Source organism: Acanthochromis polyacanthus, chromosome 24 (assembly GCF_021347895.1).
Source record: "Acanthochromis polyacanthus isolate Apoly-LR-REF ecotype Palm Island chromosome 24, KAUST_Apoly_ChrSc, whole genome shotgun sequence".
In the NCBI taxonomy this organism is placed as follows: domain Eukaryota; kingdom Metazoa; phylum Chordata; class Actinopteri; family Pomacentridae; genus Acanthochromis; species Acanthochromis polyacanthus.
The window spans coordinates 1,984,965-2,108,248 of NC_067136.1; the positions used below are offsets into that span (position 1 = coordinate 1,984,965).

The following is a 123,284-nucleotide window of genomic DNA, read 5'->3' on the forward strand; positions in this document are numbered from 1 at the left end:
TCTTCACATTTCAGTTTCTTCTTCTTCTGCTGGGTCCATCAGAGGTGCAGAAGGTGGGGTTGGTTCTGCTGCTGACTCAGAACGTGTTGGCATTGGTATAGGTGCTGCTTCTTCAGTAGGAACTGGGAGGTTTGGATTCTTCTTCATGCGTCGTTTATAGAACAGAAAACCAATAAAAGCCAACACAGCAAGAACTATCACACCTGCAACCAATCCTCCAATGACTGCAACCATGTCTCCTCCATCTCCAATGCTTCCTTCTTGGTCTCCTACAGACAGAGATATCAGAGGTATCAGGTGTTTGAACATCAGTCAGATCAGCTGTTTTCTCCAAAGTCTCATCAGCAACATCTTTATAAACCACAAACATCTGATCTGAGACCAAGCAGCTTCATCAGAGACACAAACTGAACTCTCAACACAAACTCACCTGGTTCAACAACTTCCAGGTTGATGCTGCAGATGAGTTTGTTCTCTCCCTCATAAACCCGGCCCTCATATCTTCCAGTGTCGTTCTTCATCACATTCTTCAGAATCAGAGAAAAGTCTCCGTCCTTCATTTCTTTGTCCTGCAGATCCACCCGGTTCTTATAAGATCGATGCTGGTTGTGTGGATCTAAGTGTCCATACTGCCATCGAAGAACATATTCTGGATCCAGCCCATGTCTGTTCCACTCTACACCTGTGAAGTTTTTGTATTTGTCGGGAACTTTACATGTCAGAGTGACATTCTCTCCAACATCAGCTGTGATGTTTGTCAGAGCTGAAGAAGAAAGAAGAGAGAAGTTAAAGTTGATCCAGATGAGAAGAGTTTAACCACTAAACTCCTCCATGAACTCTGAGCTGCTGCTTCTGCTTCTATCAGGACTTCCAGGATATTAAAGGTTAAAACGAGTTTCCCATTAAAACCTCCATGTTCGAGCTTCCTGTCATTACAGCATTAAACCATTAGTCTGTAATTCTGGAGCTTTGGCTTCAATATAGCCATTTTTACTGTTTTCCACCATTTTATGTCTTTTTTCATATTTGCAGCAAATAGAAGCTTTTCCTTTGTTTGATGGTATGGCAGTTAAACGTAGTCTTTCCCTCCTGTTGTTCTTCATGAATCCAACACATAGCTTTTAACCTTCAGAAATAAATCTGCTGGCTTCTGTTTTTGGATCATTTTCCTGATAAACTTTTTCATGTTTTATGCTAATTTTATCCTGTAAATGTTGTCTCTTTATAGAGTTAGAGTGAATGCAGCTCATTAAAAAGCCTTAAATGTTTCCTTCCTGGTCCTGACACAAGATTGTGTCATAATCATTTCAAAGAACTCATCTATGTTTCCCAAACAGTCTATAAATTCCTGGTCCTTTAGTTTCATGAGCTGAACGTCTTTCACCACTTTAGTCTCTTCATACAGGACATGTAAAACTGTTTCTAATATTAGATATTAAAATATGAATTTGCAAGGCTATGTTCTTTCATCTGATGTTTTTGAACAGTAATGATCAGGGGTGTTAAACTCATTTCAGTTCCAAAAAAACCCCTCCTGAATATTAAGTCTGAATGTATGAGCACGTTTAACTCACCTGTACAGCTGCGGACCAGGAGGTTGATGATTAAACAGAACGACGCACACATTCCAGCTTTCATTTTACCGGCTGCTTCTTCTTCGTCTTCCACCAGTCAACACTGAGACAAGGATCTATATCCAACAAACAAAAACTTGAATCAGAAAACACGAGTTAAAATCGTTTTCTGCTGATCTTTACACTGGAGCTATGAAGTGCGACTGTGCAGAGAAGCCGGATAAAAATATAACTTCTGTCTGTGATATCCGGCGCTGACATTGTGCGTCATTCCCGTATTTCTTCGTAAATTAAGCACGACTTCTGTCTGTGATATCCAGCACTGACATTCCAGTATTTCTTCATAAATGACGCACATGACGTCTGTCTGTGACTTGTCCAAGAGCTGACAAGTTAAAGCAATTATCTAACTTTTTACATTTAGGAGACACACCGAGGCTGATATTCCTCCTCTGCTCAATTACATGAGACGTGTTGATTGTTGACGACTGACTAAAAACCAAAAGGTTCTGATTTTTATCATCCCTTCAACATGTTGGAGCCTGTTAATCTCTACGGCTGCCTCATGGTGAAATAAAAGGTCAAAGTAAGCATTATAAAACATGAAACAGACTCAGAACAACATGAATAAACGTTAGTTCTGGAGCTAGGTTGTCTGTTTGAGATTCAGCAGCTCTGAGGAAAGAAAAAGGAGAAAAAAACAAGTTTCTAAAATTTTTAAAAAACAACGTCTTGGATAATAGATCTGAACAGATGAACACGATTAACTCACCTGTACAGGTACAGAGCAGGAAGCAGACCAAACGGCAGAACAACACAGATATTCCAGCTGCCATTTTACCGTCCTCTTCTTTTAATCCAACACTCAGACTGGTACAAATATCCAACAACAGCCACAGTTTAACCACTAAACACTAATGTAAAGTTGTTTATTGACGATTCCTCTGAAGCCGAGCTGAGAAATAGTTTACGTGTTTCTGTCTAAAGGTGGAGCTTGTAGCTGCTGAAACAGGAAACCTTCCTGATGTCTGGAACTTCCTGTTTAGCAGCCAGACTGTTCATGATCTCTGCAGCAGCTCAGTGTGAGCAAAGAATCATGAACTATGAAGGTCTGATACGTTTCTGTTGGTTCTCCTGGTGTTACAGGTTCCTAGTGAGGATCAGGTGTAGGGTGTGAGACAAGCTTTTATTTACACCACAACATATAACAAGAAAACTACAATGATCAAAGGTGGACTATAAAGGAAGTGACAGAAGGTCATGACTAAACTACAAAAGGTGAACAGAAGTCCTCCAGTGAACTGGTGGGTAAATAACACTAGAAATGGTTACTATTAACACAACTGCATGAATACCCAGGCAGGAAAATACTACTCGTAAGCACACTAAGTCAACAAGAACTACAGCCATGGCCATAAGTTTGGACACAGCATGACTTCCTATGTCTGTTTTGATGTCTATTACAGAACATAACTAATATTTTTTGACAGCACCAGTTTAATTAGTCAACAAATCAACAAGGGATATAATATTATCAATAAATTCCAACAATTGGAACAACTTTGTTCCCAAAACATAATATTATAAGAAAATAACAAAAAAATGCAGTACTTTCACAACCGAATTTGGTAAGAATAACAAAATGACACCAAACTATTTTGATGGGTTTTTTTTAAAATATGAAACTTAATATAGTTCTCAGGAGTTGTGTACTGTATTGTAAATGACAATTTTGTGGTATTTTCTAAGATTCACAAGCGTCATGGTACTTGTGTCCAAACTTATGGCCATGGCTGTATACAAACCTGTGAATCGCTAAAGTACAACACAACACTAACCCAACAGAGTAACGCTAATGACCACCAGTCTGGCTCAGGACTATCAGGAACTTAGCAGAGTTGGATACAGAGCAGGGGTAAAGGGGCCGAAGCTGGGGGTCTTTGGTATTAGGCGTTGGCTTGACAAAGGTTGCTGGTGCCGTAGCGTTGGCATGGCGATGGTGGTTGGTACCAGGAGATGAGGGGGATGATCTGGAGACGGAGGTGAGTGGACGGTGGATCTAGAATTCCAAAAGGCAGCTGATGGTAGAGGCTTCCATGGGGGAGGCACGAGCAGACAGGTGTAGTTCTTGATCCCCTAGTTGTAGTTCTTGACCCCCTAGTTGTAGTTCTTGAGTCCGAGCTATAGTTTCAGATCTCTAGTTGTAGTTTTACCCTTTCAATGATGGTTCCTGGTTCCCTTTTTGAGTAGTTCTTCCTATGCTGATCCTGTCTTGTAAAAATAAAAGCTTCATTTGATTCTGAGTTCTGTTGTGTCTCTTGACCAACACTTCAGCCTTTGTAATCCGTAACAGTTGTGCACTTAAACACCAAGTCAGATTCCTCATATGTGAAAACCTACTTGCTAATAAAATCATCTCTGACTGTGACTGAATGAACCCACTGACTGCTGCCAGGAGTGGTTTTTATTTACTGATGTATGAAGACCTAAAGAACAACAGAAACGTCCTGCCCTCCTCAGAGACCCTCTCACTGTCTGAGCTCTGTAGACTGAGGAGCTGATTGGTCAGTACCAGGTGATCTGGACCATCATCTTCTCTCCACAGCAGCTCAGGTGTTCAGCATCAGTTTCCATGGTGATGTACCTGGTTACAAGTGAACCTTAGAACTGTTCCAAAGCAAACAGCTCCCTCTGCTGGCCACAGAAACACACCTGGAGAACAGAGACAGGTAACAGGATGCAGACTGGTTTATAGTTAATCATCGGTGTTCTGATCAACAAGGAAATGATGCCAATAAAACAGTAAATTTATTTGTTCATGAAGAAAACAGTGGTTTGTTAAACTCAGAGTAAAGTTTCTACCTGATGTTCCATCTGTGAAGGACCTGAGAAATGTCTGCTGGCAGGAAAGTGACTTTAAATGTAAGATCAGGAGAGAAATAACAGAATTATCTTGTTTAAAGCTCAGATTCTAGTAAAACTGTAGTTATGCCTACATTTTTATGTCTAAAAGCTAAACTAGAACTTTCTAAATATTTTCTGAGTCTGATTCTGGACTTCATTTGATGGTGATGGATCAGAAAGTCCATCCATAATCTAGACACCAATTAATCCTCATTAAAGTTGTGGGGGGTGGAGTCTATCCAGCTGACTTAAGGTGAAGGTTCACCTGGACAGGTAACAGTCTATCACAGGGCTACACAGAGAGACAATCACATTCACACCTACAGACAGTTTAGAATCACCAGTTAACCTCAGCATGTTTCTGAACTGACGGAGGAAGCTGGAGAACCTGGAGACTCCATGCAGAAAGATCCCAGGAAGGCCAGGACGAGAACCAGGATCTTCTAGCTGCAAGGTGACGATGTTAACCACCAAACCAAGGAGACATAACGTCACCACCAAGAGATGCAAAATGTAGGTTCCCATTGGACGGAAGCCCAGCCAATCTGGAAACGATGTATGGAAAGTGTTCCTGTTGAGTGTAAACCTGATTCCATTCAGAAAATGTAGGAATTTAGAACTGCTTGGTATAAAGAGTACATGTAGGTTTGATTGTATGAAAGTTAACATGTTTATTGAATACTTTCCCTCCATTTCTAGAAGTTTTAAAGCTGGAAGTTTGTCCTCTAGATGTTACACAGGAGGAAAAATACCGACTGAAGGTGCAGAACTGAACGTTACTGAACATCTGAATGAAAACTTCAGGAATTCTTGCATTAAAAATGGATCAGTCAGCTGTAATTATCATCCAATGAGAGGCTTCAGTGAAATCCCAACAGCAGTTTATGATTAAAGAGACCTGATTTTTAACATTTATAAAGAAACACGTCACACAAAATCAGCTTTAAGTTATTTATTCACGCAGGCAGCAGCTTTAAAACACTGATGTTAACGTTGTTGTGAACAAGAACCAGAACAACAAGATGGAAATACTTCATAGACAAAATCCAAAATGATGACATTTTATGATCTTCATGATGTCCCAGATTGTATCATAAACATGTGACTGTGAAATAATACTGATAATAATAATTATTTCATTCATATAATTAACATTATTGAGGAAAAGTGTCATTAAAGAAGACCCTGAAAGTGATGATGCAACACAACGTCCCCAGAAAGACTCAGAAAGAAGAACTGGTGTAAAATCTTTGCTGTTTTCTGGAATGTTTTAGGTTTTGTTGTGTTTGCACCTTGGGGCCACTTTAATGTCTTTTTATAATAGCAGCTTATTCAATGTGGGAAGGATATTAGTTTACCTTAGCTTAGCATAGCTTAGCCACTGGGCTAACCTGTGCTGTTAGCATCCTGTGTGGACTCTATCTCCAGGTTAGCTGCTGTACTTGACATTTAAGAACTCCTGAAGTAAAGCTGCTGGTCTCATTCCACATTACAACACTGTGAACGGGGAATAAAAACATGATGATCCTTCATTTTTCAAGCAGTAAACAAACTTCCTTCATTCTTTCCACCGACCACACAGCTCAGATTTCTACCTTCTTTGACCAATTTCACTTCAGGCAGGTTCACATCCAGATCCTGGTCTGGGTTGAAAACAGATTAACTTTTTTGTCATATTTAAAGTAAACTGATGTTAGTCCATGAGTTCAGAGATGCACTAACATGTAACGTGACCTTGACTAACCTTCCTGATGACATTCTGGCAAAATGAGCAACATTACAACTGATGGGCTGATGAGACCAAACTAGAGCTCTCTGGTCCTATGGATCAGAGGAATGTCTGGGAGGAAGAACACCCTGCCTGCTGTGAAGCATGGACCTGCTAGAAGCTTGTTAGAGATGATACCTCCCATCTGCAGCAGGTCATTGCAGCTAAACCGTTGAACTAACTGTTCACCTCTTACATGGTTTAGTAATGGCCTGCACTTGTAATGTTGCTCATTTTGCCAGAACGTCAAAAGTGTCAGAGGGTTGAATCATTTTGCGTTCAACTGCAAACACTTCCTGATATCAGCAGACACCATTCTGATCTAACCCTCTGAGATGTTCAACATGTTTAGATGATGTCAGAGCCTTCAGAGAGGACCACAGCCATCCTCTTCTTCATTATTTCCTTCATGAGATTCCTACATGTTGCTGAATATTACACATTCATTTATTTCACCAGATTCAGTCAGAGGCTTCAGCAGGGATTTCTGCTCAGACTAAGAGATGAGAAAAAGTGCATCCAGTGTGATTCTGTTCTCTTCACGTTTAAAGTTTGTTCTGCTGCTGACTCGGAAAAACTTTCATGTCGTTGTTTCATAACATCTGTTCCTCTGCTGCTTCATCAGGATAAACTGGGAGGTTTGGATTCTTCTTCATGCATTGTCTATAGATCAGAAAACCAACAAAACCCAACCCAGCAAGAAGACCTATCACACCCACTACTGATCCTACAATGAGTCCAACCTTGTTTCCTCCATCCTTGTCTCCTCCATCCTTGTCTCCTCTATCCTTGTCTCCTCCATCCTTGTTTCCTCCATCCTTGTCTCCTCCATCCTTGTCTCCTCCATCTCCAATGATTGCATCCTTGTCTCCTACAGACAGAGGTATCAGAGGTATCAGGTGTTTGAACATCAGTCAGATCAGATGTTTTCTCCAAAGTCTCATCAGCAACATCTTTATAAACCACAAACATCTGATCTGAGACCAAGCAGCTTCATCAGAGACACAAACTGAACTCTCAACACAAACTCACCTGGTTCAACAACTTCCAGGTTGATGCTGCAGATGAGTTTGTTCTCTCCCTCATAAACCCGGCCCTCATATCTTCCAGTGTCGTTCTTCGTCACATTCATCAGAATCAGAGAAAAGTCTCCGTTCTTCATCTCTTTGTCCTGCAGATCCACCCGGTTCTTATAAGATCGATGCTGGTTGTGTGGATCTAAGTGTCCATACTGCCATCGAAGAACATATTCTGGATCCAGCCCATGTCTGTTCCACTCTACACCTGTGAAGTTTTTGTATTTGTCGGGAACTTTACATGTCAGAGTGACATTCTCTCCAACATCAGCTGTGATGTTTGTCAGAGCTGAAGAAGAAAGAAGTCAAAGTTGATCCAGATGAGAAGAGTTTAACCACTAAACTCCTCCATGAACTCTGAGCTGCTGCTTCTGGTTCTGTCTGGACTTGTCAGGGCCCTCTCCTCACCCCTCCCCACCTGGCATCCCAAACTAACCCCCTCCCTATGTGTCTCCTGTCTCCCATCCGTCCCTCTTCCTCTGCTTTCCCTCAGCACGACACCTGAGTGGAGTTCGGCTTCGCAGCCGTCTCCACTCAGGTAATCAAGCTCCTCCATGAGTCCCGGGCAGCTGGAAGAAATCACCCTGATTACCCACCTCACAATAAGTACCGGCTCAACACTCCACACCCTGCCAGATTGTTGAAATAGACTTCGCTGTCAGTTCTCTTTCCAGCCTCCAGAAAGTTTATTAAGAATTTTGACGTTTCTAACGTGCACCTCTCTTACCCTCTTCCAGACCCAGCTGCCCGGAGACCTCCCCACCTGGAACCCTCACTGGAACCCCCCTGAGCCATTCGGCACCGGTCCCCTCCCCACTTGGATCCCCCATTCCGCCTGGACCCCTTCCTTGAGCCCCCAACCCGCTTCCCTCCTGGCTGCTGAAGCCGCAGCAGACAACCGGCTCTCCCTGCCTCCCGGAGCCCCCTCCCGGAACATCACCGGCGAGACGCCGTCTCTGCTCGGCCAATCCGACACCTCGGCCCCCCCGGATCGTCAGAGTGCTACGTCCGTCCTCTCCAAACTCCTCTCCTCCACCGAACTCTAAGCCCTTGACGTCTGGCCGCCAGGGATCCCCCACAGAGATCCGCGACGCTCCGGTCCCGCCCGGACCCCGGACGACCGCCGATCCCCGGCCCCCAGATCCACCTGGCCACATCCTCCCCCCGCCTGCATTCCCGTCCCTGCATTCCGGTCCTCATACTCCAGCCATATCCACCCCTGAACAATAAATCCTTTTTTCAACTTCTCCGGTTCTGGTAGTAGTGGCTCTCTGTTCGGTCTGAATAAGCTAAGCCGTGACAGGACTTCCAGGACATTAAAGGTGAAAATGAGTTTCCCATTAAAACCTCCATGTTTGATCTTCCTGCCATTACAGCATTAAACCATTAGTCTGTAATTCTGGAGCTTTGGCTTCAATATCGTCCTTTTAACTGTTTTCCACCATTTTTTCATATTTGGAGTAAATAGAAGCTTTTCCTTTGTTTGATGGTATGGCAGTTAAATGTAGTCTTTCCATCCTGTTGATCTTCATGAATCCAACATGTAATTTTTAATCTTCAGTCATTTTTCTGAGTAACTTTTTCATGTTTTATTCTAATTTTATACTATAAATGTTGTCTCTTTATAGAGTTAGAGTGAATGCAGCTCATTAAATGCCCCCTTAGAAAAGCCTTAAATGTTTCTCACCTGGTCCAGGCACAAGTTTGTATCATAATCATTTCAAAGAATTCATCTATGTTTTCTCAAATACTCTATAAAGTCCTGGTCCTGTAGTTACATGAGCTGAACGTCTTTCACCACCTTAGTCTCCTCATACACGACACAACACGGTGTTACCATAGAAACAGGTTGTATTTTGGAGTGTAATTCCACATATACTGAGAAGTTATCGATACGTGAGCATGTAGTATGTTTCTGTCATGTGCACCACACAGACCTGACTTTGAATCATAAAAAACTTTGTGGCACGATACAAACACAGTAGAAGATATATATTGTAGAGCTGTATGTTGGAATGCATGTGTGTAAATAATCAACTGAGCCATAATGTCAGATTTTGAGATTGAAATATCAGGTTGTTCATAATGTTTTGTAAAAAGACAATTAATTAAATGTGATCATTTTCAGAATGAACCTTTTGGAACTAAGGCAAAGCAAACATTTCCCTGAAGCCTCATCCGACCTTTGGACCACCTGTCCTGCTGCCACTACCGCATGATGATTACATCCCCAGGGTTTTCCTCACAGTCAAGTTCCACTTGATCGCTACTTCTTGTAACGATCAGTTACTTCTTGTTTAATTCCAGTTAAAGGTATTATGGAGGATGTTTTTTTTTTGTTTAATTTGTCTGATTCACATAAAATGAATATACTGACCTTTAGTGGACTTGTATGTATGGTCTCTAAAAGAATAAAAAAAAATAACTGTGGACATGGCAGGACCTGAAAAACATCAGCCAATCAATGTGCTCGGACCGAGGCGTTTGGTTTGCTCCCTTTCCTGTCAATCAAAAATCTTCCAGCTCAGGCCTAGTTACGTAGATTACGTACGCCTTGGACTTACGTGTTTTGTGTATGTGTTGCTTTGGTATAGCTTCGTAGTTAGCTGGCGACTTGTTTTGCTCATCTTTTTTTACATGATGGCAGATAAAGATCCAGGGGGACCCAGCCGTAAAAGACAACTTCACGAGTCCTACGCAAGTTTCTGGAGGGGGGCGTTTCTTCGTAAATGTTAAGAGTGGGGAGGTTAGAGGGGGGTGAGGGAGAGGTTGTATGTGCACATGCTACGTTCAAAGTCGTAGGAAATTAAATCTCCTCTAATGCCTTTAAGCCGAATCATTTGTCGTATAGTTTAAGACTGTCTGTTTCTCAGTGTTAGTTGCTTCCTGCCTGGGTGTTGCCCTACATGGGTTATTTGTTTATTTTGTCTATTTTTTTATTAAATTTGGTAGTCTTAGTTCGCCCTCCCATTCGTGGGAGCGCTTTTAGAACAACTTCTAAATAAACTGTTTCACTTGTTATCATCTCTTTTCCCTGCTTTTGAGCCTCTGAATGGAGGATTCGTAACAACGGTGGTGTTCCAAATGCACTTTAACAATGCAAGTACGGACTCGCGTTCTAGAGAGTTCCAACAAGAACGTCCTGAATATTGGATCTAAATGTATGAACACGTTTAACTCACCTCTACAGGTATGGACCAGGAGGTAGACGATCAGACAGAACGATGCAGGTGTTCCAACGGACATTTTACCGTCTTTTACTGCTGATTTAACAACAGAGTTCTGACATGTGGCTTTGTAGAGAAGCGAGAGAGCAATGGCGCGATAGTTTGTATCTGGAGGGCGGCGCTTGGTTCCCATAATTCTTGGAATGACGTGACTTCTGTCAGACTTGTCCGGGAGCTAAAGACACTCATCAGTCTGACTTTTAGACACACTGAGGCTGATACCTCCTCCTCTGATTTGTTACATGAGATGTGTTTATTGACAACTGACAAACCAAATGCATTTTTTCATCGTCCGCTCAACAAGTTGGAGCCTGTTGGTCTCTACAGCTGCTTCAAGGTGAAATAAACAGGTCTAAGTGAGTGTGTAGTGTTAAAGCAGACATGAAATGGAGACCAACATGAATAAACATCAGTACTGACAGCCTGCAGAAACTTCCAGAAACTTCCATTTTTTTAATTTAAATTTTTTTACATCATGTATTTAAAACATATTTGTAAAATTTTTAATTTATTAACACTAATAGGCTAAAAAATGATGTATTTTGGACGGCTGGTCAGTCAATCTGGAATCGACGTATGGAAAGTGTTCATGTTGAGTGTAAACCTGATTCCATTCATAAAATGTAGGAATTTAGAGCTGCTTGGTATAAAGATCATATATGTAGGTTTGATAGTATGAAAGTTAACATGTTTATTGAATACTTTCAATAGTTTTAAAGCTGGAAGTTTGTCCTCTAGATGTTACACAGGAGGAAAAATACCAACTGAAGGTGCAGAACTGAACGTTACTGAACATCTGAATGAAAACTTCAGGAATTCTTGCATTAAAATGGATCAGTCAGCTGTAATTATCATCCAATAAGAGGCTTCGGTGAAATCCCAACAGCAGTTTATGATTAAAGAGACCTGATTTTTAACATTTATAAAGAAATACGTCACACAAAATCATCTTCTAGTTCTTTATTCGCTCAGGCAGCAGCTTTGAAACACTGATGTTAACGTTGTTGTAAACAAGAACCAGAACAGAAAGTAGAAGGTCAACAAGATGGAAATACTTTATGTGAAAAAATACAAAATGATGACATTTATGATCTTCATAGTGTCTCAGATTGTATAATTGTAGAGTTCAGAGTGTTTGATGTTACACAATGAGAACTGGCCATAGTTTACAAATATAAAGTGAATTCACATTGTAGCAGTAGCTCAGATTATTTACTGACCACTAACATCATGATAATGCTTTCATGCAGCTGATAACTGTTTTGTTTATGACATCATCTAGTGAGACTCTTAGAGTTAGAGGATCATCAGCAGGAACAAATCAACAGGGTCTGCTTTAGTTTGTTTCATGCAGTCTGCTGCAGTTGGACCGTAGGGAGCAAAATCTGGTTTATTGGATGGAGCTGGTCATCGTGATGTTTTAGAAACCCTGTTCCTATTTAGCTTATTTTAGAGGTTGGTCTGGACTTATCAGGTGAACATCTTCTTCATCCTCCACCTCTGCTTCACCATTCAGAAGTCTAGCAGACAAATGTCCTGTTTCACCTCAGTACCTGCTACTCTCTATCTGATCGCTCACTATCAGTCAGTTTTAACTTCATCTTTTTGTGCTGCAGGAATGACTGTGATGTAGCACAAATCAGTTTAGGGCTCTTTAAAGTCCAAACGATTCAAAACCTCTGATGGTTTAAGCTGTGCATAAAAAAAAAATCATAACATAAAAAGGATAAACCAAAACCTTTGACACGTAGCACAACGCTATGACTGGATTATGCTAGCTGCTTACATTTACTCTTCCTATGATCAAAGATGCATACAGGCATAAAATTCTCTTTATATATCAGTAGTAGACCCTTTTAGAAGTGTTTGTACAAAATATCTCAGTTACATCTGTTAATGAAGGTACTGAAATAAATTCCTCTTGTACAAGTTTGAGGCAGACGTCTCCTTCCATCGGTGCAGGAAGTAAAGAGACCAAGTCATGTGACCATTCACACTAGTCACATGACACTGATGCAATTTAGAGGAGAAAACCTATTCTTTGATTTAAAAGAGAGAGAGAGAACCGATCTGACAAGACAGGAGTCCAGAGAGGCAGAAGAAGTCTAGGGGGGCAAATGTTCTCAGAGGGATTCATGGTGGGTTAGAGCAGAGATTTCAGGGTGGCATGAGCAGAAATCAGTCTGGGAATAAGAAAACACAGAACTACTGAGAACAAGAGACAATGGAGCTAGACAGAACGATGAGAGCACTGATGGAGAACATTAATGGTCAGGTGGTGAATGACGTCAGGTTTTATGGAGGAGTTGGAGTGACTGACTGGATTCCTCCACCTGCCCTTTCACTGCTCTGATGATGATGATTGTCCACAGCTACTGAAGCCTCTGTGCACACCTTAGAGAAAACAGGACCAGGGGAGGGAGAGTACTGCCACTATCTACAGCCTGGAGCTGCAGGAGTGACAGGTTGATTCAGTTCTCTTCACATTTCAGTTTCTTCTTCTTCTGCTGGGTCCATCAGAGGTGCAGAAGGTGGGGTTGGTTCTGCTGCTGACTCAGAACGTGTTGGCATTGGTATAGGTGCTGCTTCTTCAGTAGGAACTGAGAGGTTTGGATTCTTCCTGGATCGTTTATAGATCAGAGAACCAAAATAAGCCACAGCAAGAAGAACTATCACAGCCCCTACTGAACCCAAAATGAATGCAACCATGTTTCCTCCATCTCCAATGCTTCCTTCTTGGTCTCCTGCAGACAGAAATATCAGCGATATCAGGTGTTTGAACATCAGTCAGATCAGCTGTTTTCTCCAAAGTCTCATCAGCAACATCTTTATAAACCACAAACATCTGATCTGAGACCAAGCAGCTTCATCAGAGACACAAACTGAACTCTCAACACAAACTCACCTGGTGGATAAACTTCCAGGTTGAAGCTGCTGATGACTTCATTCTTTATTCCCTGAAAAACCCGACACTCGTATCTTCCAGTGTCCTCCATCATCACATTCTTCAGAATCAGAGAAAAGTCTCCATCCTTCATCTCTTTGTCCTGCAGATCCACCCGGTTCTGATAAGATTTATGCTGGTTGTCTGGATCTAAGCGTCCATTTCGAAACACAAGAACAGGTTTTGAATCCTGATCAGGTCTTCTCCACTCTACAGCTGTGAAGGGTTTGTAGTTGTCGGGAACTGGACATGACAGAGTGGCATTCTCTCCGACATCAGCTGTGACAACTTTACATTGTAGAGTGACAGTCTGTCCAACATCAGCTGAGATGTTTTCCTGAGCTGAATGACAGAAGAAAGAAGGGAGAAGTAAAAGTAGATCCAGATGAGAAGAGTTTAACCACTAAACTCCTCCATGAACTCTGAGCTGCTGCTTCTGCTTCTATCAGGACTTCCAGGTCATTAAAGGTGACATTAAACACACGCATACATGTCCGTCCGTCCGTCCGTCCATCCATCCATCCATCCATCCATCCATTCTCTGTACACCGCTTTATCCTCACTAGGGTCATGGGGGGTGCTGGAGTCTATCCCAGCTGACTCGGGTGAAGGCAGCGGACACCCTGGACAGGTCACCAGTCTGTCACAGGGCTACATATACAGACACACAATCACACTCACATTCACACCTACGGACAATTTAGAGTAACCAATTAACCTCAGCATGTTTTTGGACTGTGGGAGGAAGCCGGAGTACCCGGAGAAAACCCACGCATGCACAGGGAGAACATGCAAACTCCATGCAGAAAGATCCCACAACGCCACTGCGCAGCCCACGCATACATGTGCGTATATATATATATATGTATATTGATTTTGATTTTTTAAATTTTATTAAAGTGTCATGCACATTTGTGCAAAAAATACATAAAAATACATAATGTATATATATATATATGCACACATATATGTGTATATATATATATATATATATATATATATACACATATACATATACATATATATATATATATACACACACACACACACACACATATATTTATGTATATATATATATATATATATATATATATATATATAGAGAGAGAGAGAGAGAGAGATAACTTGTCAAGGTCTAGAAATGATTTTAGATTTACAGTTTTACAAATTTACAATTTACAGTTCATGTCTTCTCTGTAATTTCTACACTTCATAAAGTTTTTTGATGGACTGTATGTTTGACACCCCTGGAAATAATCAGAGTAGATGGTAGTGATGTCATCAAGTATGTTGGTGTTCCAGCTGCACATTAACAATCGTTAATGTGCAGCTGGACGGGGTGCATAACAGGCCAACGTTAGAACAATAGTTCAGCTGATTAATTCCACCTAGACAGACCTTTTCCTCCCAGTCACCCACTATTTGAGAAACACTACCTTTAATAAACTTAATATATCTAATTATTCAGGTTATCACACTGTTGGTAAATATTTTGATCCCTACAAAATAAGGGAGAATTAGAGCTCTCTGAAACCAGATTCTCTGTTTTAGACTCACCAGCTCAGAGAATAAAAAGGAGAAAAGACTAAGTTTCTAAAATCTTGACAAAACAACCTCCTGAATATTAGATCTGAACAGATGAACATGTTTAACTCACCTGTACAGGTACACAGTAGGAAGCAGACCATCAGCAAGATCAACACATATGTCCCAGTCTTCATTTTACCAAACAGCTCCCTCTGCTGGCCACAGAAACACACCTGGAGAACAGAGACAGGTAACAGGATGCAGACTGGTTTATAGTTAATCATCTGTGTTCTGATCAACAAGGAAAATGATGCCAATAAAACAGTAAATTTATTTGTTCATGGACAAAACACTGGTTTGTTAAACTCAGAGTAAAGTTTCTACCTGATGTTCCATCTGTGAAGGACCTGAGAAATGTCTGCTGGCAGGAAAGGGACTTTAAATATCAGATCAGGAGAGAAATAACAGAATTATCCTGTTTGAAACTCAGATTCTAGTAAAACTGTATTTATGTCTACATAGTTATATCTATTAGCTAGACGAGAACTTTCTAATTACTTTCTGAGTCTGATTCTGGACTTCATTTGATGGTGACGGATCAGAAAGTCCATCAATCATTAATCTAGACACCAATTATTCCTCATTAAAGTTGTGGGGGGTGGAGTCTATCCCAGCTGACTTAAGGTGAAGGTTCACCTGGACAGGTAACAGTGTATCACAGGGCTACACATAGAGACAAACAAACTCACATTCACACCTACTGTAGAAATCCAACCCAGGTTTTAACCAGCAATCTTCCTTAGACCAACTAAATTAATAATTAATCCTCAGAGAATCACTGGACCCCCAGCTCTCAGCTCTCCCTCTAACGGGTCCGGTTCTCCAGCCCAGTTGGGTCTGACCCAGATGGGTTCTGAAGAGCATTTAAGCTGGTATTTCGAGGAAAATTCGCCTAGCTCTGGGATGTCAAACTCATTCCACAAAGGGCCGGTGTGGCTGCAGGTTTTTGTTCCAACTAAGCAGCATCACACTAGACCTGACTCATTTAATCAACCGATTAGGCTACAGCATTTAGTTCCAACATATCCACAGCACACAGTCTGACCAATCACCTGTCTGGAGACTGAGATCGGTTGATTAAATGAGTCAGGTCTGATGTGATGCTGCTTAGTTGGAACAAAAACCTGCAGCCACACCGGCCCTTTGTGGAATGAGTTTGACATCCCTGGTCTAGCCTCTCACTGCCTTCATCCAGATGTCTAATCCTGCTTCCTTTATAATTAATTTAACTGAGTATCCACTTTTGAATGGTCAAATTGACTACCAGTCACGTCTGTTAACGGCAGCTTTTCCTCTCATGGGTTTTGGCACTTGGTAAGTTGCTAGGTTAAAGTTTAGAGGTTAGGAAAAACCCCCAGGATATGTTTGTAATAGGCCACCCACGGCCCCAAAGACTAGTAACCTTTCAGAACCTTTTTTAGATGTAATACACACAATAACCTGACTTTTTACCACCAGAGAAAATATAAATAATTAATGACTGTGATAGGGATGAAGTGAATTTCCAATCTGTTAACTTTAATTGCAGGAAAAATGTTTATTTTAAAATTTAGCAAGGGCGTAGCAATAGCTCTTAATCATCAGACAATTAATCAAACATTAGTATTCTTTCAATGGCTTTACACGACTCATAAGTGGAACTATGCTTTCATAAAAAAGAAGTAATAATCACCCAGATTACATAATTTGGAGGGGCAGAGCAGCTGGTTTGGCCGTAGTCGAAGGCTCCCCTGAAACCCGACAAGCCTTTGAGACTTGTTGGGGTCCAGGGGGAAGTGGACGGGGGTCCGGACCAGATTTAGATCTGCAGGTATCCAATTTGGTTGTTTGGGCCAATAAACTTTGTAATCCATTCTGGTGTTATTCCTTTGGAAATAATAAATTCCAGTAATGTTCCATCAGTCAGCGTTATATCCGGATCACAGTTCTGTAATCCTCAAACACTGCAGAAAAAGCAGTACTTTTGTCCATAATTCCAATAGAACAGTTATTCCTTTGCAGATCATGTTGAATCCCCCGTCCGGAGTTACGTGGTAAAATCCCCTTAGCTCAGGGCATTCCTACCCTGGTTTGCATCGAACGACTACCACCCAACGACTCCCAACTTGCGTCTCGATCAGGTGTAATTTATAGTGAACTGAACCTTTTGCATATGCAGTGACTGCACCTTTAATTAACATAGCAATGACTCCATCTTCACCCCCTCCCAACTCGCACACTTGTACCATGAACCGACTGCATGGACACATCCACTTTTAAGGAACCAAAACTATCTGCCCCCCATCTGTCCTGTCTGCAGCTCACAACAGGCTCCAGATCAGGAAATGTAGAAACAGATGTCAGCCTCTCACTGTTGCTGGCATCCCATTGTGCAGTCTTTTGGACAGTGTGTACAGACATAAAATGGCTACACTTCCCACAACATCGTAATCATTGTACTGCTTTCATTAATAAAGCAAAACATAATTATTATCTATCCATCCATCCATCCATTCTCTATACACCACTTTATCCTCACTAGGGTCATGGGGGGTGCTGGAGTCTATCCCAGCTGTCTCGGGTGAAGGCAGGGGACACCCTGGACAGGTCACCAGTCTGTCACAACAATTATTATCTATCTCAGACCTCAAATGGTCTAAATGATCCTAGGACATTCTGGCAAACTATAAAGTCTCTCTCTGCCAACTCTTGCTCTTCAGAGCTACCTCCTCAACTAATTGTTGACTCTGTCTCTGTGTCAGATAAATCTGAGATACTTCATTGTTTTAATAAACATTTTATTGCGTCCATCTCCTTGTTTGACCCAGTATCTGAGGGGAAATCAGATATGTTTCCCCTTATGAGTCATGCCTCACGCAGAAAGACTTTGACCCTCACAACTTTCTCTGTCAGGGAAGGTTGGAAGCTTTAAAGGGCCGAGACACTAAAAAAATCTGCAGGTCCTGACAACCTCCCACCTTACTTTTTGTACCTGGCAGCAAATATCACAGCTGTACCAGTATCACATATTTTTCAGTCTTTCTGTCCAAAACAATGTCATGCCTGATGTTTGGAAATCTTTGGGTGTCCAACCTGAGTCCCCTGGTGGACTTTTAACATCTCTGAAACACTATGGAAATACCATCTTTTAGGACTTGCTCTTAGTGTTTTTACATTTTAACTTCATTGCTTGGCGCTTTGTACATCCATTTTGAAGTCTATGTTGTGTTTTGTCATGACCCTGTTTGTCTGTAACTCAGTGTTTTATTGTTATATTATCTAGTACAGGTCCCTTCGTTAAGTCTGTCAATGACTCAATGCTGTCTTATTATGTTATTTTAGGACAGGCCTCTCTTGAGAATGAGAGTCGGTGTCTCAATGAGATTACCTGTATAAATAAAGGCTAAAAAATAAAAACTTCTGACAACAGCTGCCAGCCTGGCTCAGGGCTGAGGAACTTACCTGACAGGAAAGGCAAAAGGGGAGCTGGGTCGCAGTCGGCAGGTGTAGAGGGTGGCGTGGACTGTCCGAGACAGGGAGGAATCCAGGTGTCGAGTTGTTGAGTGAGGTCACATGTTATAGCACAGTGTGACGATGACTAAGCCCATCCCAAATGTCACTCCCTGCTCAGCTGTACCTGCTGATAGACTCAGGAAGGAGAGGGAGAGTCCTGCAGCCAGTAGCCACGGCCACAAAAGCTGTTCAACTTTACAGACCTGACACATAATTCAAACATTTTAAATAATGAATGGTTTTTCTAAATATTCCACTGTCTAAAGCATTTTTATTTATGGAAATAATTATGAAAAAATAACTAGTAGTCCTGCTTTATCTAGAAGGAACGCTTCTATGATGGTGAAAGTGGCGCAGGCTACTGAAGATCATACCAAGGAGAAGTGCTTCATCAGAGAGCAGAAGATCGTCACATCAGCTGACTGGTGGAGGGTCCGACAGCCAGGAGAGATGTGGCCCTTAGTCCTGAGGTAACCCTGAGTGAAGACCAATACAAGGAGGCCATGTCCTTAATGAAGTGTTCCACTGATGAGACTGTCAAGCAGAACATGAAGAAGACATCAGAATATCAACAATTCCATCCTTGATGATAACAAATCCTCTGAAGTCTTGACTGAATTTCCACGTTTCAAAGACGTTAAAGGCCTGTAGCTGAATATCTGCATACAATAGTCATTGGTGACTTCAACACTTCTGTCCTCTGTTGGTCAACTGCTTTACAATTTCTTTCAAAACTCTTTCTTGTTTAATCAATTTCAGATTGAGCAAGACTTTGTCCTGCTGTTTGGAGAAGATGTAACTGCCAGGTTCTTTGGAGAGATTAATCCCACCTCTATGCACTGGAAAAATGCCCCTCTCAAAACAAGATAAAAAACTTTTTTCAAAGAATTTTTAACTTGAGATAAGTGAAAAAAAATCTGCCAATAGAACAAGTGAAAAATGTCCTGGTAAGATTTCTGGAAATAAGATCTGATAGTTAGAATATTGAGATCTTAAAATTAGCTGAAAAAAGGGTATTTTAAGCTGTATTTTACTAGGATTGTCAAGCTTAGGTGTCTTAAAATAAGCCAGACATGATTAAAAAAAAGAACCCAGCAGTTCTTTACTCACAAATAGATTTTTGCTTTCATGTAACCTCCTAATTTGAGATGTATTAAACTTTTTTTTCATTTACTTTTTAGTCCTTTATTAAATAGGTGCAGTGGAGACAGACAGGAAAGAAGGGAGAAGAGTGAGAGAAAGACATGCAGCAAAGGGCCGTGAGTGGGAATCAAACCCGGGCTGCACCTGCTAACCACCAACCCACTGTGCAGCCCAGGATCAGAACTTGATGTGTATGTTTACATAATTTTAAAATAAAAGCTTGAATTTATTCATGTCTGATGGAGAGAGGAAGAAAAACAGAGACAAGAGAAGAGGGCGGGCCTTAATTAATTAAGACAATAATTAATACAATAATAACAATAATAATAATACAAACAGGGCTGCACAGTGGGCTAGTGGTTACCACTTTGGCCTTGCAGCAAGAAGATACCGGTTCAAATCCCGGCCTGGGATCTTTCTGCATGGAGTTTGCATGTTCTCCCTGTGCATGCGTGGGTTTTCTCCGGGTACTCCGGCTTCCTCCCACAGTCCAAAAACATGCTGAGGTTAATTGATTACTCTAAATTGCCCGTAGGTGTGAATGTGAGTGTGATTGTGTGTCTGTATATGTAGCCCTGTGACAGACTGGTGACCTGTCCAGGGTGTCCCCTGCCTTCACCGAGTCAGCTGGGATAGGCTCCAGCACCCCCCATGACCCATAGAGAATGGATGAATGTTTGTTGCTGATCGATCAATGTGATGGGATCTTTTTCAGGTTTTGAGTGATTTTTTTTAAAATTTCATCCAGTTTCAGTTGATAAAATGGGAGTGATTTGTTTTGCCAAACCACCACTTGTGATTCATGTGTGACTGATTCATGGTTTCTGTGCTCAGGCAGGATGGCGTTATGTTTCTGGTACCTTTTCAGGCTTCAGGGAGCATTTGAACACAAGACATGCAAAGGAAATTGTGCATGAAGACAGCACTGATGATACTTTAGATCAGGGGTGTCCAACATGAGGCCCGCGGGCCAAAAGTGGTCCTCCAGAGGGTCCAATCTGGTCCTCAAAGAGTAAAAATTCCAGAGAAGACATTAACTGCAGATTGTACATTAGTAAAACTATAAATTTACATTGATTTCTAAACCATGATAAGTTGTTTGGATCATGAAGTAAAATACTAGATTTTTCAATTTTCTTGTATGATTTTGAGTCTCATTTTTTAGAATATTTTGTCTCGTTTTTGTTGTTTTTTGTCTGACTTTTGTCATTTGTCTCATCGTTTAGTCATTTTGTGTGTACTTTTTGTTTCGTTTGTGTTTTTTGTCTCATTTTTCTCATTTTGCGTTTTGTTCTATTAGATGTTTTGTATCGTTTTTTGTTGTTTTGTGTGTTTTTTGTCTCGTTTGTGTTGTTAGTCTACTTTTTGTCATTTTGTGTTTGATTTTTGAAATATTTTGTCTCATTTTTGTTGTTTTTTGTCTGACTTTTGTTGTTTGTCTCATGTTTTTGTTGTTTTGTGTCTTGTTTATGTTGTTTTCTGTTTCTTTTTGTCTTGCTTGTGTTGTTAGTCTATTTTTTTGTCGCTTTGTTTCTTGCTTTTGTCATATTTTGTCTCATTTGTGTCATTTATGTGATTTTTTGTTTTGTTCTTGTCCTATTTCCATTTTTTGTCGCTTTGTTTCTCGCTTTTGTCGTATTTTGTCTCATTTGTGTCATTTATGTGATTTTTTGTTTTGTTCTTGTCCTATTTCCATTTTATTGTCGCTTTGTAGTTTTTTGTCGAATTTTCTTTCTCTTTTTTGTTTTGCTTTTTGTCTCATTTTTTTGTTGCTTTGCATCTCGTTTTTGTCACTTTGCGTCTCAGTTTTGTAATATTTTGCGTTGTTTTTGTTGTTGTTTTTGTCTGACTTTTGTCATTCTGATCATACAGTAAAATCCTATACCATTCAGTTCCAGGTGACTAAACGTTGCGTTTCTTTGTAGTTTTAATGTGTAAATGATAAACTGAGGCTGAATGTTGATGAAACTGAACTTATTTTTCTAAATAAACTTCAGGTTGTTCATGATGTTTAGTAAGAAGATAATTCCTGAAATGTGAACATTTTCAGAACGTACTTTGTTGCACTAAAACAGATCAGTCTATTTAACTTGTTGAACATCTTCCATGGAAGATGCTGTCATGGTAATACAGAGTCAGGCTAAAGATGCTGCTTTGAAATGTTTTTCTGACAAATTTGGATGTGTTTTGCAAATTCAATTATTTTATGATGACTTTGAGATTTCTAATCCACTGGGATAAAAAAAAGCATGCATAAATTGGAGGGAAGATATTTTACTGTCAGAAATTTTCCACCCAAGTTAAATTCGGTGTTAGCATACATTTGTGTGCACTTTTTCCTTCCACCTGTGGGTTTGATACCGTACTTTAACCAATCGTCAGTGATTTAAAAGCACTTGAAAATGACAGGCTCACAGTTCCCATGTTCAGAAGTCCTGTTCATGGTGACATAGTACAAGTTACCGGGAGTAATCTTGGTATACATGGACTGTTTGGATTTGAGGAATCTTTCAGTGCTCAGAATTATTGTTGTTTTTGTGTCCCACAGAAAAGTAACTTTCAAACTGTACTGTGTAGATGATGATTGTGTGACATTACAAACAAAAGACATGCATGCAGACCATTGCCTTATTTTACAAACAAATCCACAACTACCTCATGTTTATTAAACTCTCTGCAATATTTGAACACATTGATAATTTTTCTGATAATATCATGCACGACATTTTAGCAGAGGTCGCACAGTTGGAGGTAAAACTTGTTTTGGAGGATGTGAGGAAGAACTTCATAACTGCTAAAGAACTGACTGGTAGAACTGAATCATTTAATTAGGGCTCTTGTGAGAAGAGAAACCATCCCCCTGCAGTAAAATTAATGGATGGAAGTAATGCTTTAAAAAAGTGGAAAAATACCTGCAGTCGATGCAGATGATGTCTGGTTTCTGGACTGCAGCTGCAAAATCTGTGGTTCTTAGAGCACCAATGACAACATTTGACATGTGCAGGACCCCAGAGAAACACAAAACATCAGCAAATACTGAAGCTTTCTGCCCTACATGCAGAGAGACAGACATCCTCACTTCATTTCAGGAACTCCATTTGATATGTTTTACTTCCAAATTGGTCAGTATTTGAGATGACGGAAGTTTTGAGTGAAAATGAAACTTGTCGAGTGAATTTATCTGCGGTTTTAAATGTACCATGTCTTTCAGCAATGTGTTTTTAAAGTGAATGTTAAATTAACTTTACTACACATGTCAAGGAAGCTGTTACATTTTAAACACAAAACCTGAAGAAAATGAATATTTTTGAATTGAAGTAACCTTGAAGGTGAAAGTTTTTTGTTGTTTTGTTTTAATAAACAGGATTCCAGACGCTGAATAATTGTTGCTTGTATTTTCTTCCAAAGTTCTACTAGTTAAAAGTACAAGTTAAGACAGTAAAATGCAATTCCATGTGTAACTTTATTGAAGGGTACATTCCATTAATAAGTCAACTGGTTGTTGGGTTAGAATACCACTTTGAGGAACACCATAGAGTCAGTTATTGTCACCACTGACAGGAGTCTAATTAAAGTCACTGTATTTGGAATAATTTCATAATCAGCACTCAGTATTAGGCAGGTTTAACCGTCTTTGAGGAGTTAACTCTAAATTACACTAGAATTGTTAGTGTTAAATGGAAGTGACACTAAGAGTGGTATTTCTCCATAATGTTAAACTTGATTTACACGACTCTGTGCAGTGTAGTCAAGTTTAACACTAAATACAATATTTGTCACACCCTCTACCCCAGGAGCCAGGTAGAGGCTTTCCTCCCTCTGCCTCTCTATCAGGTGGTGGGTGTGACTGGAATTGACAGGTAGGTGTGACTACTCCAATCAGCTGACACTGACGAGAAGGTCTGAATCAGTCTTTGGCCGTCTCCTCCTGCTCTCAGCTGGACCGGTCATTGATCACCTGTTCACATCTGGCTCACCTGCTACTAATTGCCCTTTCTTGTGTTTCAGTTTGGGCTCTCGCCTGCTTACTCAAACCCAGACCCCATTCCACAACTCCTACCATTTCAGAACCGTGTGGTTTCTCAGCTTACTGGTAACATCACCTGGTTGGACAACGTCCCGGTTGGAGTTCCCTCAAACGCCACACCTGCCCGTCCACCAATCCACCTGCCTTCCCCCCAGACCTCCTGCCACATCTCCCCTCCTCAGCTGCCACGGCCACCCGACCCAACCCAACCCCGTCTCAGTGGTATCCTCTCCGTTAAGTTCCTGCGTAACCATTGAGCCCGTTCTTGTTACGGTTACCGATAAATCCAGTCAATTCTAGTAAAGTCCAATTAAAGCAGTATTCCTGTAAATTGTTTCCTTCCTTTTCTTATGTGGGTTGTTAGAATATTCAGTTGGTTTTTGAATTGACTTTCATTCTTCTATTCCACCCTGCCACTAGTGGGAGCTCTGGTTTGTTTTGTTACCCTTCTGACCTGCACTTCCAGTTGTAGTTTAGTCATCCATGTTTGTAGTTCTGCTTTCATAAACCGTAATAAATATTCTTAGTGCCGATGCTTTGTGTCGTCTCTCTACTTTGCTTTTGGAGCCTCTGACCAGGAAATCTGTAACAATATGAACTCTTATCAGAGTTAAAGTGATCTGGAAAGTCAACACCATCTTATGTGTAGCTGTAAGACTCTGGGTTGGGACCACATGTTCACTGACTCAGTGCTGAAATTAACTCCTTCATCGTTATATGTACACTGACATCTAAAGTACAAATAATCTAAAAGTACTCTGTTAGAAGAACGGGGACACAACCTTCTATGTCAAAAGATGCATTCTGTATACCCTGGAGGTTCTATGTGATGTTATAGAGTGATTAGATTACTGATATAAAATAATGTAATCACAGTCGTCTTAGCCCAGTAATATGACCAGAGAGATTAAAAATGAGCAGCACAGAGACGTCACATGACCAGAGACACGTAAAATGAACAGAAAGATTTTAAATGACCACAATCAGATCTGAAATAAACACAACGACCTCCAAGGTAACAAACATGACAACAAAATGACACAGTCCAAAAAATAACTGCAAATGATAATTTAACAATGCTAACGAAAGGAGAGATAATGTATGAAATAGTGGTAAAATTATTACATTACACTTCCATTATTTTTCAGATGAGTTTTGTTCATTTAATTTTTTTACATCATGTATTTAAGTTTATTTATCACCATTATGATTGATTTCGGGTACAGAATATTTCCATTGCACTTCTGCATTTTACCCTCTGAACACCACAAAGCACGTTGTTTTTTTAACAAGTCACCAAAATGACCCCATTTGTCAGAGCAAGACACAGTAAAACCAGAATTAGAAGCAGTTTTCGCTCCAACAGTCTTTTAAAACATATTTGTAAAATTTTTAATTTATTAATGCTAACAGGCTAAAAAAAGCAGGTCAACAAGATGGAAATACTTCAGAGACAAAATACAAAATGATGACATTTTTGATCATAGTGTCTCAGATTGTATAACTGTAGAGTCCAGAGTGTTTGATGTTACACAATCAGAACTGGCCATAGTTTACAAAAATAAAGTGAATTCACATTGTAGCAGTAGCTCAGATTATTTACTGACCACTAACATCATGATAATGCTTTCATGCAGCTGATAACTGTTTTGTTTATGACATCATCTAGTGAGACTCTTAGAGTTAGAGGATCATCAGCAGGAACAAATCAACAGGGTCTGCTTTAGTTTGTTTCATTCAGTCTGCTGCAGTTGGACCACAGGGAGCAAAATCTGGTTTATTGGATGGAGCTGGTCATCGTGATGTTTTAGAAACCCTGTTCCTATTTAGCTTATTTTAGAGGTTGGTCTGGACTTATCAGGTGAAGATCTTCATCATCCTCCACCTCTGCTTCACCATTCAGAAGTCTCGCAGACAAATGTCCTGTTTCTCCTCAGTACCTGCTACTCTCTATCTGATCGCTCACTATCAGTCAGTTTTAACTTCATCTTTTTGTGCTGCAGGAATGACTGTGATGTAGCACAAATCAGTTTAGGGCTCTTTAAAGTCCAAACGATTCAAAACCTCTGATGGTTTAAGCTGTGCATAAAAAAAAAATCATAACATAAAAAGGATAAACCAAAACCTTTGACATGTAGCACAACGCTATGACTGGATTATGCTAGCTGCTTACATTTACTCTTACTATGATCAAAGATGCATGCAGGCATAAAATTCTCTTTATATATCAGTAGTAGACCCTTTTAGAAGTGTTTGTACAAAATATCTCAGTTACATCTGTTAATGAAGGTACTGAAATAAATTCCTCTTGTACAAGTTTGAGGCAGACGTCTCCTTCCATCGGTGCAGGAAGTAAAGAGACCAAGTCATGTGACCATTCACACTAGTCACATGACACTGATGCAATTTAGAGGAGAAAACCTATTCTTTGATTTAAAAGAGAGAGAGAGAACCGATCTGACAAGACAGGAGTCCAGAGAGGCAGAAGAAGTCTAGGGGGGCAAATGTTCTCAGAGGGATTCATGGTGGGTTAGAGCAGAGATTTCAGGGTGGCATGAGCAGAAATCAGTCTGGGAATAAGAAAACACAGAACTACTGAGAACAAGAGGCAATGGAGCTAGACAGAACGATGAGAGCACTGATGGAGAACATTCACAATCCACTGGTGAGTGACGTCAGGTTTAATGGAGGAGTTGGAGTGACTGATTGGATTCCTCCACCTGCCCTTTCACTGCTCTGATGATGATGATGATGATGATGATGATTGTCCACAGCTACTGAAGCCTCTGTGCACACCTTAGAGAAAACAGGACCAGGGGAGGGAGAGTACTGCCACTATCTAGAGCCTGGAGCTGCAGGAGTGACAGGTTGATTCAGTTCTCTTCACATTTCAGTTTCTTCTTCTTCTGCTGGGTCCATCAGAGGTGCAGAAGGTGGGGTTGGTTCTGCTGCTGACTCAGAACGTGTTGGCATTGGTATAGGTGCTGGTTCATCAGGAGGAACTGAACGGGTTTGGTTCTGCCTCGTGGGTCGTCTATAGATCAGAAAGCCAATAACGACATCAAGAAGAACTATCACAGCCGATACAATGACTGTCATGAGTCCAACCATGTCTCCTACATCCTTGTCTCCTCCATCTCCAGTGATTTCAGTCTTGTTTCCTACAGACAGAGGTATCAGGTGTTTGAACATCAGTCAGATCAGCTGTTTTCTCCAAAGTCTCATCAGCAACATCTTTATAAACCACAAACATCTGATCTGAGACCAAGCAGCTTCATCAGAGACACAAACTGAACTCTCAACACAAACTCACCTGGTTCAACAACTTCCAGGTTGATGCTGCAGATGAGTTTGTTCTCTCCCTCATAAACCCGGCCCTCATATCTTCCAGTGTCCTCCTTCGTCACATTCATCAGAATCAGAGAAAAGTCTCCGTCCTTCATCTCTTTGTCCTGTAGATCCACCCGGTTCTTATAAGATGGATGCTGGTGGTGTGGATCTAAGTGTCCATACTGCCATCGAAGAACATATTCTGGATCCAGCCCATGTCTGTTCCACTCTGCACCTGTGAAGTTTTTGTATTTGTCGGGAACTTTACATGTCAGAGTGACATTCTCTCCAACATCAGCTGTGATGTTTGTCAGAGCTGAAGAAGAAAGAAGAGAGAAGTCAAAGTTGATTCAGATGAGAAGAGTTTAACCACTAAACTCCTCCATGAACTCTGAGCTGCTGCTTCTGCTTCTATCAGGACTTCCAGGACATTAAAGGTTAAAATGAGTTTCCCATTAAAACCTCCATGTTTGATCTTCCTGTCATTACAGCATTAAACCATTAGTCTGTAATTCTGGAGCTTTGGCTTCAAAATAGTAATTTTTACGGTTTTCCACCATTTTTTCATATTTGGAGTAAATAGAAGCTTTTCCTTTTTGTTTGACGGTATGGCAGTAAAACGCAGTCTTTCCCTCCTGTTGTTCTTCATGAATCCAACACATAGTTTTTAACCTTCAGAAATGAATCTGTTGGATTCTCTTTTCAGTCATTTTTCTGAAAAACTTTTTCATGTTTTATTCTAATTTTATCCTGTAAATGTTGTCTCTTTTATGGAGTTAGAATGAATGTAGCTCATTAAAAGCCTTAAATGTTTCCCACCTGGTCCTGCCACTTGTTTGTGTCATAATCATTTCAAAGAACTCATCTATGTTTTCCCTTATAGTCTATAAAATCCTGGTCCTGTAGTTACATGAGCTGAACGTCTTTGACCACCTTAGTCTCCTCATACACGACACACTACAGTGTTACCATAGATAGAGTTTGTATTTTGGAGTATAATCCTACAGATACTGAGAAGTTATCGATACGTGAGCATGTCATATGTACATCTAATCATTCAGATTATCACACTACTAGCTAATATGTTGATTCCTACATAATGAGTACCTCTCCAGGTCCATCAGAGGAAGAATTAACCCTATAGAGCCCATTGCATATTAATGTTTGTTTGGTGGTAGATCAGAAACCAGATCAGATAGATCCACTGCTCTTTTTGCGTATAAAATCTGTTGGAGTTAGACTGATATTTCACACATTCACCAGGTCTCAGAGCACTTTATCATTTGCAAAAGTAAGCAATAGAGCTCACACACTAAAATCTTTATAAACAAGACCACTGAATGTTGCGTAACATTTTAACAAATTTGAGAGATACAGCTATGCAATTTCTGTATTTTGAAATATGTGAAAAAACAAATGATTGTCATATTTTTAGGTTGATTGCTTATAAAGCAATTTATTGTAGTAGTCAAGACATAAGTCAATACATATTATTAAAACTTGGAATATAAGGGTTATATTGATGTAAAGCAAATAAAAATACTTCAAAAAATTACACGACAGCATGTAGAAATGTAAGAATATGTCCTGAGTCACTGCAAAATGGTGGCTCTTAAAGGGCTACAGCTGTCTGAGTGAAGGAAACTTCCAGAAATTAAGTTGTTTGGTTTAGATTCAGCAGCTCAGAGAACAAAAAGGAGAAAAGACCAAGTTTCTATAATCTGTCTTTCCAAAACAACCTCCTGAATATTCAGTGTTGGGCAGTAACGTCACTACAAATAGCGTCGTTAGTAGTTTAACTACATTTTTCTGTAACGACGTGGTAGCGTCGTTATTTACAAAATCAAATTACGTTTCAACAGCTTAGCTGATCTTTTGGTCTTGTAGCGCGGTAGTGAACGCAAAAAGCTACATTAAAAATGATTAATGTTGAACTGCTTAAAGCGGAGCTTTCTGCTCTGCTGCAGTCTCATCTCACACTTTTAAGGATCAGATAGTGACATCCTCTCCAAACGCCGACATGTCTGTGTCGACCAATAGAAGCGGAGGAACTGTTGATGTCGTCATTCAACAATCCCTTCCTGCGACTCACTGGATCCACACACACACAGACGCTCGCTTCAGTTCACTGAGAGATGGCAGAGAAGGAGTCAGAGTCACCGTGGCCCTACCTAAATAGTTATATGAGTTTTTGTGAAAAAACGGAGAAAAGTTGTTTTCAGATACCTACTGTGCCAGCCCAAGGCGAAGTTTCTGTCAACTTCAAAGACGTCAAATACAAATCAGAGAACCCATATACAGGTGACTACCGAATATGCACAACCAGCAGCAGTTAGCTAACCACCACATGTCAACCGCAGTATAAGATGCACACTCAAACGAGCTACTTTTAGACATCTAAACTTCGCGTGGCAGTAAATTAATTAAATTAACCGTAAGGTTGTGGTGGCAGTGTGTGAAAATGTATAAATTGGGGGATTAAATAACTAGAAAAGCACTCAGAGAGTGCAGACCTCTGCCATCGCTCAATTGTACAGATGACCAATCGGAGTTTGTTTGTCTGTTAACAGCATAACCCAAAACGTAATGGACGGATTTAATTTAGTTTTAACAGTTTGTGCACAAAGCATAACATGCATGTACAGTGTAACAGCAGTGTTTTGACGCACGCACATAACGGTAGCCTTGCAGGCGCGTGTGACGGTACCGTACGCATCGCCGCCGCTTCGTTTCGTCGGTCCCGACTCGCTCGGGCAGCCCGAACCGGCCGCGCGGAATTCAGCCGTCGGCCGGGATCTTTGTGCACAAAGCATAACATTCATGTACAGTGTAACAGCACAGTGTTTTGACGGCGGCGCCGCCGCACGCACGTAACGGTAGCATTGCGCGCGCACGTGACGGTACCGTATGCATCGCTGCCGCTTCGTTCCGTCAGTTCCGACTCGCTCGGTCCAATTGGACCAGGCCATGGCCAGGCCATCTCTCAATTGTCCTTCGACCTTCAAAAAAGGTAGTGTCTAGCCAAAAAGGTAGTGTCTACAGATACGGACCCGTACCCGCAGCCTGTGGCCTACAGATACGGCACTTTCCCTTATCATAAATATTAATGAGCCGTACATGAATATTAATGAGCCGGCTGATGAACGCGCTTTGTGATTGGCTGGTAATCCGACGGACATAAATATTAATGAGCCGGCTACGCTGATGAAGGCGCTTCCTGATTCGAGGTGAATCTGCGTGGGGAGCCTGTCATGTCAGTCTTTTTCACGGACATTTGGGGGTTGAAATCAGCACTACTATTAAAAATAGCAAAACTTTTTATTCACGTGACCCTGTTCTAATAAAGCACAAACAGCAAACAAAACAAATGGCGGAACTAACAGCCAGCAAACTACAAGTATTTTTTTACCTTCAAAAGTAGCGACAGACTATTACATATTAACAACCTAAACAAAACCCTGACGTATTTTCTGCGTCTGTCAACACAGACACTGTCACAGTCACTTTAATGTTAGCGGACTCTGTTGAATGGCTAAGTTACATCACCACAAACAAATCTCACAATATCACAGTAAATCGAGTTTGTGGTTTTTTTAATTCATGCCGAATTAAAGAGCTGCTCCTCACCATTCACGAGTGTTTGTTTCATATTCGACATCCTTAATTTTATCTTGTAAATTAGCGTCCGAAATTAAATGGGAACATTTGCAATGGAGTTCGTCAGCCGCTTCCACCGCTGAACGCGGTAAACTAATTAATAGGAACTGGACTTCAAACAATTTAGACACCGCGTCTAAAAGTGTAAAAACTGCAATGTCTAAAGTGTGACAGGAGACGGTGTATTTTTGGTTAAATTATACAATGTTTGCCGTCAAAGTCATTCATATAAACTGCCTGTAATGTGCAGCAAATAGTAGTTAACCAGCGCCAGCTCTTCAGTGACCTTAACGGGTCCGTACCTCTAGTACAGATGCTACGGGTACGGGTCCGTACCTCTAGCATCAACCTTCAACAAAATACTGCGGTCAAGCCGCTCCTACATTTTCAGTGCGCTCTTACCGTCAGCTTACGGTAAATACACGACCATGCAGCAACTATTTCCGGTTTAAAAAATAAAGCGCTGCATTCGCAGATGTATTATACAGGGATGTTTTAAGTAACTGACTCAGTTTAACTGTTAACTATCGAATTGTACGGCTAATATTTACACTAAATAAATAGCTTGAAGTATAAGAAGCTGAAAACTTGTTTATCTATCTGTCCATCTGTCTGTCTGTCTGTCTGTCTGTCTTAAAAATTGTGAATTCAAATAAAAAGTGATGTGTGTCATCCCGGTGATCTATTTGTCAGGCCAGCCACTGGTGGCTCTGCCTAGTGCCTCCTCCCCCTTCCTTCCCTCCTGTGTCTAGGTGGTGCTCTGTGTAGTGGCAACGCTCAGCTGTGGACACTTGCAATCAGCTGATTGGATCCCTGACGACAGGTGTTCCTAACCAATCAGCGTTGCCTTCCCGTCCTACAAGAGTAGTCGCCACACACACTCCGGTGCTGGATCGTGACACTACCTCATTCCTGTTCCTGCGCCTGCTGCCTGGACACATCAACCCTCACCAGCATACCCCTGCCAAGACCCACAGAGAGGATCACTGCACACCAGCCCTGCGCATCCTGCAACGGACACCGCCACACTCCTTTCTGCGTCCCCCTTCCAGAGAATTTGCCAGCCGGTGCCCCGGTCCGAGCGTCTCCAATGTAAAAGACTCTGATCACCTGTAGTTTCGAGAAGGATTCCCCGGCACGGAGGAATTAAGTTTTCAGCTCTGTCAGCGTTCTTGTGTACACGGTTCTGAGTAAGCTGTTCAGCCCTTTTGGCTTCGCTTTTTGTTAGATCACTCAGTAGTTTTTCCAGGCCCTTTTGGCTTCGCTTTCAGTTAAAAAGCCCTGTCAGTAGAAGTAGTCTCGGCCACCGTAGAACAGTATTTGCTGTCTAGCTGTTAGCCTGCCTTCAGCTAATCATTACTGTTGTAAATACGCTTCTGGCATTAAAAGCCCTTTTTTAAAACGCAGTCACTGTTGTTCCTGTTTCATTCCATGCACATGAGCTCTGACCAGAATCCTAACACTATCAGTGTGATAATAAAATAAACCTGAGTCGAAAAGTCAAATGATCTGGACCGAAATGAGAAGACATGCTGATATTTACATTAAAAAATGTTTAATTTTTTGCTTTAAAATCTTTTAAGCCAAACTATTTCTTCTTCTTTGGCGTATGCTGACCAGGTAAGGTAGGATTGTGACTCTGCATTAGTTTGGGGTCAATACGTCACATGACCTGAGAGCTATTGAGCCAAAATGCTAATATTTACATTTTGAAATGAATTAAAAACTCACTAAAAAAATATTAATAGTCTCCAAAAGCAATAATAAAGTCTGTGTAATAAACCAGGTCTAAATCTATTTAGCCAAAAGATCACATGACCTGGGACTTATAGAGCTGTAATGCTCATAATTACGGTATAAAATAGATGAAAAATTCACAAAACATATTAATTGTGTCCAAATGTTCATTCAATGTTTCTAAGTGTGACAAAGAATCTATGAACTACAAATCCCTATATTTGAGTGCTGTAATGTATCATAACATAATGTAACATAACGTCATGTCAGGTCTTTGCTCTTCCTTTTTCTGCCTTTTTTCAAACGACCCATCGCACAACTCTGACTCCAAATGGTGTTCTGGATATTGAGCAGCATGTGTGTTACGGGCTCAGTCGATTGGATACTTATTTCATTGATAATTAACGGTTAACTTACGTGAGGCAGAAAAAGGAAGAGCAAAGACCTGACGTGACGTTATGTTACATTATGAGCATTACAGCTCTATAAGTCCCAGGTCATGTGATCTTTTGGCTAAATAGATTTAGACCTGCTTTATTACACAGACTTTATTATTGCTTTTGGAGACTATTAATATTTTGTTAGTGGGTTTTTAATTCATTTCAAAATGTAAATATTAGTATTTTAGCTCAATAGCTCCCAAGTCATGTGACCTACAGACACCAAATCTATGCAGGATTAGAGCATCTCATAGAGTGATCAAGACACAGCACTTTTTATTCCATCGGGATACTTTGCATATTTTATATTGATATTTAACTGTAAATATTAGCATTTTGACTCAATAGCTCCCAGGTCATGTGACGTATTGACCCCAAACTAATGCAGAATCACAATGCTACCTTACCTGGTCAGCATACGCCAAAGAAGAAGAAATAGTTTGGCTTAAAAGATTTTAAAACAAAAATTAAACATTTTTTAATGTAAATATCAGCATGTCTTCTCATTTCGGTCCAGATCATGTGACTTTTCGACTGAGGTTTATTTTATTATCACACTAATAGATCACTGGGATGACACACATCACTTTTTATTTGAATTCACAATTTTTAAGACAGACAGACAGACAGATAGATAAACAAGTTTTCAGCTTCTTATACTTAAAGCTATTTATTTAGTGTAAATATTAGCCGTACAATTCGATAGTTAACAGTTAAGCTGAGTCAGTTACTTAAAACATCCCTGTATAATACATCTGCGAATGCAGCGCTTTATTTTTTAAACCGGAAATAGTTGCTGCGCGGTCGTGTATTTACCGTAAGCTGACGGTAAGAGCGCACTGAACACGTAGGAGCGGCTGGCTTGACTACGGAGAAACGAGAGGCGGCTGGCTTGACCGCAGTAATAAAAATCCTGGATCCAGACGGTGATCCGGATCACCTCCAAAATCTAATCGATTCTTTCTTTTGCTCTTCCGGACATCCTGTAAAAATTTGGTGAAAATCCGTCCATGACTTTTTGAGTTATGCTGTTAACAGACAAACAGACACACAGACAGACAGACAGACAGACAGACAGACACACACACACACACACACACACACACACACACACACACACACACACACACACACACACACCACACACACAGACAGACAGACAGACAGACAGACAAACAAACTCCGGTGATTACATAACCTCCTGGCGAAGGTAATTAAACTGATACATATAGGAGGGAAGAGGTATGGAGAAACGAGGTAACAGTAAAACCAAAATCTGTCTTCTTCAGTATTACTGGTGAACACTAATGAGCAAATGGCTGAAAAAAATAACAGAAAGGGAAACAAAAGTGATGGCATAAATGATTAAATATCTTAATCTTACACTCAAGACCAAAACTGAGTTAAGTAGTAGTTTATACAACACTTTGGGAAAGCATTGAATGATTTTACATAGATATTAGACTTAAGAAATAAAACTTGATTTAATACCCAAATTATGTATAATATTGTCTTTCTATAATATTGCTTACTTTATATGGAAATGATATCAAATGTAACCTATTATTACCCTCCAATGTAAGTGGTGTGTTAATATAAGCTACTGCAACTTAATTATCAGATACATTATGTCTGCAATACAAACTAAAAAGAAAATCAAAACAATGATTTCTAATGTAAAAAGGTTGATTCATTTTAAATATAGCTCCACATATTCCTCAGTGTATCAGCTTACTAAGAACAAAAAATGATGGTTTAATAATAAACAAGTCAGCATTTTCTTGGTCTCTGTTTGACTGACTTCATTAGTCCCTGAAAGTTTTGGTAAGAAAAAAAGTAACTTGAATGTATTAAGCTACTTTGGCCGTATTGCTGTAGCTTAGCTTGCTACATTTCTGTGGGTCATAGCTTCAGTGTAGTAAAGCTTGATTTAACACGGAGTAGCTGGTAGCTTAGCTCATTACAGTTTCCAAGTAGCTTTACCAACACTATGAATATTAGATCTGAATGTATGAACATGTTTAACTCACCGTCAGAGGAACAGACAGCAAACAGACCATCACAAAGAACGACGCACATGCTTCAGTCGCCATTTTACCGTCTTCTTCTTCTTCCTCTGATCAACACTTAGACCAGGAACTATATCCAACACACACAAAGTTGAATCAAACACGAGTTACAGTTGTGTTCTGACGTAGAATGGCGCTGACATTCTACGTCATGACGTAGATGACTTGCGTTCTGTGACGTGTCCAAGAGCTGAAAAATTATTAAATAATGAGTTAAATTTTTAAATCTAGGTGACACGGTGATGATTCCTCGTCTGATTAGTTACGAGACGTGTTGATTGTTGACGACTGACTAAAAACCAAAAGGTTCTGATTTTATCGTCCCTTCAACACGTTGGAGGCCTGCTAATCTCTACATTGCCGACTCAGAACGACATGAATAAACGTTAGTTCTGGAGCTAGGTTGTCTGTTTTAGATTCAGCAGCTCTGAGAAAAGACCAAGTTTCTAAAATCTTTACAAAACAACATCTTAAATATTAAATTTGAACAGATGAACACGATTAACTCACCTGTACAGGTACAGAGCAGGAAGCAGACAAACGGCAGAACAACACAGATATTCCAGCTGCCATTTTACGTCTTCTTCTTTTAATCCAACACTTAGACTGGTCAAATATCCAACAACAGCCACAGTTTAACCACTAAACACAAACGTGAAGTTGTTTACTGATGATTCCGCTGAAGCCGAGCTGAGAAAATAGTTTACGTGTTTCTGTCTGAAGGTGGAGCTTTTAGCTGCTGAGACATGAAACATTCCTGAGGTCTGGAACTTCCTGTTTAGCAGCCAGACTGTTTCATCCCAGAGGAAAAGAAAATTCAAAAGAGATCTCAAAAATGTTTCATTTACTTCTCCTAGACAACTTTGAGATCTGTGTGACACCAAACTGAGACTAAGGCTTATTTCTCCTGTGTCTCATTTTTTTCTCCTGAGCAATAAGATGCACTAAATCTCAGTTTAGTCTCCTTTAAAGTTTCAGAAGAGATCTCAACAAGCTCTCATATAATTCTCAGAGTTTCTCAACTTTTGTGTCTCTTTGTGATCTCAGACAGAGAAATCAGAGAGCTCTCTCTAAGAACTCAATCTGTTCTCATCCCAGCTTCAGTTCATGCATCTCATACTAAGCTCAGAGAGAACAACTGAAGAGATCTCCACAAGCGCTCACTGAATTCTCAGACTCAGATCAACGTTTTGGTTGTTTTTAATCATCTAGCATGTTGACTTTATTGTAATCCACATGATAATTATTTTAATTCATTAATAAAGATTCAGATTACTTTATTCATCCCAAAAGGGAAATTCATTTGTCTGTCAGCTCATCTGCTATTTGCTATAGAATTATAAAGCCTGATCGCTGTGGGTACAAAGATCTTCTATATCTTTCCGTCCTGCAGTCCAGAGAGGGGCCCATCATGATATTATGAGTGAATGATCCGTGTTGTTTAGAATGATAAATCCAGTCAAGTGGGAGGAGAGGGTGACATGATTGAAGTCACCATATATTATTATAAGTGCCTCAAGATGTTTAGGCTGTATCCTGGAAACTTCTTATTTGTTGCAGCTTTTGTAAGGTGTGTGTGTGCAGATTAATATATGCATAGGGTGGCATAGCTCAGTGGGTAGAGTGGCTGTCTCACACCCAGAAGGTTGTGGTTTGATTCCAAGTCTGTCATGCTCATGTGGAGGTGTGAGTGAGTCTCACATATTGCTCTGTAGGAGCTCCACTATTGTTCATTTTCTTTACCAGAGGAGAAATAAAGGAGCCATTAAACACACTGTATTGAGATTAGCAAGGTATCTCCCACAAGTCTCAAGTATGACTCCCTCTAATTATCCTGTCTCACCTATTTCTCCTAGTGAATTTTAGGAGAAACATATGAGAAACCTTTAGACAAAATAGATATTGAAATGAGGCTGACATGAGAATCTCAAATTTGTCTCCTGAGCTGTAGAAGAGCAAGCTTTGAGCAGTAAAATTTTCCTCTGGGATGATCTCTGCAGGAGCTCAATGAGAGCAAAGAATCATGAACTATGAAGGTCTGATACGTTTCTGTTGGTTCTCCTGGTGTTACAGGTTCCTAGTGAGGATCAGGTGTAGAGTATGAGACAAGCTTTTATTTACACCACAACATATAACAAGAAAACTACAGTTATCAAAGATGGACTACAAAAGGAAGAGACAGAAGGTCACGACTAAACTACAAAAGGTGAACAGAAGTCCTGTAGTGAACTGGTGGGTAAATAACACTAGAAATGGTTACTGTTAACACAACTGCATGAATACCACACATGAAAGTACTACACAAAAGCACACTAAATCAACAAGAACTACAAACCTACAGTTGCAACCAAAATTATTCAACCCCAGTGCCAATTTGGGTTTTAAGTACTATCTGCAACTTTTAAGTTGTTTGGAATAAATTTAACAAACAAGTGGATTTTAAACAGCTGAATGTAACCAATAATACAAGGGTTTTCTCTAAATTCCACACAAAATGTTCATTTTAATAACTAGTGCAGTTTCAAAATTATTCAATCCCCTAATGACAAGTGTCTTTAAAACTTGCTGGAGCATTTTATGACTGTTATGACCTTTTGCAAATAAGATATTTAACCAAACAATCCCTTCTGGTAATCAAAACGAAGAATCTGAGTTCCTTCCTCATGGGAAAGTGTCCTAGTTCAGCATAATTCTTGAGTATGTCTGCTGCAACTGTCTTCACCAAATCCCAATAAAGATTTCCTGTGAGATTTAAATCCTTCAACTACCAATACCACTCTAGAATATTCTAGGATGTCTTGGGAAACCCAGCCGTAGTAGACAATGTGATACGCAAGTTCTTGTTGCTGGAAAGCCAAATGTCGTCCCCAAGCATCATCTTATTCAATGTCAGCATGAAATTAAATTCTGAGATTTCCTGATATTTGATCAAATTCATCTCGTTTTCTACTTAAAACTCTATAGTTTTGCAGTACCTGATGAAGCCAATCAGGCCAAGAATAGCATTCAGCCACCGTCATGCCTTACTGTAGATTGTTGTGAAGCATGGAGATATGAGATCCCAGAATCAGCCACAAAGGGGAGACTCTGACAGAACAACAGCTAAATAAGGGAACATTGTGATATTATAACCTGTGATTGAGGATCAACAATTGGCGCCCGAACACTTTTTTACCGACAGGTGAATCCCTGGTCCGTCAGGTGTGTGCCCTAAGATCCGAGGGGAAGGCTGAGGTGGGGACTGTAGATGTCCGCCTTGGCAGGAGAGAGCGGTGAAGGCTGAGGTCTGATGGGACAGAATTCTCCCTGTCTGAGAGTGTGACTCAGACAGGTCGTAGAACGTTGGACTCAGAATCACTGGGAAAGTTTTTTTGTATATTTCCTGCTCAGGATTATAACAGTGGATTGTAATCTGAAGTGAGGATTCTTTTTCCAAAGAAGGAAAAGAACGGTGAGCGGCTGAGCAGAAGGATTTCAGTTTCACCAGACCTGCAGAGAAGGTGTGGAAAGCACCGCAGGTGTGTGGAGGTTACGTGAGTCGTGAGGGTCGGGGAGGACCGAGCCCGAGACGTCGTCACGGAGTAGCCGAACTTAGTTTGCCCTTCATCCTGACTCTATGCGCTACGAGCGGCTTTGAAGGGGCAGACAACTCAACAAAGACGAACAAAAGTGAATAATAAGGATGGAGAGCGGGATTTGAATATCCCGTCTCTGAGTTCTCCTCCGCCGCCTGCTGTGGCTGCGGAAGATGCGGCGCTGCTGGAGGCAGGGGGAGGACGTGAGCATGCAGGCTGCAGAGGTTAGTCTTTGGGGCCACTCAGCCCAACTAAGAGGAAGCAGCGACTGAGAAGCGGCAGGAGGGGGGTGAAGATGAGAATGCAGCCACGTCCCAGTCGCTGAGAATTTCTTCAGGGGTAGTACCTGAGCAGGAGTTTCAGGTACTTATCCATGGGGATTGATGGAATTCTTGGGACCTGGTTGTGAGACAGTTCGTTGAGGCGGCGATCCCCAAAGAGGAGAGATTTGGGGTGAAGAAGGCTGTTACTGACAACTGTCAGCGAGAGAGACAGATAAGGAAATGACAGTTACTGGACATGCTGCATCGCGGGAGAGAGGTCAGATGCAGATGGGGAAGTAAGGCCAAAAATAGAGTAGGCCACTCCAGCTGCAAGCACCTCGGCTGCAGAGCATGGTAGCTGTCACTGACTCAGTGATTGGAACACCAGAGAGCCCACATGAGATCGAAGGCTCACTGATTGGGGAATTATAAAGTGGATTGTTTTGTTCAAATGAGAAGAATCGTCTTTGTTGAGATTGACAGGTGGGACATGACTCCAAGAGGAAAGGAGGTCCCAGTGGGGTACGTGGAGGAGGGGGTGCAGGCCGTATATGAGAGTACAGGGCATGCTGGCATCACTCCAACACGGAGAGAGCTGGAGAGGCACCGTCTTTGGATTTCTAAGAGCGGAATACGCCGTGTCCTGCAGAACTGTGAGGTGTGTGGAGGTTACAGCACTGGTCGCAGAGGACAGCGGGTAGGAGGGCTCACTATGAAACACCGTCCCAAGTGACTGGGAAAAGAAAAGAGTTGAGACAGTAATGGAGTACTGTTGAAGAAAAGGAGTCCAGGGCGTGGAGCAGCTGAAGCCAGTTCGAGATTAGGAGAACCAGGAACGGGAAAATGGCTATGAGCACGCTGAATCTTCCACCCTTCATCTCTGTGGCAGCGGTGAAGGGTGTTGTTTTGAGAAGAGCCACAACTGGGCTGTGGAGTGGCACAGCTCTTAAGAAACTAGAGTATGCAAAGAATGAATTTGGTCCAACGAGAATGAGGATGTTACAGTGCAGAAAGAAGAACGCAGGAGGCGCCTGGCGGGGCCTCTGACGGGCCGAGAAGAGTGAGATCAGCGAGGAGGAGACTGCTGACTCCATGGATGATCCTACGCCCAGTAGGGTGAAGGTAATGAAGGTGAGCTCCAGGAAAAGGGGCGAAGAAGGATGTAAGTTTTTTATTGGATGTATCCAAGAGGAGGCAGAAACCTGCATTCAAAGAGTGGATTAAAAGTGACTGCAGAAGTTGAAACCGGGTGGAGCTGGGGAGCTGTCTGAGTATCAGCGAGCTGTACCTGGGTAACCACGATCGATGGGAGACCTTTTTTGAAGTTCCTACCTGAAGGATTTATTTGGACTGACCAAGAAGGATTTCGGATATCGGTACAACGCCTGTGGGTGCTGAACTCCCGTAGCTGAATATGGTGTGAGGGAGGCGCCCCAGAAGAAATACAAAGGCCTAAAATAACAGGCTGACCTGTATGCTTGCTCACTGCTGAACATAGTTAAACTAATAATCAACCACTGTGTTATCCCAAGTTTTGGGTTGATGTTATCAGAAAGAAGGAAAGGAAGAAATGTCTGTTTCTGGATCCCAAGAAGGGGGTGTTGTGAAGCATGGAGATATGGGATCCCAAAACCAGCCATTTATAGGGGCTGACTGGGATCTCATAGAAGGGGGTGTTGTGAAGCATGGAGATATGAGATCCCAGAATCAGCCACAAAGGGGAGACTCTGACAGAACAACAGCTAAATAAGGGAACATTGTGATATTATAACCTGTGATTTAGGATCAGATTATGCCATAACCTAATGAATGTGGTGTCTAACCAAGTGTCTATTCTTACATTCTTTAATGTTGAAACAGTGTAGGAGTCAGAAGAGCAGCTCACTGTGAAAAGTGATGTTTTGACAGATTTGACTAAAAAGAGGAACTTATGCTTTATGAAATGGGAATGCTTTTAACAGTTTTGATTATATGAAATGAGGGTTTTACTTTGTAAGAGTGAACACTGTTAGTGAGGTCAAGTCACGAGTAAGTAGACTCAAATAGATTGGGTTTTTTTAATAAGTCTGTACACATTGTCCAAAAGATTGCACAATGGGATGCCAGCGACAGTTAGAGGCTGACATCCGCTTTTCCATTTCCTGATCAGGAACCTGTGCTGAGCAGACAGGAGAGATCAGGGGGGGCAAGATGGGCTGTCTGGACAGTCCAAAACAGACAGTTTCAGTTCCTTAAAAGTGGGGTGATCATGCGGTCAGTGTATGGGGCAAGTGTGCGAGTTGAGGAGGGGGGAAGATGGAGTCATTGCATATGCAAAAGGTTCAGTAAACTATAAATTGTCTGATCGAGATGCAAGTTGGGAGATGTTGCGGGTATCTGCCTGGTGCAATCCAGACATCAGTCTGAGCACGGGATGATTACCACGTAACTCGGACAGGGAATTCAACATGATCTGCAAAGGAATAACTGTTCTGATGGAATTATGGAAAGTACTGCTTTTCTGCAGTGTTGGAGGATTACAGAACTGTGATCTGGATAAACTGACTGATGGAGTATTGCAGCATTATTATTTCCAAAGGAATTACCCCAGAATGGATTGAATCATTGCCCAAACAACAAAAATGGATATATGCAGATCTAAATCTGGTCAGACCCCCGTCCACTTCCCCCTGGGCCCCGGCGGGTCTCAAACACTTGTCGGGTCTCAGGTGAGCAGCCGGGTGTGGCCACACCTGACTGCTCTCCCTCCAAATTATGTAATCTGGGTGAATATTACTTCTCTTTTATGAAAGCATAGTTCCACTTATGAGTCGTGTTAACAATTGAAAGAATAGTGATGTTTGATTAACTGTCTGATGATTTATTGGCTATGCTTTGCCCTGCTAAAATATATTAATAAAGCATTATTCTGCAATTAAAGACAACAAATTGCAAGTGCTATTTTTATCCCTGAATGAATACTTATACATCTAGCTCTGGATGTAAAAAGTCAGATTACAGCGTGCATAACAATAGCAAGGTTCTGAAAGGTTACCTAGTTATGGGGCCAGGTTGGCCCATATAAACATATCCTAGAGGTTGTCTATATGTCCATAACCTCTGAATTAACCTAGCAACTTACCAAGCAGATCTATGAGAGGAAAAGCTGCCGTTAACAGGCGTGACTGGTGATAAAGTTTAACTATACCGAAGTGGCTACTCGGTTAAATTAATTATCAGAGGAAGCAGGATCGGCGTCTGGATGAAGGCAGTGAGATGCTGGGCGAATTTTCCTCGTCTACCAGCTTAACAGTTCTGCAGCATCCCTCTGAGTAAAATCTCAGGGGGCAGTAGAACCGGACCCATAGGATGGAGAGCTGGTCCGGTGATTCCCTGATGGCTGAATAAGTTAATTAGGGGGTCACTGGCCCTGAGGATCACAAGATAGGGTGTATTGTCATCTTCCATCTCCAGCCATATATACTGATAAATCACAGGCCTACAGAAGTTCTTATTTTCTTTCAACGCTTTGGAAAATATGATTACAAAACAGCTATGGATTATGTAAATGGTTTTAAGAAATTTTGAGCTGATTTTTATGTGTTTGCTGTGGGTCAATAGAGGATCCCATCTTTGAGTACCTGAAGAAGCCCTTTGGTGTGAAGTTGTATCTTACTGTACCAACTAAATATCAGTTGCTGATTAGTTCCTGATGTCAGAATATCTTATTGTAGCTCTTTTATAGTCACTCAAGCTATTTTGCCACTTGTCTCCATAGAAATCTGGTGGTAGTGGTGGTTAAGTTATTCTTTCTCCCTGGTCAGGTAGTATGGCCACTTTATGTAAACCTATTCACTGGCGAACTGCGCTTTCAAAAATATCCTTAGAACACTTTAGTGCACATGCTACCTTTTTGGATCCATTTCATTGCTTATGCACGGACATTGCCATTTTTCTTAATTTTTTAGGGTAGTGTTTTGACTGATATGTTCAATTATACAATATTAAACTATAAGATGCAAATCCAAGCATGTAGAAAAGAGAATTTGCAACTGTAGTACTAATGTTAGCTTTCACGCACGTTATAAAAGCTTGGGCATAATTAACCACACTTGATTTGCAATTGTGTGTCTTTATAAGGAATGCTCCTTAGGGGGTTGAATAATTTTGAAACTGCACTAGTTATTAAAATGAACATTTTGTGTGGAATTTAGAGAAAACTCTTGTATTATTGGTTACATTCAGCTGTTTAAAATCCACTTGTTTGTTAAATTTATTCCAAACAACTTAAAAGTTGTAGATAGTACTTAAAACCCAAATTGAATAATTTTGGTTGCAACTTTGGCTAAAGTACAACACAATACTAACCCAACAGAGTAATGCTAATAACCACCAGTCTGGCTCAGGACTATCAGGAACTTAGAGTTGGATACAGAACAGGGGTAAAGGGGCTGAAGCTGGGGGTCTTTGGTATCTGGCGTTGGCTTGGCAGGGTTTGCTGGTGATGTGGTTCAGCCCGATCTCACGAGGATTCGTGAAACTGTCACGTAAATTTTAGTTTCGGTTTCGTGCGCACCAACACGATTTCGTCATGTTTTTCGTGCCGCTCACCACGAAATGCGCACCAATGTATTTTAAACGGCGGACTTTTCGTGCCACTCAGAACGTATTTCAAAAGAATGTGTATGTTATATTTTAATGTAAAACCGTGGCGAATCCAACGCTATATTTTGCATGACATCGTCCCTAACCATAACCCTAACCATAACCCTAACCATAACCTAACCATAACCCGGTGGTACACTTACCAATTTGCATAGGAATTTAAAGAATGTCCGGCGGCCGCAAACGCGATCACACAAGCAGTATACGCCGATGGACAGCTTAGATCGTCATGAATCCGCCGGTATAAACCACTTTCAGATGTGATTACCACAGTGGGTTTCGTTGTGAGCAACACGAAAAACATTTCGTGGTGAGCGGCACGAAAAACATGACGAAATCGTGTTGGTGCGCACGAAACCGAAACAAAAACTTACGTGACAGTTTCACGAATCCCCGTGAGACCGGGTTGCGTGGTTTGGCATGACAGCAGTTGGTCCAGAAGGTGTGGGGGATGATCTGGAGACGGAGGTGAGTGGACGGTGGATCTCGAATTCCAAAAGGAAGCTGATGGCAGAGGCTTGAGACAGACAGTTCCAGGGGGGAGGCACAACCAGACAGGTGTAGTTCTTGACCCTTTAGTTGTAGTTGTTGACCCTTTAGTTGTAGTTTTTGACCTCCTAGTTGTAGTTTTAAACCCAGTGTTGCAAACTCCTCAGTAAGGAAAGTAGCTGTTGGCTGTCCTAAAAGTCACTTGAAGTCACTAAATGATGTCATCACCAAATCTGCATATTTCCAGTTTGCATGTAATTGTAATCATGTCAGAGCTCCCTTCTCATCCCCTGTCTTTCCCATCTGGCATCCTAAATACCTTTTCCCCATCTCTCTCCCACTCATGCTCCCCTCTCACTCTGTCCCTCAGTTTCTGTCTGGTCTCCCATCCGCTCCTCTGCCCTGTCTGTCTTGCTGTCTCCCATCCGCTCCTCTGTCCTGTCTCTCCCTCTACAGCTCGGTGCCTGAGTGGAGTCCAGCTTCTCAGCTGACTCCACTCAGGCAATCAACCTCCTCTACGGCTCCCGGACAGCTGACGATCATCGACCTGATTACACACCCCAGCAATAAGTACCGGCTCATCCTTCCACTCCCTGCCAGATTGTTGAACCAAGACACCTCAGTCAGCTGTCCGGGATCCCCGCCATCCTCCTTCCCCTCCGGCTCTCCCCAATCCAGTCATCACCGGTTTTTCCCTCCTGCCCATGCCTGGACTCCCTATTCCTGCCTGGACCCCTTCTGTCCCTGCCTGGATTCCCCCGTTCCTGGCCAAAACCCCCCACTACACCAGCCGCTCCTGCACTCTGGTTTTCCCCTCACCGAGCCATTATTCACCCCTCCATCAATAAAACTCCTCCTCAGTTCCACCAGCCTTGGTAGTGTGGCTTTCTGTTTGGGTCCACCTTCTGAGCCCGTGACAATCAATGTTGTAGGAGAGAGGAATAACATTGTGGGAGAGACAAAAAGTGAGTAAAAAAAACACCCAAATGATGTTTTTGAACTAGAGACTAAATGCATGGATTTGTTTTAGTATGACAGTGAAGGAACGTTTTCATTTACACACGTGGACAAAATTGTTGGTACCCCTCAGTTAAAGAAGGAAAAACCCACAATTCTCACTGAAATCACTTGAAACTCACAAAAGTAACAATAAATAAAAATTTATTGAAAATTAAATAATCAAAATCAGCATCACTTTTGAATTGTTGATTAACATAATTATTTAAAAAAACAAACTAATGAAATAGGGCTGGACAAAAATGATGGTACCCATAACTTAATATTTTGTTGCACAACCTTTTGAGGCAATCACTGCAATTAAACGATTTCTGTATTTGTCAATGAGCGTTCTGCAGCTGTCAACAGGTATTTTGGCCCACTCCTCATGAGCAAACAGCTCCAGTTGTCTCAGGTTTGATGGGTGTCTTCTCCAAATGGCATGTTTCAGCTCCTTCCACATATGTTCAATGGGATTCAGATCTGGGCTCATAGAAGGCCACTTTAGAATAGTCCAACGCTTTTCTCTCAGCCATTCTTGGGTGTTTTTGGCTGTGTGTTTTGGATCGTTGTCCTGTTGGAAGACCCATGACCTGCGACTGAGACCAAGCTTTCTGACACTAGGCAGCACATTTCTCTCCAGAATGCCTTGATAGTCTTCAGATTTCGTCGTACCTTGCACACTTTCAAGACACCCTGTGCCAGATGCAGCAAAGCAGCCCCAAAACATTACTGAGCCTCCTCCATGTTTCACCGTAGGGACAGTGTTCTTTCTTCGTATGCTTGGTTTTTGAGTCTATGAACATAGAGTTGATGTGCCTTACCAAAAAGCTCCAGTTTGGTCTCATCTGTCCAAAGGACATTCTCCCAGAAGCTTTGTGGCTTGTCAACATGCATTTTTGCAAATTCCAGTCTGGCTTTTTTATGAGTTTTTTTTCAGCAGTGGTGTCCTCCTTGGTCGTCTCCCATGAAGTCCACTTTGGCTCAAACAACGACGAATGGTGCGATCTGACACTGATGTACCTTGGCCTTGGAGTTCACCTTTAATTTCTTTGGAGGTTGCTCTGGGCTCTTTGGATACAATTCGAACGATCCGTCTCTTCAATTTGTCATCAATTTTCCTCTTGCGGCCACGTCCAGGGAGGTTGGCTACTGTCCCGTGGGTCTTGAACTTCTGAATAATATGAGCCACTGTTGTCACAGGAACTTCAAGCTGTTTAGAGATGGTCTTATAGCCTTTACCTTTAAGATGTTTGTCTATCATTTTTTTTCGGATGTCCTGGGACAATTCTCTCCTTCGCTTTCTGTTGTCCATGTTCAGTGTGGTACACACTTTTCCCAACAGCAGGGTGACTACTTGTCTCCCTTTAAATAGCAGACTGACTGATTATGAGTTTGAAACACTGTGATGTCAATTAATGACACACCTGAGTTAATCATGTCACTCTGGTCAAATAGTTTTCAATCTTTTATAGAGGTACCATCATTTTGTCCAGGCCTGTTTCATGAGTTTGTTTTTTAAATAATTATGTTAATCAACAATTCAAAAGTAATGGCTGTTTTTGATTATTTAATTTTCAATAAATTTTTATTTATTGTTACTTTTGTGAGTTTCAAGTGATTTCAGTGAGAATTGTGGGTTTTCCTTCTTTAACTGAGGGGTACCAACAATTTTGTCCACGTGTGTATATCCCACTCTGTAAGCAAAGACGGGGTCTGCAGCGACTTTGTGCGATTCATCTGCTGTCTGGCAGCGGAGTGATGTGGGTCTCCTCCAATCGGACACTGGGATGCTGCGGGGCTCCTACCACGGACCACCTGTGAGTGCTTTGTGATGGGGAGGAGCACACAGCAGCACCTGCTGCTTGTTGAAGACAGTAGATACAAAACGATCTGAGCTTTCATTTCAGAGTCTCTAAAACACCAGAAAAAGTTGCTAGATTTGTTGCTGGTCGCTTTTGACAAAGAAAAGTCGCCAGAAGGCTTTGGAAAGTCGCTAGATTTAGTCACTAAGTTGGCAACACTGTTTAAACCACCTAGTTGTAGTTCTTGACCTTTCACTGTAGTTTTACATCTTAAGTTGTAGTTTTACACTTTCAGTGATGGTTCCTGGTTACCTTTCTGAGTAGTTCTTCCTGTAATGATCCTGTTTTGTCAAAATAAAAGCTTCATTTGATTCTGACTTCTGTCGTGTCTCTTGACCAGCACTTGAACTTTTGAAATCTGTAACAGTTGTACACTCAAACACAAAGTCAGTATGTGGAAACCTATTTGCTGATATAAGTATCTCTGATTCTGAATGACCCACTGATTGTTGCTAGCAGTGATTTTTATATACCAACGTTTAAAGAACTAAACACAGAAAAGTCCTCAGAGACCCTCTCACTGTTTGTCATTGATTGTAATTAATAAGTAAAAGTATTTATTCTGTATACCAGGTAAGTTCTATATGATACCTTATAGATTCATTAGATCATTTATGCATCAGATCTTTAGTAGAATCTTACTGCTGCAGCTCCAGGTGGAATTCATTTAAACTGCTTTATATCCAGTCGTCTTATCTGAGTAACATGACCTCAAAGAGATGTAAAATGACCAGAGAAGTAAAATGACCACAAAGAGATGTAAAATGACCACAGAGAGAGGTAAATGACACAAAGAGACATAAAATGAACATAAAGTTATAAAAAACCTTAATGAGACCCAAAAAGAGTCACTAAGAAGCACAAAATGACCTCCAAGGTAACAAATATATAATATATAATAGTGACAGAAATGGTCACAAGCAGTTAAAAAAACTGCAAACGAAATGCAAGTGATGATGATACGATAAGGATAATGAATGGACACAAAATATATAAAAATAGAGGTACAGTAAAATATTTGTTACATTTCCATTATTTTTAATTATTTTTATCACAAAAGTTTTGTTTATTTATTTATTGATAAAATATAATATTTTATATTTTTAAGCATCATATATTTTAAAAGTATTTTGTTTATTATTTTTAAAATATTTTTTTCCTGCTAAAATGCCTAAAAATAAATAAATAAATGACGTAAGTATTTTGGAGGCTCCCATTGGACGGCTGGCCATCCGGAGCCGATGCGGAAACGACGTATGGACGCCAAATATGGCGTCAGATTCAAATGACTGCAGCATAAATGTTCCAGTAAGTGAATATAACGACTTAAAATCAGATTTTTATGAGTTTTAACACTAAAGTTGTTATGTAACTAAACAGCACAGACTGTTTATTATCGTTAAAGTCAGTTTGAAGAAAGCAAAGACGATTGTTGGTTATTAAAGTGTCTGTGTCGAGTGTAAACACGATTCCATTCAGAAAATGTAGGAATTTAGAGTTTCTTCCTATAATGAGTATATATAGGCTCGGTAGTATGAACGTTAGCACGTTTACTAAATACGTGCATCTTCTGATGAATTCGGCATACAAAAGATCCACCAACTAAAGCTTTAATCTGTTTAAAATCACAGTTTAATATGTTAACTCTATAAACGCTGCGTACCGCTCTGCGTAGTGTGAAGATTAAGACCAATAAAAGTACAAAATGTGTACAAATAAGCGTTTTTGATATGTGAAACTGATGCCGGATTAAACAGTTAAAGAAAATGTTTGTTAATATCCGTGTTTTGCTGTGAAATGTAAATAGCTCGGATTATATAGAGGTAATTGTTAAATTGGTAGATTTGTAAATGGAGGCCGGTTTAGCCTGAAGGCGTGAGTGCGTCTGGTGGCAAGGCAACAGCAGCATCTGAGCAACCAGCCTCCCCGGTCCCAGAGCAAGCTGCCACCCGGCTAACGAACCACCAGGCTGGGTAGAGAGCCGGAGACATGCAGCCCGAACCGGCGGAGCGGAGCAGACAGTCCGGCCGGGGCCGAGCGGAGCGGCGGGGAGTCGAAGAGAGGAGGTCCGGGGAGGAAGCACCGAGGTGAGCCGCTGAGCCAACAGTTAAATATTCCACATTTAAATACTAATATCACTTTATAAAAGACTCCTTTACATATTGAAGTGCCAAATCAAGAAAAACTTACTCTCAGTACTAAAACTAGAAGTACAAAGTTTCTATAGCTTTCTTTAATAAACACTTTGTGGATAAAAAACGAATAAAACTTTATTATTTTAAATTATCCTTTAAAAAAAAATGATGTCACCATCCCTCAAAATTACCATAAACATTTAAATAAAATCACATAAAAAGATCAAATGATTAATGATTAAAAAGATCAAATGAAATATTTATCACTTTGTTGTCAAAATAAATAAAATGTCTAAATTATGCTGTAAAATACAAATTATGTTATGTTAATTTTGTCAGTTATGTGTGTTAAATTAAACATTTAAGTTATTTAACTAAATACATTTATTACATAAAATTAATGAAATTAAATTATATTACATTTATTTAAATCAAATTACATCAATTTATTAAATTAAATGTAATTCAGTTAAATAAATGAATTTAATTTAGTGAATGAAATTAATGAAGGCCTTCATTGGACTGAATGAATGAATGAATGAATGAATGGATGGTTTATATCGGTTACAATATTAGTATTATTTAATCTAATATTTAAAGAAAATAAAATTAATTTATAATTTTGTTCAGATAAATTTAATTCATTTTTAATTCAAAATTTTCACAAAATTTATAACAAACTCATATTATTAAAGAGCAAAACTATGTGACATATTGTTGCTTAAAAACAGACATAAATGCTCTAAATTTTGATATAAATCAGAATTGAACATAAAATGATATTATACACGAGAAGTGAATGTTTGGAAATGGAGTCAAAAGAATTACATGAGAAATTATCAAACATTTTATGACATTAAGATCCAGAATGTGACAGAATTGTTCATTAAAGAGTTGGCTTGTCCATTTCCAAAGATTAAAAAGCAGCTTCCTTTAGTTCAAATTAAAGATCTGTTTCTGGTGACGTTTGGATTTTCTGATGCTAAAAACTTTGAGATGTGAAACTCAGGAAAAAAAAACAGATTTTAACTCAGGTTTGTTTAATTTTTTTCAGGTCAAAACTGAAAGAGAAGCAGACAGGAGGAAGAAAGAGGAAGAGCAGGAGAGAGGAAGAGGAAGGAAAGACGGAGGAGAAGAGTCGAGGAGGCTGAGATGGAAAATCAACGAGCTGGAGAAAGAAAAGCTGCAGCTGACGACCGAACACAACCAGGAGGTGAGAATGAAGACGTCCGGATATTAGATAAAGAGTTAAAACGTCCAGATGTTAGATAAAGAGATAAATGTCCAGATGTTAGATAAAGAGTTAAAATGTCCAGATTTAAATAAAGAGTAAAACGTCCAGATGTTAGATAAAGAGTTAAAATGTCCAGATGTTAGATAAAGAGTTAAACCAGATGTTAGATAAAGAGTTAAAATGTCCAGATGTTAAATAAAGAGTAAAAACGTCCAGATGTTAGATAAAGAGTAAAAATGTCCAGATGTTAAATAAAGAGTAAAAACGTCCAGATGTTAGATAAAGAGTTAAAACGTCCAGATGTTAGATAAAGAGTTAAATGTCCAGATGTTAAATAAAGAGTAAAAACGTCCAGATGTTAGATAAAGAGTTAAAACGTCCAGATGTTAGATAAAGAGTAAAACGTCCAGATGTTAGATAAAGAGTAAAAATGTCCAGATGTTAGATAAAGAGTTAAAATGTCCAGATGTTAAAGAGTAAAAATGTCCAGATGTTAAAGAGTAAAAACGTCCAGATGTTAGATAAAGAGTAAAATGTCCAGATGTTAGATAAAGAGTTAAAACGTCCAGATGTTAGATAAGAGTTAAAATGTCCAGATGTTAAATAAAGAGTAAAAACGTCAAGATGTAAAGTAAATGTCCAGAGTTAGATAAGAGTAAACGTCCAGATGTTAGATAAAGAGTTAAAACGTCCAGATGTTAGATAAGGTTCAAATGTCCAGATTAGATAAAGAGTTAAAACGTCCAGATGTTAGATAAAGAGTAAAATGTCCAGATGTTAGATAAAGAGTTAAAACGTCCAGATGTTAGATAAAGAGTAAAACGTCCAGATGTTAGATAAAGAGTTAAAACGTCCAGATGTTAGATAAAGAGTTAAAACGTCCAGATGTTAGAGAGTTAAAACGTCCAGATGTTAGATAGAGTTAAAATGCCAGATGTTAGATAAAGAGTAAAAACGTCCAGATGTTAAATAAAAGTTAAAACGTCCAGATGTTAGATAGAGAGTTAAAACGTCCAGATGTTAAATAAAGAGTTAAAACGTCCAGATGTTAGATAGAGAGTTAAAATGTCCAGATGTTAGATAAAGAGTTAAAACGTCCAGATGTTAAATAAGAGTTAAAACGTCCAGATGTTAGATAGAGAGTTAAAACGTCCAGATGTTAATAAAGAGTAAAACGTCCAGATGTTAGATAAAGAGTTAAAATGTCCAGATGTTAGATAAAGAGTTAAAACGTCCAGATGTTAGATAAAGAGTTAAATGTCCAGATGTTAAATAAAGAGTAAAACGTCCAGATGTTAGATAAAGAGTAAAAATGTCCAGATGTTAGATAAAGAGTAAAACGTCCAGATGTTAGAGTTAAAACGTCCAGATGTTAGATAGAGAGTTAAAAACGTCCAGATTTAGATAAAGAGTTAAAATGTCCAGATGTTAGAGAGTTAAAACGTCCAGATGTTAAAGAGTTAAAACGTCCAGATGTTAGATAAGAGTTAAAACGTCCAGATGTTAGATCGAGAGTTAAACGTCCAGATGTTAGAGAGTTAAAACGTCCAGATGTTAGATCGAGAGTTAAAACGTCCAGATGTTAGATAAAGAGTTAAAAAGTCCAGATGTTAGATAGAGAGTTAAAACGTCCAGATGTTAGAGAGTTAAAACGTCCAGATGTTAGATAAAGAGTTAAAACGTCCAGATGTTAGATAGAGTTAAAACGTCCAGATGTTAGAGAGTTAAAACGTCCAGATGTTAGATAGAGAGTTAAAACGTCCAGATATTAATAGAGTTAAAATGTCCAGATATTAAATAAAGAGTAAAATGTCCAGATATTAAATAAAAGTTAAAATGTCCAGATATTAAATAGAGATAAAATGTCCAGATATTAAATAAAGAGATAAAATGTCCAGATATTAAATAAAAAGTTAAAATGTCCAGATATTAAATAAAAGTTAAAATGTCCAGATATTAATAAAAAGTTAAAATGTCCAGATATTAAATAGAGTTAAAATGTCCAGATATTAAATAAAGAGTAAAATGTCCAGATATTAAATAAAGAGATAAAATGTCCAGATATTAAATAAAAAGTTAAAATGTCCAGATATTAAATAAAAAGTTAAAATGTCCAGATATTAAATAAAAAGTTAAAACGTCCAGATGTTAAAGAGTAAAATGTCCAGATATTAAATAAAGAGATAAAATGTCCAGATATTAAATAAAAAGTTAAAATGTCCAGATATTAAATAAAAAGTTAAAATGTCCAGATATTAAATAAAGAGATAAAATGTCCAGATATTAAATAAAAGTTAAAATGTCCAGATATTAAATAAAGAGATAAAATGTCCAGATATTAAATAAAAAGTAAAATGTCCAGATATTAAATAAAGAGTTAAAATGTCCAGATATTAAATAGAGTTAAAATGTCCAGATATTAAATAAAGAGTAAAATGTCCAGATATTAAATAAAGAGATAAAATGTCCAGATATTAAATAAAAGTTAAAATGTCCAGATATTAATAAAAAGTTAAATGTCCAGATATTAAATAAAAAGTTAAAATGTCCAGATATTAAATAAAAGTTAAAATGTCCAGATATTAATAAAAGTTAAAACGTCCAGATATTAAATAAAGAGATAAAATGTCCAGATATTAAATAAAGAGATAAATGTCCAGATATTAAATAAAAGTTAAAATGTCCAGATATTAAATAAAGAGATAAAATGTCCAGATATTAAATAAAAAGTTAAATGTCCAGATATTAAATAAGAGTTAAAATGTCCAGATATTAATAAAAGTTAAATGTCCAGATATTAAATAAAGAGATAAAATGTCCAGATATTAAATAAGAGATAAAATGTCCAGATATAAATAGAGAGATAAATGTCCAGATATTAAATAAAAGTTAAAACGTCCAGATGTTAAATAGAGTTAAATGTCCAGATGTTAAATAAAGAGTGAAAATGTCCAGATATTAAATAAAAGTTAAACGTCCAGATATTAACTAGAGAAGATAAATGTCCAGATATTAGATAAAGAAATAAAACGTCCAGAATTAAATAAGAGATAAAATGTCCAGATGTTAAATAAAGAGTAAAAACGTCCAGATGTTAGATAAAGAGTAAAAACGTCCAGATGTTAGATAAAGAGTGTAAACGTTCCAGATGTTAGATAAGAGTAAAAACGTCAGATGTTAGATAAAGAGTAAAAATGTCCAGATGTTAGATAAAGAGTTAAAATGTCCAGATGTTAGATAAAGAGTAAAAATGTCCAGATGTTAAAGAGTAAAAACGTCCAGATGTTAGATAAAGAGTAAAAATGTCCAGATGTTAGATAAAGAGTTAAAACGTCAGATGTTAGATAAAGAGTTAAAATGTCCAGATGTTAAATAAAGAGTAAAACGTCCAGATGTTAGATAAAGAGTAAAACGTCCAGATGTTAGATAAGAGTTAAAACGTCCAGATGTTAGATAAAGAGTTCAAATGTCCAGATGTTAGATAAAGAGTTAAAACGTCCAGATGTTAGATAAGAGTAAAAATGTCCAGATGTTAGATAAAGAGTAAAAACGTCCAGATGTTAGTAAAGAGTTAAAATGTCCAGATGTTAGATAAAGAGTTAAAACGTCCAGATGTTAGATAAAGAGTTAAAACGTCCAGATGTTAGAGAGTTAAAACGTCCAGATGTTAGATAGAGTTAAAATGTCCAGATGTTAGATAAAGAGTAAAAACGTCCAGATGTTAAATAAAAAGTTAAAACGTCCAGATGTTAGAGAGTTAAAACGTCCAGATGTTAAATAAAGAGTTAAAACGTCCAGATGTTAGATAGAGAGTTAAAATGTCCAGATGTTAGATAAAGAGTTAAAACGTCCAGATGTTAAATAAAGAGTTAAACCGTCCAGATGTTAGATAGAGAGTTAAAACGCCAGATGTTAAATAAAGAGTTAAAACGTCCAGATGTTAGATAAAGAGTAAAAACGTCCAGATGTTAGATAGAAGAGTAAAAACGTCCAGATGTTAGATAGAGAGTTAAAACGTCCAGATGTTAGATAAAGAGTTAAAATGTCCAGATGTTAGATAGAGTTAAAACGTCCAGATGTTAAAGAGTTAAACGTCCAGATGTTAGATAGAGAGTTAAAACGTCCAGATGTTAGATCGAGAGTTAAAACGTCCAGATGTTAGAGAGTTAAAACGTCCAGATGTTAGATCGAGAGTTAAAACGTCCAGATGTTAGATAAAGAGTTAAAAGTCCAGATGTTAGATAGAGAGTTAAAACGTCCAGATGTTAGATCGAGAGTTAAAACGTCCAGATGTTAGAGAGTTAAAACGTCCAGATGTTAGATCGAGAGTTAAAACGTCCAGAATGTTAGATAAGACGTTAAAAAGTCCAGATGTTAGATAGAGAGTTAAAACGTCCAGATGTTAGAGAGTTAAAACGTCCAGATGTTAGATAAAGAGTTAAAACGTCCAGATGTTAGATAGAGTTAAAACGTCCAGATGTTAGAGAGTTAAAACGTCCAGATGTTAGATAGAGAGTTAAAACGTCCAGATGGTTAAATAGAGTTAAAATGTCCAGATATTAATAAAGAGTAAATGTCCAGAATTAAATAAAAGTTAAAATGTCCAGATATTAAATAGAGTTAAAATGTCCAGATATTAATAAAGAGTAAAATGTCCAGATATTAAATAAAGAGATAAAATGTCCAGATATTAAATAAAAAGTTAAAATGTCCAGATATTAAATAAAAAGTTAAAACGTCCAGATGTTAAAGAGTAAAATGTCCAGATATTAAATAAAGAGATAAAATGTCCAGATATTAAATAAAAGTTAAAATGTCCAGATATTAAATAAAAAGTTAAAATGTCCAGATATTAAATAAAGAGATAAAATGCCAGATATTAAATAAAAAGTTAAAATGTCCAGATATTAAATAAGAGATAAAATGTCCAGATATAAATAAAAGTTAAAATGATCCAGATATTAAATAAAGAGTTAAAATGTCCAGATATAAATAGAGTTAAAATGTCCAGATTATTAAATAAAGAGTAAATGTCCAGATATAAATAAAGAGATAAAATGTCCAGATATTAAATAAAAGTTAAAATGTCCAGATATTAAAATAAAAAGTTAAACGTCCAGATGTTAAAGAGTAAATGTCCAGATATTAAATAAAGAGATAAATGTCCAGATATTAAATAAAAGTTAAATGTCCAGATATTAAATAAAAAGTTAAAATGTCCAGATATTAAATAAAGAGATAAAATGTCCAGATATTAAATAAAAAGTTAAAATGTCCAGATATTAAATAAAGAGATAAAATGTCCAGATATTAAATAAAAAGTTAAAATGTCCAGATATTAAATAAAGAGTTAAAATGTCCAGATATTAAATAGAGTTAAAATTCCAGATATTAAATAAGAGTAAAATGTCCAGATATTAAATAAGAGATAAATGTCCAGATATAAATAAAAAGGTTAAAATGTCCAGATATTAAATAAAGAGATAAAATGTCCAGATATTAAATAAAAAGTTAAAATGTCCAGATATTAAATAAAGAGTTAAAATGTCCAGATATTAAATAAAAGTTAAAATGTCCAGATATTAAATAAAGAGATAAAATGTCCAGATATTAAATAAAGAGATAAAATGTCCAGATATTAATAGAGAGATAAAATGTCCAGATATTAAATAAAAAGTTAAAACGTCCAGATGTTAAATAGAGTTAAAATGTCCAGATGTTAAATAAAGAGTGAATGTCCAGATATTAAATAAAAAGTTAAAACGTCCAGATATTAAATAAAAGTTAAAATGTCCAGATGTTAGAGTTAAAATGTCCAGATATTAAATAAAAAGTAAAAACGTCCAGATATTAAATAAAAGTTAAAACGTCCAGATGTTAAATAAAGAGTGAAAATGTCCAGATATTAAATAAAGTTAAAATGTACAGATATAAATAAAAGTTAAAATGTCCAGAATATTAAATAAAAAGTTAAAATGTCCAGATATTAAATAAAAAGTTAAAATGTCCAGATATTAAATAAAAAGTTAAAACGTCCAGATATTAATAAAGAGATAAAATGTCCAGATATTAAATAAAGAGTTTAAAATGTCCAGATATTAAATAAAGAGTTAAAATGTCCAGATATTAAATAGAGTTAAAATGTCCAGATATTAAATAAAGAGTAAAATGTCCCAGATATTAAATAAAGAGATAAAATGTCCAGATATTAAATAAAAAGTTAAAATGTCCAGATATTAAATAAAAGTTAAAATGTCCAGATATTAAATAAAGAGATAAAAATGTCCAGATATTAAATAAAAAGTTAAAATGTCCAGATATTAAATAAGAGTTAAAATGTCCAGATATTAAAATAGAGTTAAAATGTCCAGATATTAAATAAAGAGTAAAATGTCCAGATATTAAAGTAAAGAGATAAAATGTCCAGATATTAAATAAAAAGTTAAAATGTCCAGATATTAAATAAAAAGTTAAAATGTCCAGATATTAAATAAAAAGTTAAACGTCCAGATGTTAAAGAGTAAATGTCCAGATATTAAATAAAGAGATAAATGTCCAAGTATTAAATAAAAGTTAAAATGTCCAGATATTAAATAAAGAGATAAAATGTCCAGATATTAAATAAAGAGATAAAATGTCCAGATATTAAATAGAGAGATAAAATGTCCAGATATTAAATAAAAGTTAAAACGTCCAGATGTTAAATAGAGTTAAATGTCCAGATGTTAAATAAAGAGTGAAAATGTCCAGATATTAAATAAAAAGTTTAAACGTCCAGATATTAAATAGAGAGATAAAATTCCAGATATTAGATAAAGAATAAAACGTCCAGATATTAAATAAAGAGATAAATGTCCAGATATTAAATAAAAAGTTAAAATGTCCAGATATTAAATAGAGAGATAAAATGTCCAGATATTAGATAAAGAAATAAACGTCCAGATATTAAATAAAGAGATAAAATGTACAGATATTAAATAAAAGTTAAAATGTCCAGATATTAAATAAAAAGTTAAAGTCCAGATATTAAATAAAAAGTTAAAAACGTCCAGATGTTAGAGTTAAAATGTCCAGATATTAATAAAAAGTTAAAAATGTCCAGATGTTAGATTTAAATGTCCAGATATTAAATAAAAAAGTAAAAACGTCCAGAATTAAATAAAAAGTTAAAACGTCCAGATGTTAAAGAGTTAAAATGTCCAGATATAATAAAAAGTAAAAACGTCCAGATATTAAATAAAGAGTTAAAATGTCCAGATGTTAAATAAAGAGTGAAAACGTCCAGATATTAAATAAAGAGATAAAATGTCCAGATATTAAATAGAGAGTAAAATGTCCAGATATTAAATAAAAAGTAAAAATGTCCAGATATTAAATAAAGAGTTTAAAATGTCCAGATATTAAATAAAAAGTAAAAATGTCCAGATATTAAATAAAAGTAAAAATGTCCAGATATTAAATAAAGAGTTAAAATGTCCAGATATTAATAGAGAGTAAAATGTCCAGATATTAAATAAAAAGTAAAAATGTCCAGATATTAAATAAAAGTTAAAACGTCCAGATATTAATAAAGAGTAAAATGTCCAGATATTAAATAAAAAGTTAAAATGTCAGATATTAAATAAAGAGTTAAAATGTCCAGATATTAAATAAAAAATTAAAATGTCCAGATATTAAATAAAGAGTTAAATGTCCAGATAATTAATAAAGAGATAAAATGTCCAGATGTTAAATAAAGAGTTAAAACGTCCAGATATTAAATAAAAGTTAAAACGTCAGATATTAAATGAAAAATTCAACATCCAGATATTTAAATAGAAAGTAAAACATCCAGATATTAAAGATTAAATGCTGAAAAGTTAAACGTTTGTGTTTTTGTGTCCAGATCTGTCGCCTGCAGGCGGCGTCGACTCGCCTCCGGTCGGTCCATGGAGCTCAGCGAGGCTCAGGGGGCGGAGCTTCAGTACCAGCTGACGGCGAGTCGCAGAGAGAACCAATCGCTGACAGGTAGGGGACTCTGACGCCGCCCTCTGATTGGTCTGTGGCTCCGTTACCGTGGGTGACGTCAGGCTGCTGTCTCTCTGTTCAGGTCGAGCCGCCGTCCTCCCAGGAGACTCTGGATGAGATTGCGCTGCCGCCACCTAGCAGGACCATGATGCCTGCAGCAGGAAGTGAAGGAACGAGATCAGTGATGGAGAAGATGAGCTCTGAAACCAGCGACTCCAGCGACTGCTACAGGTCCAGAACAGTATTATACATGTAATATTTACGTTTCTGTGCACAACAAAGACAAGACTGTAGAAATATGAATGAAAAGGTCAGAATTTTATGACATAATGGTTGAATTATGGTTCAGAAATGAGAATTTCTCAGTTAAAAGTCAGAATTTTGTGAGAAAAAGTCATAATTTTTGACATCAGTGGTCCAATATTATTTAAAAAATTAAAATTTTGCCAGATGTCAAGATTTGTGACAAAAAGTCAAAGTTTTGTCTTAAAAACGTCAAATTATGGTTAAAAAAATTAGAATTTGTCAGTTAAAAGTCAAGATACTGCAACAGAAAGTTAGAAATTGTGACATAACGTCACATTATGGTTAAAAAATAATTCTTAGTTAAAAATCAGGATTCTGCAACAAAAGTCAGAAATTAAAACATCAATTATGGTTTGAAAATTAGAATTTCTTAGTTTAAAGTCAGAACTGGGGGACATAAAATGTCAAATTTTGGTTAAAAATTATATTTGTCAGTTAATCAAAATTTTGTAACAAAAACTCAGAAATTTGAACATAAATGCTCAATTATGATTCAGGTTATTAGAATTTGTCAGTCAAAGTCAAGAATCTGCAACAAAGGTCAGAATTATGACAAAAGCATCAAATTTTGGTTCAAAAGATCTAGTTTGTCATTTAAAAGTCAGAATTCTATGATAAAGTCAGAATTTGTGACAAATGCTCAAATTTTGGTTCAAAAATTAGAATTTGGCAGAAGTCAAGATTCTGTCATGAAATTTGAGATTTGAGACCTAAAAATGTCAATAATGGTTCAAAAAGAGAATTTCTGCAATAAAACGTTAAAGTTTTTGACATAAATGCTCAAAGTACGGTTAAAAACGATAGTTTGTCAGTTAGAAGTCAAGATTCTGTGACAAAAAGTCAGAAATGTGACATAAAAACGTCTGAACTGTGAAAGTAAAGGTTAAATTTGTGCACTGAAGAGAAATCAAAGGCAAAGTGATGAAATGAGAAGTCACAGTTGTATTAAAATGAAGAAGGAAATATTAAAAACAATTAATTGTAAGATTTAAAGATGTAAAAATCTGATGAAATGAAGCAGTCATTCAATTAAATGTCAGAATTATTTATTTTATTAAATAAAAAATCTTGTAATTGTGTGAATCATAAGAATTTTGGAAAGAAAATTTTAGTAAAATTATGAAATAAAAAATTAGAATATTAGTTATTATTTTTAAACAATTAAAATTGCCAATTTTGTCTTAAATAAAATGAAATAACATTTTTTATCAGTCATAAATAAAAATAAAAACAAAAAATTTAAAAACACAATAATGAAATAAGACATATAATTCTTCAGATAAAATATTTTTGAAAAAAGTCTAAATTCTGAGGTTAAAAGACGTAAAAATGATGAAATGAAGACTGAGTTATAAAAGTAAATGTCAATTAAAAAGTTTAATAATATATATAATAAGAGTTCTGAAAAATAGTCAAATACAATATAAATTCTTAAATAAGATTCTAAATTCTGAATAACAGCTTAAAAATATGTTACTGAAAGTCATAATCCTGAAATAATTGTTGTGCTAATTAAAAAAAGATTAAATAGAAAATCAAACGTGTGAAAATAAAAATATACTTTTAATTAAAATTTGAAGAGGTTAAAGAAAAAATATTCAATGTGTCAAAATATTCAATTTAAACTTAATTTTTTGAAATAAAATGTCAAAAATATTGAATAAAAATCTAAATGGCGTCATTAAATGTGAGTCTTGTGATAAAAAATTAGTCAATTTTCTGAAATAAAATAAGAAGTGTTTTTGTTAAAATTATTTAGAAAATGTTTTGAAAATTGTGAAAATAAATAAAATGTAATTGTTGACATTTAAAAAAACATCCATATAATGAGATAAAATGACAGAATTTTAAAATAAAAGTAAAAGTTTGAGTGGCTTCCTAAGCTTAAAATAAACCAGCACATTTAAGGCTGAAGTGAGTTTTATTGTGAAATCTAGGAGCAGCAGGAAGTCCTTCAGGACCTTCAGCAGGAGAAACTGAAGGAGGCTGAAGTGAGGCGACAAACAGACGGACCAGATGAAGCTTCTGAAGGAGAAACTGAAGGAGAGCCGTCGAGAGAACGAGGTGACGGAGGTTTATTAGAACCTGGAGACCTGAATAGATATCTGGAAAGACCAGGATAGATATGTGGAAACGCCAGGAGTAGATATCTGGAAACACCAGGCTAGATATGTGGAAACGCCAGGATAGATATGTGGAACGCCAGGAGTAGATATCTGGAAACACCAGGATAGATATGTGGAAACGCCAGGATAGATATTTGGAAACACCTGGATAGATACAGTGGGTACAGAAAGTGTTCAGACCCTTGAAATTTTTCACTCTGTGTGTCATTGCAGCTATTTGCCAAATCAAAAAAGTTCAATTTTATTTCTCATTAATGTACACTCAGCACCCCATCTTGACAAAAAAAAACAGAATGTAGAATTTTTTTGCAAATGTATTAAAAAGAAAAAACTGAAATATCCCATGGTCAGAAGTATTCAGACCTGTGCTCAGTACTGAGTAGAAGCTCCTTTTCAGCTTAGTACAGCCATGAGTCTTCTTGAATGACGCAACAGTTTTCACGCTGGATGGTGGGGATCCTCTGCCATTCTTCCTTGAGATCCTCTCCAGTTCTGTCAGGTTGGATGGTGAACGTTGGTGGACCAGACATTTGAGGTCTCTCCAGAGATGCTCAATTGGGTTTAGGTCAGGGCTCTGGCTGGGCCAGTCAAGAACCGTCCACAGACAGTTGTTCTGAAGCCACTCCTTTGTTATTTTAGCTGTGTGCTTAGGTCATTGCTGTTGAAAGGTGAACCTTCGGCCCAGTCTGAGGTCCTGAGCCACTCTGGAAGAGGTTTACCTCCAGGATCTCTCTGTACTTGGCCGCATTCCATCTTTCCTTCAAATTGCAACCAGTCGTCCTGTACCTGCAGCTGAAAAACACCCCCACAACATGATGCTCCCACCACCAGTTTCACTGTAGGGATTGTATTGGGCAGGGTGCTGAGCAGTGACTGCTTTCTCTCCACACATACCGCTTAGAATTAGACACCAAAAAGTTCAATCTTGGTCTCATCAGACCAGAGAATCATTATTCTTATAGTCTGGGAGTCCGTCATGTGTTTTTTCAAACTCTATGCTTTCATGTGTCTTGCACTGAGGAGAGCTTCCGCGGGCACTCTGCCATAAAAGCCCCGACTGGTGGAGGGCTGCAGTGATAGTTGACTTTGTGGAACTTTCTCCTGTCTCCCGACTGCATCTCTGTGAAGCTTCAGCCACAGTGATCTTTGGGTTCTTCTTTACCTCTCTCACCAAGGCTCTTCTCCCACCATTGCTCAGTTTGGCTGGACGGCCAGGTCTAGGAAGAGTTGTGCTCGTCCCAAACTTTCTCCATTGAGGATTATGGAGGCCAACTGTGCTCTGAGGAACCTTGAGTGCTGCAGAAATTCTTTTTGTAACCTTGTCCAGATCTGTGCCTTGCCACATTCTGTCTCTGAGCTCCTTGGGCAGTTCTTCCACCTCATGATTCTCATTTGCTCTGACATGCACTGTGAGCTGTAAGGTCTTATATAGACAGGTGTGTGCCTTTCCTAATCAAGTCCAATCAGTTAATTAACACAGCTGGACTCCAATAAAGAAGCAGAACCATGCTGGAGGAGGATCAGAAAGAAATGGACAGCATGTGAGTTAAATATGAATGTCGCTGCAAAGGCTCTGAATACTTCCTGACCATGTGAGATTCAGTTTTTCTTTTTTAATAATTTGCAAAAAGTTTTTTTTCTGTCAAGATGGGGTGCTGAGTGTACATTAATGGAGAAATAAAATGAACTTTTTTGATTTTGGCAAATGGCGGCAATGACAGAGTGAAAATTTCAAAGGAGTCTGAATACTTTCCGTACCCCATTGTATATAGAAATACCAGAATAAATATCTGTAAATACCAGAATAAACATCTGTAAACACCAGGATAGATATTCTATAAAATAGAACTGTTTGTGTTTCAGGTCTCAGAGCAGAAGGTCAAGAGCCCTGGAGCCACCATGGAGGAGAGAAGTCCACTCACCTGGAGACCAAGTTCACCGTCTGAGATCGTCCAGTAACAACACACCTGCAGACTGGGGTTTATATTCGAGTTTACATCATTGCATCTCATGTTATCAGTGTCACTCGTGGATGATTTGTACAGATTTATTTATTTTTTTACAAAATTTGAATTCACTTTTATTAGGCATTGTAGACTCAAATTAAGTCATTTTAGTTGAATTTTATTTCATTTTTGGAAGCACATTGCAGGTTTTTTTGGGTCAGATTAGAGATTTTTCATTTATTTTTCACAATATTTGTCATTTTTTTGCAGTTTTTTCATTCACTTTAAGACCTGCTTTTTTGTCATTTTATCCATTTTCTGCCTCCTGCTGGACAAATGTTCATGAATGTTTGGTAAAATTGTGGGTTTTTTGACTAATCTTAGGTCTTGTGTTGCCATTTTGGACACATTTAGTCCATTACTGATGATTTTGGCAGTTTTAAAACACATTTTCATTGATTTTCTGAATTTGTTTTCAGTGACTCGATGATTTCATGTCATTTTTTTTACAGTTTTAATGTCCAATTTGGACAGATTTTCAGTGATCGGGATGGCTTACTGTCCTTTTTATCCAATATTTGATTGATGTTGGGTTAAATCTCCTGAACATTTTGAACCAAACTAAGTCATCTTTGGATTGATTTTATTTTAATTTTGAACACATTTCCTTCCTGATTTTTTCAACAATATTCTGTCATTTTAGGCACATATTGGATACATTTTGCTCTATTTTTGAGTAGATATTTTGTCATTTCAATCATTTTCTGCAGTTTTAGACAGTTTAAATGGTAAATTAGGACTTTTTTCATGTGGCTTCTGTGTGTTTCTGTGTTTGTTCTGTTGGACAAATGATTGTGGATGAACATGAAGTCAGTTCAGAGCTGAAAACAAACTGGAAATGTATTTATTCTCCATGTTCAAGTCTTCAAGTAACTGTACTGTCATGAAAATCAGTGAAAGCAGCAGAAATAGGCCGCCCAAATACACACAAATATCCAGACTTCATTAACCTTTAACCTGCGTTTGAATCAGCTTAACGGTCAAAATAATAACGTGTGGAAGGTCAAAGTAAAGCCTCTGAAGTGAAGAAATAAATGTGTTCTGTATAATAAATATACATATAGCCTTTATAAATAGATAAATAAAGCTTGTCTATCTAATAATAAATGGTAACTAAAGCCTTTTTCTGTGTTTGCAGCTGAGGCTCAGAGATCTGGAGGCCATGGTGGCGGTGGAGCGATCCGGCCAGCAGGAGGCGCTCTGCAGCCTGAAAGCTGCTCAGAGATCAGTTCATGGAGGAGAGAGAGAGGAGGGACGCTACTGAGCGCGCTCTGCAGCGGTGAGAACATGACCAGTGATCAATAAGACCAGCATCAGTGATCAAATATGGAATAAACCTGGAAATAAACAGAGCCGGTTTAAAGAACCAGTGGACAATTCAATGACATTTGGACAATTTTAGGTAATTTTAGACAGTTTTTAAAAGTTTTTGGACCAATTTTCAGTCTTTTTGAGAATCTCAACTCATTTGGTTTTTTTTTTTATTTTGAACAAATTTTGGACAAAGATGTTGTTTGTGGACAAATTTTATGTAATTTGTCGAAACAATCTGTTATCTTTGACAAATTTATGTAATTTTGGAAAAGAATATTTCGTCTTTTTAGACAATTAATGACATTTTGGACAATCTAATGTCATCTATGCCATTTCAGACAGTTGTTAGATATTTTTTGACCAAATTTTCAGGGCTTTTTGGGGGAGATAGTTTTATTTGGACAAGAATCTGGTTTTTTTGGGTTATATTTTATGTAATTTTGAAAAGGATTTTGTCTTTTTAGACAATTTCATGACATTTTGGACAATTCAATGCCATCTGAACAGTTTTTAAAATATTTTTGGACAATTTTTCAGTCTTTGGAACACATTCAGTCTTTTTGAACAACTTCCTGTTGTTCTGGGGGGAAATCTGTCATTCTGGTCAAATACTATGCCATTTTGTGAGGATTTTATTTTTAAATTTGGACACATTTTTGGTCATTTGTATACTTCTTCAGTCGTTTCAGACAATTTAATGACATTTTGGACAATTGCTGTCATCTATGTAATTTGGACTCTTTTTTTTGGAAAACCTTAGGTCATTTTGGAAAATATTCAGTCTTTTTGAACAATTTCCTGTGTTTTTGGGGGAAAACTTTTATTTTGCAAATTTCTATGTCATTTTAGGGGAATTTTTTTTATTCTGGACTTATTGTATATTTCAAGTTGTTTTTTGAAAGATGTTCTGTAATTTAGAGTGTTATTCTGATGGACCGATACGTCTCACATGATCTAGACAAACCAAAATCGTTTTCACTGAGTGAATAAACCTAAATGATGTGTTCAGGCTGCAGACGGAGTTCGATCAGTGTCGGTCCTGATGCGAGCGTTGCCATGGAAACGCAGAAGAAAGATGGCGTCCGACCTTTCAGAGCAGCTGGAGGACGAGAAGAGACGACACGCCGACACTCAGTCGCTGCTGCAGCAGGTGAAGCTCACATTTCTAACCTGTGAAGTCTGAACAGGGTTAATCTGAAGACCTGCAGCTCTGTGGAACCGAACATCATGAGGAGAGGCGTGTTCTGTCACATGACAATAAACTAGATTAAAAATATGTTTGGACAAGGGTTGCAGTCTGAACACAGTTATGATGAAGAAATCAGAAAAATAATGGGAACAAACGGAGGCCTCCACATACTGCAAGATATTACCTTGTTCTGTTTTTGATTCCAAACTCGTCTCCTCTTGTGAACATAAATGCTTGGAAATGACCAAAACTTTGTCCAAGACGACTTCAGATTTGTTCAAAATGACTCAAAACATGTAAAAAATGACTCAAAAACTCTGCAAAATCACTCAAAAAATGTCAGAAACAACTCAAAACTGATGTGAATTACTAAGTTTGTCCAAAATTGCTCCAAAACTTGTGCAAAATTAATTAAAACCTGTCTAAAATGACTTCAAAATGGCAAAAAATGACTTAAGACTTGTGCAAAATGACTTTAAATTGTCCAGAATGATTTCAGATTTGTTCAAAATTACATAGACATTATCCAAAATGACTTAAACTTAAAAATTACTTACACTTGTTCAAAACGATTCACGATTTGTGCAAAAATTATTATAAATTTGTTCAGAATGACTCAAAAAATGTACAAAATGACTCAAAACTTCTTCAAAATTATTTATATTTGTACAAAATGCTCAAAGAATGCCAGAAACACTTAAAACCTTTGTGAAAGTTGCTTAACACCTGTCAAAATGACTCAAAGAATGCCAGAAACAACTTAAAACCTTTGTGAAAGTTGCTAACACCTGTCCAAAATGACTCAAAGAATGCCAGAAACAACTTAAAACCTTTGTGAAATTGCTTAACACCTGTCCAAAATGATCAAAACGTGTGGGATAATGACTTTAAAGTGTCTGCAAAATTTCTAAAATATGTTCAAAATTGCCCAAATGTGCAAAATTACTTAAAATCTCTCCAAAACGATGCAAAAAAGTCAGAAAACCACTCAAAGCTTATGGAAAATGACTTTAAATTGATCAAAATGACTTAAAAATTGTCAAAACAACTCAAAACTTGTGCAAAATGACTCCTGCTTCTGAACCTCTTTTTATCGTCAGAGATGTAAACCCGTTCATTTTCTTGTTGTGTTTTCCAGGCAGCTCAGAGTCGCAGTGAAGCAGACGAAGCCTTCGTTGGCTCCATGAATCAGATCAGAGAGCTCCTGAAACAACACGGCAGCTCAGGTGAGCCAGCAGAGGATGCTGGGAGTCGAGTCTTTCTGCTGAAGTCCTGCAGCTGCTGAGGACGACGCTCAGCTCTGACCAACGCAGACTGCAGGAAGCCGACCAAAAGGTTACATCTGCTTGATTTCAGCAGCATTTCCAGGTTTAATCAGAGGATTTGGTTTGATTTGTTGCCTCTTTTCTGTGGCAGGTTCAGGATCTGCTGTTTGCATCACAGAAGCTGCAGGATGAGAATCAGATGCTTCGACTGCTGGCATCAGATCAGAAGAGTCAGATAGAGGTAAACAAGACTCAGACTGTTTCTAAGTCTCTGTTTGCTCCAAAGTTGGCCAGAATGAAAAATGTGTCCAAAATGACTTGAAACATGTCCAGAATGACTCAAAACTTGTACAAAAAGACTTGACACTTGCCCAGACTGTCTCAAACTTGTCAGAAATAACAAAAACCTGGTCAAAAGTATTTCAGCTTGTCGAAATGACTCCAAACTTGTCCAGAACGACTTGAAAGCCTGTCAAAATTACAGTAACGTGGTCAAGATGACTTGAAAACTGTACAAACTTGTAAAAAAAATCACAATAACATGACCAAAATGACTTGTAATGTGTCAAAACTGACTTGAAACCTGTCAGAAAAACACAAAAACTGACAAAAAAAATGACAAAATTGGACCAAGTCCTCAAAACTTTTCCAGAATGACCTGTAACGTGTCCAGAATGGCCTGTAATGTGTCCAGAATGACCTGTAACGTGTCAACAATGACCTGTAACGCGTTCAGGATGACCTGTAACATGTCAATGACCTGTAACGCATTCAGGATGACCTGTAACATGTCAATGACCTGTAACGCATTCAGGATGACCTGAAACATGTTCAGAATGACCTGAATGTGTTCCAGAATGACCTGTAATGTGTCCAGAATGACCTGTAACGTGTCAACAATGACCTGTAACGCATTCAGGATGACCTGAAACATGTTCAGAATGACCTGTAATGTGTCCAGAATGACCTGTAACGCGTTTAGAATGACCTGTAACGCGTTTAGAATGACCTGTAACATGTTCCGAATGACCTGTAACATGTTCAGAATGACCTGTAACGTGTTCAGAATGACTCGTAACGTGTCCAGAATGACCTGTAACGTGTCAACAATGACCTGTAACGCATTCAGGATGACCTGAAACATGTTCAGAAATGACCTGTAATGTGTCCAGAATGACTGTAACGCGTTTAGAATGACCTGTAACGGCGTTTAGAATGACCTGTAACATGTTAGAATGACCTGTAACATGATTCAGCAATGACCTGTACATGTTCTGATGGACCTGTAATGGTTCCGAATGACCTGTAAATCGTTCAGATGACCTGTAACGTGTTCAGAAATGACTCGTACGTCGTCCGACTGACCTGTCCCAGAATGACCTGTAACGCATTCAAGACGACTGAGCGTGATCAAAATGACCTTGTACGCATCCCAGACTAGGCTGTAACGCGTCGAGAATAACTGTCAACGTGTCCAGAATGACCTGTCCAGAATGACTGTAACGCGTCTCAGATGACCTCGTACGTCGACCAGATACACCTGTAAGCTGTCAGCAATGCACCTCTCAGAATGACCTGTACGTGTCCAGATGACCTGTCCAGAATGACCTGTCCAGAATGACCCTGTACCGCGTTCAGAATGACCTGTAACGTATCTGCACAGGTCCCTTCTGTCTGTAAATCTGCTCCAGAATCGACTGTCAGTTCTGTTTTGTCTCCAGGAGTCTCGGCTGGTTTCCGTCCAATTGGAGGAGGAGGTGATCGGCTGCGTCAGGAGGCGTCTGATTGGTCAAAACAGAGTCGAGCTCCTCCGAGTCGAGCTGGATAAAGAGAGAAAAGCCGAGGATGGAGGAAGTCCAGGAGAATAACGAAAGCACCAGGAAGAGTCTACGGTGAGCAGAAACGCTGATTTAAACAGTTTCAAGTCGTTATAGATGAATGTTTGTCAGCTTGACAAGTCATTGGAGACAACTCTTGGGTTTTGGCCGAGTTTCCGAGTCATTTTATTGTCGTATTGGACCAGTTTAAAATGGTTTCAGGCAAATATAATACTGCTTGTGTAGCAGAAAACTTGCTTTATGTTTTGCTGAATCTCTTGAAGAAGGCTGTGTTCAGCAGCGTAACGTGACGATAACTTGTTAATGATTTTATGTTGATAGGAGACACACTTTATAAGTTTTAACTTCCTGCTGCCACCCGTTCATTTAAATATTGTTGACAAATGTTTTATCATTTTAAACAGTTTTTTATCTGCTCTGCTTCGTAGTTTAGAACTTTAGTTTTATTGTGAAAGGTCACAGCAGAGCTTTACTCAGGAAGGAGTTTTCTTAGATTCTGTTAATGTTTGTGTTCTATCTGGATGTAGGTGATCACACCAGACACTGTCCTCATACTCAAACCTCCTGCTGCTGTTTCAGGCCCCGGCTGACCTTCCTCCACTGCCTCTATCAGCGCCTGCTGGCCGGATGCGTCCTCCTCCAGCAGCCCGCAGAGCATTCTGGGTAACTTCACCTGCCGGAGCTGTGTGACGTCATCAGCGAGCAGGTTGACCAGCTGACCTCTGAACCTGCAGAAGGCCAGCGACAAGGTGAGTTTGTAACGGAAGATCATGAGATCCATCGTTAAATTATTGAAGCTAATTCTGCTCAGTCATCTTTGATCTGCCTCAAAGTTTTGTCACATGAAATGTGGATATTTATAAAGATATTTGGAGAATTATAGATTTATGTATCCAATACTTTCTACAGTATAATCCTAAAGATTTGCCTGTTGACCCACTTTCACTGTTTTTCCTCATGTCACAATTTCTGACTTCAACATTTGATGCCAAATTTAGCCACTTATTAGCTTAGCACAAAGTAAGAGAAAGGATCGAGTGATCCATGATGCTGCCTCCACCATGCTTCACGATTCTGATGTAGGGAGATGATGTTCCAGGTGAATGGTCATCATGGTTACCTGTCCTCTCTCTCTCCATCTGTAGATCGCCCACCTGCAGAGTGTGTATCACAAGAAGAGTGTGTGTGTGCGCGAGCTGCAGCGCAGTCAGGAGTGTGTGTTGTCTCGACTGAAGGAGAGTGTGAAGAGGAGGGAGGAGGCCTGGAACAGCCAACACCTGAAGACTGTGAAAGAGCTGCAGGTAACACAAACACACACAAACACACAACAATGAGTTCAGCAGATGTTCAACAATGAGTCATGGTCAGTTTAAAGTGACTCACCGAACTGAACTAGGCTGCCTCAGGTGGTGCTAGAAGTCACACAGTTAGTAAACCAAAACCATCTGAGGTCAATGAATGTGTCTCAGTGATTGTAGTACAAAGACTCCTGGATCTGGAAGGTCTAGTCTCTGGTGGATCAGTACTCCTGGATAGAACTACACCATGAAGGCTAAAGAACACTCCAAGAAACTCTCTGATTCCAGTTGAATCAATAAATAAGAAGTGGAAGGAATATGACATGTCTGTAAACCTGAGTAGAGCAGGACGTCCTCAAAAACTGAGAGACTGAGAAGAAAGAGACTAGTGAGGAGGCCACCAAGACTCCTATGAGTCCTCTGAAGGAGTTCCAGCTTCAGCAGCTGAGATGTTAGACTGTTCATCTAACAACTGTTGTCTGTTCTTCACCAGTCAAAGCTTTATGGAGACAAAGAGAAAGACTCTGATGGAAAAAGCTCAAATTAAATGTGGACTAGAGTTCACCAGAAGACATGTGGAGACTCTGAAGACACCTGGAAGAAGGTTGTTTGGTCTGAAGAGACCAGCATGGAGCTTTGTGTCCATCAGACTAGACATGTAATTTGGCACTGGCACAAGCAGATATGAAGCATGATGGCAAGACATAAAAATACATAAAACACTGATGTCTGCTGTGTTCTAGTATCATTGTTAACAAGATTTAAAGATGCAAAAACCACTACAAAGAACACAAATTGCTCACAAAAAGACTCAAAATTCCCCCAAATACACAAAAACTGCGACAGAGAGAGCAAAATAACCACAAAAACATGAAAACAACCACGAAGAAACACACGACATGATTCATTTAAAAACGTGACATTTTACAGCTTTAATGGTCATTAAATATTTTTTTCCAGCAGAACTGGAAAGAAACTGCTTTATTTCAGTGTTTGTTTGTAGAAACACCAAGCTGTTCACTGAGAAAATAAAATGAACATCACATTAACTGATTATTAAAACAATCCCCAGTTTTTTACAGCTTCATTTAAAAAACATCAGTTTCAGTATCCGTCCTCTTTGTCAGCGGTGGTGGACTTGTTCATACTTCTGTCAGGAGGATTTCTGCTCTCGGGACAGTGAAGCTAGATTTGGAGTTCCTCTTCAGAGGGACAGAAACTTCATCATCAAACCTGCAGCTGACTCAGCTGGAAGACGTCTGCAGGGAGACTTAAAACCCATCTCCATCCACGAGGAGCTGCTCACCTGAGGGAGGAACACCTGAGGGACATCCAGGCCCCAGAAGAAGTGTTCACACCCCCAGGAAGTTTTACCCCTTTAGCTGCCTTTCAACACCGAATCAGGGACAATCTAATCTGGTTTGAAGGCAACAACTTACTAAAATAATGTGAAACGATATAAAGAGTCTCTGTCGGTTCCACGGGGATCCTCAGTGAATAGAACTTTTCTAAGTTTCTCCAGAACTTCCACCTTGTTGCCTTCAAACCATGTCTGAGGATCTTTGTCTGTTTGCTTCGACTCATCGTCTGAATGAAAACTGATCTTCTCCAAGTCTCATCATCAGGTCGTCGTCCAGGATTTCATTGACCCTCTGCTTTTACAAGCCTTCCAGGACCTGCTGCTGAGTAACATCATAATGCTGCCACCACCGTGCTTCACATCATGATGCTGCCACCACCGTGCTTAGTCATGATGCTGCCACCACCGTGCTTCACATCGTGATGCTGCCACCACCGTGCTTTAGTCATGATGCTGCCACCACCATGCTTTAGTCATGATGCTGACACCACCGTGCTTTAGTCGTGATGCTGCCACCACCGTGCTTTAGTCATGATGCTGCCACCACCGTGCTTTAGTCATGATGCTGCCACCACCGTGCTTCACATCATGATGCTGCCACCACCGTGCTTTAGTCATGATGCTGCCACCACCATGCTTTAGTCATGATGCTGACACCACCGTGCTTTAGTCATGATGCTGCCACCACCGTGCTTTAGTCATGATGCTGCCACCACTGTGCTTTTACCCTCGTATCGTCTTGCAAGTCAAAATTGACCCGTATTTAAGTTTGAAAAGGTGAAAAAAAAAAAATTTTTCACAGTGAAACTTCTGGCGTCCACATTTTCAACGTTTTTGGGAAAATCTTTGAACATTTTTTTGGTGAAAAAAGAAATGTTAAAAATGTTTCTTTAAGGACATTCACATAAAAATCAACCAAAATCCAGCGATTTTTGCTGGATTTTGGTTGATTTTTATGTGAATGTTCTTAAAGAAAATATTTTAAGTTTTACTGATATATATGTAATCGCTTTAGATATTTTTACTCATTTTTTGAAAGTATTTACAAGAATTACAAGGAAAAAATTGGGGGATTTTTCAAAATAAAACTTTTTAAAGGACATTTTTAAGGAATTATTGAATTTTCTTCCTAAAGGTTTTGCAAATTTTCAGAAATTTTCAGAATTTTGCAGAATTTTTGGATTTTTTTCAGACAAGGAAAGAATATTTTTTGTTGCCTGTAAATGAGGACAACAGGAGGGTTAATCATTTGTGTGTCTGTGTCCAGCTGTGTCGGTCTCAGTGTGACTCCCTCCAGTCTCTGGTCTTCTCGCTGACCTCCGACCTCACCAGGAGTCGTAGGGCCTGCTCCTCCTTCTGCTCGGCCTCCGTCCTGCTGGGTGGAGCCCTCCGACACGTCCTCCTCCGCCTGGGCCGGCTGTCCCAGCAGAAGAGCCTCCTGAGCAGGCGTGTGGAGGAGCTGGAGCTGCTGGAGGAGGAGGTGAGGAGGCTGGGGGATGCTCTGGGAGCCCAGGAGGAGGAGCAGGAGCACGGAGGCAGGAGGAGCAGGGCCCTGAGGAGGTGGAGGAGGACGGTGTGGGCGGTGAAGGCGGTGAGGAGGTGGAGGCAGCTGGCTGCAAACACAACACTGCTGTTCCAGTGGAGACAGGAGGTTGGACTGTGTGTGTCTGTGGAGGCTCAGCTACACTGGAGGGTCAGGATCTGTCAGGTGATTATCACAGTAACACAACCAATGAGGAGGGAAACAACATCAAGGGTACTATCACAGTAACACAACTAATGAGGAGGGAAACAACATGAAGGGTATTATCACAGTAACACAACCAGTGAGGAGGGAAACAACATGAAAGGTATTATCACAGTAACACAACCAGTGAGAGGGAAACAACATGAAGGGTATTATCACAGTAACACAACTGATGAGGAGGGAAACAACATGAAAGGTATTATCACAGTAATACAACTGATGAGGAGGGAAACAACATGAAAGGTATTATCACAGTAACACAACTGATGAGGAGGGAAATAACATCAAGGGTATTATCACAGTAACACAACCAGTGGGAGGGAAACAACATGAAAGGTATTATCACAGTAACACAACTAATGAGGAGGGAAATAACATGAAAGGTATTATCACAGTAACACACTAATGAGGAGGGAAATAACATGAAAGGTATTATCACAGTAACACAACAAATGAGGAGGGAAACAACATGAAGAGTATATCACAGTAACCAACAACTAATGAGGAGGGAAAATAACATGGAAAGGGTATTATCAAGGTAACACAACAATGAGGAGGGAAACAACATGAAGGTATTATCACAGTAACAAACTAATGAGGAGGGGAAATAACAAGAAGGGTTTAGTCACAGCTAACACAACAAATGAGGAGGGAAACAACATGAAAGGTATTATCACAGTAACCAACAACTAAATGGAGGAGGGAAATACAATGAGGGTATTATCACAGTAACACAACAAATGAGGAGGGAAACAACATGAAAACGGTATTAATCACAGTAAACACAAACAAATGAGGAGGGAAAAACATGAAAGGTATTATCACAGTACACAACCAGTGAGGAGGGAAACAACATGAAAGGGTATTATCACAGTAACACAACAATGGGGAAAAAGGTTCAACAACAACTAATGAGGAGGGAAACAACATGAAAGGTATTATCACAGAAACACAACTAATGAGGAGGGAAACAACATGAAAGGTATTATCACAGTAACACAACTAATGAGGAGGGAAACAACATGAAAGGTATTATCACAGTAACACAACAAATGAGGAGGGAAACAACATGAAAGGTATTATCACAGTAACACAACTAATGAGGAGGGAAACAACATGAAAGGTATTATCACAGTAACACAACTAATGAGGAGGGAAACAACATGAAAGGTATTATCACAGTAACACAACTAATGAGGAGGGAAACAACATGAAAGGGTATTATCACAGTAACACAACTAATGAGGAGGGAAACAACATGAAAGGTATTATCACAGTAACACAACTAATGAGGAGGGAAACAACATGAAAGGTATTATCACAGTAACACAACTAATGAGGAGGGAAACAACATGAAAGGTATTATCACAGTAACACAACCAGTGAGGAGGGAAACAACATGAAAGGTATTATCACAGTAACACAACTAATGAGGAGGGAAACAACATGAAGGGTATTATCACAGTAACACAACTAATGAGGAGGGAAACAACATGAAAGGGTATTATCACAGTAACACAACTAATGAGGAGGGAAACAACATGAAAGGTATTATCACAGTAACACAACTAATGAGGAGGGAAACAACATGAAAGGTATTATCACAGTAACACAACTAATGAGGAGGGAAACAACATGAAAGGTATTATCACAGTAACACAACTAATGAGGAGGGAAACAACATGAAAGGGTATTATCACAGTAACACAACTAATGAGGAGGGAAACAACATGAAAGGTATTATCACAGTAACACAACTAATGAGGAGGGAAACAACATGAAAGGTATTATCACAGTAACACAACTAATGAGGAGGGAAACAACATGAAGGGTATTATCACAGTAACACAACTAATGAGGAGGGAAACAACATGAAAGGTATTATCACAGTAACACAACTAATGAGGAGGGAAACAACATGAAGAGTATTATCACAGTAACACAACTAATGAGGAGGGAAACAACATGAAGGGTATTATCACAGTAACACAACTAATGAGGAGGGAAACAACATGAAAGGTATTATCACAGTAACACAACCAGTGAGGAGGGAAACAACATGAAGGGTATTATCACAGTAACACAACTAATGAGGAGGGAAACAACATGAAAGGTATTATCACAGTAACACAACTAATGAGGAGGGAAACAACATGAAGGGTATTATCACAGTAAACACAACTAATGAGGAGAAACAACATGAAGATATTATCACAGTAACACAACAATGAGGAGGGAAACAACATGAAGATATTATCACAGTAAACAACTGATGAGGAGGGAAACAACATCAGCCCATTTCATGTCTTTTGGTGTTGTTTGTGTTTTTTTTTTTTTGTCTTTAATGCACTTTTGTGTCTCTTTAGTGTCGTCTTTTCCTTTGATTTATTTTTGTCTCTTGGTATTTTTTTTTGTCATTTGTTTTATTTTTTGTGTCACTGTGGCTTTGGTGTAATTTTTTGTCTGTTGTCCGTTCTTGTCTTTGTCTTTGATTTTGTCTTTTTTTGTATGTTTTGTTTCTTTATTTTCATATTGTGTGTTCTTTGTTCTGTTCGTTCATTGTGTTCTGAGTCTTTTGAATAATTTTGTTTTTTCTTTGTTCAGATCAGGATGAAGGTCCAGCTGCTGTCTGTTATCGGCTGCTTCGTCTGAGCGTCTGTCCTCCATCATCCTGTCTCCATGTTGACCTGCAGGAGCGCTGTCTCATGGTATCATTGTACTCCATACCTACACACCTGTGTGTCCATAAATAGGCTGTTAGAACATCTGTCTGTCACTCTGCAGGCTCCGCCCCTCCTCACCTGATGTCAGCCGCTCGGTCAGCTTTGTCCGCTCCTGGAGCGCTGGACCAATCGGCAGACGGCGTGGAGACGGACACGCTCAGACTGCCTCCCCGACCCGACGTGAAGGTGAGTCCGGCCCTTGGAGACCCGTCCAGGTGTGTGTCCCCTGAACACCTGTCCTCCCTGCAGGCCCTGGTGTCCAACCTGCAGCAGCACTTCCTGCTCTTCAGCCAACGGCTGCACTCGGCCGAGGTGGAGAGGCGGAGCCTGAGGGTGGAGCAATCAGAAGAGAGGACAGCGGCGAGAGGAGGACAGCCGCAGGACGGTGAGGACACACACAAACCTGACACACACTACTACAAAATGAAGCACACAGACCAACATAGGGCCTCTTTGTGTGTTTCTTGTGTCTACATGTGGTCTTATTGTGAGTTTTTGTCTCTTTGTGGGTGTTTTTGTAAGTTTTGTCTCTTTGTGGTGTTTTTTGTGTCTATTTCTAGGCTTGCGATAGCCGATCGCCACAGCACCATTGGCGCATCGTTTTGCTGGATGGCGCAGTCATTCTGAACCGTGTGAGCCACAGTGGCACTCTATTTTTTTGCAAAAAGCAACAAAAAGGGTTCAACTTACTTTTTCTTCGAAACGCCCGATAATATAAGAAAACAAACTTTTTCTCTCGGCAGCCGTCGGAAATAGCGGAGCCACCCGAATCTTGATCATGACTAGGGTTGCCACCCGTCCCTTAAAATACGGAATCGTCCTTTATTTGAATTAATTGTTGATTCAATATGGGATGCTAATTGTTCCGTATTTTCATAAATGTCCCATACACGTCTGTCACACACGCATCAAAACTGCATAATAAACAAAAAAACACAGGAAATATTCAGGCAGCCATTTCATCTTCCTTAGACTATGTAGGAGGACCCGATGTGAGGTCCAGCGGATACACTTCTGTTTGCCGGTCCTGTCACGGGTTTCCTGGTTACAGACGCTGCTTCCCGTGATTAAAAATGTCTACACCCGAAACTCCACCACATCCAAGAAGCAAAAACGTTTTCAAAAGCACAGACTGGAAGACTGGAACCCTGGCAATAGGTACAGCAAACTGTGTTTTCTGTTGCTCATAGACTGAAGTCAGGCAGCATCAGGAGACCAACATGTAAGAAACATGAGAACAGAGAGAACCAACCAGCAGGTCACAGTTTATCATCATCTAATCATCTCCTGAAGTCCCTTTGGTAAGAGACATCAGTACATGGTTGTAAATTTACCAGAGGATGATTATAGTCAGACTAATGTGGCCGTAGACTCTACAGGATTTAGTGACTCAATAAATGCCTAAGTTGTTTAATAGTATTTAAATGCTTTTTATTTTTTTAAATATCATTTATTTAATAGCCTATATGTATTATTTTCTAAAGAAAAACTCACTCAGAACTCTGATATGTTAACGGAACTAAATAAGTCAGTAAATACATTCATATACACATAAACAAGTTAATACATTCATGTGTTAAGAAAAGATTTAGATGGAAAAATATCTGTGGAGAATTTCTTTGTCCAGTGTTCTGCATTCAGTTGTTTTTTTTGCAGAATCCAGTATTACACACTGGTTGGTCATTACATTTTATTAGTTTGGTTTCACTGTTTAAAATGATGACACATCTTTTTAGACAGAACCTGTGATCATAAAACAACACAAAACTCTTAGTTTTGTGTTGTTTTATGAATGCAGGAAAATGACTCCATTTTTTCCGCTGTCACTGACACAGAAATTTGTTGCTTTTTGTGGCTCATTGTTGTTCTTATGAGTGAGCCACAGTGGGTCTTCATTTCAAATTCCTAGTGCAAGCATAGTATTTGTAAGTTTTTGTCTTTTTGTGGGTGTTTTTTGTGTCTATTTAATTTCATTTTGTGTGTCTTTGTTTTTTGTTTAGCGTCAGTTTTGACCCATTTTCTGTCTGTTTATGATGATTTTGTCTGTTTGCTGACCTCTGGCCTGCTCAGTGATCGATCCACTTTGTGTGTCTGTCTGTGTGTGTGTCTGTGTGTGTGTGTCTGTATACAGGCAGCGTCGGAGCGTTTCCACAGTGTTTGTGCAGAGCTCCGTGAGGCTCTGAGCAGAGAGCAGCAGGCCCAGCTCTGATCAGGAACAGTCCCTCAGCTGCACACACTGGCGACAGGAAGTGGACAAACACAGGCGCACTGCGACGGACACACAACACGCACTGAGCCGCACAACAGGTACACAACCAGGTCTGTGTTTGCATGTTGGTCTGAACCGACGCCTGCAAGACGGAGCAGTGGGGCAACTTCACCCTTGTGTGTCTTCTGGGTGGCATTTGTGTGGCTTGTTGGATTTTGTGTGTCTTTAGTGTCCATTGTGTGTCTCTTTGGGATTAATTTTGTGTCAGTTTGATGTGATTTCATGTGTCTGTGGGGATTTTATGTCTCTTATGTGTGTTGTGTATGTTTTAGTATAGTTTTGTCTGTCTATGTGTTGGTTTTGTTGTCTGTAGTGTGGTTTTGTCTGTCTGTGTAGGTGTGCGTGTTTTATGTAGTTTTTGTGCCCTATCTGTAGTGTGGTTTTGTGGATCTAATGTTCTAGTTTTGTGTGCCTGTGCAGTGCTACCTATGGGCTTCTCTGCCCTTCTTTGTGACTTCAGGTAACTGATGAACTTCCTGTACCTGCAGGAGGTGAGCAGGAAGGAGCGCTCGCTGAGGATTCTGGGTAAACACCTGTCGGAGGTTCAGAGGCAGAAGCAGCAGGTGGAGGAGAAGCTGCAGAGAGCCGAGGAGGAGCTGAGCCACGCCCACAGGTAGCAGCCAATCAGAGACAGCGCACCTGTTTACACCTGTTTATACCTGCTTACACCAGCTTTGTTTGTTCATGTTGTTGTTTATTCAACAGGCAACAGGAAGCTGTGATCAGCTGTGTGAGGTTGCAGAGAGGAACTGGCACACAGGTACACACACACCCACACACACACACACACACACACACACCACACACACCCAGCTGACTTCCTGCTGTGTGCTCCACAGGTCAGAGACAGTCTCGTCCAATCACAGCGCTCTGTGGCAGCTGAGCCCCGCCCCTGCTGGAGCTGGTGGAGCAGAGAGCTCATGGGAGCTGCTGAGGTGGCAGCGTGCCAGGTACCAGGGGAGGGGCTGTCTTTGTTTGTTTTTCTTTCACCTGTTTTAACCCAAATCAACAGAAGGTTTAAATTCATGTTTTCCTTTCATGAAATCACCAGAATGGAAAATATGGAGGAAAATAAAATAAGATGAAAACAGCAGAAACGGTAAACCAGAGGAGCAAGTAGTTGAAGATCCACCCAGCATGATGGAACATCTAGTAGTTAGAGATCCATCCAGCATGGTGAAACATCTTCTAGTAGTTGGGAGATCATCCATCATGGTGAAACATCTTCTAGTAGTTGGAGATCCATCCATCATGGTGAAACATCTTCTAGCTAGTTGGAGATCCATCCATCATGGTGAAACATCTTCTAGTAGTTGGAGATCCATCCAGCATGGTGAAACATCTTCTAGTAGTTGGAGATCCATCCATCATGGTGAAACATCTTCTAGTAGTTGGAGATCCATCCACCATGGTGAAACTCTTCTAGTAGTTTGGAGATCCATTCAGCCATGGTGGAACATCTAGTAGTTGAAGATCCATTCAGCATGGTGAACATCTTCTAGTAGTTGGAGATCCATCCATCATGGTGAAACATCTCTAGTAGTTGGAAATCCATCCAGCATGGTGAAATATCTCTAGTAGTTGGAGATCCATCCAGCATGGTGAACATCTTCTAGTAGTTGGAGATCCATCAGCATGGTGAAACATCTTCTAGTAGTTGGAGATCATCCAGCATGGTGAACATCTTCTAGTAGTTGGAATCCATCCATCATGGTGAAACATCTTCTAGTAGTTGGAGATTCCATCCAGCATGGTGAAACATCTTCTAGTAGTTGGAGATCCTTCAGCATGGTGAACATCTTCTAGTAGTTGGAGATCCATCCAGCATGGTGAAACATCTTCTAGTAGTTGGAGATCCATCCAGCATGGTGAAACATCTTCCTAGTAGTTGGAGATCCATCCAGCATGGTGAAACATCTTCTAGTAGTTGGAGATCCATCCAGCATGGTGAAACATCTTCTAGTAGTGTGGAGATCCATCCATCATGGTGAAACATCTTCTAGTAGTTGGAGATCCATCCATCATGGTGAAACATCTTCTAGTAGTTGAGATCCATCCAGCATGGTGAAACATCTTCTAGTAGTTAGAGATCCATCCAGCATGGTGAAACATCTTCTAGTAGTTGGAGATCCATCCAGCTGGTGAACACTCTTCTAGTAGTTGGAGATCCATCCAGCATGGTGAAACATCTTCTAGTAGTTGGAGATCCATCCAGCATGGTGACACTCTTCTAGTAGTTGGAGATCCATCCGCATGGTGACACATCTTCTATAGTTGGAGATCCATCAGCATGGTGAAACATCTTTCTGCAGATGATGAAAGAGTAGAGAGGAGAAGTATGGAAACATGTAGAAGAAATGAGACAGAAAACGACAAAAAACAAGATGCAAAATGAACAAAGCTGAAAAATGGATCACAGAAGCACAACTGTTCGAAAGACTCAAACAGGACATAAACAACAAATCAGATAGAAAACAACAAGAAATGAGACACACAACAAAAACAAGACACTAAAGACAGATGGGAGGGAAAAAAGACATAACAGTAAAATCAGAAACAAAACACAATAAAATATACACGAACTAGAAAAATAGACATAAAATATATAAAATAGACACACCAGGAAAAACTACACACAAAATATATAAAATAGACACAAAAAAGAAAAAAAGAGACCAAACAAATACAAATAGACACAATTACAGAAACTAGATAGAAAATACACGACAAATTGATTGACTGATTGATTGGTTGACTGATTGATTGATGGATAGACTGATCGACTGATTATTGTTCTCCCTACAGAGTCTCCTCTCCTCCGTCTCCCAGCTCTGTCACACCTGCAGCTCCAGGATTGGTTGGCTGGAACAAGAAGTCTCCGCCCACCGAAGTCATGTGACGGCGCTGCTCAGTGAGCTGCAGGACGTCTGTCTCCGTGACAACCAGGCCTTCGTCCCGTGAGACGCTTTTCACGTTCGTTTGTTCAGACGGATTGTAAACTTTTTGTGTCTTTTTGTTGTTTTTTTATGTCTGTTTGCTGTCCTTTGTTGTATTTTTGTTGTTATCTTTCATGTCTCTCTGATGTCTTTTTGCATCTCTTTGATGTCTTTTTGTATCTTTTTGTTGTCGTTTGGTAGTCTTTGTTGTCTATTTGTCCCTTTGTTGTGTCTTTTTGTGTCTTTTGTTTGTTTTTGTGTCTCTTTAGTGTGTCTTTGTGTGTCTTTGATATTTGTGTTTGTGTCTTTATGTTTGTGTTTTTTGAAGATATTTTGTGTATTTTAGTTGTATTCTGTGTATTTCTGGTCATTTTGTGTCTCATTGTTAATTTTTTTACTGTGACATCCAAAAAAAATATTAAAAAATCTAACTTTATTTTTATTTAATCGTGTTCTTGTTGCAGGTGGCAGAATTTCCCGAAACATTCCCATTGGCTAATGTGGACAAACCTCCACCTGTCCTCCTGTCTGATTGGCCAAAGGACCTGGCAGACAGGATAAGCCCTGCCCCTCCAGAGATAAACCCCACCCCCTCTTCGCCGCTCTGCAAAAGCAAAGCAAAGAAAGTGAAGAAGAAGAAGAAGGTTGGAGGGTCGACATAGACGGAGATGACTGAATGTTTCTGATCCGTCCGTCTGGAGGAGGAAACGCTGAAGAAGAAGTTTCCCTCCAGCTGCTCGGTGACAGACGCCTGAAGTCCAGATGTTGGAGTCGTCACGGCGACTGTGACGGATCAGCAGCTGCAGCTTCAGTTCAAACCTGAAGAACAGGCAAATGAAATGTGTACGAGACCCGCTGTCACACATTAAACACACAACAGGAACACAAACGGAGTCACAGAAAATGTGTTTTATTTCACAGACGCACTGAACAACCACAAAGAGACACAAAACAACCACAGAGAGACACAAAAACACAAAGAATTACCACAAACACTCACAAAAAGACACTACATGACCTCATAGAAAGCCTAAATGACTATAAATAGACTCAAAATCACACAAAATGAAAACAAAATTACCACAAAGGGACACAAATGGACAACAAAGACACAAAACTACCATAAAAAGATGATGATAATGACACAAGAAACTCAAAAAATGACCACAAAGACACACAAACAGACTGATAGCTGCTGAAAATGTAGAAAAGCTGCTGAACAAAAGTGAGAAAAGTTTTTGAACAGAAGAATAAAAACGCGACAAACATCTTTCTGCTGCATCAGCATGACGACTGTATGTTTGTGTGTGTGTGTGTGTTAATGCGAGTGTCAGTGTGTGTGTGTGTGTGTGTGTGTGTGGCCTCGGGCAGGTTGTGTGTCAGCGTTTAAAGTCGTACTAACAGAAACCCACAAAGACTCTGAGCTGCTGATTCAGCTGATGTGAGTGGTTGGTTCGTTCTCTGAGGAGTCACAGCTGGAACATAGAGCTGATCATCAGCATATGGATGGTATTTACTCTGGATCTGTCAGATTTATTAAAAGTCCCCTGGAAATGTGACCAAATGGATCAGAAATAGACATAGAGCAGGGGTGTCAAACTCCATTCCTGGAAGCCCACTATCCTGCATGTTTTAGATGTTTCCTCTTCCAACACACCTGATTCAAATGATCAGGCTCGTTATCAGGCTTCTGCTGAGCTTGATGATAAGCTGATCATTTGAATCAGGTGTGTTGGAAGAGGGAAACATCTAAAACATGCAGGATAGTGGGCTCCAGGAACTGAGTTTGACACCCCTGACATACAGCAACCTGAATTATCAATTGTGTTGATGTAGAAAGTTGTGTTAATCTAATTATCTCAGGGGCCGTTTACATGAGACGCTTGCAGGTAAAAACGTCAAAATATTTCAACAAAACGCCCTACGTTTATACGAGGACGGCATTTTGGGGGCTTAAAAACGCAAAAATTTGAAACTGGCCTCAAGAGTGGAAAAGTAGAAAACGCTCCGCCGTTACGTTTCCATCTAAACAGCAAAACGCAAAACTTTGCTGAGATCTGACCACGTTGCATACGCGATAACGTCACATACGTGCGCGGTGCTTTGGTTTGCCGGCCGGTACAAGGAAGTAAACAAAGATGTGATTATTTCCATCCTTCGTACCTTCAAGCAACTCTGGCAGCTCTATGTACACTACAGGAGTCGTACCAACAAACGTACAGAATCTGTACAGATTCCATTCATGAACATTTACCGCGGCAGAGATCCGAAAAGGGAGATAGTACGCATGCACGTAGACATGGTGGAGTTTTATCACAGCACCACCCAGCTGTCTGGCATGCATATCCAATCGAATTCCACACACTCAGTCACCGTATATATGCAGATTTCCTTCAAAACCGCTCGTCTAAACGTGAAATGACAAGACGCCACTTTTGCGTTTTCTGTTAAGATGGTCCTCGTGTAAACGGCCCTTAGTTTCATGACCTCTAAACTTCTGAGTGATTCCAGTCGACTACAGCTGCTGACTCCTCTGATCCAGTTTAAATAGAACCATTAGATCAAACTCTACAGAGGGAAATTCTGAGGAGCAAAGACCAGAAGAAGAAAATCATTGACTTGAACTCAGCATGGAGGTGGCGTATCATGGTCTGGGGCTTTCTAGAAGAGCTTCTGTACTGGTTTCAGACTGCATGTTGGACTGGTTCTTTTTTAAAACTATATTTTTATTGGTTTTTCAATTAGAACATATAAAACACATCACCACATACCACACATGATGCAAAGTAAAATACAAGCAGCCCTCTCTGCATATACTCACAAACAAGAAATAGTAATAAAAAAATAATATAAATAATAATAATAGTAATAAGAATAATGAATAATGAAAACTGCATGTTGGACTGGTTCTGGACTTTCTTGGGACTGGTTTATGTTTGGTTCCAGTCTTGGTTCTCCTGGTTTTGGATGTGATTTAAAGTTGGTTCAGGATTTGTTTCACTCTGGCTCTGGTCCTGCCAGAGGACTGGTTTCAGACGGTCTTGGGCTGATCTTGGCCTTTTTAAGGAGTAGTTTACGTTTGGTTTTGGTCTCGATTTTATTGATTCTTTTTTTAGGACTAATTTCAGACTATATTCTGACTCATTCTGAACATTTTTGGAGTGGTTTAGGTTTGGTTCTGGTCCTAATTTAAGACCTCTTTAAGACTGGTTTAGGACTGTTTTGGATGGATGTTGTTTTTTTTTTTAAGCCCAGAACACCAAACCTACCATCAAGCATGGTGGTGGCAGTGTCATGCCCCGAGGCTTTCTGGAAGAGCTTTTGCACTGGTTTCAGATTGTATTATGGGCTGGTTTTGGACTTTCCTTGAACCTGGTTTATGCACTTCTTTTAGGAGTAGTTTAGGTTTGGTTTGGTCCCAATATCGTACTGTTTATTTTGATTTTTAAAGACTGTATTCTGACTGGTTCTGAACATTTTTTTGAACTGGTTTAGATTTGAATTTTGTCCTGGTTTCAGACCTTTTCAAGACTGGTTTAGGGCTGGTTTCATACTGCTTTGGGTGTATATTTTTTAACCCCAAGAGCAACAACCTACCTTCAGGCTGGGTGGTGGCAGTATCATGCCCTCAGGCTTTCTAGAAGTGCTTCTGGACTGGTTCTGGGCTTCTTGAGACTGGTTTCTGTTTGGCTTCAGTATTGGTTCTCCTGGTTTGGATGTGATTTAAAGTTGGTTCAGGCATTTATTTCACTCTGGATCTGGTCCTGAATCAGGACTGGTTTCAGACTTGTACTTTGACTGGTTCTGGACAATTTTAGGACTTGATTTAGGTTTGATTTTGGTCCTGGTTTTAGTCCTTTTTTAGGGCTTGGTTTCAGACTGTCTTGGGCGGATCTTTTTTGACCTCAAGAAACCCAAACCTACCATCAAGGCATGGTGGAGGCAGTATCATGTTCTATCCTGACTTTAACCCATCAAGAACCTGTGGGCTGATGAAGAAACTAAATACCTACTTTCAGTCCCAGTACTTCTACTTTTAAAGTTTCTCCATTTTAAAGTCCCCCCCCCCACGTAGGACTTTTCTAACTAAGAATCTAGTATTTCCTCCTAGAAAACTATTTTCTGTCCCAGTAATTTACAGTTTTTAAAGTTTTTCCTCAGTAAACAAAGATCTGAAGAAGCTTCCAGCTTCTTGGAAAGTGTCCAGACATCTTTTAGAGGTTCTATTTTCATAACTTCCTGGACAAATGTTGGACGGTTGGTGTTTGTCCTGAGACTCTGCAGATGTTGATCCAGATGTTCTCCTCCGTCGTGTCGCTGCAGCTCCTCTTTGTTTCCGGAATTATTCCTCGTCTCCGGGGTTTAGAGTTAATCTGAGACGCTGAATGAGGCCGTCATGCTCAGCCGTCCTCGTGCTAAGCTACGTTAGCGCCGCATGAAAGCCGGTGACAGCGAGACGTCCGGAGAGGCGACTCAGGACCGGAGTTTTCTGTCCACGGCAGCGTTTCCTTTCAGACAGGATTTAGGGCGAACGGAGATGCGTCACGTGACCTCAGCCGGTCAGCAGAGGGAAGCGACGGTTTAGGAGACGTCAAGACTTCCTGTGAACTCTGACGTCAGCTCGTTTAGAGGCACCGGTTAATCCAGCAGAGGAAAACCAGCTTCAATGACATGAATTCAAACCAACATCAAGCGTTAATATTTTCCACTGAAGGGTCTTATGATTCTGAAAGTATATCAGGGACTTTGTCTGTTTGTGGAGAGTTCTTTGGTGTTTTTAAGACTTTCCAGTGATTGCTTCTTATTAGGAGTTTCTGTCTTTTTTTTGATGGTTTGAATCTTTTGTGGTGATTTTTGTGTTTTGTGGAGATTTTTTTTCTCTTGTGGGTTTTTTTGACTCTTTATGGTAAATCTTTTTGTGATGATTTTGTTTCTTTTTGAAGATTTTCATCTTTGTGCTTTGATTTGGTGTCTTTTTGTTGAGGATTTTACCTCATTCTGTGGTGATTTACAATCTTTCTCTTGTCATTTTGTCCTCTCTTTTTTGATAGTTTTTGGCTATTTTGTGATTTTGCATCTCTTGGTGGTGATTTTGTCTTTGTTCTTTGAGATTTCATCTTTTGTGTTTGATTGGTGTCTTTTGTGGTGAAATTAGGCTTTTATATTGATGCTTTTGTGTCTTTGGCTGCTTTAGAATTTTCTGTGGTGAATTTTGTCTTTTGTGGAGATTTTTTTCTCTTTGTGGTCATTTTGTGCCTTTTGATCTCGATTCATTTCTTTTTGTTGATATTTGTACATCTTTTTGTGACTATTATAGTCATGTTTTTTGTAGTTTGGATCTTTTTGTGGTGATTTTGTATCTTTTTTTTGACGGTTTTGCATCATTTGTTGGGATATTGTCTTTTTTGGGAGTTTCATCTTTCGGTTTTGTGTCTTGTGGGGATTTCCTGTGTTTTTGTCATGGTTTTGACCATTTTTGTAGTTTTTCATTGTGTTTTGTGGTTTTTGAATCTTTTTATGTTGGTTTCATCACTGTTTATGGCGGTTTTCGCAAATTCCTGTGATTTTTTCCTTTTTAAATTTTTATATTTTGTGTTTTGATTTAATGTCTTTTGGTTTTCTCGTGTTTGGGTTTTCCGATTTTGAATTTATGGTGATTTTGTCTTTTTGGTGACTTTGGGCCTTTATGATGGTGTCATATTATAATAATTTTGGGTTCTTTTGTAAGGATTTTTGTCTCTTTTTGAGAGGATTTCAGCTCTTTTTTGGTCATTTTCATCTTTTTTTGGTAGTTTTGAACCTTCTTTCAGTCATTGTCACATTTTTTTTGGGTGATTTTGAATGTTTTTGCAGTGGTTTCGGGGCATTTAAAATGGTGATTTAGTCTTTATTAGGCCATTTTTTTGGTCTTCAAAGTGGTGATTGTCTTTTTTTGTGATTTTGGTACTTCATTGTACTGGTTTCATCTCTTCTTTGCTGATTTGGACCTTTGTAGGGGTCAATTTGACTTATTGGGGGATTTGGGCATTTATCATGGTGTCTTAGTCTTGTTTTTGTGATTTTGGCCCTTTATCGTAGTGGTTTTGTCTCTTCTTTGGTGATTTTGAGTCTGTTTGTGGTGATTTTGTCGTATTGTAATAATTTTAGGTTCTTTTGTACGTAATGATTTTTATCTCCTTTTGAGAGGATTTTGCATCTTTTTCTGGTGTTTTGGCTGTTTTGGTGATTTTTATCTTATTTTGGTGGTTTTGAGTCTTCGCCCAGTCATTGTCGTGTACGTCTAAGAGGGAGGTGTTTTTTTTTTTTAATCTGTTTGTGTTGATGCTATATCTCGTTGTATTTGTGTTTGTGTCTGGTCTTTTCATGCTTCCTCGTTGTTGTTTGCTTCACCTGTTGTCAGTAAAAGTTCATGAAATACTTCGACTCCATCAAATCAAAATATTTCAGCTTTAATTTGCTGAATCTGATCAGATGTTTGTGGACTAAAACTCACAAAACTTGTGTTTTCTGGCTGCAGCAGCTTCATTCCTTTTAAAGTGACACTCAGCAACTTAATCCTGTGTTCCTTTCAGGCTCTAATCCTGTTTTAGCGGCGAGTCGAGGATTAAACGTCTGAAAGGGTCGAGTGTTTCTGAAATAAAAGCAAACATCAGTACAAAAGGAATGAGTTGGGAGGTGTCAGCGTCCTGCTTTCGCTCCCTCATGAATATTCACAGCGCTTCGATCCCAGAAACTTCCTTCCTCCTCGTCCTCCTGCTGCTGTCCTAGTTGTACCTGCGACAACACACTCATCTAAACACCACGTCGACTGGCTTCTTCCCGCGCTGCCAAGCTGGCGTCTCTACAAAGGATGTGCCGGGAGTAATGACACAGATTTAAAGATGGAGGGGGAGGACGAGGAGCCTCGACATGTTCCCGTTAAACCTGCACACAGACGCACCGCTGTGTTTAGCGTCATGTAAAATTCAGCCGCTGAAGCCGCCGATTGAGGCGACAAATGACAGAAAGTGACAAACGAGGAAAAAGCGACCTGCAGCAGAGCAGATTTAAATAAAAACCAAGGAACGGAGGAAAGAACCTTGTTTTTCTGGAGCCATGAAACCCCGAAGGCCCCGAGTTTAAAGCTTCTGTTTGAATCAGAGCATAATCTAAAGTTCTGAACCTCTGTTTAGACACAACTATGAAGAGGAAGTGAAATAAAGTCTCCATCCTCTTATAAAAACCACCAAAGTCTGCAACTGACTTCCTAGAGCTTTTGGGATGGAATCATTCAAACACTTTCACCCTCATCCATTCCAGACCTGCCTTTCTTGATGGTTATTTTGGTTGACTCTCGGACCCATCCTGACTACCAATGGTCTCTCAGCACAGGTGATAGTTTGTGTTTTCCTGATGGTGGCAGTAACACAACTGGACCAGGGAACTTTATTCTGACAGTCGGGTGACTCTGGGATCTGAAGCTGGCTTTGAAATGGCTCCAAGTGGACTTTCTGACTCCAGTCCATTTCAGAATCATTATTTCCAGTCCACCTTGGAGTATTTTAGAGTCAATCTGGACAATTTTAGCTTCAGTTTGTTCAGTTTTTCAGTTATTCTAGATGTTTTCATTCACTTTGGAATAGTTTTGAGTAAATTTGGACAAATTCTGAGGCAACTTTCACTGTTTTTGTGTCAATCTGGGTCATTTTTTAAAAACGTTTTAGACATATTTTAGTCACTTTGGACAATTAAGTGAGTTTAAAAGTCATTGTAGACATCTTCCATCAGTAGTTTGGACCGTTTTTGAGTCAATTATGACAGTTTTGGTCGATTTTTTAAAAAAATTATTATTTGGACCATTTTTGTATCATCTCAGGCAACTTTTGAATATTTTTAGACATATTTTTGAGTCCATTTGGGCATTTTGAGGTAGTTTGGCTAATTTCAGCATCAATTTGTGCCGTTTTTGAATTATTATCGAAATGTTTTCAATCATCTTGGAGTATTTTGAGTAAATTTAGATAAATTTTGATTCGACTTTAACAGTTTTTGCCCCAATTTGGGAAGGTTTTAATAACTTTATACATGTTTTTAGTCATTTTGGACAGTTATTGAGTGAATTTCTGTCCATGTAGACGTCTCTTCAGTCAGTTTAGGCTGTCTTTGAGTCAATTTTGGCATTTTTGTGTCAATTTAGGGAACTTATGAGTTCAAGTCAGTAATTTTCTTTTCCAGATCTTTGCTGAGCTCCTCAGACTTTCGCTCTGTAGACTTTGATCTAATGAGTGGATCTGATGGTTCTATTTTAAACTGGATCAGAGGAGTCAGCAGCTGTAGTCGACTGGGAATCACTCAGGAGACGTTTAGAGGTCATGAAACTGGGAAACTAGATGAATGCAACTTTCTACATCAACAAACTGATAATTCAGGTTGCTGTATGTCTATTTTTTGATCCACTCCCTTCCAGAAACCTTTAATAAATCTATGAAAGAACCAAAATTCATGATTGTTTTTGTGACACAGTTCAGTGTTTGAATGATTCCATCAGAAGTTCTAAGAGTCTTTGGAGACTAAGATTCATGATCTAATGATCTTTCCAGGTGGATGGAGACTTTTGTTCAGCTCCTGATAGAAGACATTTTCTGACTTCTCTCTGCTGCTTCTTGGTTGTTCTGAGTTCTGTCCTTCTTCTTGGTTGTTGTTCTCCAGAGGTTCAGGACTTTCTATTCCAGGTTGGTGTTTTGTCCGTTCAGAACTCTGTCTTGATTGAAGCTGCTTTCCTTCTTCAAACGCTGCCTCCTGCTGCTGTTTGTTCGACCTGCTTCGTTCAGCCAAGAACTCAGGACCAGGACACACAAATCGACCCCTGAGATGTTCTGCAGGGATAAAGTTTGTCAGCGACGCTACGCTCGCTGACTAATATTCTAATTAGCACGACATCAAACCGGGGAAAAGAGGTCCAGCGGCTCCCAGCAGACGGCAGCCTGTCCAACAGCCCTACCTTCACTCGCATGTTTCCACCTCCGAGCTGCTGCACAACAACTTTCCAGGTCGATGCAGATCCCCGAGGAGACGTCTGACACGAGCTGCTCATCACCGTTTCATCATCTGAAGACGCCGAACGCACAGATACGAGCTGGAGGAGAGGTTTACAGACGCAACGTTTTACACTTAGAAAGACAGGATTTTATTCTGAGGTTCACATGGAACCACATGGAGACACAAAACAGCTAAATGACAAACAAAGTGACCATAAAGACACAAAAAATGACCCACAAAGAGCACAAAATGTCCAAAAAGAGAATGATAAAGGAACAGAAGCATGCCACGGAATCAAACCGAAAAGACACACAAAATTATCAAAAACAGTCCCCAAACAACCACAAATGGGCAAAACTGACCAAAAAGAGCCACAAAAATATCTAAAAAATACATAAATGACCACAGAGAGCTGAAAATAGAAGAAAATTTAAAGACTAAACCAACTGAAGGCTTGAGATGTCCAGAAACTTCAAACAAATGTCTAAAAAAGTATAAAAAGAGACAAATTTCAGAAAAAGACAGAAAATAGACAACATGCAAATGCAAAGACCCGCATTAAGGTCTAAAAACAGACAGAAAGTGACAATAGAAAGACAAAAAGAGGCCACAAACAAATATCTAAAAATGTCGACAAAGGCGCACAAACCAGCTGAAACACACAAAATACATAAAATAGACAAAAAAACCCCCAGAATGACAAAACTGAGACAAGAGCATCTGAAAAGGACACACAGACAAAAAGACACAAAATAATCAAAAAGAAACAAAACAACTAAGCGATGAATTAATCCTAAAAGACACACAAAGGATGAAAAGACACATTAAATGACCACAAACGAGACACAAAACAGCTAAAATGAGATGCAAAAACAACTAAAGATACACAAAGCAACTGAAGTACACACAAAACAAAAACACAAAATGACTAAAAATGCATAAAACGACAGAAAATACACACAAATGATGAAAATACACAAAATTACTGAAAATACATATAAAATGGTAAAAAAAACATAAAATGACTAAAAATACACATAAAGCAACTAAATAGACATGAAGTGACAAAAACTACACACAAAATTACTAAAAATACACATAAAACGACTGAACATACACACAAAACGACTAAAAAGTCATAAAACAACTAAAATACACAAAGCAACTGAAGTACACACAAACAATTAAAATACACAAAATGACTAAAAAAAATACAAAAAAATGACTAAAACTACACACGAAATGACTAAAACTACACGCAAAATTACTAAATGCACACAAAATAATTAAAAATACACAGACGGAAAGTACACAAAATGACTGAAAATACACACAAAATGATTAAAAATACACCTCAAGCGACTTAAAATGCACTCAAACTGCAAAAAATACACGTCTAGAAATACACATGAAACGACTAAGAATCCACACAAACTATTAGAGACAAAAACTACTGTAAAGATGCACAAAACGACTAGAAACGCACAAAGAAAAAAAACATAAAATGACTGAAAAGATGGAGAAAATGAGAGTGGAATAAAACGGTGACCAAAGACCAGAAATGAGCAGAAAGACACGAGAAAAGAGACGAAACAAAAACTTCTTTGTTCTCTGTCGTTTTACTCGTTTTATCTTTGAGGTTAAATTCTTCAGAAACGACAATAAAAACATGGATTAAATAATCTATAAATAAACACAAAGGGATCCTCCAGAGCAGCTGGTTCTGGTCGTTTCACTCTGAGGTTCTTCACTCTGAGCCTCAGAGGAACCTCCATCCTCAGGAGACACCAGGAACAGGAGAACCTACAAGGGAGACGCCGTCACAGTCCTCGTCCAATCAGGAGGCGAGGATGTGGGAAGGAGGCGGGGCCAGAGGATGAATGGATCCAGGAGACATAAAAGAGAGAAAGTGGTTCAGAGTCCAGAGGAGGAAAGAAACAAACGGACGGACGGACGGAGCAGAAAATAAAAACAGAAGAAGAAGGAGGAGGTTTTTTCTTTGAATTGATCTTCAGACTAACAGGTCAGAATGATTTTAATATTAATATCACTAATAAATATTGACGCTTAATCATTCATGCAGAATCATTTTAGTCTCTATACGCATTTTATATATTAATTTACATACTTTAAATTATTTCTAATTATTATTATGTAGATATTTTAAGTGATTAATTACGACTAATAAATTAAATATTTTTATGATTATTTTATTTATTGTTAGAAATAGTTTGTAACATTTTTAAGTTCTTCACTATTTTTTAGATATTATTTTAGGTAATTCTTTATAATTAATAATGCATTTCTTTCATTCTAATTATTTTATATCTTATTATAAATAGATTGTAATATTTTTTAATTCTTCATTGTTATTTAGAAGGCATTTTAAAGAATTTTTGTAATTAATAAATTACATATTTTTTCTTTATAATTTTTAGATATTATTTTAAATAGTTTGTAATATTTTTTAATTCTTTATTGTTATTTAGATATTATTATAAGTCATTAATTATCATTAATAATTTTCTTTATGATTATTTCACATATTTTAAAGAACTCATATTTTTAATACTTTATTGTTTAAATATAATTTTATGGAATTGTTTGAAATTAATATTTTTTCTTTGTAATTACTTTAAATATATTAATATAAATAGTTTACAATATTTTTTAATTCATTATTATTTAGATTATTTAAAATAATTGAAATATTTTTCTTTTAATTACTTCAGATACTATTTTATTATAGTTGAAATTATTTAAATTCTTCATTATTATTTCTATATTACTTTAGGTAATTGTAATAAATAAATTATAGATCTTTCTTTATAAAAATTGTACATCTTATTATGATAGTTTATAATATTTTGATTCTTCATTATTATTGATATAATTTTGATAAATAATTATCATTAATAAATTCTATTTCTTGATATTCATTTTAAGTATTCATTGAATGTTATTTTATTATTAGATAATAATTTCTAACTTATAGTTTTGTTAAGAAGTGTTTTTTTGTGTTACTTCAGATTGTTTCTATGTAATATTTTTATTTATTTTAAATTCTTTTTATTTATATTCTTTTCCATTATTAATTTAGAATTACTTGATCTGTTTTATTTTAAATAAGTTATATATCGATATTATTTATAATTGTTTGATCTATTTTGTTTTTAGTAATTTATATAGAGTTTATATAGTTTCTGATTATTTAATCTATTTTTATTTGAATAATTACTGGGAACAATTTAATTTATTAAAATATTTTTGATGTCATTTTAAACAATAGTTTGTATTTTATATGTAACCATTTTTTGCTTTTTGTAATTATTTTACATGAGAAATGATACATATATTTATTTGTAGTTTTTATATTTATTTAATATATTTATCATCCCTTTTTTAAAAAATCACGTTGTGATATATAGTTCATCTGGATAACAGAAATGTGACGCTAGCAACAATAATTACAGGATGGGAAATAAATAATTTTAAAATGAATAAATTAATATATTAATAAGTAAAAAGATAGAGATGTGTTTATTAACAGTCAGCAGAAATCAATGAATAAATCTCTGACTGTTTGACTGCAGGAGCGAGACATGAGGATGACTCCAGACGCCGAAGAGGTAAACTGTGTGTGTGTTAGTGTGTGTGTTACTGTGTGTTAGTGTGTGTTACTGTGTGTGTTTTCCAGCTGCTGATGAGGTGTGTGTTTGTGTTTCAGTCCATCAGGTGTTCAGTCTGCAGCTGTTTGTGTTTCAAACCAGGAAGTGTCCGACTCAGGTCATGTGATCGATGTGGACACGGCTGGGTGGCACACGGTAACACACGCAGACACACACACACACACACACACACACACATGCAGAGTAACACACACATTTACACACACGCACAAACACACGCACGTATGAGGAGTCAAAATGACAAAAACGGACAAATGAGACACAATTGAAAAAAGACAGACGCAAAATGACTAAAATGAGACACGAAACAACAACAAAACAAGAAAAACTGACACAAAATGACAAAAAATACATGCAAGCCAGGCAGAAAATGGGACAGAAAACAACTAAACAGAAATAAAATTAGACAAATGATGAAATTAAGACAAGAAGCAACAAAAACACGACAAACTGACACAAACCACAAACAAGACACACAACAACAAATACTTAAAATAATATAATACATTAAGTTAAGACACAAAACAGCAAATGATAACAACAAAATAGACACTAAACGACCCAAATGAGACAAAAAGCAACAAAAAACAAGACAAAATGACAAATTATGACAAATGAGAAACAAAACAACCCAAAGAAGAAGCATAATGACAAAAATGAGTTCAATAAATGGCTAAAAATGGCAAAAACTGAGACAAACTAGTCAATAAATGGTAGAAATGAGACACAGAACGGCAAAAATACAAGAAGAATTAATGCAGATTTGTGGTTTATTTGCTGAACTAATTATGGAGGAAAGTTTGTGGTTCAGAAGTCAACAATCAGAAAAAAGAAAGATTGTTCATTAAAACACGTTTCTGTGTGTGTGTGTGTGTGTGTGTGTGTGTGTGTGTGTGTGTGTGTGTGTGTGTGTGTGTGTGTGTGTGTGTGTGTAGAAATCAACCAGCTGCTGCAGTGACATGAAGTCAGGTGTCGCTGTCATCACGTCAGAGAGAACATCTGGAAACACACATTACCACACACATTAACACACAAACAGCGATTCTGTTGTGTTTTTCTGAGCTGTTAAACACACACCTGTTGATGAGACACAAAACAACTAGAGAGAAAAAACAACAACTAGACACAGACACAAAATAGCCACAGAGACACAAAACAACTGCAAACAGACACAAAACAACCACAGAGAGACACAAAACAACGACAAAGAGACACAAACAACCACAAAGACACACAAAACAACCACAGAGAGACACAAAACAACTAGAGAGAAAAAACAACAACTAGACACAGACACAAAATAGCCACAGAGACACAAAACAACCACAAAGAGACACAAAACAACCACAAAGACACAAAACAACCACAAAGAGACACAATCACAAAGAGACACAAAACAACCACAAAGAGACACAAAACAACCACAGAGAGACACAATCACAAAGAGACACAAAACAACCACAGAGAGACACAATCACAAAGAGACACAAAACAACCACAAAGAAACACAAAACAACCACAGAGAGACACAAAACAACCACAAAGAGACACAAAACAACCACAAAGAGACACAACCACAAAGAGACACAAAACAACCACAGAGAGACACAAAACAACCACAAAGAGACACAACCACAAAGAGACACAAAACAACCACAAAGAAACACAAAACAACCACAGAGAGACACAAAACAACCACAGAGAGACACAACCACAAAGAGACACAAAACAACCACAAAGAGACACAAAACAACCACAGAGAGACACAATCACAAACAGACACAAAACAACCACAGAGAGACACAATCACAAACAGACACAAAACAACCACAAAGAGACACAAAACAACCACAGAGAGACACAAAACAACCACAAAGAGACACAAAACAACGACAAAGAGACACAAAACAACCACAGAGAGACACAACCACAAAGAGACACAAAACAACCACAGAGAGACACAAAACAACCACAAAGAGACACAAAACAACCACAGAGAGACACAATCACAAAGAGACACAAAACAACCACAGAGAGACACAAAACAACCACAGAGAGACACAAAACAACCACAGAGAGACACAATCACAAAGAGACACAAAACAACCACAGAGAGACACAATCACAAACAGACACAAAACAACCACAAAGAGACACAAAACAACCACAGAGAGACACAAAACAACCACAGAGAGACACAATCACAAACAGACACAAAACAACCACAAAGAGACACAAAACAACCACAGAGAGACACAAAACAACGACAAAGAGACACAAAACAACCACAGAGAGACACAACCACAAAGAGACACAAAACAACCACAGAGAGACACAATCACAAACAGACACAAAACAACCACAAAGAGACACAAAACAACCACAGAGAGACACAAAACAACCACAAAGAGACACAAAACAACCACAGAGAGACACAAAACAACGACAAAGAGACACAAAACAACCACAGAGAGACACAACCACAAAGAGACACAAAACAACCACAGAGAGACACAAAACAACCACAAAGAGACACAAAACAACCACAGAGAGACACAATCACAAAGAGACACAAAACAACCACAGAGAGACACAAAACAACCACAGAGAGACACAAAACAACCACAGAGAGACACAATCACAAAGAGACACAAAACAACCACAGAGAGACACAATCACAAACAGACACAAAACAACCACAAAGAGACACAAAACAACCACAGAGAGACACAAAACAACCACAGAGAGACACAATCACAAACAGACACAAAACAACCACAAAGAGACACAAAACAACCACAGAGAGACACAACCACAAAGAGACACAAAACAACCACAGAGAGACACAAAACAACCACAAAGAGACACAAAACAACCACAAAGAGACACAAAACAACCACAGAGAGACACAATCACAAAGAGACACAAAACAACCACAGAGAGACACAAAACAACCACAGAGAGACACAAAACAACCACAAAGAGACACAAAACAACCACAGAGAGACACAATCACAAAGAGACACAAAACAACCACAGAGAGACACAATCACAAACAGACACAAAACAACCACAAAGAGACACAAAACAACCACAGAGAGACACAAAACAACCACAAAGAGACACAAAACAACCACAGAGAGACACAATCACAAACAGACACAAAACAACCACAAAGAGACACAAAACAACCACAGAGAGACACAAAACAACCACAAAGAGACACAAAACAACCACAGAGAGACACAAAACAACCACAAAGAGACACAAAACAACGACAAAGAGACACAAAAGAACAAAAAATGGCCATAAAAAGACACAGAGACAAAAACAACGACAAAGAGACAAAAACAACGACAAAGAGATACAAAACAACCACAAAGAGACAAAAACAACCACAAAGAGACACAAAACAACCACAAAGAGACAACAACAGCCACAGAAACCTAAAACAAGGCAGACCAGTTGTCCTCCTCTAACTTTAGGATCTCTCATCTTCTTTCTTTCCTCCAGCCCTGGAGCGGCTCCACCCTCAGCCTCCTCTAACTTTTTTGTCTCTCGTCTTTCTTCTGTTTCGTCCTGGAGCGGCTCCACCCTCAGCCTCCTCTAACTTTTCTGTCTCTCGTCTTTCTTCTGTTTCGTCCTGGAGCGGCTCCACCCTCAGCCTCCTCTAACTTTTCTGTCTCTCGTCTTCCTTCTGTTTCGTCCTGGAGCGGCTTCACCCCCAGCCTCCTCTAACTTTTCTGTCTCTCGTCTTTCTTCTGTTTCGTCCTGGAGCGGCTCCACCCTCAGCCTCCTCTAACTTTTCTGTCTCTCGTCTTCCTTCTGTTTCGTCCTGGAGCGGCTCCACCCTCAGCCTCCTCTAACTTTTCTGTCTCTCGTCTTTCTTCTGTTTCGTCCTGGAGCGGCTCCACCCTCAGCCTCCTCTAACTTTTTTGTCTCTCGTCTTTCTTCTGTTTCGTCCTGGAGCGGCTCCACCCTCAGCCTCCTCTAACTTTTCTGTCTCTCGTCTTTCTTCTGTTTCGTCCTGGAGCGGCTCCACCCTCAGCCTCCTCTAACTTTTTTGTCTCTCGTCTTTCTTCTGTTTCGTCCTGGAGCGGCTCCACCCCCAGCCTCCTCTAACTTTTCTGTCTCTCGTCTTTCTTCTGTTTCGTCCTGGAGCGGCTCCACCCTCAGCCTCCTCTAACTTTTCTGTCTCTCGTCTTTCTTCTGTTTCGTCCTGGAGCGGCTCCACCCTCAGCCTCCTCTAACTTTTCTGTCTCTCGTCTTCCTTCTGTTTCGTCCTGGAGCGGCTTCACCCCCAGCCTCCTCTAACTTTTCTGTCTCTCGTCTTTCTTCTGTTTCGTCCTGGAGCGGCTCCACCCTCAGCCTCCTCTAACTTTTTTGTCTCTCGTCTTTCTTCTGTTTCGTCCTGGAGCGGCTCCACCCTCAGCCTCCTCTAACTTTTCTGTCTCTCGTCTTCCTTCTGTTTCGTCCTGGAGCGGCTCCACCCTCAGCCTCCTCTAACTTTTCTGTCTCTCGTCTTCCTTCTGTTTCGTCCTGGAGCGGCTCCACCCTCAGCCTCCTCTAACTTTTCTGTCTCTCGTCTTCCTTCTGTTTCGTCCTGGAGCGGCTCCACCCTCAGCCTCCTCTAACTTTTTTGTCTCTCGTCTTTCTTCTGTTTCGTCCTGGAGCGGCTTCACCCCCAGCCTCCTCTAACTTTTCTGTCTCTCGTCTTTCTTCTGTTTCGTCCTGGAGCGGCTCCACCCTCAGCCTCCTCTAACTTTTCTGTCTCTCGTCTTCCTTCTGTTTCGTCCTGGAGCGGCTCCACCCTCAGCCTCCTCTAACTTTTTTGTCTCTCGTCTTTCTTCTGTTTCGTCCTGGAGCGGCTCCACCCTCAGCCTCCTCTAACTTTTCTGTCTCTCGTCTTCCTTCTGTTTCGTCCTGGAGCGGCTTCACCCCCAGCCTCCTCTAACTTTTCTGTCTCTCGTCTTCCTTCTGTTTCGTCCTGGAGCGGCTTCACCCCCAGCCTCCTCTAACTTTTCTGTCTCTTGTCTTTCTTCTGTTTCGTCCTGGAGCGGCTTCACCCCCAGCCTCCTCTAACTTTTCTGTCTCTTGTCTTTCTTCTGTTTCGTCCTGGAGCGGCTTCACCCCCAGCCTCCTCTAACTTTTCTGTCTCTTGTCTTTCTTCTGTTTCGTCCTGGAGCGGCTTCACCCCCAGCCTCCTCTAACTTTTCTGTCTCTTGTCTTTCTTCTGTTTCGTCCTGGAGCGGCTCCACCCTCAGCCTCCTCTAACTTTTCTGTCTCTTGTCTTTCTTCTGTTTCGTCCTGGAGCGGCTTCACCCCCAGCCTCCTCTAACTTTTCTGTCTCTCGTCTTCCTTCTGTTTCGTCCTGGAGCGGCTTCACCCCCAGCCTCCTCTAACTTTTCTGTCTCTCGTCTTCCTTCTGTTTCGTCCTGGAGCGGCTTCACCCCCAGCCTCCTCTAACTTTTCTGTCTCTTGTCTTTCTTCTGTTTCGTCCTGGAGCGGCTCCACCCTCAGCCTCCTCTAACTTTTCTGTCTCTCGTCTTTCTTCTGTTTCGTCCTGGAGCGGCTCCACCCCCAGCCTCCTCTAACTTTTCTGTCTCTCGTCTTTCTTCTGTTTCGTCCTGGAGCGGCTCCACCCTCAGCCTCCTCTAACTTTTCTGTCTCTCGTCTTTCTTCTGTTTCGTCCTGGAGCGGCTCCACCCTCAGCCTCCTCTAACTTTTTTGTCTCTCGTCTTTCTTCTGTTTCGTCCTGGAGCGGCTCCACCCTCAGCCTCCTCTAACTTTTCTGTCTCTCGTCTTCCTTCTGTTTCGTCCTGGAGCGGCTCCACCCTCAGCCTCCTCTAACTTTTTTGTCTCTCGTCTTTCTTCTGTTTCGTCCTGGAGCGGCTCCACCCTCAGCCTCCTCTAACTTTTTTGTCTCTCGTCTTCCTTCTGTTTCGTCCGGGAGCGGCTCCACCCTCAGCCTCCTCTAACTTTTTTGTCTCTCGTCTTTCTTCTGTTTCGTCCTGGAGCGGCTCCACCCTCAGCCTCCTCTAACTTTTCTGTCTCTCGTCTTCCTTCTGTTTCGTCCTGGAGCGGCTTCACCCCCAGCCTCCTCTAACTTTTCTGTCTCTCGTCTTCCTTCTGTTTCGTCCTGGAGCGGCTTCACCCCCAGCCTCCTCTAACTTTTCTGTCTCTCGTCTTCCTTCTGTTTCGTCCTGGAGCGGCTCCACCCTCAGCCTCCTCTAACTTTTCTGTCTCTCGTCTTCCTTCTGTTTCGTCCTGGAGCGGCTCCACCCTCAGCCTCCTCTAACTTTTCTGTCTCTCGTCTTCCTTCTGTTTCGTCCTGGAGCGGCTTCACCCCCAGCCTCCTCTAACTTTTCTGTCTCTCGTCTTCCTTCTGTTTCGTCCTGGAGCGGCTCCACCCTCAGCCTCCTCTAACTTTTTTGTCTCTCGTCTTTCTTCTGTTTCGTCCTGGAGCGGCTCCACCCTCAGCCTCCTCTAACTTTTCTGTCTCTCGTCTTCCTTCTGTTTCGTCCTGGAGCGGCTCCACCCTCAGCCTCCTCTAACTTTTTTGTCTCTCGTCTTTCTTCTGTTTCGTCCGGGAGCGGCTCCACCCTCAGCCTCCTCTAACTTTTTTGTCTCTCGTCTTTCTTCTGTTTCGTCCTGGAGCGGCTCCACCCTCAGCCTCCTCTAACTTTTCTGTCTCTCGTCTTCCTTCTGTTTCGTCCTGGAGCGGCTTCACCCCCAGCCTCCTCTAACTTTTCTGTCTCTCGTCTTCCTTCTGTTTCGTCCTGGAGCGGCTTCACCCCCAGCCTCCTCTAACTTTTCTGTCTCTCGTCTTCCTTCTGTTTCGTCCTGGAGCGGCTCCACCCTCAGCCTCCTCTAACTTTTCTGTCTCTCGTCTTCCTTCTGTTTCGTCCTGGAGCGGCTCCACCCTCAGCCTCCTCTAACTTTTTTGTCTCTCGTCTTTCTTCTGTTTCGTCCTGGAGCGGCTCCACCCTCAGCCTCCTCTAACTTTTCTGTCTCTCGTCTTCCTTCTGTTTCGTCCTGGAGCGGCTCCACCCCCAGCCTCCTCTAACTTTTCTGTCTCTCGTCTTCCTTCTGTTTCGTCCTGGAGCGGCTCCACCCTCAGCCTCCTCTAACTTTTTGTCTCTCGTCTTTCTTCTGTTTCGTCCTGGAGCGGCTCCACCCTCAGCCTCCTCTAACTTTTCTGTCTCTCGTCTTCCTTCTGTTTCGTCCTGGAGCGGCTCCACCCTCAGCCTCCTCTAACTTTTCTGTCTCTCGTCTTTCTTCTGTTTCGTCCTGGAGCGGCTCCACCCTCAGCCTCCTCTAACTTTTCTGTCTCTCGTCTTCCTTCTGTTTCGTCCTGGAGCGGCTCCACCCTCAGCCTCCTCTAACTTTTCTGTCTCTCGTCTTCCTTCTGTTTCGTCCTGGAGCGGCTCCACCCTCAGCCTCCTCTAACTTTTTTGTCTCTCGTCTTTCTTCTGTTTCGTCCTGGAGCGGCTCCACCCTCAGCCTCCTCTAACTTTTTTGTCTCTCGTCTTCCTTCTGTTTCGTCCTGGAGCGGCTCCACCCTCAGCCTCCTCTAACTTTTTTGTCTCTCGTCTTCCTTCTGTTTCGTCCTGGAGCGGCTTCACCCCCAGCCTCCTCTAACTTTTCTGTCTCTCGTCTTCCTTCTGTTTCGTCCTGGAGCGGCTTCACCCCCAGCCTCCTCTAACTTTTCTGTCTCTCGTCTTCCTTCTGTTTCGTCCTGGAGCGGCTCCACCCTCAGCCTCCTCTAACTTTTCTGTCTCTCGTCTTTCTTCTGTTTCGTCCTGGAGCGGCTCCACCCTCAGCCTCCTCTAACTTTTTTGTCTCTTGTCTTTCTTCTGTTTCGTCCTCCAGCCCTGGAGCGGCTCCACCCCCAGCCTCCATCCGGCTGCGGCCCAGTGGAGGTGGCCCTCCCTGGGCTGGTGTTCGACCTGAGCTCCCTGGTTCTGTACGGAGCTCAGGCGGTTCCGGTCCGGCTGAAGATCCTCCTGGACCGTCTGTACAGCGTCCTGACACCTGAGCAGGTAACCCTCACCTGATTGGACGGCAGCACGGTGACACGCCTCCTCTCAAGTGTGACTGACAGGTGTGTGTTTTCCAGGTGGGACACATCCTCCACACTCTGGGCTGGAGTCTGGGGGATTATGTCCGGGGCTACATGCTGCAGGTACGAGTACTAGACGTTCATCTGTCCCTTGTTTAATTCTGCCTCTTGTAGTTTAAAAAATGCTTCTTTGATGCATTAATGTCCATATTGTTGACACTTTGGTGCTTTATTCTTTAGATTTTGGACATTTTTAGACATTTAAAGTCCAGCTTTTTGACAATTCTGCTCATCAAAATTCAAATTATTGAAGCTTTTGTGAATCGACATCCCAGATTTTTTTTTTCCATTTTTTTTGGCACTATCCAGGTTTTTTACACTTCTGTAGAGTAATATTCACATTATTAACACTTTTATGGACACATTGATGCGTTACTATCCAAAATCTTGACGCTCCTGGATGCACAGTCCAGTGTTTAAAGACACAAAACAACCACAAAGAGACACAACACAACTTTAGTGTACTAATGTCCATGTTTTTGAAGGTTATTTTGTTGTATGATCTAGTTTATGGATCCCTTTGTTTGTTGATATCCAGATTTTTGACAATTTTATGCACTAATATCCAGGTTTATGCCTCTTCATGTTCTAATATCTGAATTATTGACACTCCTGTGTGTTAGATTTTCAGGTTATTGACATTTTTGTGAATTGATGTCTATATTTCTTTGACATTTCTGTGTTATTATCCACATTTTTGACAGTCGTATCCAAGTTTTTGACACTTTGCATCATTATCTAAGTTTTTTGCACTTTCGTGCATTGATATTTGGATTTCTGACAGATTAGTTTACTAATATCAAGCTTTTTTTGTCATAAGATCCAGTTTTTTGACACTTTTCTGTGTTAATATCCACAATTTCAACTTAATCCAGTAAAAAAAAATCTGCTATTTTTGAGCCTCAGAAGAAATCACAAATATGGTGAAATTTAGCTCTGAGGACCAAATTTTTAAAAATGTGAACAAAAAAAGTAATTGGAGTAGAGCATTCAGGATTTTTGAATGTCTAATGAATAGAAATGTTTACAACACAATCCCCAATACAAATAAGAACTCTGTCAATATGTCCACACATTTGATTTGGACTGTCTGACAGCTTCGTAAATGTTGGATTTAAACCGGCTCTTTCTGAGAAGTTTGGTCGGAAAACACTTTCTTTGTTCAGACGAAGGTTAAGGTCTTTGTTTCCCTCTAGTTTCCCGGTGGGAAGGTATTGAACCGCTGGCTGATGGTGACTCCAGAAGAAGAGATGCTCATCCTGAAACAGTTCCTTCGCTTTGGCGAGACTCGACCAATCGTGGAGCTGATGACGCTTCAGTGCCTGGAAGCTGCCAATCACCTCCCTGATCCAGAGCAAAAGCCCGCCCAGAAGACCTGTCAATCAAACAGGGGAACGCTGACCGTGTTGAGGAACCCTAGAGGAGAATCCCGATTGGTGGCTGGACTCTGTGGTTTTGAGAGGAACAGTCCATCCGACCACAGCGACACTGTCCACCACTTTGAAAACTTCCCAGGCGGACTTTCCTTGCTCCTGCCTTTCCACTTTGGAAGCTCCGCCTTCCACTGTTTGGTCCCTCCCACCAAGGTGATTCAAATAAATAACTTTTCTCTCCATTAGCAAACTTCTTAACCTTCTTTCTCTTAAAAAATACGTTTTCTTAGGTTTGATGCAGAACATAACCAGCAGAAACGTTTCAGTCCGTTTTAAGGCGCCCCAAACTGACAGCAAGATCGGTAGAACCATGTAGTCCAACAAAACAAACCTCTGTTGTTCTGTTACATAGAACTGGAGGAACTACTGTTTTTCGAAATCAAGGTCGCAGTTAGTCATAAGACTCAACACGACAATGAAGGCAGAAAGGCTGACAGGATGCAAGTTAAAGCAGTGTTTTAAACTAGTAGTCGGAGCGTTATCAGACAGTAATTGATTCCTCCTTTTAGAACTCCAGATGTAGATTTAGTTGTTTTTTAATCGCAAACATATCACATTTGTGTTGATTTGCTTCTCAATGATTGAAATTCTGCTCTAGTGTACTTTGTCTTGTAAACGTGAGCCATTAAGAACCCCAAAAGTCTCTGTCATGGAGCCCCTTTAGTCACTAAACTCCCACAATGCTCTCTGCTTGCCAACATGAACTGCCCCTAGTCCAAGTAATGCCCCCTCTTGTCTCAGTAGTATTAAACAATAGGAGGCTCCACCTGGTGGAACAACCAGGTACTAGAGCTGATCTGCAGCACTTGAACTGTTTATCTGGAAAACTGAAACACAGGGATCAATCAAGGCATTGGTTAACTGAAGAATTCAGAATTGGCACAAACCAAAATCTGATCTTTTGTCTGCTTTTGCTGTCATGCAGGAACCTTAAAGGGAGATCACAATTAGTGGCAGGATGCTAGGAATGCTAATTAAAAAAAAAAAAAGCCAACATGAATCCCTTCCTCAGGTCAGACACAGCAAACAAATTGCTGTCTTCCATCTTGTCAGACTCCCCCTGGTGGAACAACAAGGTGCTACGGCTAATCTACCGTACGCTTTCTGACATGCACGAGCTGTCTTCCGTCTTGTTTTTTTTTTTTTTGAAAGGGACGATTAGTGAGCTGTTTTTGTAAACAGCACCGCCTCATTTTTGCAGTAATAAGCCGCCTGTTGGTTCCTCATCTTATTGTGACCCTCTTTCCTCTTTCATCAGGAGCTTGTTCCTCCCAGTAAGCTAACACAGTGCCTCCGAAAACCCGGCGGGACCAAACTGGCCGCGAGACTCAAACAAGGAGGAGGAAGAGGAGAGGAAGGAAGTGATCTGACTTTGCAGCAAATTAAAGATGAACCGGCATTAAAAATCAAGACAGACCCAGACAAGCTGAACCCACCTCGGTCACTCTGGCAGCTGAACCCCTCGATCCACAACGACCAGGCGCTTCTCAGAGGGGAAACCAAACAGGAGAACACCACCTCTTCCTCACTCTATCCACCCATCTCCTCCTCTTCCTCCTCTCCTCTGAAGATTTCCCAGAAGATGCGAAGTCCTCCTCCTTCTCTGCAGCCTCTCCCATCCTTCTCCTCGTCCTTCCTTTGTCCTCTTCCCACCTCCACCTTTTCTTCATCCCTGCATCCTCTTCCATCCTCGTCTTCCTCCCTCCTTCCTCTCCCATCCTCCCTCTGCTCCCTTCCTTCTCCTTCCCCTGCAGGAGGTCGGAAAGGCAGGGTCTGCTGTGGCGTTTGTGGAAAAAGCTTCTACGACAAAGGTAGGGCTGCTGGGGTCTCTGTGCCTTCGACACATCAAGTAACTAGGGTGAATTCCTCTTAAGGTGGTCCTGGCGTTCCTCAGGGTTCTGTTTGAGATCCTCTAAAGATCTTGTTTTTTTTTTTAATTCTGCAGGTTCCTGTTCAAGGTCATCAACTGGTTTTATATCTTTGGTTCCACAGGGCTCAAGTCAAGGTCTACATAGTACCCTCACTTCATCTTGCCTTTAGAGTGTACTAGTATTACTTTTGCAGAAGATCTATATCGGTAATAAAAGATGCAGACTTGTTGTTGTGCACATTCCACTAATCTATCAACTTGAGGTTCCACAGGTCCCAATTCAAAGTCCTTAACTAATCTATGTTTTGATGTTTCACAGAATTCGAAAATATGTCTACTACTGATCCTACATGTTAGGGTCTCAGAGCGTTCCCTACCTAATTCTTCCTTAACTGCCTGTGCATTTAGAAACACCTAGACAATCCAACCAACAGTCTACTACCAGTACCATTTTTGAAGTCTTGATTTGTATAAATGGTTGCAGAGTTGTTGTCCTGCCACTTTTAAACATACTGGGTGGACATCTACAAATCCAGATGTCCTGAAGTTCCACAGGGACCAATGTGAGATCGTCTGCCAATCTTATATCTTGGGGTTCCACAGGGCACAAATCAAGGTCCTCTTATCTTTTATGTTAGGATTCAACAGAGTTCCTCACTTTATCCTTCTTTATACTTTCTTTAGGTCCCTCATTCAAATTAAGGTTCCCTTCTGGTCTTATTACATTGAGTTCCATATGTATCTCAAAGGTTACCCTTCCTTAACTCACTGTACTTTTAGGTACACCTGGACAATCTGATTCCTACGACGCAGATGTAATAAATGCTGCTAGTTGTGTTGTAAAGTGTTGTTGCCCTGCCAAGTTTAAACTTACATCAGGCTCATTACATTAATTTGGTGACTTAGAGTTCAGCAGGCATCGATTTGAGGCCCACTACCAACCTTATATTTTGTGGTTCCATGTAGTGCAAATTGAGGTCCCCAACTGATCTTTTATCTTTGAGTTCCACAGGGCTCAATTTACAGTCTTCTATTCATCTTATGTCCTTGGTCTCAACAGAGTTCCCCAACTTTATCTTTAACTATTTGAATCTGTAAGTACAATGGATCAATTTGGTTTCTACCAATACAACTGTCTCCTAACATCACCTCATAGAAAACCAACATGGGGAATAAAGGTGGCAGAGTCTTTGTTTTTCATACATTTAGCAGTTATTCCACTCATCTCGTGTCTTGGGGTTCCACAGGGTTCGATTCAAGGCCCCCTTTACTTGTGTATAATCCTAATCAGTTTTTTTCTCTTTCTTAGTAATTCATTTTAACAACAGCACTACTTCCCTTTTGTTTGTGCAGGAACGCTGAAGATCCACTACAACGCCGTCCACCTGAAGATCAAACACCGCTGCACGGTGACAGGCTGCACCATGGTGTTCAGCTCGCTGCGCAGCCGAAACCGACACAGCGCCAACCCAAACCCGCGACTACACACCGGGACCAGCAGAGACACAAACCCACACCGAAACCCACACTGTGACCACATGAGCATCCACAGTGAAACGCATGAGGCTAAACAGGTTAACAGAACTATAAATGACGCACAAACACATATGTGCAGGGAGTCAATGCTGTGGCAGCAGGGTGATGATGTACACAAACTTAATGTACACACTACAGAGAATGGGTTAAATGGCTGCCAGAACAACACATCCCCTCAGGCCAGCTCCCCTCCTTCCTCTCCTCACCCTCAAAGCCAAGATGCCGACCACAGCTTCACCCTGATGAACCCCCAGACCTCGCCACCTCCTCTCCTCTCCGCTCACAGTGCTCCCTCCCTGGGCTCGCCTCCCTCCCTCGTCTCCCTGGTGGCTCCGGACAAACCTGAACGTCGTCGACACCTCGTCCGATCACCTGTGCAGCCTCTTGGCCCCGCCCAGTGTGACAGTCAATCCATGTCACATGGTGTCGCAGAAGGAAAGCGAGGAGAGGCTCGCACCAATCAGCAGTGGCGGTGGGAGTCAGCTGACCCCACGCCGAAGAAGAAGCCCAGGAAGTCGAGCATGCCCGTGAAAATAGAAAGAGGGCCAATGGAGAGCAGGAAAGATGAAGCCGAGGAAGGATGAAGAGCTAAATCGCTAAAACTGAATTCAGTCCAGAAAAACAAAAATCAGCATTATGTGATTTTACTTGTTCTGCATGATTCCAGATTCTGAATCGATGCTCAGATATTTCATTCAACTGAGGCCAAGAAATCGACTGTGCTATATTTAGAGGTATAAGAAGCTGTTTTGAAGCTCTGCTGTTCAGCAAAGTTTAATAAAGATGGCAGAAAATGATCAATATTAAATCTGGAGATAAATGTTTTGTTTATGCGGAGAACCAATGAAGCCAAAATCAGGTGAACTGTTGATCTTCAGTGTGTTTTTTCACCAGGAACATGAATATTTGTTGGTAGCTGAACTCCCAGATATTAACAGTTGCCTCGATTGATGAGTTTGTTTGTGTTATTGTGCATCTTCTGTGTTTTAACACGTCTGTTTTTTTTTTGAAAGAAGATTTAATGTCCACATGGTGCAGTCGGTTGGAATCAAAAGATATTTTTTATTGCTTTCTTAACACCAGCAGCTCTTAAGAATTTGTAAATTCACACATTTGTGGCTGACAAGCTGCTCAGAATTCTGAGCTGAATTTGTGTGGTGCAGTTTAGTGTCAATGTGCAGTGCCAGTATTTACCCACCAGAGGGCGCTGCTGCGCAGTGAAGGTTTGTTGACAGCACATTTAAAACAGCAGCTGATGCACCGAGATTCTCTCTGGTTAAAAATCTAAAGGTTGGATTCATGTAATGAGTTAAATATTGATGTTGTGAATTTACTCAAAAATCCACATATTAAGGATTAAAACCCTCCAAAAATGATATGAAACACTTCTTTACTTGACTCTAGCCAGTATTGTTACAGTTTTTGTCACTCTTTGGTTCATTTCTCAGATCAGAACAGAAATTCTGTAAGCTACGTGTTCAATCTTCACATCATTGTGTCACTTCTGCACATCAAAAAAGCAGTTTCTCATTTCTGTGAGCAAGTTGCAAATGCTTTGGATCATCCTTGAAATGATTCTGTACAATTCTCTGCTGTTTCCTACATTGTCAATTGTTTATGTAACATTGATCTAAATGTATTATAATAGTCTCACCTTCCACAACATTTAGGCATTAGTTCATCACATCAGTCTTTACATGCAAAATGGTTGAACATGTTGTCAGAATATGTCAAGGATGTTTCTATACATTTCCATTAGACTTTTTTCTAAATCTGTCCTGAACTGGTAAATTTCTCCAAGAGAAGATATTTATGCTGTGGATGAGAACTTGTGGCCCAACAGACGGAACATCATGAGGTGTAGGAAGACTGAACTGTAATTCCTACAGCACTGCATGTACAGTTTTCCCTCAGGAGATTGTCCTATGTTCACATTTCTACTTTTGTTGTTTTGTTTTCTCTTTGTGCTATGCAGCTGTTCTCCTTTCTGTATCACAAAAACGTGGTCTGTCAACAAATTACAACACAAACAGTAAAAGCATAAATGTGAATCTTGTCCAGTTTCTTGTAATCGATCTCCCACATACACTAAGATGTAACTTACAGTTTACAGTAATTGTCACCAAACCTTATCCATAGTTTACATCAGAACATCCCTCCAGAGAACACTGTTAGAATGACAACATGACTAAACAATCTGTTTTATCCACACAGTGACACAGGACTGGTCATTCTGATGGACCTGAAATGTTCACTGACAGATATTTACTGTAGAGAGATGGACTAATCATCTTATGCAAGAGACTGGCTTTTGCAGGTACTCCATGGTGTTTTGCTATTTGTACGAATTGTTTTGAGAAATATATTTACTATTTTGCAAATGTCGAGGATGATTGGAGAAATGAACCAAAGCAAGTGAGAAAAACTGCAAATATAAATACAAACAAAAAATTTTGGAATGTGTTGTGAAGATGAACATAATGACCACTAGGGGGCACAGTAGTGTCAATTTGCAACTGATTAATTGATGGGTAGTGTTGATGTTATCTGTCTTTTTGCCAAAGCAAAATTATTGGGGGTGAGTTTGTTTTTCATTGAATATTTTTCATGGCACTGATTGGAATAAATGAATGAATTTAGAGGTGGGATAAAATAAGCCTTAACTTCTTCCCACAACCTTTTCAACATGTAGAAATTTTGTTTTCCTCTCATTGTCCTTATATGAGAAGCATGATGTACTATTCTAGTTGTTAATGTGAATGATTCGTTGAATATTTTTAAATTACATATTCGAAATAAATGAATGAATGAATTAATAAAAAATTACTGAATTTATATTTTTTTCACAAGTTTAAAATGAATGGGATCCTATGGGAAAACAGACTGAACTTTGGTTGGACATTCATCTCCAGAAGTCATTTAAAACACTCCTAAAGCTCCCCTGAATGAGTATCCATCAACTGTTGACCCTGACCTTCAGGTTTTCGGTTTTGTTCTCTCATTAGACTGAAATTCAGGAACACAAAACATTAGAAACACATCATGAAACAGTCCAGCTGGAGCCTCATGTTTGCTGTCTTTGTTTCTAATGTTGTGGAGCTTTAATAAATGTCAAGAGAGGAACTTTGAGCAAGTTTTGACCAAATGCTCTGTAGCTTCCACTGAACCACCCATCCATGCCCTAGCTTTATCCTCTGTAGGGTATCAGGAGAGTCTGTCCAAGCTGACTGAAGGTGGAGGTTCACCTGGACAGGTAACAGTGCAGACAACCAAACACACTCACCGTTTAGACTAAACATCAAAGTAGGGTCAAAATACCAGCATGAACAAATGTAGATAGAACTAGGACTGAAATGTGAAGCATGTACACAACACAGAGGACTGTGGGTCGGTTTGGAAGTGGAGCTACACTTTCAGGTCCTTGTTTGGTTTCCTTCAAGTCTTTTGATATTTCTGAGGAAGTTTGTCATGTCCTGTGCTCTGAAGATATCTTCATGATGGTGGAGTCTGTGTTTTGGGTGTCTCTGATATACAGATTGTATCGCAAACAACAAGTATCCTGTCTCCTGAAAGTCTGGAGCATCATCAGTGTGGAATCCAGACACATTATGTGATTTAATCTGTGTGTTTGGGTTCAGGTATGTTTTACCTTGTATCTTGGAGGACAACCCAAAACAGAAAACACCCAAAGAGGGATTTTCTGAAGGACCTGCTGAATATGGACACATTTTAGTTGAAATGTTCAAATAAAATCCGCTGGAGGTTTCGTTCTGTCTGTAAAACCAGCTGAGGTTCTGCAGTTCAGTCCCCCTCCTCTCAATAAAGAAACTTAATATTGAGCATAAAACATGTTTTATAGGGCGGCCAACTTGTGAGCAGACCTTAGAGTGAGATTTGTTCTGTGTGTGATGCTGGGTCCTCCCCCAGAACAGTTAGAAAATTATTGATCCTATTTCCTGCATTCTGGTGTATTTTAAGAGCATTTTGCCCTTTTAAATACTTATTATAGAGATAAGGGATCATAAAAAAACAAAAACATTGAGCTTAAAAAAATCAGAAAAAAAAACAGAGAAGGGCAGGCAGTATTGAAAATGGTTCTTCATGTAAAATATGGATGAAAGTTCTGTGGCTGGATGAGCACAACACATTTCAGTATTAAGCCAGCCCTCTGGACTTCCAGTAAGCTGTGTTCCTATTGGCTGTCCAGGTGGCTGCTTGGTGTCATCAGGAACACCTCAGCAGCTCACTGTCTTCCTGCTTTATTTCTGCAGTCAAACATTTCCTCTGCTTCTCTTCACTGAACCTGGTTTTCCTCCGTTGCTTTAGTTTGTTCTGTAGGTGTTGGCTTGCAGCTTCCAGCAGTAAAATCCTCTTTAATGTGTTTCTTGGTGTGTTTTAGGGCTTTGTACTGGATAGTTGTCTTGGTAAATGTGGTTCTTTAGCCACAGTTAGCACATGGTGCTAATGTGTGCAGTGATTAGTGGATTTGGTGCAGCTGAGTTGTCTTTATCTTGGCTGTAGTGAGTCTTTAGAGGTTTTGGGTCAGACACATTCTGTGTTCTTGTTTGTGAACCAACATTGGTTGTCCAGAAGGTAAGAGTTCCTGTCCTGATTCTCTGTTTAAAGAGCTTCTCTGGTAGGCTGCAGGAGACTTTAGCGTTTGGGTTGTGCTAGTTTGGTTTTTGTCCGGTTTCATTTGGACGACTATCTTGAGGCCCCTCCATGTGGTTTAGTGAGGTTTTCTGGAACAGTTCTACAAAGCAACCTGCAGCAGAAGAGACTTTGAGAGTTTTTAGGAAGTTCTGGAGACCAGACTTTAGAGCAGCACAAACATTTGTCAGCAGTTTGAGCAGGAGAAGGTGAGCTTCAGAGTAGAAATGAGAAGGAAACCTTGTTGACCCGTGTGGTGAGGTCCTGTACCAAGAGTTTGAGCAGGTTGTGAAGAGTCTGTAGTTCTTTGGTCTGAAAGCACCAGAAGAGTCGACTCATTAAAGGAGAAAACAGGAGATCTTGTTGGTTCTTCTGTCGCTCTGCAGTTTCCTTAGACTGAATATCAAGTTTCTATTTTAAATGATTTACTGTGTGAGTCCAAGAAGACTTGAATAAACTCCCTCCATCCCCTGAACAAAACACATTTTATTACCGTGTTTAATCTTTTTAAAAATGTTTTTAAGTTTGAATCATAGTTTTTTCTCTTTGCTTGTTCAGTTTTGTCATCTGTGTGAAAGGTGCTAAACAAATAAAGCTGAATCGATTAACTGAATAACTGACTACCTCATGATTGTGACAACAGAAGTATTTTTATTGTGATTTAAGGTTTGTTTCATTTTAAAGTTGGGGTTCGAATCTTGACAAAAAAGATTAAAGAAATAAACTACATTACAAATAGCAGTTAAATCAAAGGAAAAACTTAATACAATAAAACATTTAAAAAGAAATTTAAACATTAAATACAATTAAATTCTGTTAACAGCCTCCAGTTCTTTCATGTTTGTTCTAATTTTTCGTTTGACATTATGCATGACATTCTTGAAGGCGTGGCTCAGTATGAGCTGAAGTTACTAATGGAATACCTCTCAGAAAATGTTTTGTCGAAACCTGATCTGTTGTGTAGGATTTATGCCTTTGACTATGGGTATGTGGAGCGCAAAAATCGACCTACAAGAGTTAACCTGGAGAGTAGTGGCAATAATATAGGGCTCAATTCCATTCAGACTCTTTGTCTAGTTAGAAACATTCCTCTACTTTTTGGTGACGTTGTACCAGAAGGAAACAAAAACTGTTTTTTGTTGCTGCTTTTACTGCAGATAATCAACATTATTTTTTCTCCATCTGTTACACATGGCATGACTGTACTTCTCAAGTATTTGATAAAGGAACATCATGAGTTGTTCAAGGAGCTGTATCCTGATAGAAACCTGATTCCGAAACATCACTTTATGATACACTATCCATCTTGTATCCGAAAAATTGGACCACTAATACATATGTGGAGCATAAGATTTGAGGCAAAACATAGGATTTTCAAAAACACTCTTAAAAACTTCAAAAACATCACAAAATCTCTTGCAAAAAAACATCAAATGTCTATTGCATGTCACTGGGAGACATCGCATTCGAAATGTATTGAGTATGGACCTATGAAATCTATTAATGTGGACAATGAGGAGTATGGTGATGTGTTAGTTTGGGTTTTGCATGTTGAGTCTGTATCTCAAGACATCCATGCAACCACCTGGGTTAGAATCAGTGGGACCGAGTACAGGCCAGGGTTAATAATTTGCAATGAGATTGAACATGAAATGCCTGTGTTTTGCAGAATACAAAAAATAATTGTTGTTGACAGTATTGTCTTCTTCCTTGTAAACAAGCTTGTGGTCGACCATTTCAGTGAACATTTTGAAACCAGTGGCAAGGACGTTGTTAAAGCAGACAGTCTTGTGATTTATAAGCCCTTTGATTTACAAACTGCTGATGGTGGAGATGAGAGTCTGTATATTGTGCCACTATTTTATTTGTAATTACTGCTGAAGTTGTGCCTATTGTGCGAATTCCTGAGGTGCTGGGAGATAATTTATCTTGAATAAAAATTAAAACTTAATCACTGCTGGTCTGTGAATGTATTTTATATAATGTATTGAATGTATTGTAAAACAAAGTATTGAAAGCTAACACACTAGTGATGGGAAATAACAAATCAAAATGTATTTTCAACACTATGTATGTTAAAAATTAACACTGAAAGTAAAAGCCAATAACACAATTTTAGTGTTAAAAATACACTTTATTGTGTCATAAAATAACACTATGTATGTCAAAACTTTACACTCAAAGTGAGAGGGTATAACACAAATTTGAGTCAAAAGTGCACCTGTGCGGTGTCACAAAACAACACGGAGGGTGTCAAATTTTTAACACTATTAAAGAGTTAAAATTTTAACACTGTCCAAAGTGTAATTTTAACTCAAATTCCGTGAGAATTATATAAACTCTGAAAAAGTGTTAAAATTAACTCGGTGCGAGTTGATTTAACACTTGCGATTTTGCTGTGCATGCACAGGGAGAACATGCAAACTCCATGCAGAAAGATCCCAGACCCAGCCTGATTGTCACATGCCTTTTCCAAATTAGTAATCAATCAGTGCCACTCACCGCTCTACATCATTTGAAGATGGAAGTTTGATATACACTGTAAAAACTAATCTATAGAATTTACCCAATAAATCTGAGGTAACAATTTGCATTGACATTTGTGGGTTACATTTACTTTGATATATTAATAATAAAAACATAAAGTAAAAAACTATTAATTACCTAAATAAATTGGGTAAAATTTACCTTACATTATTGTATCTATTTAACAGGTACTTCCTCATTGAAATAAGGTAAAAATTAGCTCATGTTTACTGATAAATAATACCCAATAAATACTAATTAAAATGACTTAATATTAGTTAACAAAGATTACTTTTAAATGGAAGGTAAGATGTAGCCCCCACCCTCAAAAAAGAGATTGAAATGACTTGTCATCTCAATGTTTTTAATCCACAAAATCAGAAAAAAACAGCATAAAGTGCAGCACAACAGCTTCATACATTTATTGGACTGGTTTTATAACTCAAAGAAAAAAATCTGTTTCAATAAAATGCTGTTTTGGGACATCCTGGCTCGATTGTGAGGAGATCAAAAAAGAGAAAAATGAAAGGAGAAAGATTTGGGCAAAACTCTACGGGATGTCCAGTGATTTTGCTTGTATCTAAACACTTGTGTTCCTTCAGTTTTACACAACAGCGACCAACCTAATCTGCAATCCAGGTGCATTTGTACATTCAATAATAAAACAAAAGTTTTTTATATGCAGCAATAATGCAACAAATTATCAAACAACAAAAAATAAAGTGCAGTACAACAGCTTCAAACAACATTTCAATGAATAAACCCGTTTTAAAACTGCCAAAGCTAACTGCTTCAAATGTTTGTAGCTTCTGCAAACAACACTTTCAGAGCCCTTTTCTATTTTAAAAGCCAAAAGTACACACAAACTACAAAGTTGTTTCTGTATCAAACATCTGGATAAAGATAGAACACCAACATTCTTTAGTTTTTCTGCTTGCTCTCACTCTCGGGATAAGAATAAAACAATTTTGGAGGAAAAGAGGGTAGAGAAAGAGATCAAAACTCCTCAGGCAACACATGGTGGCATTGGCCAGACTGACCATTTTCTATTGGTTTTCCTTTCCTGGCAATCTGGTGAAATCAGAGAGCAATGGAGTGGGCTGAGAGGTTGTATCCAACTGTAAATAGATTTCTGTGTCTATGTGCCCGTGTCTGTTGATGTGGGTGGGTCTGTGTTGAGCAAAGGAGGGGACAAAAAAGAAAAAAACTACACTCCATTGCAACTCCATTTAGCAATGTCCGACCGGAAAATCTTCATGGTGCGAAAGGGGAAATCTGGGTCTATTGCATGAGTTTATTTTTGAGGCTGTGGACCTTCTTCAGTAGTTTTGCCCCGTCAAGTTCCAAAAAAAGTTTTTGAAAAGCTTCAAATGTGTTCTTCAGCTGCTTCAGATATTCCAGGTTGAGGGCATATATGAGTCCCATCAGCAGCACACATGCCTTTGTTCGGCTTCCACAGCCTTCCATCACCTGGTTTCCCTCAATCACAATCGACACATCTGATGGATCCTCCTCAGCCATGACACTGTGCATCATGATCACCTTCATAGCTTTGTCTGTGTAGTCCTCATGTTCCTACATGTTAGAAAGAAACAAAAAGCATTTGCATTTTTAATGTTATCTAAGATACAGTTTTAACACATTTTGTGTTAGACAAGAGGAGAAGGGGAGAAACGGGGGTACCAGAGGAGAGGAGAAGACAATAATCTGTTATCAATATGACATACCTGGCAGTCATGGAAAAGATCTTCCTGTCTTTCACCAAGGTAGCTGATAAGACAGCAGATAACTGCATCCCTTTTCTTCTCAATGCTCTCTGTCTGTAGGGAGATACAATTTAGTGAAAGGACTGTTAGTGGAGCAGGGAGTGATTTACATACATGAACACCATATTCCTCAAAAACCAAAACACTTATTGACATGTCAAAGATTAATGTTAAAAGGTAGTTTGTGAAGATGGTAAGGAGCTAAGCTTTGCGCACAACAAAGCAGCCGTTTACTGGGGATGGGAGGGACAGTACATGGATCTCCATGGATACATGGATCTTGTGATCGATGAGTCAATGGCATTGATCTTAAATCCAAACATCGGCCAAAAATCAATAGAGTAACCATTTATCAAACTCACTTTTAATTGAAAATAGCTTATTTTGAAGTTCCTCAGACATGCCCACTCTCAGCGTCGTCACGGCAACAATGATGATCTCGTTGCTTTTTGTGATTTTGATTTGAATGAAAATAACTGTCAACTTGGACCCCAGAGGTTTAAAAGAACCATGCAGCCATTTGCTAGAGTTCTTTGTTTACATATGTATTTACTTTTTCTTTCTCTCTTCCTTTCTTTATGTTAAAAGTAGGAAACATGCTACAGAGGTTTTTACAGTATAATTATGTCAGTGACTAAATCATATATTAAGGTCGAACCACCTGAAAACATGATGTGCTGTGTCCATTTTAACTTTCAATTCAATGGCTCTTTTCACTGATTCTAACCATCCTAGAAAGTGATGGATTGAATCAGGAAACATATTTGTATTGATAAACCTCAGATCATTTTTCAAACATCTTTTTTCCTGTCAAAACATTAGAACAACAAAGCACAAATACATTACAGTAAAGCAAAAATTAATTAGATATCTTTGATGGGATTTTTGAAATAATATTTCGAGCTAAGAGACGAGCGGGCAGATGGATGTTCGCTCACAGCGCCCAGCAGAGTTTCATAGTTATCTCAACAAGTTGCAAACTATTTTAACTCCGATAAATAACCCACCACTCACTTCCCTTCTCTCTCTGGTGGAAATAAAGCCGTGTCACGGCGGGACTCGCGCTTAAATTTGAAAGGAAACTCCGGTGGAGGACTGCGCGTGCAACTACGCACCGCATCACGCGAAAAATATCCCGAATATAAATGAGTAGCCGGCTTTTCAGTATGGAAAGCCCTGATCATTGAAACTTACCTGCAGTTGTGTTGAAGGTTGACAGCAGCGGCGGCAGCGCCAGCACATTCAAATGTTCTCTTCAAGTAGATGGCAGCCAGAAGAAAGTCCCATAATTCCTTGTTTCGCTCAGTCAAAAACGCGGTTTGACGCATGCGCAATTTGGAGCACAGGACTCACGGTTTTGGGGTGTATTTTACTGCGTGTTTCTATGCTATAGTTGTTAACGTTAACAAATGGGTAAGAAGTGAATAATTTACCCATTGCGTTATAATTCCATAGCTCACTGCAATATTCAGGTAAAATGTATATGGCTTGGATTGATTTTATTTACCACTCTCCAGAATCACTTTTTTAAGTGTATGAACATAGTTCTGCAAATACAGTCGTAGGCCGAATGGCGCAATTTAGGAACATCTACAACAATGAGGGTTTATGATTATCTGGCTCTACAAGTCTAATATGTGATGACAATAAAGGTCTGAGATCAATCTGGTTTCAATTCACCACTTCATCCTCCATCACTGCCGTTCCCTCTGTCTCCAAAATGTGCTTAAGCAAGCATCAAAGTTGGCGCACCGGTGCGCACATTCTCACACCAAGTTTGTTTTTATAAATCACAACCTTTGCGTAGAAAGTGGCGTACGCACTTTCTAGCCCTGTTTTGTGTGTACGCAAGCTTTATAAATGAGGCCCCCGGGCTTTAACCAGCATCCCTAAAATCCATGGAGTGGCTCCAGAGAAATGAAGGAAGGTCAACTTTTATCAGCCTCCATCCAGATGTTCAACTTGATATCTTTACTTTGAGATTTTTAGCACCACAAACCTTTAGTATCACACTTTATGATCATTTATTAGGACTTTAATGGAATCTACCAGCAGATTTAGTTTCTGTACAAACTTTATTCTTGTCGTCGTGGGACTGCAGGTTTTAAAACTGTTCCTTCTATTGGGCTGGCAGTAGTGACCTGTTGACCTGAAAGCCCTGCATTCCACTCTTATCACTCTTATCAGTCTCAAACTAAACTTTTTGCTCAATGTAAAACAATTTAATATAATAATGTTAATTGACTTCATCAAATGACCCCAGACTTGGTCTCTATTTGTACATCTGTCTTAAACAAATGACCAATACATCACAGTTGCAGCCCAGAATTCACATTGTAAGTGTTAACTTCATCTGTGATCTGACCAGAAGCCCCCCTCCCCCACCCCCCATTATTATTCACAACAAAAGGAGTGTGTGTGGCTTACTGCAGTCAATGTCTCAGCTTGTGAAAGTTTGTCCCTCTGTCGTTTGCCTTTAACAGTAATCTGTTTTTCCCGCTTTTTTGCAAATAATGTACAGCGGTGGAAGAACATGGCCAGCTGAAGGTATTGGCAAATCTGTCCTGGAGCGATGTTTCTTTCGTGGAGTTTCAGTTGCCGTTGATGCCGATGCTTTGGCGTCGGCGATGCTGTCCGAAGGGGCTGATTGATCCGAGGCTACAGTATCGCGTTTTTTCTCGGCCAAAATCAAACGCCTTTTACAAATAAATCGCATGTAGCATGTCTTATGGAATCCAGCATCCTCAGGAACATTGTCAAAATCAACATCAACGCAATGTTTATAATTTTCAGCAAGGTCCTTACACGCACCCTGCAGGGAAAGCCATTGTCTAACGCAGGTTGTGTAAGTTTCCCACCGTTTCCGTGTAAATTCCTGCACGTCTTCGCCCTGGACATCTGTGAGATGCATATAGCATCGTTTCGATCCTTTTTTTAGTAACTTTTGAAGGTGGTTTCCTTGTCTTTCTTTTCTTTTCGTCATCTTCATTGGTATCTGTACTAGATACAGTCGACGCCATGTTGTGTGTCCACGTGACCAAAAACCGCTGCACGCACTGCAAATCCTAGTCTACCTGTGTAAATATCACTACGCCACAGTAAAAAAAAAGACCAACACAAAAACGCTAATTATTAAAAAATGACTGGAAACTTTTTTGGGTACTAATTAGCAATAGATATATATATTGTAAAGCAGAGTTCATGTAGATCCACGTGAGTGGAACGAAATTCACTTTCTAGGCAGTTTTTCCATGTTCCCAATACAGCCTAAACCAAGCATACAAGTCATCGTAAGCCCCTTGTTTGGCCTTTGCCACCTCTACTTTCACCTTACGCTGCATCTCCCTGTACTCCTGTCTACTCTCTTCAGTCCTCTCAGTGTCCCACTTCTTCTTGGCTAACCTCTTTCTCTGGATCCACTCCTGCAACTCCTCATTCCACCACCAAGTCTCCTTATCTCCTTTCCTTCCAGATGACACACCAAGTACTGTCCGACCTGTCTCCCTGATCACATTTGCTGTAGTTGTCCAGTCATCTGGAAGCACCTCCTGACCATCCAAAGCCTATCTCAACTATTTCCTGAAAGTCATACAACACTTTTTCAGCTTCCACCATTTGGTCCTCTGCTCTGCCTTTGCCCTCTTCATCTTCTTCACCACCAGGGTCATCCTACACACCACCATCCTATGCTGTCTGGCTACACTCTCACCTACCACTACTTTGCAGTCACTGATCTCCTTCAGATTATACCGTCTACACAAGATGTAGTCTACCTGTGTGCTCCTACCTCCACTCTTATAGGTCACCCTATGTCCCTGCCTCTTCTGGAAGAAAGTATTCACTACAGCCATTTCCATCCTTTTTGCAAAGTCAACCACCATCTGTCCTTCTGCGTTCCTCTCCTGGATACCAAACCTGCCCATGACCTCCTCATCATCTCTGTTTCCTGCACCAACATGTCCATTGTCTGCACCAATGACAACTCTCTCACTTCTAGGGATGCTCTGCATCACTTCATCAAGGTCAAACCAGAATTTCTCCTTCTCCTCCAGCTCACATCCTACCTGTGGAGCATACCCACTAACAACATTGAACATCACACCTTCGATTTCTAGCTTCAGGCTCATCACTCGATCTGACACTCTTTTTACCTCCAGAACATTCCTAACAAACTCCTCCTTCAAGATAACTCCTACTCCATTTCTCTTTCTATCTACACCATGATAGAACAACTTGAACCCTGGTCCTAAACTTCTAGCTTTACTACCTTTCCACCTGGTCTCCTGGACACACAGTATGTCCACCTTCCTCCTCTGCATCATGTCAACCAGCTCTCTACCTTTTCCTGTCATAGTTCCAACATTCAAAGTCCTTACTCTCAGTCCTAGACTCTTGGTGTTCCTCTTCTCTCTCTTCCTACGAACACACCTTCCTCCCCTCCTTCTTCGACCAACAGTCGTCCATTTTCCACCGGCACCTTGTAGGTCGACAGCACCGATGGCGGTCGTTGTTAACCCGGGCCTCGACCAATCCGGTATGGAAGTCCTACATTTGATTTGCATGTTTGATTTGGCCAAAGTTTTACGTCGGATGCCCTTCCTGCCACAACCCTCCGGCACAATAAGACACTGGCTTGTGTCCCCTTGCGGCTACATTATCTTCCATCTCCAGCCATATATACTGATAAATCACAGGCCTACAGAAGTTCTTATTTTCTTTCAACGCTTTGGAAAATATGATTACAAAACAGCTATGGATTATGTAAATGGTTTTAAGAAATTTTGAGCTGATTTTTATGTGTTTGCTGTGGGTCAATAGAGGTTCCCATCTTTGAGTACCTGAAGAAGCCCTTTGGTGTGAAGTTGTATCTTACTGTACCAACTAAATATCAGTTGCTGATTAGTTCCTGATGTCAGAATATCTTATTGTAGCTCTTTTATAGTCACTCAAGCTATTTTGCCACTTGTCTCCATAGAAATCTGGTGGTAGTGGTGGTTAAGTTATTCTTTCTCCCTGGTCAGGTTGTGTGGCCACTTTATGTAAACCTATTAACTGGCGAACTGCGCTTTCAAAAATATCCTTAGAACACTTTAGTGCACATGCTACCTTTTTGGATCCATTTCATTGCTTATGCACGGACATTGCCATTTTTCTTAATTTTTTAGGGTAGTGTTCTTGGCTTTGATATGTTCAATTATACAATATTAAACTATAAGATGCAAATCCAAGCATGTAGAAAAGAGAATTTGCAACTGTAGTACTAATGCTAGCTTTCACGCACGTTATAAAAGCTTGGGGCATTATTAACCACACTTGATTTGCAATTGTGTGTCTTTATAAGGAATGCTCCTTAGGGGGTTGAATAATTTCGAAACTGCACTAGTTATTAAAATGAACATTTTGTGTGGAATTTAGAGAAAACCCTTGTATTATTGGTTACATTCAGCTGTTTAAAATCCACTTGTTTGTTAAATTTATTCCAAACAACTTAAAAGTTGTAGATAGTACTTAAAACCCAAATTGGCACTGGGGGTTGAATAAATTTGGTTGCAACTGTACATGACAATTTTCGGCAACATCCTATCATTTTGTGCTTTTTGAACCACATAATAATCTGGTTTTGTTTTTTTGTTTTTTTGCTGACATGCTCTACTATGAACTACAGGCCATACTATTTTATTCTTGAAAAGTAAACTATACTTTGACATTTTCTGAACTCCATCCTATACTATGGCGTTATACACAGAGTGCTTTGGTTACATGTTGATTTATAATCTAGATTTTTTTTCTGTGTTGTTTTTGACAGGATTACCACAGACCTGACCGTGAACACCGCTGACACCCACCTGAGGGAGACGCTGCCTCAGATCTCCAGGCTGCTTGGTCGTGGTCTTTCTGCTCCAGAACATCTTCATCAACTACGTCTTCTTCTGAAGAGGCCCTCAGATGCTGCAATCTCTGACCTTCAGGAGGAACTGCTACTTTCACTTTGTAACGAGACGGCTGTTATTTTAATCCTAGGGATGCATAGGTGGGGTCAAAATTGACCCCAGAGGTTGTTATTTCTTAATATCTTTAAGATTAAAAGTTTTGATATTTTCATATTCCAGGTATTCCTCATGAAACATGTTTGTGACTTGATGCCATTTGCATTTTTATTAATTTTTTCATTAATTTTAAAAAAATTCAGTTTTTGTATCAGTACCCCACTCTTCCATGGGCGGGGTCAAAAATGACCCCAAGTATTTCCAATGGGAGATTTCACTTAACATTGGTTCTTGGCAACTGTGAGTGTAAATAAACATTTTCTGTCCCTCATACAACTGATGTCAGCAGTCCCACCACCGAGGAGGTCATTTTTGCACAGCATTATACATGTAAGTATTATCTCCATTTATTAACTTATTTTTCATTGACAGAATATGTGAATTTTATGTGAATATCTGTGAAATTTGCCTAGTTTGTGGTTAGCTAGCAATACTGTTAGCTAACAATACTGTTAGCTAACATTATTATTAGCAAACAGTATTGTTAGCTAACACAATCACACACACACGCATACACGCACGCACGCATACACATACACTCATACACTGTTGTTGCACTGTTATTACACAGTATCTTAGCTAACAGGATTGATAGCTAAAGTATTGTTAGCTAACACAAACACTCACACACACTCTCACACACACATACACCATTGAATAATTGATGATCATATAATAGGCTACCTAATGGGTGTGTGTGTGTGTGTGTGTGTGTGTGTGTGTGTGTGTGTGTGTGTGTGTGTGTGTGTGTGTACTTGTTTCTGCTATACCGGTGGGGACTTTGACCTGACTATTTGCTATAAAAGTGGGGACTTGTCTTACGGTGGGGACCTAAAATGAGGTCCCCACGGGTGGCAACACCGTTTTCTTGGCCATATTGTTGTTAATAAAAAATGTAAAAGTGCAAAAACGTTTGTTTAGGGTTAGGCATTGATTTGGTGATGGTTAAAGTTAGGGTTAGGGTAAGGGTTAGGAGTTAGATATGAATGGGAGTCAATGGTAAGTCCCCACCGGTATAGAAAAACAAACGTGTGTGTGTGTGTGTGTGTGTGTGTGTGTTAGCTAACAATACTTTTACCTAACAATCCTGTGAGCTAACATACTGTGTAATAACAGAGAGCAGAAGAGAAAGAGGTGCCACCTTTGTCCTCGAAGCAAAGACTGCAAAGCCACCAACTTCTGTTGGAAATGCAAAAGCCCTGTCTGTAATGGTCACAGCCACAAGAAAATAGTCTGTGAAAGCTGTGAAGAGTGAGAAGAGACATGTTTGTGTCTGAACATGAATGTTGAATGAATGTTATGATTGTTATGAATGTTATTGATTATTATTGTTATTGTTACTGAATGTTAATTTATGTGTCCCTCTGTCTGTTTTAAAATACGGAGGAAGATTAAACATGTTTTGATACCGTTTCAGTGATTATGTGATAAAATTTGAATTAAAAGTGAAGAAAGAACATATCAAAACTGAAAATACTCTTTTGTTGAACAAAATATATAATGTCTAACCAACATGAAAGAAATGTCTCAAGTTTATTGCAAAAATGCATTGATTTCAATTGGGGTCATTTTTGACCCCACCCATGGAAGAGTGTAGGTATTGGTTGGCCATGCATCCAAGGGTTAAAGACCCAGCTCCTGGAGGCTTTGAGTGAAAATTTAACATCCATCAAAACAGAACTGCAGACAGTTAAATCTGAGCTGCCAGTCAGTATTTCAAACATCAGTCCGACCCGGGTGTCCTAAAGCTCGCTGTGGGTGAAACAGAAACTTCAGTCTCCACATCACGACGACATCGTCTCACTTCAAAGCAGAGCACCTGTCTGCTGAACTTTTAAAAGTGGACTGTAAAGGTGAATAATGTGAGCAGCAGAACAGATGCGATCAGAAAGAAGTCATTTTCTTTTTTCTTTTCTTTCTGGTTGACCTGATGCTGTCAGACGCAGATGTTGGAGCTGATTCTGGTCTTTCAGGAGAAAAAGCTGCTTTTCCCTCATAGACTTTTCAGGAAATTATTCTCTCAGGTTTTCTCTGCAGTTTATATTTTTATTATCTGTGATTATTTCA

General features: G+C 39.5%; 3 protein-coding genes and 3 long non-coding RNA genes across 7 annotated transcripts in view; all 6 read left to right on the forward strand.

The window, feature by feature from the left end:
- Positions 1-1,459, forward strand: part of LOC127532531 (zinc finger protein 391-like) — a 20,276-nt gene extending 18,817 nt beyond the window's left edge. Inside the window, exon 2 of the mRNA XM_051944348.1 lies at positions 1-1,459. This exon is cut by the window's left edge and continues 2,224 nt beyond it. The gene's annotated coding sequence lies outside the window, so the exon portion shown is untranslated.
- Positions 1,460-48,049: 46,590 nt separating this feature from the next.
- LOC127532540 (uncharacterized) lies at positions 48,050-58,320 on the forward strand. The gene is made up of 5 exons (XR_007939960.1): positions 48,050-48,115; positions 48,650-48,894; positions 49,997-50,155; positions 58,062-58,183; positions 58,266-58,320. It is a non-coding gene; the product is annotated as an uncharacterized LOC127532540 (long non-coding RNA).
- Position 58,321: 1 nt separating this feature from the next.
- Positions 58,322-62,509, forward strand: LOC127532541 (uncharacterized). The gene is made up of 3 exons (XR_007939961.1): positions 58,322-58,414; positions 60,427-60,553; positions 62,479-62,509. It is a non-coding gene; the product is annotated as an uncharacterized LOC127532541 (long non-coding RNA).
- A 1,253-nt stretch (positions 62,510-63,762) lies between these two features.
- Positions 63,763-68,276, forward strand: LOC110970446 (uncharacterized). Its single transcript, XR_007939951.1, has 5 exons — positions 63,763-63,900; positions 64,945-65,085; positions 66,263-66,459; positions 66,541-66,630; positions 68,111-68,276. It is a non-coding gene; the product is annotated as an uncharacterized LOC110970446 (long non-coding RNA).
- Positions 68,277-69,317: 1,041 nt separating this feature from the next.
- On the forward strand, positions 69,318-75,308 carry LOC127530245 (uncharacterized). Its single transcript, XM_051944765.1, has 4 exons — positions 69,318-69,326; positions 69,373-69,528; positions 72,153-72,593; positions 75,237-75,308. Exons 1-4 carry the CDS (start codon positions 69,318-69,320, stop codon positions 75,282-75,284), a joined length of 654 nt encoding a protein of 217 aa, XP_051800725.1. The 3' UTR covers positions 75,285-75,308.
- Positions 75,309-91,015: 15,707 nt separating this feature from the next.
- LOC110970445 (zinc finger protein basonuclin-1-like) lies at positions 91,016-109,051 on the forward strand. 2 transcript variants are annotated; one of them, XM_051944330.1, is made up of 8 exons: positions 91,016-91,601; positions 93,172-93,207; positions 93,306-93,402; positions 101,140-101,309; positions 101,387-101,452; positions 102,586-102,975; positions 104,081-104,633; positions 106,046-109,051. In XM_051944330.1, exons 2-8 carry the CDS (start codon positions 93,181-93,183, stop codon positions 106,810-106,812), a joined length of 2,070 nt encoding a protein of 689 aa, XP_051800290.1. In that variant the 5' UTR covers positions 91,016-91,601; positions 93,172-93,180; the 3' UTR covers positions 106,813-109,051. The 2 variants fall into 2 exon arrangements, with proteins under 2 accessions (XP_051800290.1, XP_051800291.1); XM_051944331.1 differs by lacking the exon at positions 91,016-91,601 and having other exon boundaries at positions 92,708-93,207.
- The last annotated feature ends 14,233 nt before the right edge of the window (positions 109,052-123,284 follow it).

Bases quoted from the DNA above. Each gene is read 5' to 3' on its own strand.
- LOC127530245 (XM_051944765.1), top strand. The intron at 69,529-72,152 runs GTAACACAAACA...GTCTGTGTCCAG, and splicing joins AGACTGTGAAAGAGCTGCAG to CTGTGTCGGTCTCAGTGTGA. The intron at 72,594-75,236 runs GTGATTATCACA...TTCTTTGTTCAG, and splicing joins GGAGGGTCAGGATCTGTCAG to ATCAGGATGAAGGTCCAGCT.
- LOC110970445 (XM_051944330.1), top strand. From the start codon at position 93,181: ATGAGGATGACTCCAGACGCCGAAGAG. The intron at 93,403-101,139 runs GTAACACACGCA...TTCGTCCTCCAG, and splicing joins ACACGGCTGGGTGGCACACG to CCCTGGAGCGGCTCCACCCC. The intron at 101,453-102,585 runs GTACGAGTACTA...GTTTCCCTCTAG, and splicing joins TCCGGGGCTACATGCTGCAG to TTTCCCGGTGGGAAGGTATT.